Consider the following 144,179-nt stretch of genomic DNA (forward strand, 5'->3'; position numbering starts at 1 on the left):
AGCTTTTAAAAATCACTCTTCTTCACTGAACCAGTGTATTGTTTGTGATATATATTTACAAATATTCTGAAAAGTATGTGGGCTTTTTAATATAATTTTATAACGAAATTTAGATAAAAGGCATAAGACTTAAAAATTTTGTTTATTAATTTTGAAATTATTAAATCATGACGATTGAATAAAAAATTTAATATCGTAAGCACTTATGATGTAACAGATACGCAAGTACGTGAGTTTTAGTTCTAATCTATAATAAAAATAAAGTAAGTGCAAATACATGCAAGATATTTCAATGAAATAAATAAAAGATTTTATCAAGATACAGATTAATAAGTGTGACTTTTTTTAGAAAAAAAAATGTACGGAAACAATGATTTTTTAGATTTTGAAAATTTTGTAGATAGTCTTCATAATTTTTTTACACATATTAAATTTTGGAAAAACAATGCGACTTCAGTCGGTCAAAAATTATTTGACATTTTTTTAAATGTAAGCATATTAACATTAAGTATACTACTTATTATTTCGGAAACTATTGATATAAAAAACAGTTATGATTTACCGAGTTTTGCTGCACATATAAATCCAATTTGTTTTCATTGGTATGCTCAAATGGTGTTTTGGATTGATGAAATTAAATGATATTGAGAATTTACTAGTTAAAATGAAACGCTGTCATAGACTTTGTTTGAATTATATTGAAAATGAAAAAGGTAACAAAGTATTGAATAATATTACTATTTAAAATATGAAATCAATGCATTAATTATTTGTAATTATAGAAATTCATCGATATAATATGAAAATGCTAAAATATAAACAAAATATGATGAAATTTTCATATATATGGCTTTTTTTTACAATTTACGGAGTTACGCAGTGGTGTTTAAATCCGATTCTGTATGATTTATATAATGATATTCATAGCGAAAAAATGTTAAATTCAAGTTTCAATAGACATTTACCTTATCCGGGATTATTTCCATGGAATGTTGATACTTTATCAAAGTATATAATGACCTTTAGTCTTCAGTACATTAGTGCAATAGCGGCAGCTATCGAAATAGCTGGTTATGATATTTTCAATATTATTCTCTTAGTCAATACATACGTCAATTTACAGCATTTGAATAAAACTTTATTTAAGCAAGCGGATAATTTATCAAAATTCAGGTATCAAGTATATCCCAGGAAAAAATCTTTTTAAAAAATTTTATAAAGTTTCATAAAGTTTAAAGAACATTTTATGAAATTCTGTAATATTTTATGTAATTTTATAGAATGTTACGATATAAAATAAATAGAATTCTAACTGTTAATAAGGTAGCTAAATTCAAAGTGACGTCACAAGAGAGAAAGATAGACTAGTTATTGGCTTGAATTATTGAGTAGGAGTATACTCCGCACATTTCACTGACGGTTAGTAGTGTATTATACAAATCAGTGTTTTAATATATATATTAAACGACTTGTTTGGCCAATCAGAAAAGATTATTTTTTCATATAAAATTTTATGAGGTTGACTTTAGCCAGTTAGCGGAGTATTCTTCGCCATGAGTTACATGAAAAAAAATTTTAACATACATATATATATATATATATATATATATATATAAATAAATGTGGTGGTTCAGCTTCACTCTGCGAGATGGCACTGTATAACTCGCCACTCGCAGTATCTCGTCCCTACACCTATTTCAATATATAACATTTCCAACATGTAACTTCCAACTCGGCGTCTTAGGTGGGGTATACGATAGACACACCTAACTGAGGAGTCTCCGCTATCGTATACTTAGACGAAACGCCTCTCACCCCAGAAATACCTTTTTCTACCTCTTCTCTTCACATTTACTCATGTGTACATAAATCATTCAATTGTAAATATTATCACCTGTACAAAATCCTTTCTCATTCATACACAAAAACAGCCTTGCACTCTTTGGTATGTAGCGACTTAGGTAGTGATTGTTTCAATCTAATCCTAAAGAGTCGTCGCTACATATATATTAGGGTGATTCAAAAAACAAAAACAATTTTTTTTTTCTTCCAAACAGGTTCAAAAGTTTTGTTTAGATAAAAAAAGACGCCTGTGAAAATTAGAGCTCTTAATATTAATATTAACATTGTCCGCATTGCACTTTTCTATTTCCCATAAGAATAACATGGGAAAATTTTTTTTTACGTCTTCTGATTTTTATAAGTAGCTAACGATGCGTCATAGGAATAATTGGCAGGCATATTTTTGTAGGGAATTGAATGCTCTACAAAAAAAGATTCTTATCATTTTTTGAGGAATCTATTTGTTCAAAAGTTATTTGAGGTTGAAGTCGGATTCATATTAAATTTTGAGATTTTCTTACTTTTCGGGCGAAACTATCAGACTTATTACAAAATATCATTGGACCTTTTTTGTAGACAATTTTATTCCCTAGAAGTTTTTCTCATAAAGTTTTTTCGAATTCCGCATTGTTTGCTAGTTATTTTTATTTTAATGTCAAGCTCTTGAAATCAATCAGAACCACTTTTTTAAGAGCTTAAAATTAAAATAAAAATAACTAGAAAATAATGCGGAATTTGAAAAAACTTTAGTGATAAAAATTTGTAGAGAATAGAATTGTCAACAAAGAAGATCCTGCAACATTTTGTGATAAGTCTGATAGTTTCGCTGGAAAAGTGAAAAGATCTCCAATTTTACTTCGAGCTCCATCAACTTTTGAACATATGGATTTATCGAAAAATGATAAGCGACCTTTTTTGTAGAGCGTTCAATTTCCTACAAAAATATGTATTAGTCTAGCCGATCTATTGATTTGTTTAATGAGTTAACAATACTTAAAGCTAAAAAAAAAATTTTTCCCGTGTTATTTAAATGGGAAAATCGAATTTTTTAATGAGCTAGGTCTGTATTCGACATAGAATTTTTTTTCTTGCGCGAAATTTTTTTTTTTTGTGTTAAACTATGATTTTTTCCACATGCACTGAAAAAAAAAAATGTTGCTCCGAAATGACGCACCCTAATATATATATGTCGGAAAGTCATTACAACCTTGGGCGTTATCCCGAGTATTGGTCTCAATACTAATATCTCTTATTTTTATTTAAAATATGAACGAATATTAATTATGCAACACAATGATTTAATATTAAAAGTATTGTTCATAAATAACGATACTTAGACAAGTAAAAGAATAAACATAGTATCGCACAGATATCAAAATACACTAAATACTAATTAATGCAATAATTGATTACGCAGAGAATTATAATAATTGCAATACACGACAGTCCGATAATATTCAAATAAAACCTAATCGAATAATTTACAAATACTACGGTAAACTAGGCTCGAGAACGAATCCACGGTCGACAGGAAAACTTGTACTCGCACAACGAATGCTCAATCAGAACTAACTGACTCAACTAGTACCAAACTCTGTACTTTTTGTTAAAAACCTTTTTGTCAAAATATTCAAAGAAGGACAACCGTCTCATATTATCTTACTATCTTGTCCTCTGTGTCTTACTATACCCATCCTGTGACCGTGGCTACGTTTGGTGAACAGATCTCACAGCGAGCCTAAGCCTCCCGTAATAAACATAATCTGCTTAAGTTGTAAACAACTAGAACTTAAATTTTATTATTTAATTGTTACTATAAAAACTAGTCTCGACTGTTGGAAATTTCCCGTCCTATTGGAAAACCCCGTTTTATTCTTTCATCTCCGACACGGCCATCCTGACGATCACGCGTCCTCGAGTGAATCTAAAACGTTTATTTTAAACCACACATAAATTCCTTGTGTTTACTACTATTTACATTGAAACATTTTTTTTTGTATTTACTACTATTTACAACAAAACATAATTTACAAATTTTCTATTTCATTATCCAGTTCAGAAATCCAAAGTAGTATTAAAAGCTTTCAGTAGTATTTCATTAACATTATATTTAATTTTACTATATGATCTCTTAAGTATGCCTTTCATAATTCCCTTCAGCAGTCATTTCACTATGTTCGTATTTTCGTCCACCATAGATCCTCACACTCAATGACCCCTGCATGCCACGTGCAGTCCGATACTACCTTAGTTGCCATAACTAGGTACACTTTTGTCCAAGCCCCCGCCACACTATCAACTGCCACAGTATGATACGTGTAGTGCGACTTCCAGAAACTTCAGACCCCCGCCACTTCACCAGTTGCCCATCGCCCCCTGATCAAACCACTCCCGGTTTGCAGTTACGACCTACAACCTGGTGCAAGTAGTGCGATCCTTTTCTGTCCAATATTGCCATAGCCACAACTATGCAATCTTTAATCCAAGCCCCCGCCATACTATTAACAGCCACTGTATGATACGTATGGTGCGACTTCCAGAAACTTCAGACCCCCGCCACTTCACCAGTTGCCCATCGCCCCCTGATCAAACCACTCCCGGTTTGCAGTTACGACCTACAACCTGGTGCAAGTAGTGCGATCTTTTTCTGTCCAATATTGCCACAGCCTCAACTATGCAATCTTTTATCTAAGCCCCCGCCATACTATCAACTGCCACAGTATGATACGTATGGTGCAACTTCTCAAAAACTTCAGACCCCCGCCACTTCACCAGATGCCCATCGCCCCCTGATCAAACCACTCCCGGTTTGCAGTTACGACCTACATTCTGGTGCAAGTGGTGCGATCTTTTTTCTGTCATTAGTGCTTGATCTTTCCCCTGGTGGCTCAAGACTCTGCCACAGAGTCTCTTGCATCAACACTCCCATCTGAAACATCCAACCCGCTAGGAATATGACTCTTCGGCATTTTCCTAAGTTCTCATGACTATTCTTATAAGTTCTGTTACAGCTTAAAGATTTAAAGTTTATCGATTGTTATAGAGAACTTCTGTGACCACGAATGGATCCCTGAACTTTGGACCAAGCTAAATTTAATGTCTTTCTTTATTCTTAATTAAAACAAAATAACTGAACTTGAATCGAACTATCTTTGTTTTATTAATTTCAAATCTATACTTATTATATCTAGCATTCTTTTTTTTTTTATATTTTCAATCCCATTCTGTCTTATATCAGAGACTTCAATTTTTTTTTTTTTTTATCATCAACAATTAACCCAAAACAACCGTGCTACTTTACCAATTGACAATTGCAGTGAACTAGCCTTTGTAACGCGATTAGTAATTCAGTTCATCGCTAATTAAACCTCAAGTATGACCGCCTGCCGTGTGTGTTCGTTTTCTTCCAACTGTTATAAACATATTTTTAAGAGTACTCGTTACTCGATAAACCTGACCATTGGCCCTATTGGCACTCCTTACTAGTAAATGTAATTAGATATTTTGAGAGGTACAAAAATCTCTGAACTCGTTGCCTCTAAAACATCTACGTGGTCTGCTATTACACGAGCGAATGGACCAAACGAGAATACAGCGCGATTCAAGGGTCTGATAGTATTTGCTGTATCTACTTTTCCAGTATGCCCGGAAAAATAAACTTTAAAAATTAGTGTTTAAAATTATATCACGGAACCCGGGTGTCAGCATAGGGAACTCCAACATTCCAAATAATAAATTTTATAGTACGTGTCATAAATTTTTCTCTATGTTCAAGTTACGATTATTATCATCGTCATTATTATCATTATTATTATTATTTTTTTTTTTTTAAATTCAAATATCAATATCTCCCGCATAGACAACAAACTTCAATCTTCATCCTATAGTTATTCACGCTTCAATTATAAATTAAGGAATCACTATTCAGAATGAAAGCATTTGCTGATCACTCCATCAATGTAATACCTGTCGTTTCTCAATTTATGTAGTTCATTTTTTTTTTTTTTTTTTTTTTTGTGTGTTTAGTGTAACAAGACAAATTTAGTGAAGATATCTATCATAAAAATAACATATTCTTTCGAATTATTTTTGCTACTTAATTTACCTGCTATGTTTATATGCACAGTATGCCAAGGTATGCTGGTCTTGGGTATGGGATGTAGCTCGTCTTGAGTTTTACCTGAGCTCAACTTAAAAAGTTTGCAAGCAAAAGAGTTGTCTATGAATTTACGAACATATTTCGTAATTCCTTCAAACCAGTAGTACTTGCAAACTTTATCAAGTGTTTTCTCCCATCCCAAGTGCATAACTGACTCACATGCACATGACTAATCACTGACCACCTGAAGACACGTGGTACGATCGGTAAGCAAAGTATTTTACCACGAGGAACTCTTAGGGTTAACTCAACTTTACTATGAGATACTTTCGATCAGTTGTAGTCAGTTATTATCGTGAATTTACAACCGTATAAATAGTTATGAAAGAATTTAACAGAAATAAATACCAATTATGTCCCAAATTCGTATGATTGATACTTTAACTCGGCTTTACTAGTTGCTTTACTATAATGCTCGACAACTCGATTTGGATCCGTTAAACTTTGCATAAGAAATGCATCATAATCATCGGAACTAGCGTATGTGTGCAATTCTATTAGAAACTTCAAATTAAATATCATAAATCAATGTAATATAAAGGATATCAATATTTGTAAGAATTCAGGTATAAATTTACGGAAATGAGATTAAAGGTCTGTGAATTGTCTCAGTTGAGGGAGACGCTGGGATGCAGGTAGCTCTGTTAGTGCTAACATGTTACAAAGGTTTGGTCGAACTTCACCGGACTTAATCTCATACCTGAGATAATGAACAGGGATCTTGAGAAATAAATATTTGAAAAAAAAAAAAGTAAAGCAAAATCCAGCACAATAAATGATGCTATTAAAATTTTCAATCCAATACACCTCCGGTGCAACAATTTGAAAACTTCATTCAGTAACAATTTTCTTAATCGAAAAAAACCAAGTTTGTTTCAAGAGATTTTGATCTTACTTTTTTTTTTTTTGTTTACAATGTACGTATTGTAAATATTCATAAGTATTCATTTATCTTGTAATTACCGGTTACATCTGTATCTACGTTATTTGAATCGATTTCATCATATAATTCCGATTTATGAAATGCACAAATAGTTTTACTCTTAAAAAAAATCGTAAAGTGATCTAAAATTATGTTAATGTCAAATCTTTGATTAAAAAATTTCACGACTAATCATGACGTCACTCATTAAATAATCATCTCATAGAACATAGAAAAAAATCTAATATATCACCATTGACGGTTACAGTAGATACAATTTGTATCGTACAATTTACAATAGCATTTTCTATTCACTTTAAATTTATTATTTTATGTTCTCTTTTCCCTAAGAATCAAACAGCATTGCTCTCTTTTAATTAATGAACAATCTGTTCAAAAATCAAAACAAAATGAAAACGACTCACCAAGTTCTCTTAAAAATTCTGATGGAGCTGCCACAGTGCAAACATTCACACGACGTTCATTGTGGGGTTGGTATTCTCGTTTCCAATTGGAAATGAACACTTTAAAGCAATATGACCACACATGCTATACTTAAAACATAAACGAGCACAATTGATACAGCGATTTCTTCGAAACTCGATTTTTCATTTCGATGCAAACACTGACAAAATACGGCTTGAATATACAGCTAAATATTCACTAATGAGCGCACTACCTCCTAACGAACATTTAGCTAAACACATATTCACTATTGAAGACCGAGATTGATTTTACAGAATTCCGATTTTGAATTTCTAACAAAAGACTAAGCTGTTCAGCAGAAATTCCTGTTGACGATTCAGATCCCACTTCTGATGTCGGAAAGTCATTACAACCTTGGGCGTTATCCCGAGTATTGGTCTCAATACTAATATCTCTTATTTTTATTTAAAATATGAACGAATATTAATTATGCAACACAATGATTTAATATTAAAAGTATTGTTCATAAATAACGATACTTAGACAAGTAAAAGAATAAACATAGTATCGCACAAATATCAAAATACACTAAATACTAATTAATGCAATAATTGATTACGCAGAGAATTATAATAATTGCAATACACGACAGTCCGATAATATTCAAATAAAACCTAATCTATATATATATATATATTGTAACGGGTTTTATTCAACTCATGCGCCCTATTCACGTTTTATCATGCCTAAAATGCGAACCCTAAATGGCCGGTTACCGACTGGTGAAAAATTATTTGTCAAAACGCAAGAAAGATGTCTACTACCCCGGCAATTGTGACGTAATGAAAATAAACGTAACTATCTTTCAAGCTCTTACTGAATATGGGGTAATTACAATTCCCTGTTGTTACCCATTGAGTAGCCAAGGTTGTGATGCCGAATGTTTTTTTTTCACCATGTCACTAAACAGCTATTGAAACTTCGCTTTTTAGGCGATTAATAAAACGTGAATAGCGCATATAAGTTGAATAAAACTATGGGCGCAAAATGTAGGGTAAGTCATAATCCGTCACCCGCGATGTGTTTAGCACTCGTCTCTGGTGCGCAGTATGCACTCGCTTCGCTCGTGCCTGCGCACCTGCGACTCGTGCTAAACGCATCGCGCTGACACATTATGAATCACTTACCCTACTAGTTACGCCAATAACTATTTCATCACCGGGGATCTACCGGAGTGAAGTCCGAATACACTTACTGTTTTTGGCTACCTTGTTCAAAAATTCTTAAGCTGGGCGCCAGGTGATTTAATAATCACCAAATAAACAATTATCAAAAATGTCGGCTCAGGGTGGCGGATCGGGGAAAGGTCAGGCACTTAAGGTTACGATGAATAATTGATCAGAATTAAACACAGTAAGTAGTCGTATATTAAACACAAAATAATAATTTGATCGGTATCACAAATAAAATTATCGGTTACAAACAAAATAATAAATTGCCGTTGTCGGCTTGACTCGATATAAACAGAAGTACTAACGAAATACTTGACGAGTGACGTCAGAGTATTCTTACACGGCGAGGTGACAAGACTGCTGTTGCGAATGAGACACGGATAATCCGTAATTCTCAGAATTACTTGAACGAAATAAAATAAAATATAAAATAATATTGAATTTCAGTAACGCGTCAAATTGCTCTGGCATACAATCATTACTCGTAATTAATTAATTAATTCTATTATTATTACACGAGACGTAATTCAATTATTTAATACAAAAAACACAGTCGTACACTTGTCAGTTCGCGCCGATGCTTCGGCTTGTTCACTTGTTCACAAAACTCGGAGATTTGTTCACAAAATTATCGTATTATTATTCACGTAATAATTATTACTCGCGATTTAATTGTTCTTTCCGTAATCAAAATTGTTATTTTTAGTCGCGAATCGAATTGATCAAAAAAACGTGGCCGTTCAGTTCGAAGTATCCAACGGATCTCTCGTGACAATCAATGCGTCGAGTCGATTGCTCGGTCAAAGTCGGAATTTTTAGTCATAGATGGCTCTAGAATTTGCTCATCGGATTACGATCTACTATTCTTTCAAATAATATTGAACCACGGATCGATGTCGAATTTCCTCATGTTACAATATATATATTAGGGTGATTCATTTCCGCAAAAGTTTTTTTTTTTAAGTGCTCAAGCAAAATCTCAATCTACATCGAAAAAAAAAAATTATCACCAAATATGAGTTCTTAATTCCAATGCTAAGTACTTGCGATTCAATTTCAAAGATTTCCCATTAAAAATACACGTAAATTAAATTACTTTTTTTTTAACTTTCTAATACTCAGCTGCGTTTAATGATATCAAGGCGGTTTTGGTCGCAAATCGTAGGGCATTTGGTGTTCTTTAAAAGTGCCCATAGTTACTTGGCTGTAATTCCAGCTGTTTCACTTGTGTCGGTTGCGAAAGTCATTTTTCCTATGAAATTGAGGTTTATTGGCTTGCAGAACGTAAACTAATGAAAGTACACTAAAAATATTGATAGAAATTTAATAGGAAATTTTATTCCCTTCAAAAATAGTCCTATGAGTCAAGTCGCTAAAGTCCATAGTTTCCGAGTTATAAGCATTTTAATAATTTGAAAAATATTATGTCAATTATAATTTTTTTTTATGCACTGGATAGTGCATGTGCTATTGTCTCTGCAGTTCCATTGGATAACGGGACAACCTCAGGAAACCTCGTGAATCCGCCGATGATAGTCAACCATTGATTAAAGCCTCTTGACGTTTTTAAAGACACCAGGTCGATATGAATGTGCTCAAATCGTTCAGTTGGAGGTTCAAAACTGGCGATCGGTGATGACACGTATCTCTGAATTTTGTTTTTTCTGGCAATCGATGCAAGATTTCGCCCATTCACGGTAATCTTCATTAATCAACGGCCAGACGTACCGTTTGGAGACAAGTTTAAGCGAACCTTTGATTCCGGGATGAGCAAGCGAGTGCAGTGAGTTAAACACCTTCTTTATCAGCGGCTCTGGAACTTATGGACGCACTGTACCTGATGCAGTGTCACAATACAGTGCAGGCCCATTGTCGAGTTGTATCGCCTTTAAATTCAAAGCAGTTGTTTGACGTAACAACTGCTGAAGTTTAACGTCGGTTTGTTGAGCGTTGGCAAGTTTTTGCGACGTGATAGCAGTAGATACTGCTTCGACACGTGACAATGTGTCAGAGACATTATTGTCGGTACCCGACACATGTCAAATGTCGGAGGTGAATTGACCGATGAAATCGAGTCAACAAAATTGCCAAGGCGATGCTCTTTCGGTGCGCTGTTTGTAAGCGTGCTGAAGCTGCTTGTGATCAGTGTAGATTTAAATTTAGATTTATTATCGATCATAGAGTATAACTCCTTGTAATCACAATGTTTTACAATATTACATAAAATCGCATTTGAATACTTATTATAATTAACATATGTAAGTATCAATATGACTCTCAACCCACAAAATTATTGAGATGAGACTAAAAATGGCCATCAAGTTTAAGTTAGTTAATTTATAATCGACCTCATAATATCTAATACAATTTAATGAATCAATTATAACTTCACACTTATTTTAAATTATATTGATTCTTATATCGATTCACTCTCACACTCTAGCTTGGGACGATTGTAAGGGATTCGCAGAGATGTTTGATAAAGAGTGAGAATCCAAGTTTTGCTATAGTTCAGATAAATCTGTAGTAGGCACTATTTTCATTGGTTTTGAAGTTGCATTTTTTCTCATAATTACCGCTCCATTTGCAATCCAGATCAATTTCGAATCAACTTGCGAATACTGCTTGCGAATTTTCTCTCGAAATTGGTATAGTTCTGCTGGAATCCGATGATTAATATTTATTTTCCATTTTTACATTGTGGTAATTGTGAATTAATAACTGACGATGAGAGTTCAGGCAACTGTTTCTTCTTTTCAATAAATGAATTACATTTCGTCACTGTTGAAAGTTCAAGTAATATAGCACGCGATCTTATTCGGCTTTCATCAGTAGTTGCTATATTACTTATCACATTTTTACCGATGCGTTGAGCCTGTATAATATCATCTGGATTTAAGGCAATATCGAGTGCATAAGCAAGCTTAGGAATAACAGACGACACGATATCTTTTTGATTAGTAGTATTAATAGTTACAGGAATCCCAGTGATAACTAATTGGTTTGCCACGCTTTGACAGGCCAGTCATAGCATTAATGCCCTGTCAACAGATGACAATGCTTCGGTGGAATTAAATGTTAGTTTGGCTTCAAGAGTATCAAGACGAGCGTCTTGCAGAGATAGCTTTGCATCAATTTCATTGGTCAATTTTTTATTTTCACTTACATCTATGTTAATTTTATTAATGCTTCTACTTACTAAAGCAACATTTTTATGAATAGAGGCAATTTCTTCTTTCGCTTGTTTGTTATCATTTTGAAGATACCTGAAAGAATTCGTTAACGCATCAACTTTATTATCAATTCCTTTTATTATATCTTTAAGTTCATTTAAATTATTAATACTGATCTCAAACTTATCAAGCAATTGGTTCATCCGATTTTCAGTATAACATATTGGACAATGATTGTTTATAGCAGCTGCACGATCCGCCGTATCATCAAGTAACAGTCTAATAACGACGCAATCAATATGAAATATGTGTTTATTTTCACACTTGGATGATACGCTGATCGCTACTTTATCGATAGTTGAATAGCATAATGCACAGATTGATTCAGTCATTTTAGTACTGGATTAATCTACAATAGCGCACACATCACCAGAAGAGCAATAATAAGTTGAGACGACTATAAATTTGTGATTAATGACCAAACCTATAACAACGCTGGATCAAACTAAATTAATTCAAACACAATTTCACTAAATTGTCAGACTGTATATAATTAGTTACAAATAATCACTAAACTTTTTAGTTTAAGAAAAATACAGCCAAAAGATTTAAATAACAACTTGATGGGATTTATAAGCAGACTTCGACAGAGCAACAGTAAACACGACGTGCACAGAGTGTAGATCGTAACATGCCGGCCTTCGAAAATATGCCGAAAGTATTTTACAGCCTCGTAGATGGCATTCAACTCGCGGTCGTACGTCGACAATTTTTGAATCGACGGGGACACTTTTCGACTGAAAAATGCCAGTTGTTATCCCCTTTTTGTTGCAATACGGCTCCAATACTGATTTCGGATGCGTCGGTGAGTATTGCCCAGTCAGCATCGATCAAGTAGCATCCGTGAGAGCTCGTTTAGCTGACTTGAAAGACTCTTGAAGTTCAGTTGTCCAGTTAACAGGATGAGAGCCTTTGACTTTGGGTCCTTCCAAAATTTTATTAAGCAGTGCTAGAATTTCTGCAGCGTTCTTGATGAACTTTCTGTAGAAATTCACTGTGCCGAGAAATCGACGAAGAGCTTTTACGATGTTAGGAGGCTCGAAATTGACAATAGCCTCGACTTTTTCCGGTAACGGCTTGATTCCATCTTTAATGATGAGATGGATGAGAAATTTTACTTCTGGTAGACCAAACTGGCATTTCGATACATTAATTACCAGTCCGTATTCACGAAGACGCTCGAATAAAATTTTCAGGTGCTCCATGTGCTGCTTTTCGTCGTTTGATGCAATTAAGATATCGTCAATGTATGGAAAGACGAATTCAAGGTCGCGAGTGACCTCGTCAATAAATCGTTGAAACGTTTGAGCCGTGTTTCTAAGCCTAAACGTCATAAACCGGAACTCGAATGGTCCGAACGGTGTGATGATCGCCATTTTCGGCACGTCCTCTGGTGCAACGGGTATTTGTAAAAATGCTTTTGCAAAATCGATGACTGAAAATATATTTTTACGGTGTAAAAATGCGGCAAAGTCGTCAAGATAACGCAGCGAGTATTTGTCGATTAGGGTTCGATCGTTAAGTGGACGGTAATCACCGCACGGCCTCCATTCTCCGGACATATTCTGCGCTAAATGAAGTGGTAAAGCCCAGGCGCTGTTAAATGACGTGCAGATACCTTCCTCGATCATTTTACGGAATTCAGCTTGTGCAATTTTAAGCTTATCTGGAGCCAGGCGTCTTGCCTTGCACAAAACTGGCGGGCTAGGTGACGTTCGAATATGATGAACCGTTGAATGTTTTCTAGTTTGACGCTGAGTAGCATCAGGTCGAGTAATATCGGTAAATTCTCTTAATAATTCTATATCCGCAGAATTTCCATCGACTGCTTTAATATTTGTTTCCGCCGATGTCGTGTGAGTATTTCCGGGTGTCAATAAACCAGTGATGCCATTACGAAGGCATTTTCGTTTTAGATCGACTAGTTTAGTCTCAGATAAATAGGCGGCGAGAAATCGATTGAGAATCATTAGCCGCCTCTACTGATTCTCGTTTGCGTTTCCCTGCCATTTGCAGCCGGGAATGCACGATCGGGCATTTTTACCGTGCTTGCAATCGTACCAACAGAAGTCAAACTTCTTCGGTACACATGACCGTGATTGACTGCGAGATCTCGATCGACCACGTCTCATCGTCAAGTTTTTCACTTGGTTCGTCAGCGGTGCAATTTCTCTGTGCATTGCGGCAATCTCGCCGTGCTTGGTGGTTGACGATGATGAATTTGCTGTAACAGCGGCAACTTGGGGTTTGAGCGATATACGCTCAACCATACGGTCAGCTGACTCGGCGAGCTTGTCCAGCGTTGCGTCGCTGAAAGCTTCCAAACACACTTGAATTTCTTTTTGCAAGTATGAGAACCAGTGAACTTTGATGATAATATCATCAATGCCTAGAACTAATCCGCGGAGGTAACATAAGTGCTGTGACGGAGTTCGATCACCTAATCTCTCTCCATCCAGAAACTGTGAAATTCTAACTTCTTCCGATTTTTAAAAGCATTTTATCAGAGCCGCCTTGAGATCGTTGTACGGAGTGGTCGCAGAAGGCTGCAGAATTAACTGCTCGACTTCTGGGGTGACGCAAGTGTCAAGCAATGGAATCACCAAGTCAAATTTGGCATGCTCGGTAGTCACCTGGTGCGTTGAAAATTGCGCCTCGACCTGCGCAAACCGTAACTTCAGATTTTTCGTACTGAATTGAGGTGCTTTAATATTCACGGCCATATATAATTTTATTGAAGAGAACGACGACGATCCCGACGATTGAGATTTAAATGTGTCTTCGTCAGATGACTCGGACTTTATTTATTTGTCGCCGTCTACTTTCGAGTCTGACATCAGTAAACTGCCGAAATTTATCGATCGCTTCACCTAGTAGCAACGCTACATATATATTGTAACGTAATTATTTCTTAATACTCGATAAAACCCAATAATTACTCAAAAAAAAACTTTACTCAATAAAATTACTCAATAACTTAAAACTCTAATTAAACAAAATCGGGCTACGTTACACTTCGCCCACCAATCACCCCTCTCATCTCCTCCAGATCCTGACAGGCGCCAGCCGACTTTTATTTCCCCGGTATCAGCAACCGGTCTAAACGTACACGTAAATTGAAACCTAAAAACTATATTCTTTGGAGATGAGAGACATGACCGGTGGTAGCGGCATGTCTTGGTGCGCTCAGTGTGCTAGGTTGTGAAAAGAGGGTCACGTTTCTTACGATGCAAAAGAAGCCGATTAATTAAATTAATATTAAAATAAAATAACCAAATAAAATCAAATAAAATTACCATAAAGATGACGCGAGAGTGACACGAAGGGCCTAAAAGGCCAGCGGCCCAGTACTCTCGGTCCATTACGCAAATAAATAGCTGAATACAACATCAGGAACCTCTCAACAATGACGAATCACAAAACTTAATGCACTACAAAATAAACTATAAAATAATATGAAATATAATAAATAATGCAGTAGTACGCGACAACAATTAACACGACAGAACGGCTCCAAGAGCACCATATACAGGGCTACAGGCTCCAAAACGACGGAAATCTAGGGTGGCGGTCGAGGTCCACCTTGGAGACTCTCCGACTCACTACCGCTTACTCCAAGACTCTAAACTCGACTACTGACTCGACTCATTCACGAGTGACGCCAAGTCTCAACTTCCTTACTTGCCGGTAGTCACACAACTGTTACTCCATAATTTCCCACTTTAACTCGCTCGCTCCACTCCTTCTCTTTCAATCTCACATTCTCGCTTCTCCATCCATTTTTACTTTCACAAGCATACAAGCCGTGGACTCATGGGCCTTCCCGTGACATCCGAAGTTAGCGAATTCTCGGCTTCCTCGAGCATCGCAAACGAAGCCTGCCATCCCCCCCAATAAACGTACACGTACCCCAGCTAACTCCGGGTACCAACACGAAGGAGTGGTGACATCTCAGTCGCATCTCCGTGATCACCACTTCAACCCCAAAGGCTAGGCCTGGGCCTAGTCGTCGTCACCGGTCGGGAGGCACGTTATCTTGGCCACTATCCGCGACACAGCTAGACCTTCCTTGTTGAATCCACGCTCTACCACACAGACACTCCAAAACATACCACATACCGTACACGTACTCTATCGCACTCTTAACTTACTATACACACTTCTACTCCATATGCTCAACTCAATATCTACTACACTCAACTCAACATCCATACTCACGTTATCTCTCTCTCACACACAGACTTACACTTACTCCATCTCCAACTCTCTCTCTTCGGAAATGTTACGTCACAATATATATATATATATATATATATATATATATATATATATATATATATATATATGTATATATATATATATATATATATATATATATATATATATATTGTAACGGGAAATTCACTACCGGGGATCTCCCGGAGTGAAGCCTGAATACTCTTACGATTATTGGCAACCTTGTTCAAATATTAGTAAGTTGGGCGCCAGGTGATTTAATAACCACCGATAAACAATTTTCATTTAATACGACTCAGGGTAGCGGGTCGGGAAAAGGTCAGGCACTTACGACTACAATTCAATAATTGTTCAGAATTTAAAAAAAAATGAAATTAGTGTATATTCAACCAAATAACAAATGGATCGATATAACAAACAGCATAATTAGTTCATAAATCGAAACAAAAGAAAAGTCGCCGAAACTCGGCTTAAGACTCGATATAAACCAAAGTAAACAAACAAAACAAAAAAAAAAAATAACCACTCAATATATCATACAGTTCATTCCTGTTTAGCATACGACTCGATTACACACATACAACTGCCTGTCTTAACGAAATACTTGACAGGTGACGTCAGAGTACTTTTCACGGCGAAGACTCGTCTGTCGTTACGGACAAAAGACAGATAATCCGCAGTTCTCCGAAATTTTCGAATAAAATAAAATGATATAATTTTATTTTATTCACTCGCTCAAACTATCACCATTCATGAACCATACGTAATTAATTAACTAAATCCGTATTATAAAACACACGCACAACGACACACTTCGCTCGTTAACAAACAAACAAAACAAAAACTCGATGTTGCGTGCACCACTCTACGTCAACTGATCCAGTCACGCCGATACTTCGGCCGATTCCATCGTTCAATCAAACCACTCGACTTACTGTCCACTATTAATTATTGTACGAAATTTCACTGTTCCTTCATCACAAAAAAACGTAAAAAAAGAAAAAAAAACGTGGCCGTTTCGTTCAACGTCCTCCCCGGAATTCCCTCAATTCCTGTCCTCCATCGACTCCTCCATCAAAGTTCAAATTCCCGTCATAGATGTCACCAAATCTATTGCTCAACGGATAACCAGTCAGTCATTCAAATAATTTTTAAACCACGGGTCGACGTCGAATTTTCCACGTGTGACAATATATATATATATTGTAAGAAAGACACTTTAATATATTTCACTTGCTAGTAGATAGAACCAGATATTTATTTAACAGTTAAACATTATTGAACCCGACAACTAATCGTATAATATGGACAGTTAAAAATAAGTAATATAATAAGGGAAAGGGACAAAGTAGCTAGATGACGTCACGTTGGGTCCTCTCGGAAGGCCCCGTCGGAATGCTTCTTCTTCGTCAGCCTCAATGTCCATCTCACCCTTCTCTAGTGGGGGTGAGCCTTGTCACAGGCTGGGGGTAGCTCCTGACGTCAGAGGCTACAGGCCTCAAGATACCTATCGAGCAAAAGGCTCGATATTCAGGAACGAGTAGCTTACAATATATATATATATATATATATATCGCCATCGGCGCGAATCTGAACAAAGTGTACAACCGATTTGTTAATGAACAAGTGAAGTGCGATAACAATTAATTAATGAAATCATTAATTACGCGTTATAACTGTGTGATAGTGAAATTTAACGCGTTACCGAAATAAAATATTATTTTATTTCATCGAGCAATTCTGAGAATCACGGATTATCTGTGCCTCATTCGCAACAGCAGTCTTGTCACCTCGCCGTGTAAGAATACTCTGACGTCACTCGTCAAGTATTTCGTTAATACTTCCGCTGTATGTGTGTCTCCGGACAATAAAATTATTTTAATTTTAATTTCGTGAACCGACTGTGTCTTTTTTGAGCAATGAACTGATTTTGTTTTCCGATCAACTTCGAGCAATTTAGTTTTGTTTATATCGAGTCAAGCCGACAACGGCAATTTATTATTTTGTTTGGAACCGATTATTTTTGTGATACCGATCCAGTATTTTGTGTTTAATATACGACTAATAATTTGTTGAATTCTGATAATTATTTAACCGTAATCTCAAGTGCCTGACTTTTCCCCGATCCGCCACCCTGAGTCGACGTTTTTGATAATTGTTTATTTAGTGATTATAAAATCACTTGGCGCCCAACTAATAATTTGAACAAGGTTGCCAAAAATCGTAAGTGTATTCGGACTTCACTCCGGTAGATCCCCGGTGGTGAAAAACCCATTACAATATATATATATATATATATATATATATATATATATATATATATATATATATATATATATATTAGGGTGGTCCGTTTGGAACGACTATTTTTTTTTTTTCGCTCCCACTGAAAAATATTGTTGTAGACATTGAAAAAAAAATTCTCTTAAAGTTTTAGCTCTTAATTTTAATTCTAAGTACTTTACATTTGATTTTGAAATTTTCCCATTTAAAATACATGGGAAAGTTGGGATTGTTTTTTCAATTCTCTATAACTCAGCCGCATTTTAAGTTATCGGGTCACCGTTTGCGGCATTTTTTAGGTAATTTGATACTCTGCAAAAGTTTCCTTAATAGTTTTACTCTGACTTTAATTGTTTTTTCTGTATCGGTTCTGAAAATAATTTTTTTAATAATAATTTAGGTTTTTAGTTGATATTAACTAAATAACGAAATTTACAGAAAAAGTGCAGATAACGATTTTTTAGGAAATTTTATTCGCTACAAAAAAGGTCCTCTTAGTTAAGTAGCTTAAGTTCTCCGTTCACGTGATATAGGGATTTTAGTAATTTTGTAAATAAAATATTTGTCAAAAATTTTTCCGAAGTTCATCAATTTGACCCCTTTTGATTTTAATGACTGGATTAAATTAATGAAAGGAAAATTATTTACTGATTTAAAATTGAAATGAAATAGCATTTGGTGGAATTTTTTGAAAAATATTTTATTTACAAAATTACTAAAATCCCTACATCACGTGAACGAAGAACTTGAGCCACTTAACTGAAAGGACCTTTTTTGTAGCGAATAAAATTTCCTAAAAAATCGTTATCTGCACTTTTTCTGTAAATTTCGTTATTTAGTTAATTTCAACTAAAAACCCAAATTATTATTAAAAAAATTATTTTCAGAACCGATACAGAAAAAACAATTAAAGTCAGAGTAAAACTATTAAGGAAACTTTTGCAGAGTATCAAATTACCTCAAAAATGCCGCAAACGGCGACCCGATAACTTAAAATGCGGCTGAGTTATAGAGAATTGAAAAAACAATCCCAACTTTCCCATGTATTTTAAATGGGAAAATTTCAAAATCAAATGTAAAGTACTTAGAATTAAAATTAAGAGCTAAAACTTTTAGAGAATTTTTTTTTCAATGTCTACAACAATATTTTTCAGTGGGAGCGAAAAAAAAAAAATAGTCGTTCCAAACGGACCACCCTAATATACATATATATACATACAAGCTGATACCGGCCTTCTTCGCGGAGAATTTTGCAATGTTGGATGAATATATCTTTTTTCATTATTGATGTCAATATCCTAGCGTTTGCCGGTCGAACATCCCTAAATGTTCCTAATCTTCCGCACCTTTTTATAGAAGATAAAGTTGTAGGTGGTAATAACGAAGTATTGAGTCACTTTATGATACCCCGTCTAGCCCCATAATAGTCATTCAAAAAAAAAAGCACTATCGATTTTTCAGTTGCGTCGACAATAAATGTTTCGAGTTTTTTGCCTGTAGGTCTTTAAGATTGAAGACGTAAAAATTTTCATTTTTCACGACCCCACAAACTTTAATAAATGTCAACTTTCTAAAAAAAATTTCTGTCGTTCATTTTCTCTTTTCTAAGCAAATATTTGTTTTATCTTTCGAATATACAGGTCAGTTGGTTCATAAATAAAGAGATTTCAATTCTAATCATACTCTCCAACTCTCTTGACGGTAAACTTCCGATAAAAAGTTTCAATATTAACCTTCATGTATCGTAGTAAATATTCATTTCAAATTTCAATATTGGAGGTATTTTGGTTGAAATACAAAAATTTCAAGTTAACTCCCCCAAAAACTCACGAAAAATTCCATTCGTTAGAAAAAAAAAGTTAGACTAAAATTGTTAGCTAAATCATGAATGCTTACATGTGTCGATACGTCTATCAGCTAATATAAATAAAATTTGGAAAATCCAAAAGTGCACGACTCGTAATGCTCATTTATTATGAAATAATAAATAACAATAAAAAAGGCCATTCGGCAGCCGAAATGGGAGGTAGATTTTCCAATTAATCTATATAAAAAGTTTCATACATACATATCTTGTGATACATGTTAGTGTATAGTCATGATATGAAATTAGGCTCGTTTTCTAAGAGTGAGAGTAAAAAAAGACAACGACTATTTTCGATAGAGAACTTCAAATAGTTGATTTGACAAAACATTATATAGGTAATGTACTAAACTAACCTTCATGTAAACAAAGTATAGAAATTTTAATTAGTATGAGATCATAATTGTAATTACTATTACGATGGCACAATCAGTTATAATTATAGGACGTACAGGTACGATTGAAACAGCATAAATAATAAAAAAAATACTTTTAAAATATAAAATAGCAGTGAAATTTATAGGTTATTTTGTTTACACCATAATACAACTGACAAAATTGTATTATAATGGGAAATGCACAAGTTATGTGCAATGAAAACCATATTTTCTACATTTTTTGATTCCATTAAAATTTTTAAGGCTATCAAATTATTGGAAGAAATGGTCAAAACATTAAGTTGAAGGTCTTTAATTAAAGCTTATTAGAAAAGCTTTTGAATACTTTTTACTGGAATTGTCTATCAGTTTTAGTTTTAATGTTATATGAACTTCAACAGTGAATAAAAACTGATTTTTTCGAAAACTCGTGGAAATTTCAAACAGCCATAACTTCACAACTATTTGAACGATTCAGCCCATCTTTGAACTTGATCAAGATAATCGCCTATAGAATAAGTGTGGAAAATTTCATTAAGATCCGATAAGAACTGTAGGTGCTATCGTAATGACAAGACCAGCTATAATCATACGTCGTAGAGGTACATTTGATACATCATAAGTAATAAAAGAAATACTTTTAAAATATAAAATAGCTGTGAAATTTACAGGTTATTTTGTGCACAATGAAATACAACTGACGAAATTTGATTATAATGGGAAATGCATAAATGATGTTGAATGAAAACCATATTTTCAACATTTTTTGATTCCATTAAAATTTTCAAGGCTATCAAATTATTAGAAGAAATGGTCAAAACATCAAGTTTAAGGTCATAAATTAAAGCTTATTAGACAAGCTTTCAAATACTTTTTACGGAGATTATCTGTGAGTTTTAGTTTTAAAGTTATATGAACTTGAAAGTGGATAAAATTTTTTTTTTTTTGAAAAATCGTGGGAATTTGAAACAGCCATATCTTCTAAACTAATCGAACGATTTAGCCCATCTTCGAACTTAACCGTGGTAATCGCCCATAGAATAAGTGTAAAAAATTTCATTAGGATCCGATAAGGATTCTAGGCGCAATCGTGTTCTCAAAACTTGGTTCTATTACATATATATATATATATATATATATATATATATATATATATATATATATATATATATATATATATACATGCATATATAAATTTTTCAACGAATGGTATTTTCGAACTCTACTCAACTAATTATGGTAGGTTGTGACAAAATTCCTTGAAAAATCGACCATGAAGACAAATACAATACCTAGATATTTAAAAAAATCTACCTAAAAACAGCTGTACTAGGACGGTAATGTGCAAGCGCCCCTGGTGGAATAAATGTACGTATAGATATATCACCATCCATGTTAATTTTACATAGATATATATAGATCTAGTTATACAGCCTTTTTAGGTAGATTTTTTTAAAAATCTAGGTATTGTATTTGTCCTCATGGTCGATTTTTCAAGGAATTTTGTCACAACCTATCATAATTAGTTGAGTAGAGTTCGAAAATACCATTCGTTGAAAAATTTATATATGCATGTATATATATATATATATATATATATATATATATATATATATATATATATATATATATATATATATATATATATATATATATATATATATATATATGTAATAGAACCAAGTTTTGAGAACACGATTGCGCCTAGAATCCTTATCGGATCCTAATGAAATTTTTTACACTTATTCTATGGGCGATTACCACGGTTAAGTTCGAAGATGGGCTAAATCGTTCGATTAGTTTAGAAGATATGGCTGTTTCAAATTCCCACGATTTTTCAAAAAAAAAAAAATTTTATCCACTTTCAAGTTCATATAACTTTAAAACTAAAACTCACAGATAATCTCCGTAAAAAGTATTTGAAAGCTTGTCTAATAAGCTTTAATTTATGACCTTAAACTTGATGTTTTGACCATTTCTTCTAATAATTTGATAGCCTTGAAAATTTTAATGGAATCAAAAAATGTTGAAAATATGGTTTTCATTCAACATCATTTATGCATTTCCCATTATAATCAAATTTCGTCAGTTGTATTTCATTGTGCACAAAATAACCTGTAAATTTCACAGCTATTTTATATTTTAAAAGTATTTCTTTTATTACTTATGATGTATCAAATGTACCTCTACGACGTATGATTATAGCTGGTCTTGTCATTACGATAGCACCTACAGTTCTTATCGGATCTTAATGAAATTTTCCACACTTATTCTATAGGCGATTATCTTGATCAAGTTCAAAGATGGGCTGAATCGTTCAAATAGTTGTGAAGTTATGGCTGTTTGAAATTTCCACGAGTTTTCGAAAAAATCAGTTTTTATTCACTGTTGAAGTTCATATAACATTAAAACTAAAACTGATAGACAATTCCAGTAAAAAGTATTCAAAAGCTTTTCTAATAAGCTTTAATTAAAGACCTTCAACTTAATGTTTTGACCATTTCTTCCAATAATTTGATAGCCTTAAAAATTTTAATGGAATCAAAAAATGTAGAAAATATGGTTTTCATTGCACATAACTTGTGCATTTCCCATTATAATACAATTTTGTCAGTTGTATTATGGTGTAAACAAAATAACCTATAAATTTCACTGCTATTTTATATTTTAAAAGTATTTTTTTTATTATTTATGCTGTTTCAATCGTACCTGTACGTCCTATAATTATAACTGATTGTGCCATCGTAATAGTAATTACAATTATGATCTCATACTAATTAAAATTTCTATACTTTGTTTACATGAAGGTTAGTTTAGTACATTACCTATATAATGTTTTGTCAAATCAACTATTTGAAGTTCTCTATCGAAAATAGTCGTTGTCTTTTTTTACTCTCACTCTTAGAAAACGAGCCTAATTTCATATCATGACTATACACTAACATGTATCACAAGATATGTATGTATGAAACTTTTTATATAGATTAATTGGAAAATCTACCTTCCATTTCGGCTGCCGAATGGCCTTTTTTTATTCTTTTATTAATTGTAACTAAACGACACTGAGTTACCTCGTCATTCGCAATAGGGGACCTACAAATCGTTCAAAGAATTTAAAAGGAAAAAATTCGATTCAATTACTGGATTTTTTAGCAAGTTATCATGTTTACGGGATCCGTACTTGACGGACAGGAAATTTTTTGAAATTATTTCGATGTTTTTTCTATTTTTATCGGACTAAATAAATTTTTGAAAAGTATGGAACTAATCTCCATTAAATTATCTTTAAAGTAGTATGCAAAATATCTTAATTCCGTGAACTGACAGGGGTACAATAATTGAAATAGTCGCCGAAGTGAGGCGAAAAAATTTTTCGATCGTAAAGCACGAGTCGTGCAATAAATACTTAATTCTCTCTAAAATTGTAGTGTTTCTGTTACGTCCGATTAATTTCTATAATTTTCAAAATAATTCCTTTATATTCATAAAATTTTCTAACATTAAATGAGCCACGCGAACACCAAAATATCTGCTAAGGGAAATCTTAGTGGGGAGAATAATGCGTGCGCCGACCCAAATGAAAAATATGGAGGGGCCGATAAGAAAATTTTGGGCCCCAGAAACAATAGGAAACTCTCACTCTCTTCCGGCTGCAATCATCAAAGTGTGAACAAGTTTTTTTTATGCAATGAAGAAAAAGAAAAGGAAAAGAGTTAGTTTAACGAGTATAAGTACTACATCATGTATTCGCACAGAGAAACCAGGTACAATTAAAATATTAAATAAATTCAAAATGTTCAGTTTAAAAATTAAAATGTTGAATGAAAGTTTGGAATGTCCAGTTAATTATATCAGAATTACAAAATAAAAATTCGAACACGTGTAGTTTAAAATTAAAATATTAAATGAAAATTTGAAATGTTCAGTTGTTTATATTGGAATTACAAAATAAAAATTCGAACACGTGTAGTTTAAAATTAAAATGTTATCAGAATTACAAAATAAAAATTCGAACACTTGTAGTTTAAAATTAAAATATTAAATAAAAGTTTGAAATGTTCAGTTAATTATATCAGAATTACAAAATAAAAATTCGAACACGTGTAGTTTTAAATTAAAATGTTTAATGAAAGTTTGAAATATTCAATTAATTATATCAGAATTACAAAATTAAAATTCGAATACGTGTTGTCTAAAACGAAAAACCAGGAGAACCTGGTTGAGAGGATCAATCGAACTCTCAAGCCGATGATAAGGGCATATATTAATCAAAATCATACTCTGTGGGATGAGCATCTTGGTGACTTCCAGTTGGCGTATAACTCGTCTTATCACGCGTCGATACATTTAACACCGTATTATTTTAATCATGGGCGTGAACCACGTTTATCGGGGCGTGCTACTGAACTTAAAGTTCACGACTTCGAAAACAATAACCCTGAATGGAAAGCTAGAATGAATCGTATGAACCAGTTACGACATTAAGTCAAGACCGTGATGCAGAAAGAAAGCAATAGGCAAGCCCAATATTATAAAAAATGCGCAAAAGAGCTGCCAGTACTTAAGCTAGGTGATCGTGCTTACTACCCAAACCGTCATTTTTCGAAAAAATCTGATCGGTACTGTGCTACATCCACCGGCAAAGGCGCGGCAGAACGAAGGTTCACTAAGAACCAACGTCACCGGGCCTGACGTAGACGGGCCCCGCCCTCAGAAGTAAGTCCGAAGGAAAGGGCAGCATTCCAGGCCCGTGTCAGCCTAGCTACACGCCGTCAGCGAGAGAGGCGTCACCAGGCTAGGGAACTGCACGCGCAAAGACAAGGGGGCCCCTGTCATCATTCGTGAGGTCAACCTCATTGTTTGTTAAATGGCGTTGAGTCGGATTTTTTTTCCACTTATTATTTCATTTAAAATTATTTATCTACAAAGAAAAAATTTATTATTGAATATTATTTCGGCAAAACTATAATTTATTGAATATTCGTTCGGTTTAAGGTGCTATTTATGGAATTAACATTTGTTATTTAGTAACTATTCTTTTAATTCAAAGTGAAAATTATTTATTTGAATATTTTTTTGTTAAAATTATATTTTAAAAAGTATTTCGTTGAGAAATTTAAATTTTGTTTTCTTAATGACTATTTTGTCATTAAAATCTATTTTCGTCTATTTGTTCTATGATACCAAGATGTCTCGACAAAAGTGCACTTAAAATGAAATTAAGGGACTAAGATTGTGTAAAGATTACTTCATTTATTTATACAAAATTTTATTCTAAAATTTATTTACTTCTTACCCATTTTAAGTACGCTTTTGCTGATAAATATTTTCGGTTACTTTCTAAATAAAGTGTTTCCAGATGGCCTTTGGGTCTTTACAATTACTTGAGGAGTCATTCAAATCACATTTAGGTGGTTGCTCTAGCATTTTGAAGAATGTCAGAACAAAGAAGCCTGAATCTTTTAAAAACATTTTTAAAACTACATTATATCTTATCAGTATAAATTTGTTTGAATGTAAAATTTGGTCACCTACTAAATTTTTACAAGAGAAATAAAATTGAATATAGTAAAACAAAAAATATAAAGTTCAGCGTCTAACCTGAACGTTACATAATTGATCATTTTCATTTTAACTTTTTTCTTTAATGAACATTGTGCTTTTTTATTCTTTCACTTCTGTGGAGAATGATTAAAAATTGGCATAAGTTTTTTACTAAGTTGTTGAACAACGTACCAAACGGTCCAAGCAAAATTTTGGATCCAGATCTCCCAACTCATGCTGAGTATTCTACACAACATCGATAATGATAACCCATGAAAATATTGTCTGATATAGCCTGGAAATAGGCCATATCAGACAATATATGTACCGATAAGATTTGATATTTTGATATGGACATATCAGACTATATATAGTGAGATTAACATTGTTATCTCGGGAACTAAATTTATATACACTAATGCAAAAAATTGAAGGAGCCGAAAAATTTTATAAATTTTTTATTGATTTTTGGAGGGCTGTAACTTGGTGAAAAATAATCGTATCAAGATTAAAAAAAAAGCATTTCGTAGCTTAAAATCTCTAGTTTTGGTGCATTTTTTTCAAAATTTTTCAAAAGCTCCAGTTATTGCGCAAACATGAGAAATACCGCGAAACAAAAAATTTCTAAATTTTTTTTTTTTTTTTTTTTTTTTTCCGAAGAGCCCACGAACCGCGGAAAAATACTTTCAACTAAACAAATGCATAGCTCGTTCAGCAAATTTAATCAGCTTCAATTTGGTTTTATTTTTAACCTCGTAAGACAATTTGTCGCAGAGATATCAGCTTTCAAACAGCAAGAAAAAAAAAGCCAGCACTTTATGATGCTCTGACTCAGTGGTTAGCCACCAACATTTACTATGCAGTCTGTGAAAGTTCATCATATCAATTTCTGATATCGTCATCGAATAAGTGATGTGAACTTTTTTTTTTTTTAGCAACGTCGTCCGCAAAATGCGTTTACTTGCTGAATTTCTGCCCCAGGGGTAGATAACCGGAATGTTACCATATTACCATCTTGTAGGACGCCAAGTTTATCAAAAAATATGAAGGCCTGCGGTGGGAGGCACGCAGTGTTGGCGTTACGTATATACATGTCGTGGTCGTTTGTATCCTTGATTTTCTTTATTTCATCATTTTCAATTAGCGGTAATTTAGCGAAGTGATCTCGGGTCAATTTCAAGATGAAACTGTCGATTCTTGGGATGTTAGCGATGTTATATATGATTTCATTGCTAATAAGTTTCTCTCAGAAGAGGTTTTGGCGCCCTCTAGGGGGCGTCAGACCAAGCAAGTACCACCCTCTTCCTGGGTTCTGAGACTATTACTCCAACCGTTAGCGGTGCCCGCATGTTTTGCACCTTGTAACATGTGGCAACTCCGTGGTTGCAGGAAACAAATAGGTACCTCTACGTGGGTGAGACCTACCCTTTTGGCTGTTTTAAAATTCTAAGGTATATAAGCCCGTACACAATACTATCACAAGCTATAGTTAGCAAATGATATTCACTTGGGGATGACGGTAGAGGGCAATCTTTAATAGTTGCTGTCCTAAGATCCAAGTGGGATAATGTGGAAGAAACCCTTTTAGGGTAATGAGTTATGCTGCAACTCACCACTTATCTGCAGCCTGTAGACCAATCCAGGGAATTGGTACCATGGGGGCCCCATTCCAAGCCCCATTTCGGCTAGAGTCTCTTTATTTCCTGGGATGAAAGGAATGGGGGGCCGAGTGAGGTAGGACTCGTGGTGGCTGTAGTTAGATACCACACGCAATGGGGATTTTTGATTATACCCCCGGTAAATGTCCACTCTTGGTTTCGACTGAGAGTGTCGTCTGGGTAGAAGAGATGGGACTTCGCAACGCGTGTGTGCCCAAAAGGGCGAGGAAACGGCTTCCGTGGAGGAGGTGGACTTAGGTCCCGTTACATCAATTAATTATTAATAAGTTTCTTGTCATTGGAGTTGCTGGATCTGTATAGGCTCAAGCACGCTTTAAGTGTTTTGCGCTCAAATGATCTCAGTTTTTCCATTACCGCTGCACTGGTATTCCACCATATTGGTGCAGCGTAAGTGAGAATCGGTCTTATTAATAATTGATAGCAGATAGTTTTTGCTCTCCTGTTCAGGTGCTTGCAATAAAACAGCCGTCAATTCGCCATAAATGCTGCTTTTGCTTTGTCGATTTGAATGTCTATGTGCTTGTTGAGTCTAAGTAATTGGTCCAAGTATACTCCTAAATATTTTACCATAGTTTTATGCGGTACATTTATGATATTATCAGTACCTGGAATTTTTGCCTTAAGTGCAAATGTGTTCAGTCCTGGTTTACTACTTTTAGAAAGGTAGTGGACGGATCGTCTAAATATAATTGTTTCACACTTTGCCGGATTTATGCGCAGATTCCAGGTCTGATAATACTTGTCTATGCTGTCAAGAAGCTCTTGGAGTATTTACCTGATGTTCTCGGGTGATTTGCTCGCTACATATACAATCAAATCGTCTTCAAATGCTATGGCCAGTGATTTGTCAGCGTTTAGGTTGAATAGGTTGAGCAGTGATGCTGTGAATATATTGAACAGGATCGGCGAGTTTACTGTACCCTGCTGGAGTCCCTCTGTAATACTGAAGACAGTCCTTGATGTATTAATGCCATCCCATACAACGAAGGTTTTATATCGTGGGTAATGTCCCATATCAATAATATCATCCAGTCGGGGAATTTTATTCTGGTTAGTTTGAAAATGAGCCCGTTTAGCCACACAGAGTCAAATGCTTTCTCTAGGTCGATCAGCAGCGCCCCCACTAGTTGGTTATAATGCAATTGCTGTTGTACGTCTGATAATAAATTACTAATTGCGTGAACTGTCGAGTGATTGTATTTGAAGCCGAATTGTTGATCTAGTATGATTTTATTTTCTGTGCAGAACCTTTTGATGCGAATATTAACTGATTCGAAGACTTTGCTGATGGTGGAAGTGAGGCTGATCGGTCTATAGCTTGTGGCTTTTGCTGGATTCTTTTTTTTAACTTCCCGCTAAGAAAATCGACGATTTTCGAAAAATTGGGAAGTTATTGTTTTCACCCCGATTTTAAAAAGTCGAGTTTTCAACAGATGTCGACGTTTTGAGGTCCTAGGAAGCTATTCTGACTATTTTCAGAATGATGTCCGAGTGTATGTGTGTGTGTGTGTGTGTGTGTGTGTGTGTGTGTGTGTGTGTGTGTGTGTGTGTGTGTGTGTGTGTGTGTGTGTGTGTGTGTGTGTAAACTCTTTGTAACTTTTTAACTGATGAATCGATTTGGATGGTCGAGGTGGCAATCGAAAGAGCTTGATTGCTCTCAACTTTCCTGCAAATTTCAGATCACTTGATCAAGTAGACTCGAAAATATTGGTGAATTACGAAAAAAAAAATTTTATTTTTTTAGTGTTTTAGTGATTTCTCAGGAACGACTTGAACGATCGACTTCAAAATCTAATCATACCTCAACCATCTCAATCGGTTAATTTGTTCGAGATATATCGTTGGCGAAAGAAATGATAAAAAACGGTTTTTTTCGATTATCTTTGAAGTGGCTTATCCGATCAATTTCAAAATCTAATGAGCTCTAGAACTCAATAAAACGCGCCGATTGCCACCTCTAACGTCAAAATCGGTTGATTAGTTCAAAAGATATTGGCGCTGAAAAGTTAGAAAAATAACATTTTATGTTATTTTTTCCGGATAAATCAAAATGTAATGTGCTAAAATGTATCTGAAATCATATCAACTCTTTCTCAGTATAGTCTCTTTCGATCATCAGATAATGTCATGTAACTTGTTCCTTAGTTTTAAACATATTGTCAGCAAAAAATTGAAAAAACCCAGTCTTTAATGTTTTTCTCGGATATTCCATATATTATTGCTCTGACCTAAGTCAGAACTCATTCAAATCTTGAGTTTGATCACTGACATTGATTTCTGCCTCAATACATGTACTTCAGAGAACATAATCGAAAATAAAAATTTAAAAGCCGCTTCTTCATTAATGATTTTTGATTCTTAACTTTTAAACTCTAGCATAAAACATTACTTGTTAGATCTTGAAAAGCTCATAAAAAAATGATTGCATGTCATAGCATTTCCGAGCTCGAAGAGCTCGAAAATATATTCACAGTGATGTTTTCAAGCTCCTTGAGCTCGAAAACAGCGGGAAGTTTTGGGGCTGGCCCGCAGGGCCAACCGACGCCCAGAATTTTTTTTTTGATGATTGGTAGCGCCTTAGCTTTTTTCCAATTCTTCGGGAAGTAGTACAGGTTTAGCGCGTTGTTAAATATGACCATTAGGGCATGGATTATGCTGCCAGACAAGTGTTTTAATACAATTGTTGGGATGCCATCATTACCACTTGACGTTTTGTTGGGTAGTTTAATCAGGATTTTATTTAACGATACACTATTTACAAAAAAGTACTCTTTCTCAGCTTCTTGTTTGGGATGTGACACTGGGTTCGTATCTGAGAACTCCATAAAGGCCTTGTTGTTATTGCGGGCATCTTCTAGTCTGAATTTTATATTTTCTGCTTCTAGATCAACAATTTCTTCAAGCCTCGTTCCATTATTCAGATACCTTGCCGAGTTTATGGACTGGAAAAATTCTCCTATAACATTAAGCTTACTCACTGGATCTGCGATGCTGATCTTGTCAGATTTGGTGACATTTAATTCGTCCTATTGTATCTTATCCAAGGCTGGGTCTCCACGTTCTTATATCTGGTCTCCAACTTTGATAGGGTTTTCATTTCTTAAGAATCTGTTCACTTTCGGAAAAAAGTTGTTGGATCCTTGTGGTTAATTGCTTTTAGTTGACTAGCACAGTAATTGAATGATGCTTTGGCAAACTCTGCTCTCAGCTCTCCTTTCAGCAGTTTTATGATATCTTTCGCTTTCTTAATTTCCACCTGATATTTTGTTGGGTCTTTCTTTTTGCATATTATGCATTTTGGTTATTATTGCAGCTTTATTTTTATGGAGTTTCTTAATCCTGGTATTTAAATATTTGTGAATATTGTTATATGGTTTGAATTTGGGTGTGACTTCCTCGATTGTGTCCAATATTACTTGGTTAACTTCGCTGATATGTTCGTCTATTTCGTCTGTTGTTAAATTGCGGTTTATTGGGATGACTGTTTTATAGTTGGATTGAAGTTTGTTGGCAAATTTACTCCATTTAGTGGCTTTGTAATTAAATCGGTGCAGTTCACTGTGCTCATTACTGTACTTCATTTTGTTTGGTAGTTTGATGGTGAATTCAAGTGCCTGGTGGTCGCTATCATATGAGCATGTGTTGATTTTGCCTGGTGTCCAGTCCGTGATTTCGAGGTTGGTGATACAGATATCCAATAAGGTCTGACTGTCTAGTCGGGATGGAGTTAGGGTTGTGTATATTTTTGCATTATATCTGAGGGCTTAAGTTGCTTTCCATTTTCTAAGGTATCGGCCTCTTTCATTGTCGGCATGATCACCCCACTCCATTCGTCTTGCATTGAAGTCACCCGCAATTACGAATGCGTTTTCTTCTTGTTCAAGTTTTAGCTTATTGAAGAGACTGTTCAGTTCATCTATAAAGATTTTACGAGTGGAATTCGTGGCATATAAGCTAATGATATAAATATTTTTAGCGAAATTATTGAGTTCTTTGAGCTTGATTATTGTGAACTTAATTACCTCGTTATCTGCAGAAGATAGCGCGTTAACAGTTTCAAACTCGATGCCTTTTTTAATAATGACAGCTGTTCCTCCTCCTTGGATAGATTTTGGTCTATAAGTTCGTATTATGTTATAATTTTTGTATGTAATGATATGATTCTGGATTATTTTGGTCTCTGATATGAGGGCTATATCTGGATTTTTTGCTTCTAATAATTTTAGCAGCTCTAGACACCTGTAATTGTGTTAAATGGAGTTCACATTTATTGCGTATATACTCAGCGAGTTTGAATTAGCACAACTTGGGCTCTTATTCATTTTCCCTGGGTTTTCGGCCTTATTCGCCATTATTGATTCCTAGAGTCGTATATAGAAAGTTGACTCTTTCGTTCAGGTTTTCGATTAATGCCCCCTGGTTGTTTATTTGCCTTGATATATTATGGATACCCATTATTATTTCTTTTGCCCACTGCGGGGGATCACTGGGTGTTGATGTACTTGTACTCGAATAGGATTGTGTGTTTGTGCGTCTATTAGCTGCTCCAAAGGTTTTCTCGTTGTTGTTATTATTAAATTGCATCGCTGGAAGTTTTGGCCACATATTGTTGTTGATTGGACCATTCAATGAATTACCTCGATTGGACTGGTCGCGGTTGTTGAGTAGGTTAGGATTTAAACTGTTTGTAGGTCTTGTATTGTTTCTTTCTAAATGTTTTGCTTGCTGTGTTAACTTTATTTTTCGTTGTTTATCTGCATATTTGAGGAAAGGGCATCCTCGGTATGACGCCGGGTGTCCTTTTTGGTTACAGTTGATGCATACTAGCTCAGCTTTATCTTGCTCCTTAGGTATCGGGCAGGTGCCTCTTTCATATAATTGTTCGCATTCGACACAGCGGTATAACATTGCGCAGCTAGAGCTGGAATAACCGACTCTCTGGCAATTTGTACACTGAGTTATCTTTTTTTTTTATCAAGTGCTCCCAATACGCAATATGACAAGCAATATGCTGTATGCTGGTTAACTCTTTTTTCTTGCTATCTGGAGTCATTTGAATAATGAAGTGCTGTTTTTTAAACTTGCTTCTTTTGCATTCAATTGGTATCACCTTAGTTATCGTGATTTTTAATTGTAATTGATTTATCTCCTCCTGGATGTCAGCTGCTGAGTAATTCCCGTAGATGTTTTTTAGGACGACTGTTTGTGGCTTTATCTCTCTTGGAGTGTATGTGTAGAATTGAATATTAAGTGAGAGAAGTTTGTTTTTAATTGCTTCATAGGTGTTTCTACTAGCTGCTTGTATAGTGTGGCTACGATTATTTTGTTTTATCCTAAAATCCTTTTTGTCAATTTCGGGACATTTTAGTTTATCGCATGTGTCTTTGACGTCTTCTCCCATAATAAATATGGGCAGTTGTCTAAGTTGTTTTTGTGGGCGCTGCTGCTCTCTGTTGGTCGGAGTCACAGCCTGTTGGCCTTGCTCCGTCAGTATTGTTGGTTGCGATTCGGCTGTCAACTCATTGGTCTCATTATCGAGACTGGCATCTTCATCTGTTCTTATTGCTTCAAATTTATTATCACATTCCATGCTGTCATTCGGGTCTTGTGGGTTCAGTTGCTTCTTGGCTGTTTTTCTTGGGTGCATCCAGGTTCCATCGCTTTGGCTTGATGTTGCTGGTACTGAGTCCTTGTTCTCTCTGTGTCTGTTAGCAGTTTTTAAATTAGAATGGGTGCGTTTGGGTCACCAGTTGTTATCTTGCATTGTGAAAGTATATTCTTATATTGTTTTTCAAGGATTAGCGAGTTAGTGACAACTCTCGGTATATTTCTCCTTATCGCCTTAGATAGCGTTTTATCAATGGCGTCGTGCGCACCTTTGCGTTTATTGCCACTTGACGCCATTGCGAGCGTCAGAATGTGGGCTTCTTTATTATTAGTATTTACTATATTTATCTGGTGTTGTGAGAAGAATTATGTTTTGATATAGGTGACGAACGGTGTTCGCTACCTCACAGTATTAATTGTTAGATGTGCACCAATTTTTATACTTGGGATATCACACTCTTTTTAATCGTTATCACAACGCAATGTTTACGACGCCACGTTATGATTGAGACTCTACTCTGCCAAATCACAAACTTGTAATATAAGGTTGATTATATCTATTGGCAGGGTGCGCGACGAAAACGACATCTATCGACCGCATTAAATCATCCTCAAAAAGCACAGAGAGAATACGCAAAGTCTTTATAAACAAATAATTAAAATTTATAAAGTTAAAATTATTTTCAAAGTTAAAATTATTAATTTGCATTAAGTAAAGAAATTAAAGTGATTTCAATTAAACGTAATTTTAAATTTAAAAACTCAATAATTAAAAATACTTCGAGTTAAACATTTGTAATTTAAAAAATTCCCCGTAATAATTTCTAGCCAAAGATGAACATCATGGATGGAGATGTATAAAACTTGCAATTACTATTTCTGTCAGTATTTTTGCAATTAACAACACAACAACTACTTGTTCTTATTTTTTACCACTGCTTTCATTTAACTATTTACAAGACAAGTGCGATTTAACGCGTATTTTGTCCACTGCAGGCGCTACAATCGATTCGATTGTCCCCACCCTATACTCCGCACCCTGCCATATTGGATAAAATTGAACCTAAGAAAATGGAAGACATCAGATAAATGATTGATTTGGTTATTTGTATTATATTCAATTGTGTTACTGTTTATAGAGCAACGAGACCATTAACGAGATACCCACCAGTAACGGGGCAAGAACTACTTCTATTGGTAAAAACAATAATAAGAAGTTAACGATTTTTAAACTTATAGTCCAGTCGGCAAGTGATTTAAATGGCGGTCCTAGTAGATTAAGCGAGGCGGAGACCGATTTTGACGATATTTTTTTGATTCCGCACTAAAAAAGGATTTCCAAAAAAGTTGAACAGGTTTCCCGTGTTGCTTTTGATTATTTAAATATTTAAAAATAAGTTCTTAGTTAACTTTTAAATATCTCGGAAACGATAGGGAAATCGGGAAAAAAAATTAAGAATAAAATGTAGAGAAATAATCAAAGAAAAAAATGAGACCAATCCGAAGTCTATACGACTAATAGTTTACGAGATATGATTTTTTTAATGCAAATTAATTTTTCGCCGCGCGCGCGGGAGTAAACAATTACCTGGAACTTTTTGAAAAATGCATAAATTAATAAAAATTTTTTTCTAATTCGTAGTTCTTACAATTCAAGCCGATAAACGAAAAGTTTCAAATCGAAAAAATAATTTTTTCGATTTTTTACATTAAAAAAACCATTTTTTGGTTTTTTGGATTTGAAAAATCAAAATTACCAAAAAAATTTTTTTGATGCAAATACAATTATTCTATTAGTTAAAATATACTCCTTAAATGAAAAAATAATCTAAAAAAAAATTTTTTTCTACAAAAAACAATCGATTGAAAATTTTAAATTTTATGTCGCTGGCCCTATCCATTTAATGAGTAAGACAGAGATAGCAATATATGTCTGTCACTCTAATCGCTGGTCGAGCGCCGCTAGTGGGGGATTCACAATAATAATAAAGGTATATACGGTGGTCATAATTCGAAATATCCAAATCGTTTTACTTTTTTTTTTATACTCCAAACTTTTGTAATAGAAATTTTTTTTTTTATTCAAATTTTTTTTTTTTTTTTCTTTAATTTCTTCTGTGTGTAAACAAATTTTTTTTTTTACAAAACTTTTTTTGCAAAAAAAAATTATTTATCTGAAAAATTAATTTTACAAAAATTTTTTTTTTATCTCAACTTTTTTTGCGTGAAAAAAATTATTTTTTTTTATCGATTGAAAATTATTCTTTGAAAATATATATTTCAAACAGTATATCTGCTGTAATTATAAAATTTGACATTTAAAAAATTTAAATATTAACTGTACTCCACGATGAAAGATTTAAAAATTTTACAGTAATCTAAGTTCAACCTTTTAGGAATCAATAAATATTTATTTTATTAATACTATTGTAAATAAGGAATGGTTTGGATATAAATTACAATCATTTTTAAAAATATTAAGATTTATTTAAGAACATTAAGTACAGGTTAAATTACTTTTATATCACGTTAAATACAATTATGAAAATTTAAAAAAAATTATTACATGACGAATAAATTCCTTTTTACAAAAACGATGGACCTGGAATCGCTTCATCCATTGAAAAATTGTCTTCCGATGTCTCTGCAATACGTGATGATACAAAGTTCCCAGTGGCAACATTTTCATCGTCATTCTGTTACGTCCCAGCCTGCTCATCAGATGGCTCTGCCAATTTTAAAATCTTAAATAATAATAGACCGACCTGAGACCCGCCAAATCGATATATTTAAATAATAGAATAATAATATATTTTCTTTATAATAAATATTAATAAGTATGCACTTAAAAATGATCAAGTAGATAAGATATTTTTAATGCATTATAATATTTATTCATCATCGACAATTTCTCTAAAAGAATGTTAATGAATAAAAATAGATAAGAATAATTGTACGACAAATAATGACTGTTAAAAGAATATAAAAAGTGAAATTAGTTTTTCCACGAAAAAGTGAAAACATTGAAAAACATCGTCCGACTGCTGACGCAACAGCATCCGCGTCGAACGATGATAACGAACTCCCTCTTTTTGGGAATAAGGCCCTAAAACCTTATCCCACTTTTCTCAAGGGTGTTGGCTCATGTAAAGATATAAAAAGCCGATGCCCAATGCATCACCAGCTCAGCTCACACTCGTACACTCTCACATCAACCAGAAATTATAATAGTGCGGCTTATAACACGCAAGTAAACTCCCGGTTTAAATCGATTATATTATTCTTTTGACACGAAGTTATTTGTCACATAATAATTGTAAACCCAAGTGTATATTTATCCCAATTCTTCGACTATTCTATTTTATATGAATAAATCAAACATATTTATTCTTTAAGTCACGACCAAGTTATTTCGAGCTTTCGAGAACTACCCCGTATCCGAAGATCTACAGTCACGTCCAATTCAAATAATTCGCGCCGGCAACTCACAAGCCGACACGACTCCAGGACGTAACAATTCATTGAATCCCCAAAAGTTTGGAGTATAAAAAAAAAAGTAAAACGATTTGGATATTTCGAATTATGACCACCGTATATATCTTTATTATTATTGTGAATCCCCCACTAGCGGCGATCGACCAGCAATTAGAGTGACAGACATATATTGCTATCTCAGTCTTACTCATTAAATGGATAGGGCCAGCGACATAAAATTTAAAATTTTCAATCGATTGTTTTTTGTAGAAAAAAATTTTTTTTTAGATTATTTTTTTATTTAGGGAGTATATTTTAACTAATAGAATAATTGTATTTGCATCTGTTACGTCAAAATAACACATATTAAGAGTTGTGCTCCTGTTTAGCCTTCGCCGAGCGAAATAACTGGGACGGAGCTATAAGGATGACTGTTTATTAAAAATAAAATTAAAATAAAAATACTTACGGTTCGTTGTCTAAGAGATAATTAAAATTATTAAAAATTAAGTTAAATAAAATTTAATTAATTTAGTAAAATAATAAAAGCAAAATTAAAACAACTTCCAAATTTATTTAAATCAAAACAATTATTTAAAAATTATTACAAACAAAATTAAAATTGAATTAGACAATTAAATGCGGTTTACAATTTTTAACGCTTTATAAAATGATTTAGCTCTCGATTTCACTTGTTATTTAATTTATTTAAACAATCAATTTATTATTTAAATTTATTATTAATTATTTATTTAATTAAATTGTTACCTTGATTTATTTGATGATTATTATTATTATCAATAATTATTTATTTGATTTATTATTTATTATTCTTCCTTCTCAACCCTTGATAATTGATGTAATTTTATCAATATTAAATTTTATTTATTAAATTAATTATATTTAAATAATTCAAATTAGATTTGATAATCGATGGAATGTTTATCAAAATTATTTATTAATTAAATGAATTACTACTTTTGAATAATTCAACAATTATTTTATAAAAACTTCTGAATTATATTTTAATAATTCAGTTTACAAACAATTAAATCACCGTTATTAATGATTTAATAAAATTTAGGACTTTGCCTTTAAATAATTAAAATTTCGTCAATGACGAATGAGCTCACTTAGGAAACTGAAATCTTTTCGATTTTCAGAAGAGCTGTTACCAGGTAGTAACATCCCTTCCTATAATTATTTAATTATACCAATTATTTCATTGGTCATAATTGAATCAATATTTTTTTATAATTATTATTTATATATATATTTTTCATGACTTCCAATGCAGTTAGCAACATACGCATAAAGCATTGGAGTCGAATTCATAAATCAATATTTATTGATTCTTACTTTTTTCTTTATTGCAATATATTCTTTTATTATTTAAACATTTTAAAATTCATTTCATTTTTAATTATTAATAACTTGTTTATTAATAATTATTATTTAATTATATTTTATTATAACATTTCAAAATTTCATTTCATTATTAATAAACATATCATTAATAATTAATTTTATTTCTTTTTCTTTTAACAACAAATATCTTTATCTCTTAAAGATATTTCAAAATTCATTTCATATTTTTTTATAATAATAATTTCATAATTTTCATATTTATTTAATTTTTTCATTATTCATTCATTCATTTAATTTCATTTTCATTTCATTATTTCTTTTCATTATTTCATATTTCATATTTATAAATTTTTATCATTTCATTATTTCATTATTTCTTTACTTATTTATTTATTAATAATTTCAATTTTTATTATTAATTACAAAATATATAGATTTGAATTTATATTCAAATTTTATAATCATTTTTTTTTTATCATTCGATATTTTATTATCATATTTATTTATATTTATTAAACAAAAAAATATTTCATAAAAATAATTTGAATTTAAATTCAAATTTAAAAATCATCAGCCGTAATAATGGCTGGAAGTCATTTGCTAATTAATTAATTTATGCATAGCCAGATGGCATAGCATGTACGATTTTTAATAAATTGATTGACAGCAAGAATACGACGTTGTGACGTCACACATCAAAAAAATTTTTTTGGTAATTTTGATTTTTTAAATCCAAAAAACCAAAAAATGGTTTTTTTAATGTAAAAAATCGAAAAAATTATTTTTTCGATTTGAAACTTTTCGTTTATCGGCTTGAATTGTAAGAACTACGAATTAGAAAAAAATTTTTATTAATTTATGCATTTTTCAAAAAGTTCCAGGTAATTGTTTACTCCCGCGCGCGCGGCGAAAAATTAATTTGCATTAAAAAAATCATATCTCGTAAACTATTAGTCGTATAGACTTCGGATTGGTCTCATTTTTTTCTTTGATTATTTCTCTACATTTTATTCTTAATTTTTTTTCCCGATTTCCCTATCGTTTCCGAGATATTTAAAAGTTAACTAAGAACTTATTTTTAAATATTTAAATAATCAAAAGCAACACGGGAAACCTGTTCAACTTTTTTGGAAATCCTTTTTTAGTGCGGAATCAAAAAAATATCGTCAAAATCGGTCTCCGCCTCGCTTAATCTACTAGGACCGCCATTTAAATCACTTGCCGGGTGGACTATTAATTATAATTTTTTCATTTTAAAATCTCAGATTTTTATATTTAAGTTCATTATAAAACTTTTAAATTTTCTTAGATATTCCAAAATTGGTCTCGTTAGCTTATTGGAAAAATTTTTCAGCAAAGTTTGTATACTTTATAATATTTATAAATGCGGTAAATTAAAATATTTAACAGACTTCATAAGATTTTATGAATCATTATGAAATCGTTTTTTCCGAACAATGTTACGTTATTTGGTCATTTCTAAATTATTTTACCAAACGTATGTGTACGGAAAACTCGAAAAAATTAAAATATGTGCCTATATCAGGGCATATCAAGTCATATCAAACCTGATCAAGATTTTTTTTCACAAGCATATCAAAATATATATACCCTTATCAGGTTATATCATGCCATATCAGGACATATAAAAAAAATTATATACAAGCATATCAAGTCACCCGGGAAAAAATGTTTTTATAAAATTTTATAAAATAATGTAAAATTTCATACAATTTTGTAAGATTTTATAAGATTTTACAGCAAAACTTTATTAAAACTCATACAATTTAATAAAATTATATACAATTTTATACAATCTTATACAATTTTATATAATTTTATGAAGTAAGTCCTTAGAAGAGAAGTAATATTTAGATGAAATTTTATAAAATTTCATAAAGTTGTATACGATTACATTAAAGTATATGCAATCTTATAAAATCTTATACAAATTTATACAATTTTATAAAGTAACATTTCAAAAGGGGAGTAATGATTAGATAAAATTTTATATAATTTTATGAAATTTTATAAAATAATATAAAATTTTATAATATTTCATAAAACTTTAGAGAATTTGATGTCGCTATTGCATCTAGTGTGGGGTAGAATTTTGTAAAATTTGATAAAATTTCACACAATTTTATAAAGTTTATTACAAATTATTCTAAAAATTATTAGAAATTCAAAGTAAATAGACAAAATTTTCAATAGCCATAAAAAAAATTTTATTTTTGGGTTCAAAATATGGTGATAAACAAATATGAAAATTACATTATCAAAAATATAATTGATTACCTAAATATATACAGGGTACCCCCAGAAAAATGTAGAAAAAAAAAAAATTCTGAATATTAAAAAGTTTGATTTTATTAAAATTTTTTTTAAGTTATTTACATTAAGAAAAATTATATTTTACACAATTATTGGATGCAAAGGAAGATAAAAAAGTTTTTAATAGTTTTTATCATAATACAATAGTCTTTAACATTTTTCGACCGGCACTCGAGTCTTGAAAAAGTTTAACGCAAAAAAATTCAAAATAATGCTCAATTATATCTATAAAAGTAATTTTGGGATGGTTATAATAGATTTAAAAAAAAAAAATTTTTTTTATAAAATTTTAGAAGTACCTCGTTTTGCCTACCCTCGCCGCCCCTTTCTCTTACATATTTATATATATATATTGAGACAAATTGCTTTTCGTCTTCGCGATTTTTACCAGCAGCCACCAGAATTCGCGGGTTGAACCCTGGCTTAGGCTGGCCTCTACGAATTTTTATTTATGCTGGACAGAGCAGTGGGCTGGGGTTCTTGCAAAGCAAAGACCCGCACTTATTCAAACTCGGCAACGTATAAAAAAAGGCTCATCAACTTACCTCACGGCTTATTATAAAACTATAGATTGTATTTATATTATAGATTATACTTATTCACAGTCGAATTACTTCTTGTAACTCAATTTATAATTATTATATCATATTATTCAGTGGTCTTACCAATATTTTAGGACTAGGATAGGACAAGGGCAATGTATAATGTCAAAGATTGATATTATCGAAATACGCAAGTTTATTGCCAATTGTAACAAAGATTCATTTACTTACATTAATTTCCGCAAGATACAATAACGCAGTCCTGGTTGGAACGCCGGATATGCAATCAGTAACCACGTGGAATAACGCCTTGTTACACACTGATTTTATTAATTAATTCTAATTTTATTACCGCGAATATGTCGCCGGTAACGTATAATGCTTTCAATACACTTAAATTTGATTATAATTAATAACTAATAAACAATAAAAGTATTATTTTGCAAGTTAATTGCCAGAAAGAAATATAAGATATACAAAATATAAAGTACGTGAGTATTGCAAGTAGAGTTGCCTGATTATAATCGATACTAAATAATAAAGACGTCTGAACGCTAATTGATCCAGGATCGAAGTGGTGACCGATAATTTTTGGGCATAGGGCTAGCCTCCTGACTCTGTCCCCACTTCCTCCTGACAGACATGCGTCGACGTGACAAGCTGTCATGTGACCACGGCACTATGACGTACAATGTCAGACGGCAACGAGACGGATAAAAATGGGAACCGCAAGGCTGAGGATGAGGGTGACAATTCACATTGTCTCAATATATATATACACTAATGCAAAAAATTAAAGGAGCAGAAAAATTTTATAAATTTTTTAGTGATTTTTGGAAGGCTGTAACTTTATGATAAATGATCGTATCGAGATTTAAAAAAAAGCATTTTACAGCTTGAAATCTCTAGTATTGGTGCATTCTTTTCAAAATTTTTTAAAAGCTCCGGTTATTGCGCAAACATGAGGAATACTGCGAGACAAAAAATTTCTAAATTTTTGTTTTTTTTCCGAAGAGCCTACGAACCGCGGAAAAATTCTTTCAACTAAACGAATGCATAGTTCGCTTAGCAAATTTATTCAGCTTCAATTTGGGTTTTTTTTAACCTCGTAGGACGATTTGTCGCAGAGATATCAGCCTTCAAACAGAAAATGATCCTTTTGGCTTCGATCATCGATATTTCAGGTACCAATGATCGCACAGAAAGTTGAAGGGTGGTGGTAAAAACGTGAATAAATTCCCTACAAGACCCTGTCATCATTTTTTGGAAAAAAAAATTTTTTTTTATTTTTAACATCCATTAGAAGTAAATACTAAAAAATGACTTTTTTTGGTTTTTTAGTGAATCAACCGCTACTCTGCAAATATCGATAAAAAAAATAATGTTGCCAGGGACTTTTTTAGCTTAATGTACCCCCAAGACCCCTGTAAATTTTTAAATTGATCTATCGAACAGTTTTTTGGGAATCATCGATCAAAGTTGAGCTAAACAATTAAAGGACTAAGTTTTGTTCCTTTAATTGTGTAATCATAATCAAAAGGAAAAAATTTTTTTTTTTCGACTTTTCTCAAATTTTTGCGTTGGTGACTCAGTAAATGCAAGGAAATGACAAAAAAAATAAAAAATTTCCAAAAAATGTCAAAAAAAATCGAAGAAAAAAAAAATTGAAACTTTTTTTTTGTGTTCTAAATTTTTTTTTTGACATTTTTTGGAAATTTTTTATTTTTTTTGTCATTTCCTTGCATTTACTGAGTCACCAACGCAAAAATTTGAGAAAAGTCGAAAAAAAAAAATTTTTTCCTTTTGATTATGATTGCACAATTAAAGGAACAAAACTTGCTCCTTTAATTGTTTAGCTCAACTTTGATCGATGATTCCCAAAAAACGGTTCAATAGATCAATTTAAAAATTTATAGGGGTCTTGGGGGTACATTAAGCTAAAAAAGTCCCTGGCAACATTATTTTTTTTATCGATATTTGCAGAGTAGCGGTTGATTTACTAAAAAACCAAAAAAAGTCATTTTTTTGTACTTACTTCTAATGGATGTTGAAAAATAAAAAAAAATTTTTTTTGTAAAAAATGATGACAGGGTCTCGTAGGGAATTTATTCAAGTTTTCACCGCCGCCCTTCAACTTTCTGTGCGATCATTGGTACCTGAAATATCGATGATCGAAGCCAAAAGGATTATTTTCTGTTTGTAGGCTTATATCGTTGCGACAAATCGTCCTACGAGGTTAAAAAAAAACAAATAGAAGCTGAATAAATTTGCTAAACGAACTATGCATTCGTTTAGTTGAAAGAATTTTTCCGCAGTCCGTAGGCTCTTTGGAAGAAAAAAAAAAAAATTTAGAAATTTTTTGTCTCGCAGTATTTCTCATATTTGCGCAATAACCGGAGCTTTTGAACAATTTTGAAAAAAATGCACCAAAACTAGAGATTTCAAGCTGTAAAATGCATTTTTTTAAATCTCGATACGATCATTTTTCACAAAGTAACAGCCTTCCAAAAATCACTAAAAAATTTATAAAATTTTTCTGCTCCTTTAATTTTTTGCATTAGTATATATATATATATTAGGGTGCTTCGTTTCCGGCGAAAGTAATTTTTTCGTTGCTCATCAAGCAAACTATTGTTTTTTATGCTAAAACAAAAATTCCTGCCAAGTTTGAGCTCTTAATTCCAATCCTAAGTACATTCCATTTGATTTCAAAGATTTCCCATTTAAAATACATGTAAATTAAATTACTTTTATTTTAACTTTCTAATACTCAGCTACATTTTATGATATCGACGCGGATTTGGTCGCAAATTTGTGGGGCATTTGGTGTTCTTCAAAAGTGCCCATAGTTACTTAGCTGTAATTCCAGCTGTTTTACTTGTGTCCGTTGCGGAAGTTATTTTTCCTATGAAATTGACCTTTATTGGCTTGCAGAACGTAAACCAATGAAACTACACTAAAAATGCTAATGAAAATTTTATAGGAAATTTTATTCCCTTTAAAAAAGGTCCTATGAGTCAAGTCGCTAAAGTCCATAGTTTCCGAGCTATAGTAATTTTAATAGTTTGAAAAATAAAATATCAATTGTAATTGTTTTTTTTTTAAATTTATTTTTCAAATTATTAAAATTACTATAACTCGGAAACTATGGACTTTAGCGACTTGACTCATAGGATTTTTTTTGAAGGGAATAAAATTTCCTATAAAATTCCATTAGCATTTTTAGTGTAGTTTCATTGGTTTACGTTCTGCAAGCCAATAAAGGTCAATTTCATAGGAAAAATAACTTCCGCAACGGACACTAGTAAAACAGCTGGAATTATAGCTAAGTATCTCTGGGCACTTTTGAAGAACACCAAATGCCCTACAATTTGCGACCAAAACCGCGTCGATATCATAAAATGTAGCTGAGTATTAGAAAGTTAAAATAAAAGTAATTTAATTTACATGTATTTTAAATGGGAAATCTTTGAAATCAAATGGAATGTACTTAGGATTGGAATTAAGAGCTCAAACTTGGCAGGAATTTTTGTTTCAGCATACAAAACAATATTTTGCTTGATGAGCAACGAAAAAAATTCTTTCGCCGGAAACGAAGCACCCTAATATATATATATATATATATATATATATATACATATATATATATATATATATATATATATATATATATATATATATATATATTACATAATGTGATAATTTTGAATTTAATGTTTTTAAACTTTTATTTTGTCAACTATCAATTAAAATTAATTCTTCATTACTCAAGGAAAAATTCAAAGGTTTCGCCATTACTTCAAAAATATAAATCATTAAAAATAAATAAATTTAATTAATTTTAAAATTTAATGTCCATTAAACAATCGATAGTTGAATTATTCAAATCGTTTTTTTTGTATATAATTATAAATTGATACTATGAAATATGGCTGATAAGAATTCATGAGTAACCATAAATACAGCCACGAATTTTTCTAAGCTACAAGTGACCAATAGACGAGCGGAGCAGACTACGATTCTTCAATAACAAAAGTTAAGCAGCATCGAGGTTGGACATTAATTGGATGGGTGACCCATCCCGGAAAAAAAATCATTTTATAAAACTTTATAAAATTTTATAAAATTTTACCAGGCCATTTTCAGTATAAAATTTTATAAAATGTTAGTACTAAAATTTTATAAAATTTTGTAAAATTTTATAAAAACATTTTTTCCCGGGCAGATCAAGACATATTAAATCTGATATGGACATATCGCGTTGATATGGCTTGATATGGCCAATTTTCATATCAGACTAAATCAGAATATATAAAAAATTGTATAGGCATATTAGATCATATCAGGTCAGAAATGGATATATCAAATTTTTCGATATGGCCATATCGGGTCATACACTGGTCACAGAAATTAAGGGATAGAAAAAAAATCCGAAATTTTTAGGTGATTTTCAACATGCTGTAACTCGGTGAAAAATAGTCGTATAAAAAATCTAAAAAAAGCAAATTGTAGCCTCAAGTTTCTAGTTTTCAGATCTGGACCTCAAAATTTTTTATCATGTACGGTTCCGGAGTAATCATAAGAAAACCAACGAAAAAAAAATTTTCAAAATTTTTGCTGGTCTTTCAATACCTCTATGGGCGACAATAAATTTTTTTGAATAATCCGACTGTCTGACTTTTCTCGGAAATTTTATGCCCTTTAATTTGGTGGCCTCAAAAAGTCTCTACGACGATTTGGCGCCGAGTTATCATTGATCAAAGCAAAAAAGTCCATTTTGGCTTTGATAATCAATAACTCCGGATGTATTGGTCATACAGAGAATGAAAGCAGGGTTTTGAAAACTGGAAAACATTCTCTATAAGGCAAAATTAGTGGCATTTGATAGAAAATTTTTTTTAAAGCGATATTGTTTGGTAAAAAACAGGTCAAAATTCACAAATTTAAGGATATTCGGAAATCTTGCTATAACTTTGGATATAACGGATGAACAAAGGATATCTTCGACTTTTTTTCAACCTCAAAGTGTCCTGAAAAAACCCTGAAAATTTCAAATCGCTGCGAGTTTTCTTTCTTTGTGCCCCGAAGCTTTAAATTTATCGATTTTGTCGAAAATCACCATAATTGGTAGTTTCTTGGTTTTTGTTCATTTTTTCGATTTTAAAATGGTTTTTTTACCGATAATCTTCATTTCTTTGATCAAAAAGATCGATTATCGAAAAAAATTTAAAAAAAAAAAAAATTGAAAAAAATTTTTTTTTTTTCAAAATTTTTTTTTTCAAAAATTTTTTTTGTCAAAATTTTTTTTTTGTTGTATCTGCAATGATTTATCATTGTCAAAAAAAATTCCTAAAATTTTTTTTACCGCTGTAACTGCATCTGCTTCAAATGTCAACTTAACAAACATACCCTTTGGGTAACTCTAATGCCGGCGGTAAAAAAAATTTTAGGAATTTTTTTTGACAATGATAAATCATTGCAGATACAACAAAAAAAAAAATTTTGAAAAAAAAAAATTTTTGAAACAAAAAATTTTGAAAAAAAAAAAATTTTTTTCAATTTTTTTTTTTTTTAAATTTTTTTCGATAATCGATCTTTTTGATCAAAGAAATGAAGATTATCGGTAAAAAAACCATTTTAAAATCGAAAAAATGAACAAAAACCAAGAAACTACCAATTATGGTGATTTTCGACAAAATCGATAAATTTAAAGCTTCGGGGCACAAAGAAAGAAAACTCGCAGCGATTTGAAATTTTCAGGGTTTTTTCAGGACACTTTGAGGTTGAAAAAAAGTCGAAGATATCCTTTGTTCATCCGTTATATCCAAAGTTATAGCAAGATTTCCGAATATCCTTAAATTTGTGAATTTTGACCTGTTTTTTACCAAACAATATCGCTTTAAAAAAAATTTTCTATCAAATGCCACTAATTTTGCCTTATAGAGAATGTTTTCCAGTTTTCAAAACCCTGCTTTCATTCTCTGTATGACCAATACATCCGGAGTTATTGATTATCAAAGCCAAAATGGACTTTTTTGCTTTGATCAATGATAACTCGGCGCCAAATCGTCGTAGAGACTTTTTGAGGCCACCAAATTAAAGGGCATAAAATTTCCGAGAAAAGTCAGACAGTCGGATTATTCAAAAAAATTTATTGTCGCCCATAGAGGTATTGAAAGACCAGCAAAAATTTTGAAAATTTTTTTTTCGTTGGTTTTCTTATGATTACTCCGGAACCGTACATGATAAAAAATTTTGAGGTCCAGATCTGAAAACTAGAAACTTGAGGCTACAATTTGCTTTTTTTAGATTTTTTATACGACTATTTTTCACCGAGTTACAGCATGTTGAAAATCACCTAAAAATTTCGGATTTTTTTTCTATCCCTTAATTTCTGTGACCAGTGTATAAGGCTTGATCAGACAATTTTTTCACGGGAATAATTGTTATAATTGCTTGTAGTGTTTTTGGATTTCAAATTATTTTGCGCTTGCATACTTCGTATTCTACCAATTTTAACTAGAAAATTAGTGGTCATACAACGCCATCTTCAATACTTTATAGGCAATCTTACTGAAGATATTACTACAATGTATGTATAGTTTTTGTAGGTTAAGTATCAAGTTAGTATTTCAGGTACTTGTTTACATTAGTTATTCTTCTTAGTTTCTTAGGACCGAGAATATTGCTAGTGTTTTAGTGTTCTATGAGTGAAATTAGTGTATTTTGAAACTAAATGTGAGATTTATAAACACTAAATATTTTTATAATGAAAATTTAATTAAACTATTCAAAGTGTATGTTTTTATTTTTGTTTTAATGAATATTTTGTGATAAAAAAAAAATTCTGAGTATAACAATCAAAATGTAAGTGTATTTATTCATATACTGACGTTTTATGGTATCTTTAAATTAAAATTTGAAGTTTGAATATAAAATTTGTTGGTTAAATGTCTCAGGAAAATGATACACCAGTCAAGAAGCGTAGATTGAGTTATCCTTGCGAATCTGTTGATGCCGATAACGAAAGAGTTGAACGAAAACTCAGTGAGCTTTCATCGAAGTCAACAAGTAATAAAACTATAATGTTTGTTTTCATTTCTAAATAAAGTTTACTACATTTCATGGACGTTACAGGTGACATAAGTTTCCATCGCGACCAAAACAATGATATATTGAGTGAGAGTGAAAGTGATTGTCAATCTGTAGTTGAAGAGACTGAACAAACAGACGATGACACCGAGTTAGCTAAAAACCAAAGGGACTTCCATAATAAAATAAAAATTCACCTCTTCTAAGTGGAATTTTTTTCACAGTTGATATGGGTCAATCAACTGACATAAAACTGATTGCCGAATGTAACTTTTGTCACCCGAAGAAAATAATTAGAGAGTCTATACGGACAACTTCAAACTATATTTTTCATTCAAAGGTAATAATTAAGTAAATTTTATCTTATCATACTATTTTCAATTTTCTAATTCATAGTTATGTGTAAAGATTATTGAAAGCTTTTTCAAAGAAAATGTTTTAAATTAAATTCATAATCAATTAAAACAACAAATTGTGGATTTTTTTTTGTAAAATATACAGACTTTTTACGAAAAAATTTATTATCTTTTCTGAATGTTGTTAAATTAAAAAAGGATTTGATTTCTCAGTCAAGTTTTTATATTTTTATTGAAATGTATCAATTATTTTTTTTTAGAGAAAACATTCTGAAGATTGTACGAGGTATTTGGAGCACAAAAAGCAATTTGATAAATCGAAAACTAAAGCTTCAATCGATAGAAGCCGCTTGTCATGTTCATTCGACCAAGAACCATTTGAGAAAAACATAACGATGTATATTTTAAAATCACTATTACCATTTAATTCAGTCTTGAAGATCCACATTTCCGAAAAATCTTTGATGGCACATAAAGTTTACATAATTGTCTGCAGACTATTATTTTTTGTTTTGTCACTCATAATTCTTATTCTCGATTAAATCAAAACCTAATTTGAAAGGTTATTATCAGTGACGTCTCACTTCTATGAGCCTGAAGTTAGCAGACAAACGAAAAATGAAATATTCAACAGCGGATATTTTTAAACAATTTAAATTATAGACAATTAAATGAATGGAATCGAATTCTATTGAAATAAACTAGATATGCTAGCAATTTTTTTTTTTTTTGGCTCACTGTTTTAGATTTATTCAAAAACAAAATTTTTAGCAAACTAACCTGACATTTCAAATGGTCGGAATAACTTCATATTGTATTACTTTCTTGTTGGCACTATTATCTAATGGCGCCATCGTTTTTTTTTTTTGAAAATCGAAAAAAAAACTTTAACACGTCATATCTTGTGAAAGAGTCGTTGAAAAAAAAAAAAAAAAAAAGCACCTCTTCGTTTTTTATTATCTAGAGGTGCAACTTTTGGTTTTTGAAAATTGCGGTCATATTTTGAAACAATGATAAAAAAACATTTTTCAAATTTTTGAACGAAACATATGAGTGAGAAAAATTATCTCAACGATAAAACTAAACATGACATTTTTTCCTCTTTCTAAGAGCTACGTATGCATGATCTTATTTTTTTTCTATTCTAAATTGGGTGCTCAATGTGCTCAGTCAACCATTACAATTTGTAAAAAAATTAAAAACTCACATAATTATTATTAATTTAACTTATATTTGTTTTATTTTTTATAATTCTATGTCATAAGTAATAAAATATAATTTTAATTATAGCAACAATTATAAATGATCTGAAAGTATAAGACGTTAAAGAATTTTATTTATTTTCAATATAAAAAAATAATTAATGACAGGAGAAAATATCAAATAAAGCGGATCAAGAATTTTTTAAAATTATCTTGTGCATGTTGTATAAAAATTTTTATGATGAAAATTAACTTAGTAATTGTAAACATTAAAGTTTTAAGTTGTTGGCTATTTTCAGTATCCTAATTATAGTACCAACTATAATAACAATGATATGTTATATATATTATTTCCTCAATAATTATTTTCGATATTAATTTTTCATTTGATTATAGTGACCTGGAAAAAAAAAATGCGAAAAAATAAAATTAGTACAAGTAGAAATACATTTGTGAGTATAAATACATATTTACTAAAATTAAATATTACATGTTCTTTCACCTCCATCCAATATTGACATAAATCACATTTGTAAAAATATTCTTTCATTTCTTTCATAGTTTTATTCAAATAGTCTAGACATGTATAATGAGTCCACCTTTTACACACACAACATTCAAACTAGTGCACATTTTTTTTGTTATTGTCTTCTTGCCCGCAAGATGTATATCGTTCTAGTACGCGTAATGACTGGGTTAAACAATCTTTTTTTAATTGTTCTCCGAGCTCATTAGGATTAATTAAATTCATTGTCTCCATATTGCCTTTTAGAATTTCTTGTGTGAAATGAATAACGAAAATTCCGCAATTATAAGTATCTTTTTGTAATGGATATTAGATATTTTTCAGTGTCCAATATTTTTTTTTTCGAGGAAAAACTTTATTAAAACAAAACATAAAATTAATTAGTAATTGATTTCCTTTCTCATCATCGTTTTTTTTGTTTGGATCCAAAAAATATCCATATCTGAAGCTACTTGTTTTTTTACTCTTTTTTTCTTCAATTGTCGCGAAACCATTTTCATTATATGTGGGTGACACGTATAAAGAGGAAGCTTTTCAAACGATGCATTTGACGAATTTATATTATCGTGAGCAATTTCTAGATAATCGCAGACAGTGCATTCATTCCAAGCTTTCATAATAGCATTTATGCTTGCCCAAGACCAATCCGTGACAACAGCTTTAAAAGGAGACCACCTCACTTTATTTTCAATGCAAGTAGTTTTAAAATCATCTAAAAAATTAGATATTGATAAGGCTGTATGATCGTTAGAGATCATTTCTAAAAGTGTATAAAGTTTATGATTAATATTAACGACTCCACTATAATAATAAACTCTTTTAGATGCAGGATATGGCTTACGAATAATCCATCCAGTGGCATCAAAATGAAGTGTTAAAAGATCAAATTCTTTTAATAATTGCATTCGTTTGCTAATGCCTAAATAAATTGTAAATTTGGTAATATATTTTTTTCTGTAAGGATGATCGTCATTATATTCTGACTGTCTAATAATGATGTCTTGTATATCATCTGGATGACAATCGTTCTTACAAGAATACTCTGACTTAGCTTTTTGTAAGGTTTCATCTGAGTGGCAAAACTGATAATTACCGTGTTCAATAGCCAAATTTCCATCTAAATCATTCACCAACTCATTATGTATGACACGTGGGCCGACATTTCGTGAACGGTCTTGTATTGCTACGCGATTTATGTTTCGTAACTGGTAAACATACGCTTCTGTATGAACTGGTGTATGGTTTGTAATAGAGTAGGTACTTGTGTCTTTTACTGGGCTATCAAATTTAAAACGGATCTCGCAGTCAGGTTGATTGCATGATGCATAATCGCGAAATTTATTATTGTTACCAAACTTTATACTACGGAAAATTAATATGCATTTAATGTCAGCTACTTCTGGTAAAATTTGTCTGAGATGAAAATGCAATAACTGTGATGACAAATGATTATTGCTTATAATTTTCTCAGAGGCTACTTCGAACGATTTTCTAAACAAATACTCAAATCGATTTTTATCTATAATATCAGAGTATAACTGTTGATCAGATCCATTAGTTTTTTCTTTACAGGATACTTCTAGACCACTCAATGATCGAATTAAATTATCGGTAGTATTTTCTGTGATGTTTTTTTTTTTTTAAATTAATTTTTGTTTTATTTCGTCAACTATATTATGGAGGTTTTTCGCCCATACAAAATAAACATTGGTACGGAATGTTCGAAGATTAGTTTTCCTTACACCAAGATGTTGACAAATTTGAAGAAATAGTGGCTTTTTATTTACAGGATTATTTTCTATTTCATCAAACTATTTTACAAATTTTAAAACGGCTTGAACAAAATTGGTGTGGTTAAATTTCATATTTAATTTGTCTAATGAAAATCGTTTGATGAATAAAAAAATTTATATTAATAACTAAAAGATAAGAACAATCTCTAGACTGACATTTGAACAACTGCCTGATCAACTGCAGAAAACGAATTTAAATTTTCCAATTTTGCCACCTACTTCAGATAAAAAAAAAGGTAAAATAAAAAAATAATTCTCAATAAAAGAATTAAATTCATTTTTTCAAAGAAAGAACATAAGTGTGAGTGTAGCAGATATGAGACAATTTGTAAGTTTTAAATAAATAAACAAATAAATAAAATATTGAAATTAAAAAAAATGTGCTTAGTAATTTTTGAATTATTTGAATGCGCATTTTTAAAGTTTTATTCTACTTACACCTTTTTATAACTATTTCAAAATTTTAAAAATTGACAATTACCAGCTACATTCACACTCATAGAAAGAACGCGTGACACCACCTATAATTAAATTCAAAAAATATCCTACACTTTTATGTATATACACACACGAAAAGAATTTTTGTATGAATATTGCCATGTTATTTATTCTAAAAATTACTCTAAATCGAGTAATCTTGGGCCATTACGACTTTTTACTTTCGAATTACGAAATTTTACTCTTTCAGTGAGTAAAAATCGATCAGATTAATTTTTACTCACAATTACGAGTAAAAATTACACCTAGCGGCTGTCTAAATAAATTCTCTCTAATTCAATTTTTACTCGTAGGTTATGATAGAAAGTTGATGATTCAATTTATAAAATTTATATTGAATTACAATTAATAGGCTGAAATTTTCATAAAAAAATCTAAAAATCATCTAATTGCTTTAGAATATGACTTAAAATAAATGTTTTGAAAAATAATAAACAAAAAATTACTCTTATTGTGTTCAAAAAGAAAAGATACAAATTTTTTTTTAATTTTAGAATAAATATTAAGTTATAGAGAGATACAGAGATTGTCTGTTTGGGCGAGAACTAAAAATAATTAGTTTATAAATTTATTGGTGTTTAGTAATAAATTTATTATTATGGAGTTTATATTTAAGAGCAGATTATATTGTCTTTTGACTGTTGCAAACTCAGAGTGGATGTTAGAGTGGTGGACTGTATTGGATGACTCTGGTACTGGTGATGGTTTCAACAGGATAGGTGAAACACTCCCGTGGCTGACGATCTCGCTGTGTCTAGCTTGGCAGGGTCAAGCTGCTGCTGACGTGATCTGGCGGTCTCAGAAATGGTGCAGGACTCTGGTTCTTGGACTGGAGACTCACAGCGCTCGTTCAAACTCGTACTTTGCTCGTTCAGTTCGTAGTTTCTCGTTCGCAGTGATTAATCAGCAGCTGTTGGGAATAATGTGTCGTTAATGGCTTGCTCGGATATTAGAGAGATAGCTGCAGATCAGCTTAGGAGTCAGAAGATGATACTGGAGTTCTCGCACGCTACGCATGGGCGTTGCGGGAGACTCGAACAGAGCACAGTTAAATTATAGCTTGAGTAGACAGGTGCACGGTCACAAGAACATCTCGAGCTTCGTTTCTCATCTAGCCGATCCACCACAACGACTGACGGGTCGCCAAGGCGGTGTCCCGGTCGCGGAGAACCAGGGACCAGTCTGGGGTAAGGCCTTGGCGAAGACTGGGGGCAGGTCAGCCATTGTGATGCAATCGGTAAGAGCAGGAAGATGATGCTGCCTGCTAGGGCATCTGACAGTTCACCAGGAGGTGCCCCGGCCGCAGGTGAGCCGGGACCAGACACTGAAAGAGCTTATGACGTACTGAGAGAGGTCAGATGCGGACTAGTCAGGTGAGAATCCAGTAGGTACCTCTCGAAACTCTCATCTAGCCGATCCACCACAACGACTGACGGGTCGCCAAGGCGGTGTCCCGGTCGCAGAGAACCAGGGACCGTTCTGGGTAAGGCCTTGGCGAAGACTGGGGGCAGGTCAGCCATTATGGTGCTCTCGGTAAGGAGAGAATACCCGAAAGGATTCTCCAGAGTAGATGTGGTCCGCTATAACTACTGACGAGTCACAAGGTGATGCCCCGGTCGCAAGTGAACCGGGACCAGACTCAGGAAGACCTTGTGACGAACTGGTAAAAGGTCAGTCATTATAGCGCAACCCACTTAGAGCGTCAGAGTATTGACAACATGCGAGAGAGAATAGCAATTGAATCTGTTTACATACCGAAAGTAACCCAGGTTGTAATTTACTTATACCTGAGTTTGGTGGTGGAGTGCTGGTAGTCTGCGGCTGGATATCGCGGTCACACCAGTGCGGGGTGAGCTGATGCAGATGAACGATGACCACGAGCTGCTGAGTACTCTGGATGCTGCGCACTTGTTTTCTTGATGGTAATAATTGCCCGCTAAACTAGGACTAACTGAATAATTATAACTGAACGGTTATTAATTTCACTGAGTCAGGAAAAGAATTGATTGAACTGATATTTGCCAACTGCTGCGAAACTGGTTAGGAAAACTGATAAGTTCGGAGGCACTCGATGTGCTCGGTACGAGAGGTCAGAGAATGACTGACTGGAAACAACGGCAATGAGTTGGTGCAGACTGCCAGTATGCTAAAAAAAAGGTTCAAGAAACTGGTTTGGAAGTTTCTCGAGTTTTCCGTTTTCCTAAGAGCGTGAGAAAGTTCTGTAAAATTATTTATAGTAAAAAGTTATGTATAAAAAAATGGGAACGAAATCTGGCGACCAAATGTTCGCGTAGAAGAGCTGCGTATGCGGGTGAAAGGCTCGCGCTGTGTACGGAAAGGATCAACTTTTATGGCCCCGAACCCGGGACGGTCGTAAAAGTAGGTACACGGGCGATGTTGCGAGTAGTGCGGAGCTGAAATATTTAGTTTAAAAAGAAAGAATTATAATTTTGAATGTTTTATTTTATTTCTAAAATGCACAGTTGTTAGTTTCTTGTAACAATTGTTTTCAATTAATTTTTTGATGTATCAATTTTCAACATTGTCTTTTTTTCCAACCCTACGTTTGTGTGCGTAACATATGTAAGTTGTCGCAAGCAAAATAAAAGACATTTAATTGAAGCCGATATTAACCGAAGATTAACGGAGACTACTGAAATATTACTCTGCAGTTTAAAGTAAAAATTACTTCCATAGACAAGAAAATTTATTCGAGTTACAGGCAGTTTTTCATCAAAAAGTTAATGGGTTTAAAAGAATAGTATATTGGGGAGTAAAAATTAATCGCATGGAGTAAAAATTAATAGATTAAGATGAGATATTCACAATAATCGATTAAATATAAGACTTTTAAAAAATTACTCTGTAGTAGAGTAAAACATGGTCTAGCAACGTTAATATTTAAACAAAAAATATTAAATTTAAAACAAAAAATACCAATTTTTTGCAACGGCCCAGGATTACTCGAAATTACAGAGTAATTTTTATCAAAAAATTCTTTCCGTGTATATACATAGTATACATACATATATGATGAAAATGACCATACCTGTTCGAATTATAAAAAATATAAGTTAAATTAATAATAATTATGTGAGTTTTTAATTTTTGTACAAATTTTAATGGTTGACTGAGCACATTGAGCACCCAATTTAGAATAGAAAAAAAATAAGATCATGCATACGTAGCTCTTAGAAAGAGGAAAAAATTTTATGTTTAGTTTTATCGTTAAGATAATATTTCTCACTCATATGCTTCGTTCAAAAATTTGAAAAATGTTTTTTTATCATTTTTTCAAAATATGACTGCAATTTTCAAAAACCAAAAGTTGCACCTCTAGATAATAAAAAACGAAGAGGTGCTTTTTTTTTTTTTTTTTTCAACGACTCTTTTACAAGATATGACGTGCTAAAGTTTTTTTTTCGATTTTCAAAAAAAAAAGAATCGATGGCGCCATTAGATAATAGTGCCAACAAGAAAGTAATACAATATGAAGTTATTCCGATCATTTGAAATGTCAGGTTAGTTTGCTAAAAATTTTGTTTTTGAATAAATCCAAAACAGTGAGCCAAAAAAAAAAAAATTGCTAGCATATCTAGTTTATTTCAATAGAATTTGATTCCATTTATTTGATTGTCTATAATTCAAATTGTTTAAAAAATATCCGCTGTTAAATATTTCATTTTTCGTTTGTCTGCTAACTTCTGGCTCATTCACTTTTACACTTTATTTTTAACATAGTTGTACTTATTGTTTTGAATAGTAATCATTCTATCATTTTTAAGATCTCCAAATCAAGAAGCAAGGTAACACCATCTATTACATGACTCGACATCTATTAGAGAAACGAGTTCATGAAATTTATGATCAAACAATCAACAACATTTGCAAGGATTTACTTTCCGTAATTCAAAATAATGGCTATGTTTGTACCACGGTGGATGTTTGGACAGGAGGTTCACGTTTTTTGGGTGTTACAGCTCATTAGGTAATAACTTATTTAATTAATATTATTATTTTTAATTGAATGATTAATTTAATTTTTGCTGCAGTTTACTATTCGTCGATTTTTTTTTTTTTTAATTCCAATCAACATGAGATTTTATAAACTAATTATTTTTAAATAGCTCGATTCAGACACTGTAGAACGAAAATCCGCTGCGTTGGCTTGCCTGCGACATTGTTTGGGTACACACTCGGTCAATGCGATTGCATCTCTTCTATGCATTATTCACTCCTCATTTAGATTAAGGCCTGATACAATACAAGCAACCGTGACAGACAACGGAAGTCATTTTGTAAAAGCGTTTAAAGAATTAGGAATTTAGGGTTCATTCACTTTTCAAGATTCAGGTATGAAAACATATTTCAGGCATGAAAAGTATTTAAAAAATAATATAATTATACTATTTAACTTTAGTTGTATTTTAATTCAATTTAACCAAACTGTTAAAATTTTATTTATATAATTAATTTTTAATTGAGACACACAAATTTTCGATTTTAAAATTTTTTCTGTTTCAAAAATCTGAAAAAATTTATTGATATTTAAAAAGACATATAAATTTGTTTATTTATAAATAAGAAATTCAATTTTAATTAATCTGACATTCAAATTGAATTTTTTTTTTATTCTTTTATCAAAAATGAACGTAAAAAATAATAAATGATTAATAATATTTACTAATTAAGTGTGCTTTAACACACTACGAACAAAAATTTCAAAAAAAGAATCGTGTATTCGTTAGAATATCTGCATAGTCATTCGTGTATACATTAGAATATCTGCATTTTACCATGGAAAAACAATAACATATTTTATCATATTGTACGTTTGTCATATTTTGCGTTATTTTCATTAAACAGATTAACCTTCTGATGATTGGAGTGACACTGAGACTGAAGTTGCAGAAGCGAGTGAGGAATTTAGTGAAGCATGTGATAAACATCTACCGACCCATTACCGGTGTGCGAGTCATACTTTAAATTTGATAGCATCAACGGACATTATTAAGGCTATTAATGCTGACTCAGAGCTGAAAAGAAAACATAAATGTGTTTTGAAAAAATGTAAGACTTTGTGGAAGTAACTACGTTCTGCCAAAAAAAGAGAAAGTCTGAAATCTATATTGGGTGTTTTGATTCAAAAGCCTGTCATAACTCGCTGGAATTCGACTTATGATTGCTTCGAACAATTGATTAAAATCAAAGAAAAACTGATGAGTGATGATTTAAAAACACTTATGCGACCGTTTCGTTCTTCTGATTTTAATTATTTACAAGAATCCGTTGAATGTTCAACTCCACTTGCAGAAGCTACCGATAGCTTAGAAGCAGGAAAATGTTATCACAATATTCTTCTACCAAAATCACTTTCAGTAAAGAACTGAATTAATATTCCTTTAACTCGTGGAGATATAGCCTACTGCAAACCAATTTTAGATATAATAATAAGTAGTATCGAAAAACGTTTCGCCACATTATTTGATGTTCATGAATATAATATTGATGCGATAATTGCTGCAGTTTCACATTCAGCTTTTAAAGGCCGCTGGCTTTCATCTTTTTCGAAAGAAGATCGAAAAATTATACATAACTGATTTGTGGAAGCTGTTTCTAAAGAAGCGTTAACTGAGTCGTCAAGGTCTACTGTTAAAAAAAAGGAGACTTTGAATTTGGATCTCTAGATGACACCATTGATAAGTTTCATCCTTCAATGTCACAGGGAGAAATAACAGCAGAAGTGATGAGATATTTGAAAAGCTCGGACTGTAAGCTTACAGTCTTAGAACGATTTCCAGAAATTAAAAAAACTTTCTTAAGATACAACACACCTTTACCATCTTCAGCCTGTGATGAAAGGCTCTTCAGTAATGTGATAATGCTTAATTTACCCGAGTATAATAAATTAAGCGATCAACATTTTGAACAGAGAATACTTGCTAAAGCAAACTTAACAAAAATAATTAATTAAATCTTAATTGAAGCGTTTATTGATACCTGTTATTTTTGTAAAATAAAAGCATATTTTTGATAAAACCATCATAATTTAACAGTTGTTGTGTCATCTTTCATTCAATTGCTAAAAATTCCTGCGTTTCAGTTATAAATGAAATTTTCGCTTTTCTATCTCAACTTTCAAGTTCAAAATAAATTTTTACTTTTTACTCCAATTTTTGAATTAAAAAATAAGTTTGCAATTTTTCATCCCGATTGCGGGATGAAAATTCAATTTCTAATGCCGATTTTGGGATTAAGAATTGAAAATTTAATTCCTAATCCCGATTTTGGGATTAAAAATTGTTCATTTAATTTTTAATTCAAAATTTTTAGATTAAAAAATTCGCAACCCTGGCCAAATTTAATATTCCCCAAGTTATCGATACCGAATAAGATTTCACCGTGAAAACTCGGCATAACATGAAAAGGTAATTCGTGATCTGTGTCTTTAACCCGTATTTTAATTGTTGTGATTTCCGTACAGCATACTTCTTGTCCGTCAGTTACGGTTGCTACATGTTTTATCGGTTTGTAGCTCGTATATTGGTTTTCGGAATAAACATAGTCCCACAACTGACTTATTAATAAGGTTGTGGCCCTAGTGTCAGCTAAACACCATAGTGTTTTCTTACCTATGGATACAATGATATACGGACGGGGATCTTGCGGTTTTACTTCTGTATTAAATTTGTTACACGTGGGTTCTGACATTACGGATCTCGAAGTGGGTTGTTCTGCAGTTATTGGGTCTACTGAGGTGGGTGGTTCAGTGGCTGAAGACGTTGTTGGGTTTGCTAATCTGGATTTGGTTGTCGTCGGAGTGATTAAGTGTGATTTGGTCTCTCCCGCTTCTTCTCTGGCTGTCTCACGAACGTCTGGCTTTAGTTCTCGTTTAGTTCTGTCTTCGATTGTTCACGACCACGTGGTTGCGTATCCTGGCTGCTTGTGGGTCGAACCCCTGTTGCGCGATCGCCCCCCTGGGTGTTTCCTTAACCTGGACTGCTACACTCCTAGATCCATATTCCTTTTTTCCCGCAGTGGATACATAATTCGACTCACGGATTACGACAACCCTTCTGCATATGTCCTTTTCCCCCGCATCGCCAACAACACTGCTGTTGGCTATACTCATTGATCATTATGGATTCGATGTTTCTGTTTTTCTTCGACGGAATAGAGTGATAAACCGTTTCTGGGATTACGGAATGCTGTTTAGGTGGTTTATAAGCGGCTTTTAGGACCAAAGTTTGCTCGTATTCATCGGCTAATTGCATCAATCCGTTAACGTTTTTTAACTCAGATTTTTTGATATATCTTTTAGATTTGGGACGGAGATTATGATACAGTTGTAAAATATTAACTTAAGAACTACATTAAATATTTATTTTGCTGGATCGGGATGGTGAAAGAAATAAGAAGTCACTGATTTGGTGTATTGTCCATATTTAATAAAAATAAATCACAGATACAAGAGTACAAGAGTACAAGAGTCGATCACGAGTTTCTATTAGAGCACTTATTGAACATTATTCGATTGCATTTGAGTTTAATTGAGTTTATATAAATTGCATGGCACCGTACACATGAAATATTATAATTATATACATAGAGCGCAGTTGAATTAAAGATTGAGTTTTTGAGTTTAATTGATTATGAGTTTTCTATAATTTACACGGCACCATACACGTGAATTAATTTATAGTATAGAGCGCAGTAATGAATAAATTATAAACAATTAATAATTCACGACGATCGCAAATATTTCGAGTATAAGTTTTCGTCACAATTAGTTTTGATACGCGACATTGAGAACGAGTAAGAGCCGAGTATGAACTTGATAGATGCTTAGCGAGCCGAGTCTGAACGTATAATGATTACTTTGCAGTCACAAAAAAAAATTTGATATTGATTTTGAGATTAAGTATGACTGGATGACTGAATGATGACGTCAGTCATACCAGTTGACATCGAGTACGAGTAAATAATTAAGCAATGAGTAATAAAGTAAATTGTAAATTGCAATAATTATTTGTGGCTGCAAGTCACGTGATGGCGAGTATGTGAATGAATATAGCCCGCACGTTAGTTTAACACGCGGTCACCACAGCAATGAGCACAGAGTTTATATATGAAAAACCGGATATAATTGAAGAATATAGATGATAACAAATACATGGTGTATCAGCGAGTTACAATTAAAATGATGTACTTGATAATGTAGAGTAATTAACACGATGAAATTGAATTACAATAAAAACTGGTAGCACGTGGTGTTCTATCACAAGTGTTGTAGAGTAAAGCCAGTTGCCACGTAGCTGGCTATCGAGTTGAAATTCCGAGTATCAGAGGGCGCGTCGATAGCAGCACCTCTGGTATAGTAGAGCGTAGAGTTGTCAAGTGTTCTGGCGCGAACATTTGAAATTTACGCAACATTCCGCCCGCCATCAGGAACAGAGTTGCTGATTATGATCTTGAGTACCTGATGATTGATGAGTAGCTTGCCATTAAGTTAGGCATCTGGTTCTGGAGCAAGTGGTAAGAGTGCGAGCTTGGCAATTGGACGAGTGAGAGTACCAGTGGCTGTTTGAATGGTTACCACTCGAGTGAGGTTGTCCTTCCCTGGATGGAGTGCAGTCACTTTCGCGAGTGGCCATCGAGTTGGTGGAGTTCGTTCATCAGTGAGAAGGACTAGTGAGCCGAGTTTGATGTCATTGCGAGCATGATGCCACTTGGTTCGGGCCAGATGACGTTGAATATAGCTGGTGGACCAGTGATTCCAAAAATGCTGGACACGTTGCTGAATGAACTGCCAGCGAGAGAGTTTTGATACTTCTGTATCCATGAGTGAAGGTTCAGGGATCGCAACGATTGGTCTCCCAATGAGAAAATGACCTGGAGTGAGCGATGAAGGATCCTGAGGATCGTCGGATAGAGCCTCCAATGGTCTCGAGTTCAAAATCCCCTCCACTTGCGTTAAAAGAGTCGTAAGTTCTTCAAACGTGAAGGCTGATTCTCCGAGTGTGCGAGTCAGGTGATGTTTCACCGATTTCACTGCGGCTTCCCATTTACCACCCATATGGGGAGCAGCAGGAGGATTGAAATGCCATGTGATTTGATGCACAGTGGCCCAATCGAGTAGAGCATGAGATTCTTGAGTGCCTTGAGTGAAGAGCCGCTTGAGTTCCGAGTACGCGCCTTGGAATGTCGTTCCACAGTCGCTGTAGAGTGCTGTACATATCCCTCGACGGTGAATAAACCGTCGGAGAGCTGCTATAAATCCTGATGATGAGTAGTCGCTGACAAGGTCGACGTGAACTGCTGATGTGGTCAGACAGACAAACACACAGATCCAGCCCTTGTATATCCTGGATCCTCGACCTTTCCATGATTTTATTGATACTGGACCAGCGTAATCGACTCCAGTGTGAGAAAATGGTGGCGCTGGAGTGACACGGTGAGTTGGGAGTTGTCCCATTAATTGCTGAGCGCGAACACCTCGATGACGAGCACAGACGAGACATTTGAGTATGTGTGAACGTACTGGTTGACGTCCACCAATGATCCAGTATCTGAGTCGAGTATGAGCGAGTGTGATTTGAGTACCACCATGCATGGTACGCTGATGGGCATCAGAGATGACGAGTCGAGTTAGAGCAGCATCACGAGGTAGGATTGCAGGATGCTTCTGTTGATCTGAGTTTGGAGCATTTTCCAATCTCCCCCCTACTCGGATGATGCCATCGGTGTCTTGATAAGCCACCAACCGAGCAAATGGGTGATCCTTTGGCCATGATGCCTGTTTTGCGAGTAAGTGGAGTTCAGAGTAGAAATGAATACGTTGAGTTTCCTTGATGCAGAACTGGAGTGCGAGGTTGATTTCAGTTGATGTGAGTGGACGAGCGAGAGTCGAGTGTGGTATGCGTTTGATTATATCGCGTACCCTCCCACAAATTGCTGTAACTCTGAGCATACGCAATAGTGGGATTGGACGTTCCATTAGCGTCCAAGACGAGTTGAGTGGTTGAGCCGAAACATAGAGTGATCTGACTGGACGTTCTTCCAGGTGAGTATCTGCATCTTTATGAATAGGACTGGTTGGCCAGGACGGCGAGTCTTCGAGCAACCATGATGGGCCAGACCACCATAGTTGATGAGTTTTAAGCTGACTGGTTGTCAAGCCTCGAGTTGCACAATCTGCTGGATTGTCAGTGCCAGGGACAAACTTCCAGTGGCCATCTGGAATTAGTTCTTGAATAAATGACACCCTATTCCTGACAAAGTCTTTCCAGCGAGACGGGTGCGAGTGTATCCACGTGAGCGTGATTGATGAATCGGTCCAAAGATATGTTGGCACATGCGAGTAGTTGAGTGTAGTCTGGCAGTGTTTGACGAGTTCTGCCAACATGTGAGCCGCAGTGAGTTCCAAGCGTGGAATCGTTAGGGGTTTCAACGGTGCCACCTTGGTTTTAGAGCAAAGCAGCGTAACCTTTGCCCTCTGAGTTCGAGTTGTCGGTAGGACCTTGATAAATACTGCCGCAGCCATCGCCAATTGCGAGGCATCGGAGAATCCATGGATTTCTAGAGCCGAGTTCGTGGACGAGTGGATCCATCTGGGAATCTTGATGATATGAATCATATCCAGTTGAGTTTTGAATGAAGTCCATTTATGTCGTAATTCTGCAGACAATGGAGTGTCCCAGCCGAGTTTGACAAGCCAAAGTTCCTGCATGAACATTTTGGCTTGAATTATGAGTGGTGATAGGAATCCCAGTGGATCAAAGATCTGAGCAATCTCTGATAGAATTGCACGCTTTGTGCATGGTTGAGTTGAGCATGGTGGCGAGTGTTTGAAAGAGAATTGATCCTTGTTTGAAGACCAGTACATCCCAAGAATTTTGGTGCTGACTTCTGGATCCTCTATTTTGTATTTTGTAATCGCTTCCGCACGATTGAGCTGAAGTAGTTTGCGATGATTGCTTGCCCATTTGGCGAGTGGGAATCCGCCCGCCTTGCACAGACCCTCGATATCATTTGCAACTGCTTGCAATGACTCGAGATCATCTGCGCCTCCGGAAATGTCGTCGACATACCGACCTTTAGTGAGTGGATCGATTGCGAGTGGGAATCTATGTCCTTCATCTTCGACCAATTGGAGCAGGGCTCGAACAGCAAGAAATGGAGCTGATTTCGTCCCATAAGTAACTGTAGTAAGTTTGAAGGGGGTGATGTTTCCTTCCTTATCAAACCAGAGTATTTGTTGCAGACCTTGGTCCCTTCCGTGAACCAAAATCTGTCGATACATTTTGGTAACATCTGTGATAAAGATGAACCGGTGTTGTCGCGAGCTGATGAGTACGTCGAAGATGTTAACGAGTAATTTTGGCCCGGTATGCATGATGTCGTTGAGTGAGAGTCCTGAACTGGTTGGTTTTGAGCCGTTGAAGACCACACGGATCTTGAAGTTGTTGTTGTCTTCTTTCAGTACCCCATGGTGGGGTAGGAAGTATTGAATTGATGATGTAGATGATGCCGCAGGCACCATATGCTTGAGTTCGAGATACTCTGCCATGAAGTTCATGTAGAGTGTTTTGAGCCGAGCATCATGATCAAGACGTCGCATGAGGTGTTGTAAGCAGCGACGAGCTGCTGTGTATGAGTTCCCCAGCTGTTGCGGGTCTGATATCAATGGCAGTCTGACGATGTATCTGCCAGAACTGTCTCGAGTGTGAGTGTCCCGGAAGTGAGCTTCACAAGCCTCTTCTTCGGGAGTTAATGAGCGTAGTTGAGTTGGACTGACCTCTTCTTGGAGCCAGAATCGAGTTAGTAAGTCTTGAAGATCTTGATCATGATGATTGGAGACAGCATGATGAATTCTCAGTGGTTTGTTGAGCCGAGCTTGGACTGGACCAATGAGAATCCAGCCAAAGATGGTGTTTTGAGCGAGTAATCCACGAGATTTGCACTTGATGATCTCGCCAGTGATGACCTGGCCGTAGTAATCAGCTCCAAGGATGACATCCATTGGGCCTGGGGTCCCAAAGTCTGGATCTGCGAGTGTGAGGTGCGAGTACTGTGCCAAGTCAGTATTTAGGACTTGGTTTGATGGCAGTAGAGCAGTTAAACCACTGAGGATGTGAGCCTTTACTGTGAGTGATTGATCCGAGTAGTATGAGCGCAGAGTGAGAGTTGCACACCCTCTGGTATGGCCAGCTTTGGCTGCACCGATCCCTAGGATAGTAAGGTGTGATCGAGCCCGAGAAATATTGAGCATTCTTACCAATGAATCTGAAACAAAGGATGTTTCAGAACCGGTATCTAAGAGAATGCGTATTGGATGAGTACTTAACTTGGTCGCTACGTAGACTTGACAAGTCGCTAGTAACGTAGCGTAATGATGAGTTTGAGTACAACCAGTTGTTGAGTTCTGAGTAGGCGAGTGATGAGTACGAGTGCTGCGATCATGAGTATGTTGAGCTTGGGTGTGGGCAAGTGTGTTGTTTGAGTGCGATGAGCTTGTAGTAGGCGAGTGCAAGTGAGTATCGAGTGCTTGAGTGTCGTGCGGAAGCGCAAAGTCTTATTGAGTTTGAGCAGGAGCACTTTGTCTCATGGACGACGATGCTTGGAGTGAGTTGGAGTTGGAGCGTCCGTCTTAGAAACTTCCTCCCATGTCGATTTCCTTCCATCACAATCAGAGAATATGATGAATTGACTATAAGATTAGAGTTTATAGAGTATAGGAGCACGAGTTTAGTCTGTGATCACTTTTACGCGGTTTTCACCATCCGATCCGGCTCGAAGGACCATAATGTAAAATATTAACTTAAGAACTACATTAAATATTTATTTTGCTGGATCGGGATGGTGAAAGAAATAAGAAGTCACTGATTTGGTGTATTGTCCATATTTAATAAAAATAAATCACAGATAATAGCGTAGAGTACAAGAGTCGATCACGAGTTTCTATTAGAGCACTTATTGAACATTATTCGATTGCATTTGAGTTTAATTGAGTTCATATAAATTGCATGGCACCGTACACATGAAATATTATAATTATATACATAGAGCGCAGTTGAATTAAAGATTGAGTTTTTGAGTTTAATTGATTATGAGTTTTCTATAATTTACACGGCACCATACACGTGAATTAATTTATAGTATAGAGCGCAGTAATGAATAAATTATAAACAATTAATAATTCACAACGATCGCAAATATTTCGAGTATAAGTTTTCGTCACAATTAGTTTTGATACGCGACATTGAGAACGAGTAAGAGCCGAGTATGAACTTGATAGATGCTTAGCGAGCCGAGTCTGAACGTATAATGATTACTTTGCAGTCACAAAAAAAAATTTGATATTGATTTTGAGATTAAGTATGACTGGATGACTGAATGATGACGTCAGTCATACCAGTTGACATCGAGTACGAGTAAATAATTAAGCAATGAGTAATAAAGTAAATTGTAAATTGCAATAATTATTTGTGGCTGCAAGTCACGTGATGGCGAGTATGTGAATGAATATAGCCCGCACGTTAGTTTAACACGCGGTCACCACAGCAATGAGCACAGAGTTTATATATGAAAAACCGGATATAATTGAAGAATATAGATGATAACAAATACATGGTGTATCAGCGAGTTACAATTAAAATGATGTACTTGATAATGTAGAGTAATTAACACGATGAAATTGAATTACAATAAAAACTGGTAGCACGTGGTGTTCTATCACAAGTGTTGTAGAGTAAAGCCAGTTGCCACGTAGCTGGCTATCGAGTTGAAATTCCGAGTATCAGAGGGCGCGTCGATAGCAGCACCTCTGGTATAGTAGAGCGTAGAGTTGTCAAGTGTTCTGGCGCGAACATTTGAAATTTACGCAACAACAGTCTTTCTGAACGTGCTTCTTTACTCATTTGCCAGGATCTTCTCATGAGCGTTTGTAGTTTAGCGATGTATTCTTTTGCGGTTTCTTTTGGCCCTTGAGTTCGATTACGTATCTCTTCTTCTAACTGGATGTCGACACCTGACGGCATGTGGAATAATTTGATGATCTTGATAAACTCTCCCCAAGTGGACCAGTTTTGTTTGTTGTTTCGGTACTATAAGAGAGCTTTGTCTTTGAATGAAATCTGTATGCACTGTACTATTTGGTTGTGATCGATATCGTGACTCTCACATAGCTCTTCTACTCGTTCGATGAAATCTTGAAGCCCTTTGCCACCGTCAAAATTCACTCCTCATTTCCTGATTTGATCACAAATGTTAGTTCCTTCATATGCGTGGTTACTCGGTTATGGTGTGCTGTTTGGGCTTATCAGTCCGCCCATTGGTTGTATTCGTAGGTTCGTTCTGTACTGTTTTTCCTACTCAGCCCGGATTTCTTTTTCTAACCGCATTCTTAACGCAGCTTCATCGACTGGTTCGTATCTTGTTGGCGGGGCTTGTCGGTTCTCATCTGAATTGAACCATCAATTTTTTTTAACGTGCTATTTTTTTTTGTTCTCTAATTGCTTGTCTTTTACGCTCGCGTATCTCTTTCTGTCTTTTTTCGGTTTCTTCTCTTTGCTTCCTCTCGAATTCATCTCTTGACTTCTTCTCGGTTTCCAGCCACAGATTAGTTTCCCATTCACGGTGTTTGGCTTCAAGTTCGGATTCTAACTCGCGTATTAATTCTTTTTCTTCTTCGTCAGAATTGTTTTGGGACTCATCGGTAAAGAGGTTTGTAGCTGATCGCGATTCCTCGGGGTTTAATCGTATTGGCAGTCTAAGTGATGAAGTCGATTATGTTGACTCCACTTGTCGGTTCACAAATACTTTTACATTTTCTACCGTAACCAGATGCAAGCTTCTACTACCTGTCTGTTGAGACAGCCTATCTTCGACCTGATCTGTGGTACTAATTTCCTCTAAAAGATTCGTACAACTGTTTATCCGACTACCCGATGTAGTTATTTTTAACCAAATGAGATAATCACGCAGCAAAATTCTTAAATCTACCAGTTTTGTCACTGGGTCGACCTCTACTCAGTATTTTTGCACTTCCGCGATAACACCGGCCTTCCGTAATGCCCACAAATACGACGTTTTAACCGGAGGAGTGTATTGAAGAAGCATTTTTACTGATTAGGTCGTCGCGGTATGAAATTTGATTGATTTTTTTTATGTCTCGGTTTAAATAACTTCACGATTTTAAACGGTATTCTGAAAGAAATTATCTCCTTTTTTTTTAACTCGTGAGCTGATTTACTAAGATTCGTGACTCTAGAATATATTTTTTGCTTTGTCAATCGGACTCGACATTTTAGTTAGTTATTTTACTAGCTTTTATTTCTAATAACAAGTTTCTGTTCGAGCGATAGAAAATTATCAGTAACGTTGCGGAATGATTGTAATCCTTGCTACATATTTTTAAATGAAACTTTCCCGTGCTCATTAGCTCGTTGGTGTCCACGGATAAGTAGGGGATCGCGTAACACAAATAATTTCAGACTTGTAGATTCTTTATTTAAAATATTTAAAATTTATTATCAGTTCATAAACATGATAAGAAATATAAACATAAAAAAAATACACGGTTTAATAAATTATTTGAAGTAAGTAACTCGGTGAAGATGAGCCGCAGTTTCTTTATTTCTACTTTACAGGGTTTCGCGTCGCGACTCACGAAATTTACGATCCGTTCCAGCAAACTTAATTGGGACTGATACCGACTCGCTCGATTCGTAGAGTGTGGCTTTACGATAAAAAATTAGAGGAACGTAAGCACAGTAAACCTCGCTGATACGTCCTCCCCTCGAGTGTGCGAAGCTAGAATACCAGCTCCACGACACACTCGTTCCTAGTTTTTGTGACAAAAATTACGCGGATGCACTTTGTCGAAGTCGGAAAACCAGCCTACTTGACAAATTGCCTGATTCCTTATCACTGATCAGTGATCACGGATAAATATTTTCATCCGATAATGCCAGATTAATAATATTTATCGCCTGTCATGGACTTCGAAATATTTCTCCAGAACACTATAAGTAAAATATTTCTCGTCCGGCGGAACGACGGACAAAATTAATCATAACAAGATTAGACTAACATGACGGGAATACCTGTTATTCAGTCGTCCTCTTGCTCCAATCCTCGCCTCGCTAACTCCAATGCTTGGACTTTGGACTCGGATTGATTTTTCACAGCTCACTTGAACGACTGTTAAATAATCAAAACGCCGCTCTACCTAGGAACGGTTCAATCGGGATGCTTTCTCTAGCGGCGCTCACGGAACTACAATTCCCTTTTCCCTCTGCATCGGTCCCAAGGCTGGTTGTTGACTGACACTAACTTATGTTTATAATTTCCTGATACGATCAGGCGTTCAGTTCTGAGTGTCAGCAGTTACTTTCTTACTTTTCTTGTCCCCGTTAACTTAACTCCATGTGTTTTATGTTCCCCGAACTTGAAATTTTAAATATAAGCGGGAAAAATAACTCATGCTCGGTAGAATAGTTGGTAACGCTCAAAATCGCTAACATGAAGCTCACGGGTTTAGCTTGCATTAACATTGAGGAACAAGCTAATTACAAGATAGAAAATTACGCTTATTTTAAGCTTGTACGGATATAGTCATTTAAGGAAAAAAAAGTGTTAGCAAAAAGAAAAATTTTTATTGAATATTTTTTTCTAACATTCCTCATTTAGGTATCATCTTCAGTTTACTTCTTCGTTTTGTCAGATTCATCCTCAAAACTATCAATTTCGTCATTCTTTTATGAAACCATCGCATGATTTCCTTCCAATATCAAGATGAGTAAAATCAGTACTAAAAGCCAAGATAACTTTAGTATCTGATTTTTTGAAGATTGGTACTCAAAGAGTCTACAAGTAGAATAAATATTTTTCATAAATATATAATAAGAGACATGAGATATTTATTATATCAATATTGTAGATTGATGAGTACTTACTACCAATACTGCGATGAATATCTGGTACATTTAATGCAAATACAATTTTGTCAGGCATTTTTTTGGTGGTAGTAAAATTTAATGTTACGTTGCGACTGATAAATTTCCTTATTACTACTGTCACGTAACCATTCAAATTAGTTAATAATTAATTAGAAATAAGTAATAGTATTTAAGTTTAAATTTGAATGGTTACGCGGGCATTTCGTTGCCACGCCGGTGAGACAGCGTTTGCTCGCGCATGCGCGCGGTATGACTGAGAGCACGTGTGTGCGAAAATTTTAATTTTTAATTTAAAAATAATTACATTTATTATTTATCATTTATAAGGGAATATTTATGATTTTGCGTTATTCAGGGGACATAATGTGTGGTCACATTATGCCCCAATCATTGTTTTTATTTTATTTTGATTTAATTGTATATCCAGGTATTGTGCAAATGAAAATAGTGACCATAGAAGAGGGGAAAAATCGATATTTTCCCCTGCAATATCGATGGATAACATGCGGCTTTGATTAATTATTATTTAATTATATATATATTTTGCGATTATTATTTTGGTAAAAATAAATACCATATATACATATTCAATTTATTATGTATCATTCAGGTGGGGAAAAATTGTCTTTATAATTTATTTAATTAGTTTAAAGGCCCGGGGCTAGGTAACAATGATAATGATAATTAAGGGCGATTGTTGCGCCACGTGGGTGGCCAACAAGTGGCCGGCCCATTAAGTACTCAGAAAGGTACGGAAAATCTAACTGAGCAGACGCTGTGAATAATACGTTGCTAAAACGTTTTGAATAAAACGCAATTAAGTGTTATTTAACATCACTTGTAATTAATCTATTAAAGATTATTAAATCGTCTTGTTTATCGCGTGTGTGGTTACGAGGTCTATTTTTTTCGGAAGAAAGCAGTAATTAGTAAGTACTTTGATTTCTCTCCATGCATTGTTACCTGTAACCTCCCCGGGGATTGTTGGAATTCGCGAGTCTAATAATTGATGGATTTTATATCTAAATCCCCCTGAATGATACATTTTTATACATAAAAAGGATTGGGGACAATAAATTAATTATATTTTGTTTATGTTCTGATGTAATATTGGGAATTGCGCGGTTGCGGTAGTCCGTTGTATAGATGTAGTTCGATATCGATATATCGATACTCACCTATATCTATATACTTATAGCTATAGCTATACACCGGCTGAGGAAATTCCTGCGCGGCGACGTAATAATTCAGACTAAAAATTCCTGAGCCAATAATAATTATAAAGTCGAGTTATTATTATTATTTATATTATAATTTATTATATTTCATTATTATTATTAGTTAATGGATTAACCCCGAATTATTATTTATATTTTTCTTTTTTTATTTACCCCAGTGGTCCAGCAATTTAAATTATATATTGTTTATAAATAATTACAAACAGAGGGATAATTATTTATGTAAAATAATTTATGTAAGGATTGAGTAAAATTTATATTGAGAGTGAGTGTGCCGTATCTTTCTCCCCCTGTAAAGTGTAAAGGGGTAACCCAAGGTGGTGATAAATATTTTATTGACATTTTGTTTAATTTGTTTAAGTGAATCATTATTATAATATAATTTATAATTTATATTGGATTTAAATTCAGAATTTCTTTTTGCATTGTATAGATTCGGCCCCCAGGGGTTCATGAAAGATTATAATTTATATTATCAGTGACATATTGTATTAAAATTTCTTAATAATTTATATATAAACAATCGTATCCAACAATTCTCGGGGAAATACTTGATATTTATTTTCCTGGGTCTTTTCCTGCTATATTTAATTTATTTCATTATTTTATATATATTTAACTGCATTTATTATTTTCTTTTCTTGATTATTTCTCTCTTTATTATTTCTTTCGATTTTATCCGCCTTGTTACTGGCTGTACTCGCTCGGATTTTCCCTCGCAAATTTCCCCCTGATAAAAATTTTTTGTCCGTTTTCGAGAAACGGTCTGGCGCCTACGTGCACTAACCCAGCCTGAGGAGCTGGTCCAGGCACACTTTATAATTTATTATTTACAATTTTAATAACACTATTATTTATTTATTAATTTAAAATTTAATTGAAGTTAAATTTATCAACGTTTTATTTTTTTTCGGACTTTGAGTTTATTAAATTTAATTTAATTTCTTTTTTTTTGATTTACACGTGGGTGACCGCATACAGTACTGGGGTAATTCGCGTCTCCGTCGCGAAATTTAAACTAGTATTTGTTATACTACATTGAGATTTTTTTGTAAACTATCATCTTTGTCGATCATGAAAGTCATTGAAGAACACTGAAATGACAAAAAATTAGCAAATATTATTACAAAATGCATTAAAACTAGATTTATGAAGAAATGTTAATGTAAAATGAGCGAGTGCTCTGTGGGATTCTGGTGTAGGTGTGGTGAATTCAATAATCAAAATTTACACACTTTTAGAATAAATAACTTAACTATTTATTTACATTTATACACTTAAATGGTAAGAATACTGTATAGCGAATGCGACTTAAACAATGTACGTGAGAGCGAATGCAACACAATAAGTACGTATAAACGCAACACGTGGTAATAGAAGCGGTTAAACTCGGAAATTACTTTAAGTAATTAATTAAGAGCGGATGACAATTTATTTATATCCAATAAATAGCAGCCTTGATATACTGACTAAGTATTGAATATAATTCAGCACAAGATTTAGTTTAATAGCACAAGAAAACTTTTATAACAGCGAAGCGGTTTTAGAACACGAGGTGAACTTTTGAAGAGCACGTTGTGAATTAATGAGGAAACATTGAAAAGTGAAAGCTCACAACGGTTTCTTTATGACGTCAGAGCGGTAGACCAATCAGAAAATTAATAGCCGACGCTGACGAAATTTCAGCCAATAGCGAAAATCCACGTAGCTTGTAGAAATCTTGAGCCAATGAGTGCGTTTCATGTCGCAACTCTTTTATTCAAAGTTGGAACTAATTATTCAAATGATGGAATTTCCCCATTGGCCAAGATTTCGCGCGTAAGTTCAAATAGCGAAGGTGCTGCCGACCTATTGGTGAGGCTCGGCGTTCTCAGGTGGTAGCGAATTGGGTCTTGACTGAACATTCTCCCCAGCGCTGGCGACGGTGTCGACAGGATTGTCGTCTGGAGAGTGAACTGGCAGCACGCACAGTTTAGCGATTGGTCTAACAAGTTCAGTGGTAGCGGTCTTCAGGGTGACGACTCGAGTCAACCCATCTCGTCCTGGATGTAATGCGAGTGGCCATTTTGATGGTGGGAACCTCTTATCAGTCAGCAGGACTAATGAGCCCACTTTGATGATATTAGATGGATGATGCCACTTTGATATTGATTGATGTCGTTGTGAATACTCGGACGACCATCTAGTCCAGAATGTCTGGAACATTTGTTGTAATTGTTGCCAGCGTGACAACGTAGCGGTATTGTTTTCCAGTAGCGAAGGTCCTGGCACAGCGATTAGAGGTTCACCGATGAGAAAGTGTCCAGGAGTCAAAGCGGTTAAGTCTGCAAGATCTTCGGATAGCGGAGCGATCGGTCTTGAATTGAGCACAGCTTCAATCTGTGTTAGCACTGTAGCGAGTTGGTCGTAAGTCAATAGCGATTCACCAATAGTTCGAATGAGATGGAACTTGATTGACTTGACGGCTGCTTCCCACTTGCCACCAAAGTGGGGAGCACTTGGCGGGTTGAACTTCCAGTCTGTGCCATCTGTAGCGAGTAAATACTAAAGTTCCCGTAGCTGTCTCGATCCTGCTGCGAATTCTTTCTTTAGCGTAGCGTCTGCTCCTACAAAATTTGTACCACAGTCCGAGTATAGGGTACTGCAGGCGCCTCTCCTACTAGTAAATCTTCTGAATGCTGCGACGAACGCGTCAGTAGAATAGTCGGTGACAATTTCAATATGTATAGCGGAGGTAGCGAGACATACGAAGACAGCGATCCAACCTTTATAGGTTTTCGCACCTCGACCTTGGAAAGTCTTTAGTGTCACTGGCCCAGCGTAGTCTATTCCCGTGTGTAAGAATGCTTTCGATGGTCTTACACGAGCGGATGGCAATTGTCTCATTAGTTGTTGTGCACGAACACCTCTATGTCTCGTGCACACGACGCAGCGAAGAATATGAGACCTGACTGGAACACGCCCACCTTCTATCCAGACAGATCTCCGTAGATCAGCGAGTGTCAATTGAGTTCCCCCATGGAATGTTTTTTGGTGCGAATGTTCTATGAGTAGCGTACTTAAGCGTGATGATCGTGGTAAAATAGCTGGATTTTTTTGATCATCATCCAGTAGCCAATTTTATACAATTTTATAAGACTGTACAGCGAAATTTTATAGAATTTCATATAATTTTAGCAAATTTCATATAATTTTATAAAACTTTACATGGTAAGATCTTAAAAAGGAAGTCATAATTAGATAAAATTTTATATAATTGTACGAAATTTTACAAGATTTTATGAAATTGTATAAACTTTTATACGATTTCATAAAATTATATGCGATCTTATAAAATCTTATACAAATTTATACAATTTTATAAAGTAAAATCTCAAAAGGGGAGTAATAATTAGATGAAATTTTATATAATTGTATGAAATTTTATAAAATTATATAAAATTTTATAATATTTCATAAAACTTTAGAGAACTTGATGCCACTATTGCATCTAGTGTAGGGTAGCATTTTGTAAAATTTGATAAAATTTCACACAATTTTATAAAGTTTATTACAAATTATTATAAATATTGTTAGAAATTCGAAGTAAATAGATAAAATTTTTGATGGCCATAAAAAAAAAATTTCATTTTTGCGGGCAAAATATGGTGATAAACAAATATGAAAATTATATTATAAAAAATATAATTGATTACCTAAATATATGCAGGGTACCCCCAGAAAAATGTAGAAAAAAAAAAAAATTCTGAATATTGAATAAGTTTGATTTCATTAAAATTTTTTGTAAGTTATTTACATTAAGAAAAATTACATTTTACACAATTATTGGATGCAAAGGAAGATAAAAAAGTTTTTAATAGTTTTTATCATAATACAAAAGACTTTAACATTTTTCGACCGGTACTCGATTCTTGAAAAAGTTTAACGAAAAAAATTCAAAATAATGCTCAATTATATTTACAAAAGTAATTTTGGGATGGTTATAATAGATTTAAAAAAAAAAATTTTTTTTATAAAATTTTAGAAGTACCTCGTTTTGCCTACCCCCGCCACCCCTTTGTCTTACATATTTATATATATATTACAAAATGTGATAATTTTGAATTTAATGTTTTTAAACTTTTATTTTGTCAACTAGCAATTCAAATTCAATCGTCGTTACTCAAAAAAAAGTTCAAAAATTTCGCCATTAATTCAAAAATATAAATCATGAAAAATCAATAAATTTGATTAATTTTAAAATTTTATGTCCATTAAACAGTCGATAGTTGAATTATTCAAATCTTTTTTTTATACATTATTATAAATTAATACTATGAAATATGGCTGATAAGAATTCATGAGTAATCATAAATACAGCCACGAATATTTCTAAGCTACAAGTGACCAATAGACGAGCGGAGCAGACTACGATTCTTCAATAACAAAAGTTAAGCAGCATCGAGGTTGGTCATTAATTGGATGGGTGACCCGTCCCGGAAAAAAAAAATCATTTTATAAAACTTTATAAAATTTTATAAAATTTTACAAAATTTCATAAAACTTTATACTGAAAATGGCCTGGTAAAATGTTATGAAATTTTACAAAGTTTTATAAAATTTTATAAATTTTTATAAAACTTCATAAAATTTCATAAAACTTTATAAAATTTGATAAAATTTTACCAGGCCATTTTCAGTATAAAATTTCATAAAATTTTATGAAATGCTAGTACTAAAATTTTGTAAAATTTTATAAAATTTTATGAAATGCTAGTACTAAAATTTTGTAAAATTTTATAAAATTTTACAAAATTTAATAAAAACATTTTTTCCCGGGCATTATTTCTGTTGACTACACTCAGTCGATTAATCAAGAGATCTTTTTCACGAGTTTTGATTTTCGATACTACACTTTGTCTTACACTTTCCGGTGCTACATGCTTTATGACGATCATCTTAGGTATTTCTTTTTTTAACTTAATAAAATATTTTTTCTAAGGGCTAATAATTTATTTTTTCCCTCTTTTCTGCGTTCTGTACTTTCTTGTGAGGCAATGCAGGTTTCATTTTTTTTCGAAACTTGATGGATTTAATGATGAATCATTTGATAATTCAGTTTCTCTAGCAGAATTATTTCGTTCCTCAGAAGATGATTTCTTAGATTTACATTTTTTTGTCTTCAGTAGATTTATCATTTTCTGCTTCAGTACCGAAAAATAAATTTTTTACTTCGGCAAGACTTTCATTGAGTTTTTAAATTCACAAAGCTCTCTTAAGACCTGCAGCTTTTCCAAGTAAATTTGCGTCTGTATCAGTGAAACAAGCATTTTCTTCAGCTTTCAAATTTTTCAAGTGCATCTTTGTAATCATCTAAAAAAATAAATATTCATTATTAAGTATGGAAAGGTCTATTTCAAGTAATAGTAAAAAAGTATAAAAGTAATAATTAATGGTGACGGCTTATTGCATAACTCATAAATATTTAAATGATCTGATTGCATTGGTTCTGTATAAACTGAATCCATCATTTTCCATAGTACGTCATGTAATTTAATTAAATATCCATTACGAAATATTTTGGTTATCTCAACAATTTGATTATTTTCTAATAATGCAAAATTATTAGGCAAATTGATTTAAAGGAAAAATTCTTCATAGGGTAAGTTAAGAATTTCGTATTCATTTTCTTTTAAAATTATTAATTCAACTTTTAATAAAGTTTGTTTTTGAACTATTGATTTTTCATGCTGTTTAAAATATATAAGGCTCTTGGTTTGAACGGACTTATCTAATTATTTAATTATCAAACAATTTTGAATATTATTTCTTAACCGTCGTTTTGAAATAAAATAAACTCACAAAAATAGAAACTTTCACTTTTTTCAGCCTAAATTTAGCCAAATTTACTCGGCTGCTTGCAACCCGAGTCCCTAGTTTTATGATCCTTTGTCCCTTGAGGAAATAAAGGCCAGATGCGGTTGGGACTAGAGATGTACGCCCGCATTCATACGGCTTTACATTTGCTCTGTACTCTTACTGTATCCTGTGTTGCCCGCTAATACTTTTTTTCACATAGGTTTTCCACAGAGCAGTTTTAAGAGAATATTTCTCAATATTGTATTCCTTTTTATTTGAGTCAGAAAACCCTCAAGACCGTTCTCGAAGAGTTTCGGCTGTTCTCTCCAGTCTTTTGTATAAACCAAGGACCCGAAATCCCAGGCAAAAATAGTCAGTCGTCTCTGACCTTTTATACCAAGCACATCGAGTATCTCCGATCCTGTTCAACTATCTTTTATCTACCAGGGAAAAATAATTTAGATCTATTCAGATCAAATTAGATCTAATCTGATCAGAATAGATCTGCTTGGATCTAAACAGATCAAGGTAAATAAAAAACACTCTTAGATCTGCTCAGATCAAATTTGATCTAATTCGCTAGATCTAAATAGATCTGTTTTTTTTATCTCTATCCTAATAAAAGTTGACATGTCTGATTAAAAATATATTAAATATATCACAATAATATAAAATATATAGGATCGAAGCCATTAAAATTAAAAGTCAACGTTTCATGTTCCATATGAGATCAGCTTTATCTTCTCCTTTGAATGATACAATTGAAATTTAACAATAAAGATTCATATTCAAGACCACTCTTCTCCAAACAATACAAATTAACATATAATTCAGAAGATACCAATTTAAATAAAACAAAATATCCAATAGTTATTGATCTCGACAGTAATACAAAAAGAGTATAAGTAATTAAATATTGTCATATATTAGACTGATTTTTTGTTAAATAAAATTGATTATAATCAATATGAAACATTTTGCATAAATATGAAGGATCACTTTTATAAACAATAATGAAAGTAATCTCATTTTAAGATACATAAAGAATTTTTTCTTAAAGTATTTTATACTTATTTACCCAATGAAAATAATAAAATATTTCTTTATAATCTGTACAGATCTAACCCGACTAGAATTTCTTCCTGATTTGCTTGAAGTACCATAAAGACCTTATCAGGTTAATATAAGGTTTGCCTTATTAGGGCAAACCTGACAAGTTCCTTGTCAGAACCTCATCAGGATATCCTTATTAAAAAGAAAAGTTATTTGCCATCGGGTCAACCTGACGAGTTCCTGATCAGGACCTCGTCAGGATATCCTTATTCAAAAAAAAGTTGATTGCCATCGGGTCAACCTGACAAGTTCCTGATCAGGATCTCGTCAGGATATCTCTATTAAAAAAAGTTATTTGCCATCGGGTCAACCTGACGAGTTCCTGATCAGGGCCTCGTCAGGATATTCTTATTCAAAAAAAGTTATTTGCCATCGAGTCAACCTGACGAGTTCCTGATCAGGGCCTCGTCAGGATATTCTTATTCAAAAAAAAGTTATTTGCCATCAGGTCAACCTGACGAGTTTCTGATCAGGACCTCGCCAGGATATCCTTATTCAAAAAAAAGTTGTTTGCCATCAGGTCAACCTGACGAGTTTCTGATCAGGACCTCGCCAGGATATCCTTATTCAAAAAAAAGTTAATTGCCATCGGGTCAACCTGACGAGTTTCTGATCAGGACCTCGCCAGGATATCCTTATTCAAAAAAAAGTTAATTGCCATCGGGTCAACCTGACAAGTTCCTGATCAGGACCTTGTCAGGATATCCTAATTCAAAAAGAAGTTAATTGCCATCGGGTCAACCTGACAAGTCCCTGATCAGGACCTCATCAGGATATCTCTATTACAAAAAAAGTTTTTTACCACCGGGTCAACCTGACGAGTTCCTAATCAGGACCTTATCTGGATATCCTTATTCAAAAAAAAAGTTATCCCATTCCTTTAAATATTTCATTTACAGGCTTAAAATTAAAAAACGTACAAAACAACATTATACAAAAATCACGTCAATCATTGTAGCACAGATTTTTTACTTCTTCATCAGTTATTCTTTGACATCATAATGAATATTATATTTACACTTTCAAGATCACTTGTGTATGTCAGCCCAGTGGATAGCATCGAGGACTTTGAATCGAAAGGCCGCAGGTTCGAGCCCAGCAGTTATCGGGATTTTTTCATCAATAAAAAATATGTTTACTTCCTCTAATTAATGCTGTCAATACAATAGATAACATTCTTGATCGAATTAAAATTCTCTTATTTTTTTTTTGCAATTTAATATTTTTTTAAAATAATTACTAATAAAGCAATCCTGATAAGGATTTGATGAGCATATCCTGGTAAGGACCTGATAAGGCAATCCTGATAAGGACGTGATGAGGATATCCTGGTAAGGTCCTGATAAGGCTATCCCGATAAGGACCTCATGGGTCTTAAGCGTTACATCCATATCAGGATCCTCGTCAGGATACCCTGATCAGGACCTTATTTGAAATAAGGTTAACCCGATAAGGACCTCGTCAGGCCCTTATGAAAAATTCTAGTCGGGAATCTGATCAGACCAGATCTGAACTTTTTTTCACGAGAAAAAGTTACATCAGCTCAGACCTGGTTTGATCCGTACAGATCTAATTAGATCTATTAATATTTACTTCATAAATTGATCGTTTAATCAATGTTGATCTATTTTGATCTGACTAGATCTAGGTTGATCTGACTTGATTAGATTTGGTCAGGGTAGATCTGGACTATTTTTCCCCGAAGAAAAATGTCATGTCTGATCAGATCTCGTTTGATCTGAACAGATAAAATCAGATCTACTCTGATCTGGGTTCAGTATAAATTATGGTTCGTGAAAATTTAAGATCATTTAATCAGGTAGACTCGAAAATATTGGCGAATCACGAAACAAAAAAAAAATGTTTTTTTTTAGTTTTTTTAGTGATTTCTCAGAACCGACTTGAAGATCGACTTCAAAATCTAATCAGGTTATTTTATAACAAAGTTATTTTTTTCAGGTTATTTTGTTACGAGGTTATTTTGTTCTAGGTTATTTTGTCGGGGTTATTTTGTCGAGGTTATTTTGTCCGAGGGTAACCGGTCACGGCACCTAAATAATTACGATCAAATTCGATCTGAGCTGATCTAATTTGATCAAAACAGATCTAAATTTTTTTTCCCGGGTAATACAGTGAAATCAACAGTAGTTCAGTTTTAATTAGTATTTAGTTTTACAGCATTTTATCAGCGATTATCCACGGCAAAAAGTCACCTTCACAATAGCAATCACCTCGGGCGTTATCAACCGCCTTTGTGCAATACTTCTGTTCAACTATCAAGTGGTGTCTACCATGACTCTATGCAGCATGACTCCTGATCATCCAGTTGCTGTCGATAACACAGCGATTATACTTGTGTGACTTCTTTCCCTTTAAGTAATAATCAAGAATCAAGTACGTTGCATCCTGAGCAAGAAACAGTTCTCTGGGCTGCATCGCGCAATTCCGCTCTAGTGTGAGCGTGGTATCCAGTTCGACTTGTCTCAGCTGTCCAGAGATCAATCACTCGACTCAGGTCTAAGTAAAGCATAACTTGGGCTACGTTTGGTATGTAAACATCAGCCACTAACACCGCATATTTTCCAACAGTCGCTGCCTACTTGCTGTTAACTAGCTAGTGCGAGATCTGAGCGAGCATTTACGAGATTTGAACGAGCACTATGAGTCTTCACCCTAAGACTCAAGATCCCGAACTAAGCCCAAGACCACCTGATCACGCCAGCAGTTGCTTGGCCCTGCCAAGCTAGAACCAACAACGTACATCGCCTACCTACTGTGTGTCGCTTGACATAGCGAGATCCTCAACCACGAGAGTCTTTCGCCTGGCACGGTGAGACTATCATCAACCAGAGCTACCAGTCAGCGGGTCGTTTATCAGGATCGATTCCAGTTCATCATCACTCAACACCGACCGAGTCAGAGCACGTTAGCCCTGTTGCCGCAAGCTCAGCCACTAGGAATACAATCTGCTGAGTATTCACCAACACCAGAGTCATCAAATACAGTCCAATACTCTGACATCCATCTGAGTCCAATATGAGTTTACAATAATTGATACATAAAATAATTTGTTCAAAGATCAATAAATTTGTTATTTATACAATTTAGGTCTTGCCCAAACACATGCGTCCTACGACATCATTGAGCTATTGATCGAAAAGGTGATCGCAGGATTCGTTTAATTTTCCCGAGTAAACTTTTAAATGCAAAAGCATATATTTCACTCAAACTGCAATTCATATTTACCCCGTCATCAGTTAAATGTATCAAATGATGCATGTTAACTGTTACTAAGTACTTCCATACATATCTTGAGTTTCCAAAAAAAACTTTTCTAACATCTCTCGTTCCATTTGAGAAAATTGTAGAGCAGTTCCATTTGACCATAATAATCGAGAAGCAGCATGTAACAAAATAAAACTGTTATACATTGGAGGAGTTGAAATTTTTTTTAGTACGATAAGTCCAATATAAAATAGAAAAAGTTTGTGTTCAGTTGCTTTCCACTTCGAAACATCATCTAGGTCTCTTAGTTGTCTTTGAAACTCATGAGGTGTGTGAAGTTTTATCATTTTTATTCGACGAGTTATTTCAGATAAATGATTCGCACTCAATTTTGTCTTTGATTTTTTTTTTATTCGCTGAACACTAATAGTCCATGAGTTTTGAATTTGCTCCAAGAAATCCTAAATGCATGAAATCAAAAACAATAATTGATATCATAATAATATTTAGATTAATAACTGTCAGAGGAGATGCTTTATTTTAATGATCAGGGTTGCAGAAATCACGGAACGTTTCATTTGTCCTCAAATTGTTATTAGTTGACGTAGAAGTCATCCCATATAGCAAAATGACGTCTTAACGAGTTCGCAATGAGTTCCTTAGAGACGTCTTTAAAAAGAGTTCTCAAAGAATTCTTTTTTCTGACTTCGCAAATAAGACTTTAGTATGAATTTACTATGACGTCTTGAGGAGCTCCTAATTTTGACTTCATAAAGTTGAAAAAAGAATACATTCAGACGTCACAAAACTGATGTCTTATTCATGGAGTCTTCAAGAACGCATAATTAAGAGTTTTTAAAAATGACACCTTTAAGAAGTCATTATAAGACTTCTTGAGGACGCCTTCAAAAAGATGTCGTACGATAGTCATTTCGATTTGAATGCTGTCTGGGATAGTTCTATCATTTCTTTTCTCAAAACAGGTGCATCGTTTACAAACGTTTGAACTTGTGTGCCCCTTTATACATATTAGAAATGCTCTAGCTAGAGTGTTACAGATAAAACATTTGATAGCAATAGAATACTTTGCATTTCAGCACTAGAATAATCTTGTTTGCCGGCTTGAAAATAGTGGGAAGTTTTAGGGCTGGCCCACAGGGTCAACCGATAGATAGATTTTGTTTTATCGATCTAAGATTTCTTTAAAATAATAACTACTGCCTGTAAAATTTTAAACATTTTTAGCAGGCTATGTTCGGTAAAAAATTCTATTAAAATGCATTGAGGAAATTTCATAAAATTTAATCAAAAGATTTTTTCATGGGTAAGATTGATTAATCAGTGACTTAGTCATGAACATTAAATGATTTTTCTATCTTTCAGTAACAAAGTGGACACTATAAAAGTTAGAAACAAGTTAAAGATGTATATGATACATCATCGAGAAATTTTAGAGTAAGATTTATAATGATTCACATGGAAAAAGAAAAACAGTAACCATTCCTGTGCGGAACAATAGCCTAGTCAATATTATAAATATGTGTATAGTAAAATATGCTTTTACTATACTTGACCGTTCACCTAAACACGTTCCTTGACTGGATTACTCTTTGGTGCCGCAATGGTTACTATTTCTTTTCACCGTCTAATTATTTTATCGAAAAATTAAATACGTTAATTTAATAATATGGTAAATACTTCATAGATTTGTTGAAAAATTGAAAAAAGTATCGAGCTATCCAATGTTTATACTTTGTCTTGACAGTACCATTGCTTTGTGTCTAGTATCCGTTGAAGTGTCAACAATGAGAATTGATGTAATTATGATATTCCTATCTTACATAGACAACGTCACCCTATACATGGACAATATTTTTGTGTTACATAAAAATACTTTTTATGTTGAAATTTAAAAATTTCAATGCTGATGATCATCAGTCGTAAATTATATTCTTTTTGTTTATAAACGATATTTTCCTATGGTGTCTTTTTATGCGTGAAAAAAAGGTTTAACATCTACATAGATCAATTTGTTCGATTTCGAAAATCAACATCGATTTATGTATATTTTAACCATTTTTCTATCAGAAAATATAAAAAATTAATTTAAGTAACAATCGTAGTAACAGAACTTTATTTTAAAAATTAAATAGTCGACTATAGAATGCATTATGAAACTCACGAGCATGATGTCATATTGGACGGGAATCGCCTTGCAGCTATTTATTTTTACATTTCTTGCAACGACAATTGAAGAGTTGGTCAGTTTAATTGTCAACTTAAAGCAACGCTTAAGACTTCATGAGTATATTGGAGTTCAGTTTCAATTTTTCCATCAAATATATTATCTTGCTCCCCAAGCCGAAAGTACGGTCTTTTTGGTCGTATTACACTCCAGGAAGTGCTACTTTTGTTGCCAGCTCGCAATACAGAAAGCTGTCACTAGAGCACGCTTATTTTGTGTAGCTTGGTTATGTAGCAAATATACCGAGATTTTCCTATTACAAACAAATAATTTTAAAATTAAGAAATTTTTTTTATTCATTATTTTTTGACGTTTCATTATATATATTTAAATTATTAAAATTACTGAATGACTAATTCACGACGGCGCATGTCTCCAAATAGTCACGAATGCACTTGTCAATTTGTTTATCTTATCGTTACTATAAATTTTATTGCAATTTAAAAGGTTTTGTGATTCAAACTTTGTCAGTACAGTCAACTCTCTCTATGTGGCCACTCTGAAAATGTCCGTTCCCCGACCCGGGGAAAAAGGTTTAGATCTAACCATGTATAATTATATCTAATTAGATCTGACAAATCTGATCTTTAAATTGTCTCTGTCTGACGAGATCTGGACAAATCTGATCAGGTATAATTATATATAGTTAGATCTAAACCTTTTTTCCCGAGGATCCCCATTAAAAAAATTTTAAATTGCAAAAAAAATAAGATAGTTTTAATTCGATTTGAAATGTAATCAAATGTATTAGGAACGTTACTTAATGGAATTATACATTATGATTATGATTGATGAAAAAATTCCGGTGACTGCTGGGCTCGAACCTGCATCCTTCTCATTCAAAGTCTTTGATAATATCCACTGCGCTGACCCACGTATGTGATCGCGTGAGTGTAAATAACCAGATATGAACAATTTTCAATAAACATACAATGCAAACATGATTATATCTGAGCAGATTTAGCAAGATCTGATTGTGTTAATTTTTGTATTTAGTTTAGATATAGTTCTCTGATTAGATTTAACGAGATATACGCAGATCTGACCAGATATAAACAATTTTCCATAAAAATAAGATGTATACCCGGGAAAAACGGATTAGATCTATTTATATCTGGTTAGATATGGGATTTGAGATATAATCAGATCTAAACAGATATAACTATATCTGAGTCAGAAAATTCATCAGACATGATCAGATCTAATCATATCTGATCAGATCTAAACAGTTATAACTATATCTGGATTGCAAAATACATTAGTCATGAAAAGGTCTTATCATATCTGGCCAGATCTAAACAGATATAACTATATCTTGATTGCAAAATGCATTAGACATGAAAATGTCCTATCATATCTGGCCAGATCTAAACAGATATAACTATATCTGGATTGCAAAATACATTAGACATGAAAAGGTCTTATCATATCTGGCCAGATCTAAACAGATATAACTATATCTGGATTGCAAAATACGTTAGACATGAAAAGGTCTTATCATATCTGGCCAGATGTAACTATATCGAAGTTGTCAACAGCATCAGATTCGATCAGATCTGATTAAGTAATTATGCATACATTATAGTAAATCATATAAAGGATGAATAACAATGGGTCTTTAATTCTTTTACCATTTTATTTATTGACAAATATATTCCATTACATATTTGTTAAAGATTATAATTGATACATGTAGATATTTTCAACTAACTTCTATTTAATAATTTTTAACTTCCCGCTAAGAAAATTGTAAATTTTCAAAATTTCGGGAAGTTATTGGTTTCGGTCCGATTTACGAAAATCGAATTTCCATCAGATGTCGACGTTTCGAGGTCCTAGGAAGCTATCCTGACTAATTTCACGATGATGTCCGAGTGTATGTATGTGTGTACGTACGTACGTACGTACGTACGTATGTACGTACGTACGTACGTACGTATGTATGTATGTAAATATTCATAACTCTTGAACGGATGAACCGATTTTGATCGTTGAGGTGTCATTCGACGCGGCTTGTTAATGTCTTGAGGCCGTAGAAATTTGAACTTAATCGGTAGGGTGCGTTCAGAGATATTTCAAAAATAAAATTTTTTCAAAAATGTTTTATTTGGATAACTTCCAATTTTCTCGATGGATTGATTCCAAAATCTAATCAGCTCTAAAACTCTATAAGCCGCGTCGAATGCCACCTCAACCATCAAAATCGGTTCATTCGTTCAAGAGAAACCGTTGACGAAAGAATTCAAAAAAAATTTTTTCCTTGGTTTTTTTGAAATTTCTCAAAAACGGCTGAGTAAATCAATTTCAAAATTCGACCAGCTTTAGAACTTGATAAAACGCGTCGATTGCCACCTCAACCATCAAAATCGGTTGATTCGTTCGCGAGATATCGTGGAAGAAAGAAATGCTAAAAAATGGTTTTTTACAAAACAATGGCATACAAAAGTATTTGCGAGCTCGAAGAGCTCGAAAATATATTCACAATAATGTTTTCGAGCTCAGCGAGCTCGAAAACAGCGGGAAGTTTTGGGGCTGGCCCGCAGGGTCAACTGACAGACCGATTTTTTTTTTAGTAATTGATCAAGACAGATACGCAAAAAGTAAAAAAAAAATAGTATTGACTGAATATTGTTCCATAAAAATGTAATTTTTATTGATGTGATTATTTATCTATTATTTTTTATTCCTTAATAAATATTGTGTAAGTTATTTGGAGCTTGACATAAATAATTTTCAACTTTTATAAGAGTATTCATCGATTTAATATCTTTGAATTTAATCAAACAGAACTCGTTTTGTAGCTCAACTGATATTATATGATTTATTTTTTCTCTACAAATTGTGATTAAATAGTATATTTTACACCTCGGGTAGTAAAGTAAGAAATGTCTCAGATCTCATGTCATTGTTGGCCGAGGCGAAGCCGAGGTCAACAAACATGTGATCTGAGGCTTTCTTATTTACTGCCCAAGGTGTAAATACTATTTTTCGCCTCGACGGAGGCGGAAAGCGGAAACTTCGTTTCGCACAGCGGGAGAAAAGTTGACGCTTTTCGCCCGGAGGGGCGAAAAGATATTTTTACATGCATAACGCGATAATACTGTAAAGATAAATATAAGTTGTTGTCAATAACAAAAAAAAATCGTATAGAACCATATTTCACTTTATTATTACTGGTAGTAATAATAACATTAGACCTGTCATTTTTAGTTTTTTGAAAAATTTGAGAGGTAAAAACTGTTTTATTTATGTTCGCTTTTGTGTAAATTGATACGGTTTTATGATCAAGACCCATAGTCAGGAAAGTTTGTATCTCAAACTCATTCAAGAATTCATTTTTTTTAATACCACTTACTTTAAATGCGTTCATTTTATCGTCTATACGATCCAATTCAGTACTCGAATCAACCTGATTCTTTAAAATTATAGCTCCTTGATAAATCGTTATATTGTTTAATTATTAAATTTACTTAAATTATTAAATTGAAGCCTAAAAAAATTGCTGACTAATTATTGTCTATTACTACAATACAAATTATATTTTAATATATATGTTAATTTTTATATTGACCTATGATAAATGTGTAAAATGTTTAATGATTGAATTAAATAATTTAAGTAAATTTAATAATAAAGTTATTTATTTAAGTTTAAAATATTTTGAGATTGAGCTATAACTCAAAGATCTCACATTGGTCAAATTCATTGACGTGTAAACAAGTTTAGCTCATATTACTTTCATTAATACAATTTAAGTTTAGGAATTTTTAATATAAGTGTATGTTTAAAAATGTTATCTCTAGCGTAGAATGAGAATAAAAGACATATTTAATTAACAATAATTATCTTTCCTATTCCATAATAGCATCTGGATTTTATACATAAACATTTAAAATTTATCTATGATAATAATAAAAAAATAGCAACTGAAAGATCTAGGTAGAGATCTGTTTGAATACATCTGTTCAGATCTAGTTATATCTGGCCATGTCTTACCAGATAGAGACAATTTAAAGATCTGACCAGATATGACCAGATCTAATAAGATTAATTTTTCGTTATATCTGGTCAGATCTAGCCAGATCTGATTATATCTGGCCAGATCTCGTCAGATAGAGATAATTTAAAGATCTGGCCAGATCTTTTTATATATGGCCAGATCTAATCCGTTTTTCCCGGGTAGATAATTATATCTGAGTAGATATAACAAGATCTGATTATGTTGATTGTTGTATTTAGTTCAGATATAGTTATATGATCAGATCTCACAAGATATACGCAGATCTGACCAGATATAAACAATTTCCTGTAATAATAAGACGTATACATGATTATATCTGAGCAGATCTAACAAGATCAGATTACGTTAAATGTTGTATTTAGTTCAGATATAGTTATATCTAATCAGATCTTACGAGATATACGCTGATCTGACTAGATATAATCATGTCTGATATTGTATTTAGTCTAGATCTAATTATATCTGATTAGATCTGACCAGATATAAACTGTGGTTGGCCAGATATAATTAGATCTGAGCATGTCGAAATGTTAGATCTGATCAGATATAATTATATCTGGTCAGATCTAAATTATTTTTCCCGGGTAATTTCATCGTTTAGTCGTTCTCCCACCAATGGACAGTCATTAATTTTTTAATACCCTCTGTATATGTCCACAACAAATATTTTGACTCGTTCTCTTCAAGTGTCCGCATATAAATTTAATTAATTAATATATTGTTGCGTAATTACAGCTACATTTGAATTCACATGTAGTTGCACTTCCGGCAGATAGAGGCAGCACCTTCTGGGGCCTAGTGTCTGTAAATTTAAACTTGATCAGTGCGGCGCATGCGCATTGACTGTTTCCTGCCTCGTGTCGAGAAGACCGACGTCATTATCTTTCGCAACATACTTATCAAGTGTAAACACGTGTTTCAGTTAATCTTATTATTTCGTGCTCATCTCGAGGAAATAAATTAAAATATCAATTTTAATAAATCAAGAAATCATCGAGCTCTATAATTACATAATTATTTATATAATTCACAAATAAAAACTCAACAAAATAATTAATATCAAGAACTTAGAATTTAAGTGATCAACGATCACGTTTTTGAAGAGGTTACTCCAATGAGACCCACTACAGGTGCTTCATTATTAATTATTAAATTAATTAAAGTGCTCATATAATTAAAAGACTCAATTCAATAATTATTCGGGTTATTCTCATGCTCAATTATTGATTCTCTATATTATTCTCGCTCGTTAGCCTCTGCAATCATGTTAGCTCGTGTTCACAAACAACTTCAAATCAGTATAATTTATTATAAACTCATTGCAATCAATTAAACTCAGTGTTCAATTTTCTCGAGATTTAATGTACTCAACTATTATGCGTTTGGTGCTCTTAAAAATAATCATTAAGTCTTCAATCATTAACTTCGCTTGGTAACCTCTGTTTTCATGTTACTGATTATCATGACATTCTTGCAGTCGACCAGTGTTCACACAGACTCAAATTGATTATCTCAATTCAATTCAATTAATTACTCGAGCTCAATTCTATAATTTTGATTCAACTTATCACGTATTCATGAGCTCAAACATTTTACAGTATTAATTAAATTAAATCGACGATTGAATTATGTAACCCAGTGATATCATGTGCTGTGACAAATAAAAATATTGTTATATTCTTTAATATGCGTATTTTTCAAACATCCCAACCACCAACCAGTCCTGGCATGTATTTATTAAATTATTATTACAACATATATAATTAATATATATAATTAAAAAAATTAACAAAATTTATAGCACTTAATTGTATGCCTAAGCGTTAGAGAGTAATCAAATTTCAAACAAAAACGTCAATTCTTAGAAACAAATCAAAGTTTGAGCTTTAATATCTCTTAAATGGTTGGATTTAAAAAAAAAACATAAGAGACCTTTGTTGAAAAGTTGTAAATTTCCTACAAAGATTTATATTGTTTATAGCTGTACGTTTATTTTTAATCAAGTTATAAAATTTTTCTCATTGCATTAAAATTGGGAAGTATCATTACTTAGACCGGGTGAATGGCATTAAAATAAACTTTTTTATGTTTCAAAATTATTTTTGGATCTCAAGTAAATGGTTTGTACCAATTAAATTAATGTAATTTGGGAAATAACGAACACCCTAATATATGTATGTAGTGGTTGGGATGAGGTTTATAGGATCTTAATCACTACGATAAATAAATTATCTGACTTCAATTATTAGTGTTAGCAAAATAATAAATAATTAGTTTTATTTAATTAATTATATAAAAGAATGTAATGCTGGTCGCATTAGATATGTGTTTAGCTAGTTGCCGTGTATCTCTCTATTGAACGTGTGTACTGTGTCGCTACCGAATATCATATCCGCATGGGGGAAAATATTCAGCGATCGATGACGATCGATGGTTGACGGACTTATCCGAAATTATGAATTTTAATACTATAAGTAGTGACGTAGTCATTTAAACATGAATAGTTTTTCATAGCGGTCAGATTCAGAGTGGACACTTAGAGAGAGTCTGATCTGCTAATAAAATCCACGACCAAATCGAGCATAACGATATGATAGTGGGGGGACTGTATTTTTCAGAAATATATTCCCCTACAACCCCAAAAGCGGACACTTTCAGAGAGTCAGCTGTAAAATAAAAGTGTGATTACACAGAAAAAAATGAACTGTAATAAATAAAGCTTTATGTCTAATAGGGTGGTCTTTATTTTGGACATTTTCGAATTTTTATGCTCCCAGAGGCTTATGTGGTTCGAAATAAATAAAAAAAAAATATCCTCGAAGTTTCAGATCTCTATCTCAATTTTAACCCGTGCCGCACAGCGATGTAAGTTTCCCATTTAAATAACACGGGGTTTTTGGCATTGAACGATTAAGTTTTTATTCCGGCTAAAGTAATTGTTCGAAAAATTTGAAACTCTGTAGACTTTATCTTCATATTAGCAGCTACTCCTCAAAAGTTTTATAGATTTTCAGCTATTATAATTTTGGGGGTACAGCATGATGAAAAAAAAAAAAAAATTATTTTTTTAATTTTTAGCTAAAATTTTTTTCAAATAACATATCAAATCCTTCTGCATCCTTATGAGAAGTTCTTACTTTTTTTTATTCTCGCACATAAGTGGGTGAACGGTATATCTTTGTTGTACTAATACAGTAATCAGGAACTTTGCATTAGTGTGCAGTAAAGTGTTCCATAAACGGATTTTTTAAATTTATTACAATCACCTCTCAAACGGTTTCAATTACGACAGAAAAAAATTCCCTTAAAGTTTGAGTTCTTAATTCCAACGGGACCACGTGCCGCGAATTTTGTTTTTGTGATTTTTTAAGTTCATTATATTTATTTATAAAAGAGATCTATTTTATTAATAATTTATTATAGTTAGAAAATTGTAAATAAATAATTATTTCGATATTATAATACACAAAACTATCAACCTTTTGTTTATTATTTATTGCTTAAAACAAATAATAAACTTAAAGGTGACCAATTTATTTAAGCAAATATTGAAAGAAATTTAATTTATTGATAATATTTATTAAATGTTAAACTAAGACATAATATGATTAGTGGCATAGATATACCGATCTCAGATATCAATTAAATGCATTATGTATTTTTTAAAAAGACACAAAGTTAAATAACATAAACAAAAAATATTTCTTGAAAAAATCACAAAAAAAAATTTGCCGTAACTCTTCCCGTTCGAATTAAGAGCTTAAACTTTAAGGGAATTTTTTCTGTTGTAATTGAAAAAAAAAGCTCCTGATTACTGTATTAGTGCAACAAAGATATGCCGGTTACCCACTTGGGTGCGAGAATGAAAAAAAAGAAGAACTTCTAATAAGGATGCAGAGTGATTTGATATGTTATTTAAAAAAAATTTTAGACAGAAATAAAAAAATTTTTTTTTCGTTTTTTTCATCATGCTGTACCCCCAAAATTATAGTAGCAGAAAATCTGTAAAAATTCTGAGGAGCAGCTGCTAATATAAGGATAAAGTCTACAGAGTTTCAAATTTTTCGAACAATTATTTTAGCCAGAATAAAAAATTAATTGTTCAACGCCAAAAACCTCGTGTTATTTAAATGGGAAACTTACATCACTGTGCGGCACGGGTTAAAATTGAGATAAAGACCTGAAACTTTGAGGATATTTGTTTTATTTATTTCGAACCACATGAGCCTCTGGGAGCATGAAAATTCGAAAATGTCCAAAATAAGGACCACCCTAATGTCTAATAATTATTATGTTTTTAGCAGTCAATATCTATTCAAATAGTAAAGTAGTGATTTCAATATTTTATATATAATAATTACAAATCGAAAGCTAAAATATACAGTTCATTTAGATAAAATTATTATTTATAACTATAAAAAAGACAAAGCAAATACTAAAAAAATTAAACTTTAAAGATTAACCGCCAAAGCTTAAATATTTGTCGTTTTTAAAATAAGAAATTCAAGTCTCAAATAATGAAAATATAAAGGATACAAAATAATAAATTTAGTTAGAACGTTATTTTGTGAAGTCTTTCAAATAAGAAACTTTACTAGGAGATGTTTTTAAATTTTAATATTAGTCAACAGTCAAATTTAATGATATAAACGGGAATAAATAAATTTTCACGGATATATATTATTAAAGCAAATGTTAAGTATTTCCACTGAAATTAATGAAGATTGATTATGTACAATTGTATATTATACTTCGTCAATTTGTAAAAAGTATGTATCAGCCTCAGCAAATTTTATTGTTTGATGCAGTAAAATTTCATGCACTACCGTCATCCATCTAAGTCCGAAAATAACTTTCGATTCTCATTTGCATGCGGTGGCCGAGCGCTCTAAGGGCTAGGGACTGGACTCTATTTGCGAAAGGTCTACGGTTCGAGCCCGTGAGTTAGCCGAAATTTTGCTAATGATTTTTCGTATAAAAATTCGAACAACTACATACTGTAGCGACTTAATCAGTTATTCATAATACAGACAAGGATGCAATCAATTAGATGCACGATAATGAGAAAACAGACAATGGGAGAAGGAAGAGGGAGGGGGTGAAATTAGAAACCCGAATAGAGAGCAACGGTGAAAGCCGAAAACAAATAATTCAAATTAATCATATGTACAAAATAGAACGAAAAAAAACAAATTTTTATTATTTGAAATAATAAAAATGAGGGTTTAGAACAAACATTATTACTATGGTTGCATAAGATAAAATAACGATCAACTACGTAATTATATATATTGACTTGAAGATGTTTATTGTTTGAAACTTTAAAATTTCTGTTCTAAGTTTTAATTTTTACTATAGTCAGACTAAAAAATATCATCCTGCCAATGGAACTATACAATTCAAAATAATAATTTTTACTATTGGAAATTTTAAAAACTATGTTTATCCGCTATACTTTTTTTCTTTGAGCATAAGTATATTTTAACAGATAACTCATTTTAACCTTATACTTCATAATATACAACAAAATCACACCTGGGCACCACAGTAATATTTGAAACAATAAAAAGTATTGATAATTCGAGTAAATTTAATATTTTTTTTCCGTGTAAAGTTAGTGTTTGAGCTTATAAAGAAGTCTATTTTAGATTATTAAATAGAGAAATGAAGTTACTAGTTTCAATCAAAATTGAATTTATAATTTCTTTTTTTAATCATTTAATATTTTTGATTCTCGCCCCGACCAGCAAAAACTTCGGCTTCGCCTCAGTTTTGCGAAAATCGGGTGCCCCCCCCCCCCCTTCTTCTCGCCACTCAGCTTCACTGTCGAAAGTCAATTAATTCAACGTACTTTTGGCTGGGAAACAAGAAAAATAGTATACGACCCCCGGCCAGAAAGCTAATGCCCTAACGTATGTGATATCAAAGCCAGGGAATCCAACTTTCTGACCTAATGTCGTAATATACTATTAATTAATTATTTTCCTTTTAAAATGGAAGTTAAAAAAAAGGCTGACTGAACTCCAACGTTTATACGAAATCTTAGGCACTGTTAAATATTTTCTAGTAAATATTTATACGGGTGCGAAAAAAAATAAAAATGTTTCAATTTATATTTCTCTAGGGATTAAAAACTGCAGATGCAATCTATTCATGCAACTGGGAGCAATCCATGGTTCAATACAAAGGTGAATTTAGTGGTGACCACCGACGAACAGTAATTGAAATGAATCAAATAATAACTTTTAGTTTGATGCGTGCTCAAAAACCGATAGTTTTTACTGGGGGAATGTTTTATGTCCTATCGTTAAAAACTTTTAAAGCTGTGAGTTAAATTTTTACTATCGCTTAATTTTTAAATTAATCAATAATCTTTCTCAACAGCTCACGGGTTTTTCTTTATCGAATGCTCTTGTACTACGTCAGCTTTCGAGCGAAACATAAATTCAATAGGATAAAAAAAGTGTTAATTAATTTAACTTTCTTTTTTAGTATATATAGAATTTATCTTTGTCAGAAATTTCTTTTGTAATTATTCAGAGACACAAACTTATCATTTATAACTTTCTTCTTCAAATTGTTAATCCCTATTCCATGTTTAACACTTACATTTATGATTTCCTGGACGCGGATATATTTAGTACTTGATGAATTTGATTAAGTACCCTTTACAATAGCCCACAGGCTAAAAACTATAATAAGTATAATATGCTGGGCAAAATAGACTACCCAAAAAATTCTGTAAAGAAAAATTTTTTTGCACGCCTTAAATGCGAAGCATTGAGGTGAATTTTGCTGCCGAATAGCCATCGATCTGAAAAATGATCGGATTAAGTCATTTCAATAACTCAAACACGGAAAGAAAATTCCACTAAAATTTACGATATGAACATCGGAATCGTGCACTATACTTTCATTAGCGTCAATTTTTAAATGTCTTATTTCAAAATTTACTACGTAGCTTATTTTTTTTACTATTTAACATCGTAATTTTAACAAAGACTTTTAGAATTAAAAATTACTTTAAAAATTACAATATTAACATCGTAAGAAGAATAAAACAAAAATTACGATTCAAAAACTGTATGTATTCCTATATTTATCTTTCTATTCGATTTTGAATAAAATGAATATTATAGTGCTGCCTCGGTTATAATACGATGGAAGTTATAAAAATGACGATGTGACATCATAATTTCTAAATAGTAACTGCGCCTTCCATAAGAGGCGCTCTCGTGACTTATGACTGTTTATTCAAATCGTTCATATGGATCTTAAAAATAACCTAGACACTTCGCACTCGAAAGTACTCGGGTTCGAATCCAACTCCCGAACAGTTATAATTTTATTCTTTTATTTAAAATTTCTCTTCAAATTTTACGATGTTCACATCGTGATTTATACTAAAGAGCTTAAGATTTTGTATTATTTGTCTGAAAAATTAATTCTTAAATAAAATTTCCAATGCTACATCGTAAAAATTATGATTTAAAAGGTCTTGTCCACTACTACAATAATCCATAGGACAAATTACGATGTTAGCATCGTAAATTTAACTGCCTGGGTAAAAAAGTAAGATCGGTTTTAAAATAAATGATAAATTCAAATATTTTTTCTTGAATTCAAAATTATAAATCGTATTTATTCTATATGAGAATTTAATCTGTTTTTTCCCGTACAATTCCTTATCCAGGCCAATATCAAACTTATTTTCGTATGATATTTGGTCTGTTTTAAATCGCGTTTAGACTAAAAACAAACTTTTTTATTATAATTCATGGTCTGTGTTCAATTGTTTTCGAGGACAAAAACAGACATTATTAACTATAATTTTTAGTCTGTGTTTATCGCTTATAGATAAAAAACAGGACTTTTTACAAATATAAATAATAATAATAGTAATAATAATAATAATAATAATAATAATAATAATAAGTCAGCGTGGAAGAAGTTCGTTTGGCTCTGAACAATGGTAAGAACTGGGCTGCTCCGGGTCCGGATGGCATTAACTTATTTTGGTGGAAGAAACTTACTTCTACCCATAGCCATCTGGCCCAGATATTTACAGCTTTTATCAGAGGCAACGAACCTATTCCGTGCTGGCTTGTAGGAGGGCGACCCGTGCTCATCCCCAAGAAGGGTGACTTGTCCGACCCAAAGAACTACAGGCCTAGCACCTGTTTGAATGCGGTTTATAAGGTTTTCACAAAAATCTTGAACAATCGCATTCTGCAGGAGATAGATCCTGTATGGCAGCAGATATACGAACAGCGTGGCAGTAAAAGAAGCCTGTCAGGTTGCAAAGAGAATCTGTAAGTAGATCGATGTGTCATTCAAGACGCGGTCTACTATTAGCGCAACTTGTCCATGGCCTGGATTGACTACCGTAAGGCATTCGACTCAACATCTCATGAGCTCATTCTCTTTTTGCTCAAATGCCTTGGGGTCAATCGCGATACAGTGGGATGCATACAGCGTACGATGCAACTTTGGCGAACACGGTTCCACATTTCATGTGGCAACGACAAACGTGTGACCGAAGTTGTACAGTACAAGCGAGGTGTCTTCCAGGGAGATTCCCTGAGCCCTCTGCTGTTTTGCATCTTACTGCTGCCGATATCTGTTGCGCTACGCCGTACCCGTGGATACTCAGTGGGCCCACCAACTGATCGGAAATATTCGATCACCCACTTACTCTACATGGATGATCTGAAAGTATATGCTCCTGATGAGGAACACCTTCAGACAGCCTTGAATATCGTAGGGGAGTATACACGGGATGTCGGCATGGCTTTTGGGTTGGACAAGTGCGCGGTCGTTAATCTGGTGAAGGGTAAGTGCTCTGATTTGCGGGAAGATATCGAGTTAGTCGATGGGAGCGTCATTGACCATCTTGACACCGGAGAGTTGTACAAATATCTAGGGATTGACGGGAGTCCTATGCAGGACGTCTCGAAAATCAAAACGACTCTCTGCAGCGAGTATGGACGGAGACTCCGGAAAATCTGGTCATCACAACTTTCCGGAAAAAACAAAGTCTCTGCAACAAACATGCTTGCTGTCCCAGTACTACTCTACTCTTTCGGTGTCCTTAAATGGACCCGAAAAGAGCTTAGAGATCTCGATATCAAGACACGCAAAGTCATGAACATCAATCGGAGCATGCACCCTAAGTCCTCAGTCACCAGATTATACCTTTCCCGGCACATCGGAGGGAGAGGTCTACAGAGCTTGAAGTGTCTACATGATCGTTTGGTTTTGGGTCTAACATACGAAGTTGTCAATTTCACAGCAGATGAGAACGACTTCCTTATGCAGATTGTTCATAGTCATGAGAATCTGCAGAAGGGAGCGTTCTTATATGAGGCAGCAAGGTACGCGGCAAAATCCCTCGGTCTCGGAAGAGTAAACCCTCTTATTGAACTCCCGAAGGAGGAATTTAAGAGTGTCGTCAGGAATGCTGAGCAGCAAAAACTGCTCAGTACACACATGGACAAGTCCATGCACAGCGTGTTCTTTAAACACGTGCGTGATCATGGCTTGTCCACCCAGCTGACGTTTTCCTTCCTTAAGTCAGCTGGCCTGATGTCCGAGACCGAAGGATATATTTTTGCCTGCCAAGATGGTGTAATCAATACCCTCGAATACCGTGCAAAAGTACTCCAGATGCAGCTACCCGACACATCGTGTAGGGTGTGTAAGCAACATCCTGAGACGCTTATGCATCTTTTGTCAGCATGTCCTGTGTTGGCAAGAGGTGCATACATCCAGCGTCACAATGCTGCTCTGCGAGTACTTTATTACCACCTTAGACATACGCACGGCATCGATAAAACACCAGTGCTGCCTTATCTGCCAGGAGATATTCTGCAAAGTTGAGAATGACCGTTGCCGTATTTATTGGAACGTGACATTCGCAACAACTCGGAAAATAGATCACAACAAACCTGATATTATGCTCTTCGATAAAACCACTCGAGACATTTATGTCATCGAGTTCTCAGCACCCGCTGAGTATAACATCACGGTTAAAGAAGAGCACAAACACGAGATATATCAGGATCTCCTGTTCGAAATTGGCAAACTTTACCCCGGCTACCGTGTCAAACTTGTCGTCCTCATTGTTGGCGTCCTTGGAGGGATGAAACAGTCGTTTGTGTCTGCATTAGCTAGAATACCAACTTGTTCAGCGCAAGTTGAGCTTCTGGCATCGAGGATGCAAAAGGCTGTAATTCTTGGATCCCTCCGTCTACTTAGGCAACGAAACTTGGCCTGCTGCGCATGCTGATCATCTTGTTGATGATGCATCGCAGCAGTTACGATTTGGCGCGCAGCTGAGGCCCTCGGTAGAGTCGGACTACCGGGGATAACCCCCTGAGCATTGAACTAAAAAGAAATAATAATAATAATAATAATAATAATAATAATAATAATAATAATAATAATAATGCCCACGGTGCATGTTGTGCGGCCAGCGGAGATTTTGATTACTCCGTGGCGCACCGTGGGCTAGATAAGTCAGCCCTCCATCTACTGACCTACTAAGCGCACAACAACCTTCGCATTGGGTTAACTCCCCATTGTGAAGTAAACTGAGTTCAAGATAATCCTGAACACAGAAGTGCTCCCCACAACCGGCCCTTCTCGGATGAGGGCTACCCACTAGCTGGGCGGAGCACCGAGATTCCGAATGATGACGACCCTGGCGAACAACGGACTGCATTTAGGTGGACGGAGGAATTACGAGTCGATCTCCTGATGTGCTATAATAACAGTGAACCGGAGCGGAGAGGTTACATGGCTAGGATGCATGCTCTCTGGAGCGATATGCACCCTAACCATAGCCATTTTTCACAACAACATCTACGTGATTATGCCTCTCATCTCCGGCGAACACGACGATCACTGTTAAATAACAGACGAGTATCTCACCGTCTGTCTTTTCCAGCACAGCTACATCAGGAGAGACGCCGTTCTTCCGAAGACACCGACAATGATTTTGAAAGACGACAAGTATGTATCTCTAAAAAGATACACTACCCAAAACATCCACTTGACACGGAAAACCACGAGCTATCGCTTCGGATTCAGGAAGATTCTACTCTACTCACCATCAATCAAGCTGTCTATGATGCTGCTTCTTCACTCTTACCTCCGGCAAGAAATAATACTTCTTCTCCGGAGGCTAAGATGAGAAGTCGCATTGGACAGCTTTCACTGAAGATTGATGATCTCCGGAAACATGTCTCCCGCATTCAGTGTGTTATTGAGTACGTAAATGCTCGTAAAGCGTTTACGCCTAAAGTCCGCCGTATTGCGGCTGGACTACGATATCAACATCACACACTGAATAAGGAGAATCTTCTTAACATCAAAGAAGGTTCTCTCAATAGGTTGCGGGCTCTGGTGACTGCTAAAAAGTCACTAGAGAAAAAGCTGAAGCGGCTTACCGATAACTCTTTGTTTCGGTTAAGTCCTTCACGCTTTCTGACACCTAAGACATCTGTTTCTGGCGATCCCCCATCTATCGAGCGAGTAGAAGCTTTCTGGTCCGAGTTGTATGGTGATCAACCAGACGTGAATCGTGACACTCCAGCTCTCAACGACTTCGAGGCATTTTGTCGCCGCCACCGAAACGACAATGCTGATGAAGAGAGCCCTGAAGTCAGCGTGGAAGAAGTTCGTTTGGCTCTGAATAATGGTAAGAACTGGGCTGCTCCGGGTCCGGATGGCATTAACTTGTTTTGGTGGAAGAAACTTACTTCTACCCACAGCCATCTGGCCCGGATATTTACAGCGTTTATCAGAGGCAACGAACTTATTCCGTGCTGGCTTGTAGAAGGGCGAACCGTGCTCATCCCTAAGAAAGGTGACTTGTCCGACCCGAAGAACTACAGGCCTATCACCTGTTTGAATGCAGCTTATAAGATTTTCACAAAAATCTTGAATAATCGCATTCTACAGGAGATAGATCCTGTATGGCAGCAGATATACGAACAACGTGGCAGTAAAAGAGGCTTGTCAGGTTGCAAAGAGAATCTGTTAGTAGATCGTTGTGTCATTCAAGACGCAGTCTACTATCAGCGCAACCTGTCAATGGCCTGGATTGACTACCGTAAGGCATTCGACTCAACATCTCATGAGCTCATTCTCTTTTTGCTCAAATGCCTTGGGGTCAATCGCGATACAGTGGGATGCATACAGCGTACGATGCAACTTTGGCGAACACGGTTCCACATTTCATGTGGCAACGACAAACGTGTGACCGAAGTTGTACAGTACAAGCGAGGTGTCTTCCAGGGAGATTCCCTGAGCCCGCTGCTGTTTTGCATCTCACTGCTGCCGATATCTGTTGCGCTACGCCGTACTCGTGGATACTCAGTGGGCCCACCAACTGATCGGAAATATTCGATCACCCACTTACTCTACATGGATGATCTGAAGGTATATGCTCCTGATGAGGAACACCTTCAAACAGCCCTGAATATCGTAGGGGAGTATACACGGGATGTCGGCATGGCCTTTGGGTTGGACAAGTGCGCGGTCGTTAATCTGGTGAGGGGTAAGTGCTCTGATTTGCGCGAAGATATCGAGTTAGTAGATGGGAGCGTCATTGACCATCTTGACGCCGGAGAGTCGTACAAATATCTAGGGATTGACGGGAGTCCTATGCAGGATGTCTCGAAAATCAAAACGACTCTCTGCAGCGAGTATGGACGGAGACTCCGGAAAATTTGGTCATCAGAACTTTCCGGAAAAAACAAAGTCTCTGCAACAAACATGCTTGCTGTCCCAGTACTACTCTACTCTTTCGGTGTCCTTAAATGGACCCGAAAAGAGCTTAGAGATCTCGATATCAAGACACGCAAAGTCATGAACATCAATCGGAGCATGCACCCCAAGTCCTCAGTCACCAGATTATACCTTTCCCGGCACATCGGAGGGAGAGGTCTACAGAGCTTGGAGTGTCTACACGATCGTTTGGTTTTGGGTCTAACATACGAAGTTGTCAATTTCACAGCAGATGAGAACGACTTGCTTATGCAGATTGTTCATAGTCATGAGAATCTGCAGAAGGGAGCGTTCTTATATAAGGCAGCAAAGTACGCGGCAAAATCCCTCGGTCTCGGAAGAGTAAACCCTCTTATTGAACTCTCTAAGGAGGAATTTAAGAGTGTCGTCAGGAATGCTGAGCAGCAAAAACTGCTCAGTACACACATGGACAAGTCCATGCACAGCGTGTTCTTCAAACACGTGCGTGACCATGGCTTGTCCACCCAGCTGACGTTCTCCTTCCTTAAGTCAGCTGGCCTGATGTCCGAGACCGAAGGATATATTTTTGCCTGCCAAGATGGTGTAATCAATACCCTCGAATACCGTGCGAAATTACTCCAGATGCAGCTACCCGACACATCGTGTAGGGTGTGTAAGCAACATCCTGAGACGCTTATGCATCTCTTGTCAGCATGTCCTGTGCTGGCAAGAAGTGCATACGTTCAGTGTCACAATGCTGCTCTGCGAGCACTTTATTACTACCTTAGACACACGCACGGCATCGATAAAACACCAGTGCTGCCTTACCTGCCAGTAGACATTCCGCAAGTCGTAGAGAAATACCGTTGCTGTATTTATCGGAACGTGCCATTCGCAACAACGCGGAAAATAGATCACAACAAACCTGATATTGTGCTCTTCGATAAAACCGCTCGTGACATTTATGTCATTGAGTTTTCAGCTCCTGCTGAGTATAACATTACGGTTAAAGAAGAGCACAAACACGAGATATATCAGGATCTCCTGTTCGAAATTGGCAAACTTTACCCAGGTTACCGTGTCAAACTTGTCGTCCTCATTGTTGGCGTCCTAGGAGGGATGAAACAGTCTTTTGTATCTGCATTGGCTAGAATACCAACTTGTTCAGCGCAAGTTGAGCTTCTGGCATCGAGGATGCAAAAGGCTGTTATACTCGGGTCCCTCCGTCTACTTAGGCAACGAAACTTGGCCTGCTGCGCATGCTGATCATCTTGTTGATGAAGCATCGCAGCAGTAACGATTTGGCGCTCAGCTGAGGCCCTCGGTAGAGTCGGACTACCGGGGATAACCCCCTGAGCATTTACTTAAAAAAGAAATAATAATAATAATAATAATAAGGTTTACTCGAAAGAGTAAACCCTCTCATTGAACTCCCTAAGGAGGAATTTAAGGGGGTCATCAGGAATGCTGAGCAGCAAAAACTGCTCAGTATACACATGAACAAGTCCATGCACAGCGTGTTCTTTAAACACGAGCGTGATCATGGCTTGTCTACCCAGCTGACGTTTTCCTTCCTGAAGTCAGCTGGCCTGATGTCCGAGACCGAAGGATATATTTTTGCCTGCCAAGATGGTGTAATCAATACCCTCGAATACCGTGTGAAAGTGCTGCAGATGCAGCTACCCGACACTTTGTGTAGGGTGTGTAAGGGACGTCCTGAGACGCTTATGCATCTCTTGTCAGCATGTCCTGTGCTGGCAAGAAGTGCATACGTTCAGTGTCACAATGCTGCTCTGCGAGCACTTTATTACTACCTTAGACACACGCACGGCATCGATAAAACACCAGTGCTGCCTTACCTGCCAGTAGACATTCCGCAAGTCGTAGAGAAATACCGTTGCTGTATTTATCGGAACGTGCCATTCGCAACAACGCGGAAAATCGATCACAATAAGTCTGATATTGTGTTCTTCGATAAAACCATTCGTGACATTTATGTCATTGAGTTCTCAGCACCTGCTGAGTATAACATAACGGTTAAAGAAGAGCACACACGCGAGATATATCAGGATCTCCTGTTTGAAATTGGCAAACTTTACCTAGGCTACCGTGTCAAGCTTGTCGTACTCATTGTTGGCGTCCTAGGAGGGATGAAGCAGTCGTTTGTGTCTGCACTGGCTAAAATACCAACTTATTCAGCGCAAGTTGAGTTTCTGGCATCGCGGATGCAAAGGGCTGTAATTCTTGGATCCCTCCGTCTCCTAAGGCAACGAAACTTGGCCTGCTGCGCATGCTGATCATCTTGTTGATGAAGCATCGCAGCAGTAATGATTTGGCGCTCAGGTGAGGCCCTCGGTAGAGTCGGACTACCGGGGGTAACCCACTGAGCATTTAACAAAAAAAAAAAAGAAATAATAACGATAATAATATACCCTGCTTAAAAAATCCGATAGATTATTATAGCTGTACACTGTAAAAAGAGCGGTGCTAAAAATGGACACATTTTAACTCCGCCCGATGTTAAAATAAAATTACACCGGTGTAGGAGGAGTAATTCACCGGTGTTAAAAATGCCGGTGTTAAATCGGGGTAACCAGTGTAAAAACGGAGTAATATCGGTGTAAAAGCGGAGTAATACCGGTGTAAAAGCAGGGTAAACTGTGTCCGCTTGGAGTATTAACTTTAAAGATTATAAAACACAAAAATTATCAGTTCTTCTTGAAAATTAAGAAACTATATCATTTATTAACAAGTACACTGTAAAAAATTCGCGGAGTGAATGCGGAGTGAATGCAGAGTGAATGAATTTTTAATGATTCACTCCCCTTGGAGTGAAATTCACTCCGTAGGGGAGTTTTCGCGGAGTAGATAATTTTTTATTAATTTAAGTGAAATTCACTCCGGAGGGAGTTTTGTAAATATTATTAATAAAAAATAATTCCACTCAATAAAATCGAAGTAAAAACTCGCGTATTACATAATTGATCAGTTGATACGCACACACATATTCAGACACACACGCGCACTCGCACACACACGCACGCACGCACACATTTTCACACAAGCACAAAATCGAACACACACACGCACACATTTGTACACACACGCACACATTGGCACACACGCACAAATTTGCACACAAGCACACAATCGAACACACCCACGCACAAATTTGCACACACGCACACATTTGCATACACGCACAAATTTGCACACACGTACACATTTGTACACACGCACAAATTTGCACACACACACACACACACACACACACACACACACACACACACACACACACACACACACACTCACATTGTTTAGCAGTTTAATATAAATTAGTATAAATTTATTTAAGTATTAAAACTCCGGACCGGAGTGAATTGGGAGTGAAATAGAATCCACGTCACTCCGCAATCACTCCGCTAAAAAAACTCTCAATTCACTCTGCATGCGGAGTAATTTTTTTCAAAACTTCGGAACTCCGAGTGGCGGAGTGAATGCGGAGTGAATTCGGATTTAATCCCACTCCGAATTCACTCCGGATTTTTTACAGTGTATAGTGATCGGGTAAGTAAAAATATTCACAAATAAAAATATTTTAACACCCATAAAGATTATCTACACTGGTGGTGGCGTTATTTTCACACTGCTTTCGGTGTTGAAATTTAACACCGCCGATTTTAACACCTACACCGCTTGGACTTACCCCGGTGATTTTCCACAGTGTATGTATAAGACCCTATTCTTAACTATAGCACTTCTTATAGAACTCATTCATTCTTATAAAATTTGTATGGGAATTTATAAGAATCTATTGGAATCTATGAGATTTTCTAAACAGGGTAGATTCATGAATTTATTTTAATTTTCTTGATATTTGAAACATTCCAATGCGCTCCCGTAATATGATGTCACAAGAATTTTGATGGTTTCTAATGCCAAAATATTTTCGATTTTATCCAGTAAATAAGGAAAATTTCTTATCATTTTAAGAGTTATTTTATTACTTTTATTCAATACTATAAATATTTAGTCAAGACAACTAAAACATAAAGCTGTCAAACTTTTATTAACTGTTGACATTTTAAAACAAAAGACAGTAAATAAATAGTAAACAAAACATAATCAATTCTGTAACTTAATATATTTTTTATAAATATTGCCCATAAATAAAAATATTACAAGTCCATGATTTTATCTAGTTTAGTCCTTGCAAATTTTCAGAACTAGAATTTTTTTAAGTTCAACCATCAATCTAGTTTTGTCTGCCCGTAACTCAATCGTTTTTTGAAACAACAGATCAAAAACAGCTTAAAATTTTTATAAAAGATAAAAAACAGATCAAATCGTCCAATTAGACTAAAATCAGATCAATTTTTTCGACCCGGGTGGAATTTTTTTTCCGTGAAGGATTAGTCGATTATGTACTTATCCTCGCAACTTTAAAATCACTGTGGAAATACTCAGGAAACTTTTTTTGCCATGCTGGTTCCAGCGTGTTTCCAGAGTGTATTTGTTCCATTTTACCATCAAGTTATTTTAAAAATTTATCAATTAGAAAAAAAAAATCATATTCAAATATTTTTAGTGGCCATATTTGCCCCAGGCATAAAGAATCAGCCCAAAAAGGAATAAGTATATTAAATTTTTTATACTTTGGCGATGAAAATGTGAAAAAATCTTTTTTTCAAAATTTTCGGCTGGCCCGTTTTGCCCCCGGTACAATGCGTAGGACAAAAGATGCTCAAATATATCAAATTTATGGTAATCAGAAGAAAAACAGAAAATAAATTGTTTGGTCAGATTTTGGTGGGAGCTTTTTTGCTTCATCCTCCCCGACGTAGATATATACAAATAATATGTACACAAAACAAGAAAGAGGAAACAGGCAGTGCGGCCCCCTCTCTCACTCACTCTTTCTCGCTCATTTACGTCGCACTTTTTCATAACGTTTCACTTTTTCTGTGATAAGTCCTCATCGCAAACACCCGTAAAGAAGCTTCGCTTTAAAAAAAATAAAAAAATTTAATAGCAATTGAAAACTTGTCTTTTTTTATTTAAATAGAAGTAACTGAAATACTCTACATTGTAGATGTCATTATGATAGCATGTCATTTGTAATTTTAATCATAGCGAGGAGTCTTCGTGTCATGAGAATAACGCAGAAAGTTTCGTCGCAAAATTAACTCATTTATTATTCCGTTTGTATAAGTCGTGTGGTACATATTAGCTATTAAATGTTTCTTTGTAGTTGGCTGCAACAGATTTCATAGAAAATAGTCTACCTTAATTTCCATAAATTACTGTATCATTATATTAAATTGGAGTTTTCATTCGGCCTTCGTAATAACTTTCAAGTTTCACTTTAAAGTTCTAGAATATCAGATTAGAGGTCTGTGACCTCTTACACTTGTATACTTAGTCAGTCTTTATGCAACCACCAAAAGGAAACAATCTAAATCCTTATCTTGCCCGACATAAATCAAAGACCCACCAAAGATCCACCAAAGTAAGAAATATTTTTAAAAATAAATAATCATTACTAGCATTTTTATAATACGTGAGTATTGAATTTTAATGAATTAATTATATGTGTACCTAAATGAAAAACGTCATATATAAATTCAATTGATTGTGATTTTCATTGACTTTGGTTATAGAAAAAAAAAAATTTACAAGGATCAAGTACACGCAACTTGTTTGTGTACATGGGAATTCCAGCGTATATGACGTAATGCACGTAATTGTCCGGTGTACATATATTAGGAGTATATGTAAGATAAGACGTGGAATTCGAAGTGCAAGTACTTACGGTACTTTTTTTGTTTCTTCACTTAGGTGGTTATGAATAAAGGTACGGTGAAAGTAAATATAATACAGTACAAACGAAACCTTCTTTTCATTTACCATTGACCAGCAAAATCAGGAATTATAATTTCATATTATAATTCCTAGTAGTATTAATAAGTAATGAATAAATATTTATAAATTTACTTAATTCACAATTTTCATATTTTTTAGATCCACCGATGAATTGAAAAAATATTTCAATGGATTTTGAAAAATTTGTAGACAATATTTTCAGTGCTATAATTCATGTTAAATTTTGGAAAAAAAATTCATCTTTAACGTTGAGTAAAAATATAATAAACATTTTTCTAAATATAGTTTTGTTAACTTTGACCTCGTTGCTTGTTATATCGGAAACTATTGATATATCTAACAGCTATGACTTGACAAGTTTCGCGGGTCATTTGAATCCAATGTTATTTCATTCGGTTGGATTATTCAAATGGATTTGTATAATTATAAAAATGAATGACATTGAAGATATTCTGTTAAGAATGAAACGTTGTCACAGAATTTGTCTCAAATATAATGAAAATGGGAAAGGTAAAAATCGAAAATCATAAACCTGTGCTGATTAATCGAATAATAATTATTACAGAGCTTTATCAATACAATCTACAAATAATGAATTTTCAACATAAAACGATAAAATTTTCCCAAATATGGTTTTTTATTTGTTTATCGGGTGTAATACAATGGTGTATTAATCCTATTGTATACGATTATTACAATGTTTATATTTTAAAAATTGTAAACACAAATTATACCCGAAATTTACCGTATCCAGGAGTTTACCCATGGATTATTGACAGTAATTACAAATATATAATGACATTTGCTTTTCAGTTAACTAGCGCAATTATGAGTTCCCTTGAAATTGCATTCAGCGATATACTAAATGTTTTTTTCTTGTATAATATATCGTTCAATATTCAATTGTTGAATGATACTTTAATTAAAGAGAAAGATGTTTTATTATCTCTAAGGTGAATAAACGATAAGAAATATCCCAGTAAACACATTGACATAGATTTGACGTCAGAGTGACGTTACGCTATGTCATCATTTACGTAAGATATAAGTTATGAATGAGTCAGGTTTGACTCATTAGTTCGCACTTTCTTACGTAAGATTATGATGCAAAACTAATGACGAATACGTGACGTAAATGTGATGTCTGTGTGACATTCTATGACGTCAATATGACATATGGGTGATGTCAAAATTACTAATCTGGAAAAAATATTAAAAAAAAAGAAAAAAAAATTGAAACATCGAATTTTTGAGTTGATTATTATCGCGCAAACCCATTACAAATTTAGAAACACGATTTAATAACATAAGATAATGAAAAGATCCTGGGCGTCGGCTGGGCTCGAGAACACGGCTCCTCTTGGCTGGTAATCCTGAACGCTGCTCACTGGTCTCCATCATGAAAGTTGGAGCTTAGTGTTTAATTGATGTATTTATAGTTAAATGCCGGAAAAAACGGAGTTTATCAGTTTTTGTGGTGGTTATTTACAAAATTTTAAAAAATTCCATGAACATTTATGACATTTTATAAAGCTTCATAAAATTTTGTAAAAACTCAATATTGTATAACATTTTTTAGAAGCAATAATACTGTTGGAACAGGATGATAATTTTATAGAATCTTACGAATTCTTATAAAATTCTTTGACATCTTATAAGAATTCTCATAAAATACTAAAAGCATTCGATCAAATTTTATGAAATTTAACTCGAGAACAAAAAAAAAAATCATTTTAAACAAATTTTCCGAAATTGTGATATACTTAGTAAAAATTTTTGTAATTTGTTACATACTGGAAAATTTCCAATCTTAATTAAAATATTTTTAAATATTTAATTGTCTATTAATGTCCAGGTTTGGCCTCATTGGAGTATCGATAGACCCCCCCGGTCGTCGATTATTCGATTAATTATCATTTGTAATTAATTTTCGCGATTTAATTTATTTCACGACACGGTCTCCATATTATTTATTATAGCAGGTGAATGGTAGGAAAATCGGCAGGAAACCCGAACTGCCGTTGGGCGCTCAGGATTATAGGACACGGTGGAACTGCTAGTAAGCGCTCGCCCCTGGGTATTAATAGGGCTATGGATAGGTCATAGTGTAGGTGAAAATATTGGGGTGCCAAATGGCACCCCACAATAAGGTTGAATTAATTTAGAATTAATTCTGTAGCTTATTAATGATGGAGAGCAGAGGTTCGAGCTCCATGAGCTCTCTCGAAGAACTGACTATTTAGTCGTTATAAAAATATAATAAAGCAACAGAATTGACAAATTGTTGACGCCGCATCTCAGGTTCTCTGTGAGAGAGTCGTCGTGGCCCGGGTCTCATGCATCGTCATCTGTTTAGACTTTCCGCGAGCCACGGCGACTCTCTTATCGTAGACGATTTCCGTTACATCGGATAAAATTAATTTATTAAAAATAATTTATTTTATTTAATCGATGAAATATTACGGGAACGTAACAATTTTTTTTTTTTTTTGCTGTGGTGTGAAATTCATAAAATTTTATAAAACTTTGCGAAATATTAAATAATTCCACAAAATCGTATGAAATTTCCTCGATTGAAAAATTTCGATACTGAACTTTATAATCTTAATATTAAAAGAGTTCAAACTTTCGCAATATTTTCTTTGCCATCCTAAATGATAGGATTTTCGGTATATTATCATTTAAAAAATTGAACTTGATTTCTTCTACTTACGCTAAATATTTAATCTAAAATATCTAAATAGTCTATTATCGAGTTTATCGATTACTTTGGCCTTAGAAAAATTTGACGTTCAGTTGTTATTTGCACAATTTTGAAAATTCATTCTATGATTGTTTTTCTTTTTAATAAATTGATGATAAAAAACTATGACTTGAAAATTACATCAGTATCGCGTGAAATACTGACGTGCCACTGATGTAAAGAGATGATTTCAGAGTGACATCCATATTACGTATAACCGAGACTTTGCTGCTGACATAAATGTATGATTTTAAAACTAAGTCATTATGATATACGATAATGACTTCATTTCTACGTAACAACGTGACAGATCTTATGACAAGTGTACGTAATATATAAGTCATGACTGTGACGTCATACAAGAGTCATGATTTACATCAATATGATGTCACAAGTTTATGCATCATACCCCGGGGAAAACGATTTAGATCTGACCATATACAATTATATCTGATCAGATCTAGCCAGATCTTTAAATTGACTCTATCTGACGAGATCTGGACAGATCTGATCAGATATAATTACATGTGGTCAGATCTAAACCTTTTTTCCCGGGATCCCTAATAAAAAAAAAAATTAAATTGCAAAAAAAAAAGATAGTTTTAATTCGATCCGAAATGTAATCTAACTTATTAGAAACGTTACTTAGAAGAGTTATACATGAATTTGATTGATGAAAAAATCTCGATGACTGCTGGGCTCGAACCTGCATCCTTCAGATCCGAAGTCTTTGACGCTATCCACTGCGCTGACCCACGCATGCGATCGTGTAAATGTAAATAACCAGATATGAACAATTTTTATGACTATATCTGAGCAGATATAACAAGATCTGATCATGTTAATTTTTGTATTCAGATATAGTTATCTAATCAGATTTTACGAGTTATGCGCAGAGCTGACCAGATATAAACAATTTTCTATAAAAATAAGACATATCGTCCCCTTTCTACGTAAACCTCGTATCCGTAAAATCGTATTTTTTGAGAAATCAATAAAAACATTTTTTATTACTTAACTTTTGTAAATAGTTCAAATAAATTAGAAATTTATGCTCTTTATTTATTACATTGATGGAATTAAACACAGATTATACCAGCCGCATCGATATTCTCGTATTATTCATAAGTTTGTGTAGATACGCGTTTTCGTATCAAATATCCTTGTGACTTTTTCGTAGATAAGAGTTTATGAATCAAAAAAAATTTTTTTTTTATTCATAAACGCAATCGCGCACTCGCACACATATGCGCACACGCACACCCACACACGTCTACTTACACACACGCACTCGCACACACGCACTCACACACACACGCACGCACATACACGCTCGTGCACACACTTGCACACACGCGCACATACTCGCACAGACACACTGTTTAACAGTTTAATATAGGGGAAAGGGATTGGGCAAAATGGGCCCCTCAAAACTTTTATCATGAAATGTGTTTGGGGCGGGGGGAGGGGCAAAATGTGACATTGAGGCAAAATGGTCCCCCAAAGATTTTTAACATGAAAGGTGTTGTGGGGGGGGGGGTAAATGGGTTGCCTAGACTTTGAAAACCTACGAATATTTTTTAGCCAAATGGGTTCTTCAAATTATTTTAACAGAAATGATTAAAGAATTATGATAAGAGCACACTAGGTTACGAGTTCAACAGCATTACTAACTATAATTTTGATACACAGTAAAAAATATTGTGTATCTGTGTTAAAAATGGTCCGTGTTAAATTTTTTGTGTTGATTATTTTGTGTCAAATCAACACAATTCTCTGTGTTACTTTATAATTTTCAATCGATTCACTCTCCAACACTTTAAAAGTGTTACTTAGTATAAAAATCGATATTATCAACATTTATTAAGTGTTACTTTAAAATCAACACAAAAAAGTGTTGGAATTTTAACACAAATTTTGTGTTGAAATTCAATACAAATAGTCTGTGTTGAAAAATGACACAAATATTGTGTGGACCGTTTCTAACACACAGAATGTGTTGAATTTAACACAATATTTTTTACTGTGTAGACACAGCAAATTAACACCACAAACTCAGCAGAAGGAAAAAAAAGTAAAACAAGCTGAAGAACTCACCCTATAAAAATTTTTTTAAGGGGGCCCATTTTACCCCCCATTTTAAAATTTTTTATTTATTTTTAATGGACAGAACAAATTAAGGTCAAATACTTGGCAAGGGAATAAAAAAAAGTAAAACAAGTTAAAAAAACTGAGGATTTGAAAATTATGTTCTTAGGGGGCCCATTTTGCCCCCCTTCCCCTAAAATAATATAAATTCATTTAAATGTTAAAACTCCGGACCGGAGTGAATTGGGAGTGGAATCACATCCGCGTCACTTCAAGATCACTCCGCTAAAAAAACTCCCAATTCACTCCGTATGTGGAGTGATTTTTTTTAAGACTCCGGAACTCCGAGTGGCGGAGTGAATTCGGATTGAAATTAAATCCGGATTCACTCTCGATTTTTTACAGTGTAATGAGACAACAATGGTATCTTAACAATTTTGGCAGTACGGTAGATACGAGGTTTTTAAATTCGAACATGTAGATACGAGAAAAATCAAAAGTCTCTAAAAACATATCTATCATCATTATGAACGTTTGATGTTTTTTTTGCGTAATAGAAGTGCTAAGGAATGTTTATCACTCATTATCTCAATTTAAAAAAAAAGGAGTTACGAGGCTTACGTAGAAAGGGGACGATATACATAATTATATCTGAGCAGATATAATAGGATCTGACTATGTTAATTGTTGTATTTAGTTCAGATATAGTTATATCTGATCAAATCTTACGAGATATACGCCGATCTGACTAGATATAATCATGTCTGGTATGGTATCTAGCCTACCCGCATGAAAAAACTTTATATGTGAAAACATATATGATAGAATATATGAAATTATAATGTAATATATTGTACAATATATAAAATAATATTTATATTTTTGCCGTATTAATATATGATAATATATTGAAAAAAAATATATTGCTAGAATATATTATCAATATATTTATCAATATATGACTTTTTATGTATGTTTTACATATATATTTTAATATATCTTTTTTATATTGATATATTATATTGAAAGTAGTATATCAATAATATATAGTATTTTTTAAATTTTTTATATATGTTTTCCCATATATTGCAAAATATATGGTTTCCTATATATTGTAAAACATATGGCACTTTTTTTACTTTTCTTAAGTTATTGCCAGTAAATATAAGGTCAATGAACAGAAGGAGAAAAAATAATAAATTTGACTTTTTTTGTGGAATTGTGTAGAAATTAAAAAAGTATATTGAAAAAATAAAATTTTCAATATATTGCCAAAAATATAAGTTTTAATATACTGGAAAAATATAATTCCAATATACCGCGAACCATATATTTAATCATATAAATTCTTTCATATATAATCAATTATATAGAAACCATATACCACTAATTATATGAGTCAAAATATATGGATATATATATCAAGTTTATTATATTGCAACGAATGTGAAACTGATCTTTTAAATATTTGAATAGCTAGAAAACAAATGCCTTCTTCTCTTGTTTTATACACTTATCCAAAAAATTAAAGGAACAAGAAAATTTTATAAATTTTTTAGTGATTTTTGGAAGGCTGTATTTTCGTGAAAAATGATCGTATCGAAAAAATAAAAAAAGCAAATTGAAGCTTGAAATCTCTAGTTTGAAGATCTTCCAGCAAAATATTTTTTTGAGCCACGGTTTTTGCGGAATCAGAAGAAATAGGTCGAGACAAAATTTTTCTAAATTTTTTGGTTTCGTTTTTTAGGTCTACGGGGCCGGGAAAAATTTTTGCAAAAAAAGGAATTCAAATTTTAGAAAAGAAATTTATTCAGCTACAATTTGCTTTTTTTTGTTTCTCTGTACGACAATTTTCTGCTGAGATATCAGCCTTCAAATGAAAAAGGATCCTTTTGTCTTTGATTATTGATATCTCAGCAAGAAATGGTCACACAGTAATTTGAAGGGCAGTTTAATAAACTTGAATAAATCCCCTACAAGCTCCATTTTTGATTTAAAAAAAAAAAAATTTTTTTTCATCCTTGATATCCATTTGAAACACCTTTAAAAAATGGCCATTTTCTGGTTTTTTAGTCGACTCATCGCTACTCTGCAAATATTGATAAAAAAAATAATGTTGCCAGGTAATTTAACAGCTTAATGTACCCCCAAAAACCCTGGAAATTTTCAGATTGATCCATTGAACCGTTTGTCCGGTCCGATTGCTCAAAGTTTTACAAAACAATTAAAGGAACAAGTTTTGTTCCTTAATCTGTGTAATCGTTATCAAAATGAAAAAATCAATTTTTTTCGGATTTTCTTTCATGTTTGCGTTAGTTATTCAGTAAATGTAAGGTAAAGAGGAAAAAAAAAAAAAATTTTCCAAAAAACGAGACCAAACAAGAATTTTCTCTAATTTTTTTTTTTTTATGTTTTATTCGGGGGGTTATTTTTTTTTTTTCGTTTTTCGGAAAAAATTTTTTTTTTTTTCTTTACCTTACATTTACTGAATAACTAACGCAAAAATGAAAGAAAATCCGAAAAAAAAATGATTTTTTTATTTTGATAACGATTACACAGATTAAGGAACAAAACTTGTTCCTTTAATTGTTTTGTAAAACTTTGAGCAATCGGACCGGACAAACGGTTCAATGGATCAATCTAAAAATTTCCAGGGTTTTTGGGGGTACATTAAGCTGTTAAATTACCTGGCAACATTATTTTTTTTATCAATATTTGCAAAGTAGCGATGAGTTGACTAAAAAACCAGAAAATGGCCATTTTTTGAAGGTTTTTCAAATGGATATCAAGGATGAAAAAAAATTTTTTTTTTTAAAAATCAAAAATGGAGCTTGTAGGGGATTTATTCAAGTTTATTAAACTGCCCTTTAAATTACTGTGTGACCATTTCTTGCTGAGATATCAATAATCAAAGACAAAAGGATCCTTTTTCATTTGAAGGCTGATATCTCAGCAGCACATTGTCGTACAGAGAAACAAAAAAAAGAAAATTGTAGCTGAATAAATTTCCTAAACAAGCTATGAATTCGTTTATTTGAAAAAATTTTTCCCGGCCCCGTAGACCTAAAAAACGAAACCAAAAAATTTAGAAAAATTTCGTCTCGACCTATTTCTTCTGATTCCGCAAAAACCGTGGCTCAAAAAAATATTTTGCTGGAAGATCTTCAAACTAGAGATTTCAAGCTTCAATTTGCTTTTTTTATTTTTTCGATACGATCATTTTTCACGAAAATACAGCCTTCCAAAAATCACTAAAAAATTTATAAAATTTTCTTGTTCCTTTAATTTTTTGGATAAGTGTAGATACGCGACAACAGTCAGTCAGTCTTATATTGACAACTAAACAGCAAACATTATATCTCAATAAACTATATCTATGATTACCTTTCTTTTACTGCTGTTAATTGTGGTGTTGTTATTTCTAATATGTGTTATTATTGTAGTGTATAAGTGATATTAATTTATAAGATACCAATTGCTACAATTTGGTGTCAGAAGTGCGCGTAACCTTCGTGTGTATTTACAAATATAAAATAAAAATAGCTGTCCAAATATTGCGACGCGACGGGAAAGGCAAAGATTTGAAACGATCGTGTTTTTAATATTAAAAAAAGACGTAAATTCAGTGATCAATTAAACGAGTTTAGTAAAAACATATTTTTTTTAATTTGTGATAAAGTGCGCGTGTGAATTTAAATAAATTTAGTGATGAATCAAATAAGTTTTGTGAATATATGTTATTATGTTAAAGTGCGTGTAGTAAAATAAGTAAATAAGTAATATAAATAAATACGGTGATGAATGAATTAAAATTTGTGAATATATTTTATAATATATATTTCAAGTGCGTGTAATAATTTAAACGAATTCAGTGATTAAATAATTAAGTTTTGTGAAAATATTTTTCTTAATCGGTGTCAAAGTGCGTATTTGAATTTATATGTGTGATGTACGATATATAAAAAAAAAATTCGTGATTAATAAATTAGCGTTGTGAAAATATTTCTATTAATTTGTGTTAAAGTGCGGGTATGAGTAATTACGTGTGTGATAAAAATATAAAATAATAGTGATCAAAATATTAAACGCCGGGTAATCTTATTTTTTTTTTTTAACAAAACAGTGAAGCTGGAAGAATATATTATTAGCATCAATTGAAGAGTTGAAGTTAAATTCATAGACAACTCGAAATTCAGAAAGGATAAGTATCATTATTTAATAATAATAGTAGTTAGGTAAAATTAAAAATAAAAGAAACATCATTTTATCAAACATAAACTAACTAAAAATATCGTGACATCTAACCGCTCTTTTGTTTTGTAATAGATTGACGTAATTAATAAACCGGGTATATTTAATGATTTTGTGTTGAAGAACAATAGATAAAAAATTTTGTATAGATACCCAGACAGCATGAAAGTCAGAATGACTGCTTTACGACGTATTTTTGAAGGAGTCTTCAAGAAGTCTTACAATGACTTCTTAAAGGTGTCATTTTTAAGAACTCTAAATTAAGAGTTCTTGAAGACTTCATAAATAAGACGTCAGTTTTGTGACGTCTAAATGTATTCTTTTTTTAACTTTTTTGAAGTCAAAATGAAGTCAAAATTAGGAACTCCTTAAGACGTCATGGTAAGTTCATTCTGAAGTCTTATTTGCGGAGTCAGAAAAAAGAACTCTTTGAGAACTCTTTGAGAACTTTTAAAGATGTCTTACTGAGTTCGCTAGGTGGCGCATTCGACATCTTGAGAACTTCTTAAAGACTTCTTTAACGTGTTTTTAAGACGTCCAAATCATAAATAGGAACTCATTCAGAACTCATCAAGACGTCATTTTGCTATCTGGGTAGTCATTTTTGAAAATTTTTATCTGGGCTATATAATATACCTCAAGTATTTATCGAGTTAATAAATATAGTTTTATACGGATGAAAAAAAAAGTTTTATAAAACTGCTGAGATTACTATCATGAGTTAAATTAAAGAAAAAAAAAGTCGATATTAACGGAAATAATTAAAAAATTTATTTACTTCAATGCGATTGGGAGGGTCCTTATAAAATTGAAAATAGGCTAAATAACGTAGTTTATAAAATTAGAAAAATACCAAATGAAAATATTAAATCATGCATGTAAATCGTCATGTACCATATTGTGATCAATAAGAAGAAATAAAAGAGAAGTCCGGCTGGGGCCCTGAACGATCTCAGTGTAGACGTTGTAAAGGGTTCCCGGGATTCTGTAGTCAGTTAGTAAGTCTAGGATATCTTGCAAACTGATAGAATTGAAGATGTCTGAACGACTGCTAAAGACTGGTATAGTCCTTAGGAGAAGTCTGGCAGTGGACCCTGAATAGCCACACTGTAGACGTTGCTGAATAGTTCCCGAGATTCTGAAAGAAGTCTGGCTGAGGGCTCTGAATGATCTCGGTGGTAACGTTATTCGAGGGATTCCCGGGATTTTATAAGGACTGGAAATGTTCTGGGTTTGAGTATATTAGCTGAAGGGAAGTCTGGCCGTGGGCCCTGAACGATTAACCGTTGCGGGGTTCCCGGGATTCCTCAGTCATTGATCGGAGACTGGATATTTCTTTTGATCTAAGTGAGCTCAACGAGGATCAAAAGTTTGATTCTGAGGACTTATCAATGGCTAAGAGCAACCTGACTGGAGCTTTGGGATCCATCCGGAGTTGACACAGTCGAAATTTCTCTTTTGTTGATGGCCACGACTTCTGAGAGATAGATGGATGCCCTGGAGAGTTTCCGAGGAGCTTTTAGGGAGAAAAATGAAATTCGTTGCAACGTGTGTTATTCAGTATCATTGATATGTTAGCTATAGATGACATATCGGAGAATGGTCTGGATGAATCGAACGGCAGAACATTGAGCATTTAAGATCGAAATTATTGAATTGATCACGATAATGAAAGTTTATAAATTAACAACTGATAAATAATAGAATGTAATGATGAAATATGTTTAACTATAAAATTTAATAAAATGTTGGAGATACTCGTTTTGTTTGTTTATTATGTGCAGATAGTATTTCCAATTTCATTGGGGAAGGTAAGAAGGAGTCAATTCCTAGTCCTTCAAGGAGGAGAGGAAGGAGTTCCTGTTCCCGTCCCGTACCTGATCCTATTCCCATTGAAGGTCCATTCAATCAAGATGAGGGTTACATTTTCAAATTTTATTTATTTGATTCGCTGAATAGGAAAATAGTGTCACGCGTATCGATTAACTTCTTAGCAGAATATTTTATTTTGTATTTTCAATTCTTAACTCAATTAAACTATAGACTAATTTTTTTATTTTTTTATTATCTTTGCGTTAGCCTACAGGGTTGTTTTTTGGCTATGGTGTTTTTTTCCCTGTAGGGTGATAGATAGGGTGTGTTGGGACCATAGCGGAATCGAACCAAGATTGCAAATGGTTTTAATTTCAATTAAGTTCGATTCTTCCAATACCATTTTTATCGGGACGATAATTTATTGAGAAGGGGGTAGTGTAACGAATGTGAAACTGATCTTTTAAATATTTGAATAGCTAGAAAACAAATGCCTTCTTCTCTTGTTTTATAGATACGCGACAAAAGTCAGTCAGTCTTATACTGACAACTAAACAGCAAACATTATATCTCAATAAACTAAATCTTTGATTACCTTTCTTTTACTGCTGTTAATTGTGGTGTTGTTATTTCTAATATAAGTGTGTTATTATTGTAGTGTATAAGTGATATTAATTTATAAGATACCAATTACTACAATATTATACTTATAAATTATATATATACTATCCATATATGATAAGAATATATTGAGCTTTATATGAGATAATATGTATAGAAAAATACAAAACATTATATACAAGTAAATATATTATGATAAATATATAATCCAATATATGTAAAAAAAATATATTTTTCAATATAGATATTTTTGCCACTATATATTTATTACATATTCACCATATATTTTTTTATATACTTTTAACAATATATAGCTTTTCCATGCGGGTAGATCTAATGAGATCTGATCATGTCTAAGTATGAGATATGATCAGATATAAATAGATCTGCCAAGGTGTAATTTTATATGATGAGATATAATTATATCTGGTCAGATCTAAATCATTTTCCCCGGGTACTCAAGTCATATAGAACGTCAGATTGACGTCTAATTTATACAAGCTGCCGTGACATTTCTATGACTTACGTGACCTCAAATTAAGTTCATGTGTTCACTGGGATAGTATTAAAATAATTTGATAACTATTAAAATTTTTCAGATTTTCTAATAGTGATTTAGCAATAAAAAAATTTAAGAAGAAATTAAAGAACTGCCTTATACATCATCAAGAGATTTTAGAGTATGTTATTAGAAAATCTATTCGATCTTTTTGTTAGTTTTTACAAGTTTATGCATAAAATTCTATTAATAACTTTCAGGTTTGTTGATAAATTAAAAAATGTATCCAGTTATCCAATATTTCTATTATGTCTTGACAGTACAGTGGCTCTGTGCTTGATTTCATTAGAAGTGTCAACAATTGAAATCAATGTAAAAAAAAAAAGTTAATTAAGCAATAGAATTAAATGAGTCAAAAAAAGACTCGATAGAATTTTTATAGACGTCTGCTCTAAGTTAACACCGAAAAAATAATCACTAGCTGCTAGCGATAATTTTTTTAGTGCATCATAATGAGTTTATTCAAAGTCAAACCTACACTCAAGAAGCACTCAAAAAAACGAACATAATTTGTTTAAAGTAATATACCCGACTAGAAATTTTTAAGTGCACCTACTTGGGACTCAAGTGGGTTGTCCAATGGGGACCCTACATGGAGATGTAACGCAAAAACGTACTTGAGCTCTGATCGAGCAACCTCTGTAGGTCTCCAATTGGGTAAGATCTATGTGTTCCCGAATGAACGATCCCTATTAAACAGAATATTAAATTGCCAAAAAAAAAATAAGATGATTTTGATTTGATCCGGAACGTAATCTAATATATTAGGAGCGGTACTTATGGAAATAATACACGAAGAAAAAAATATAGTAAATTTTACTAAAAAATATGAGAATAATTACTAAATTTGGATAGTAATCTTGGAACGCTTATGATTTATATGAAAAATTCATAAACAGATTAGCATATTTTACAAGTCGTTTAGTAAATTTTACTATCCCAGTTAAGTAAATTTTACTATCCCATTTAGTAAATTTCACTATCCCGTTTAGTAAATTTTACTATATTAGAATGGAAAAAAATTAAATTAAATTTTTATTAGCTTTTAACTTTTTATTATTGTTGCTATCATTTTGATTATTATTGATATTTATATCATATGTATTGGTGTTGGTGTCAATTTTTATTTTTCAAAAAATCACTTGTTTCAACCGAAATTCGAACCCTGATCTCCCGCGCGCGAGTCCTTTCCAATGTCTGACGGCCCGATGTGTCCTTTGAACAAAAGTTTCAGAACTTGTAATACATCTTTGTATATGCAATCCCCACCAACTTTTAATTTTATCTATACATAGTAGAATTTACTACACAAATAGTAAAAAAATACAACCGTCTTAGCAAAAAATACATTACGTATAGTAATTTTTAATATCTTATTATGTCATTATTGATAACTAGTAAATTTTACTAAACGTTTAATAACAATTACAATACAGAATATATTTTTTCATATCTGTTAGTAAATTTTACAATAGAATATTTTTTAAAAATAGATGAGAAATATATAATAGTATATTGTACAACTATAGTGTGGTAAGTTATTGATTGCCCACGAGAGCAAAGTTGAGCGCACGAACGAAGTAAGTGCAGTCATTTGCTTGTGTGGGTAATCGACAACACCGCATGAATTGAACATACTTTTTTTTATTATTAATGCGATATGAGTACTATTTTAGTGCTCGCTGTTTTGTTCCCTATGTAGCTTTTTGCTGATTCAACTGTTGCCGTGACATTTTTGTAGATTATACGATAATCTGCATGTGACTTGAAGTGAATTTGCGTGCGACAAGTTTACTTGTCTTTTTTTGCGCGTAATTTAAATGTAATTTGAATGATTTAAATAAATTGATTTATCTCGATACTTGGCAATAAAAAAGAGTTTAAAGCATGAAAAGGCACAAATTCAAGTCAAGGCTTTCTTACCGATACCAAATTTAATAACACTAACTACACGGAAAAATTGAAACCCGACTGGTTCTGGTGCGCACCCGAACCAGTCGTGTCTAGCACCGTACTCAGTCTGGTGCAGCACCCGAATTGCAGCACCGTAATTAGTCGTGTACAAAACAATACTGATTCGTGTGTGCACATGAACCAGTCGTGTCTAGCACCGTACTCAGTCTGGTGCTGCCGTTGTTGCCATTCGGGTAGCGCACCAGACTGAGTACAGTGCTAGACACGACTGGTTCGGGTGCAACACCGTAACCACTCGTGTGCTACACTCGAACAGTTACTGTTCGAAATTATAGTAATCTACACAGTTACATGATTGACAGTATGATTTCTGCAATTTTTACCAGCAAAATTAAACACTGCCTTTTAGTAGCGTTCACGATTATTATATAAAAGATAGCTATGATAGCTATCAAGCATTTAGACTCCATGAGAGTGCTGTTGATAGTGCGCCATTCGGGCGTTGTTTGAAGATGGAAGATCTTGAATTTTGTTCGGTCACACGTATTATTCAAATCGGTAATGGTTATTATTTCATACCAAAATGGTGGGTATAAATTTTTATTTGTATAGTAAAGAAATGATATAATAATTGTATAATCTTATGTATTTTATGAATAAATTTCAATGACAAACAATCTAAATTACAATTGATTAGTTTAAGTCAATTTTTTTCATCTAATCCCTATCATAAAAACCGCTTTCATATAATGATCGTGAACACTATTAAAAGGCAGTGTTTAATTTTGCTGGTGAAAATTGCAAAAATTATACTGTCTATCATGTAACTGTGTAGATTACTATAATTTCGAACAGTAACTGTTCGAGTGTAGCACACCAGTGGTCACGGTGTTGCACCCGAACCAGTCGTGTCTAGCACCGTACTCAGTCTGGTGCGCCACCCGAATGGCAACAACGGCAGCACCAGACTGAGTACGATGCTAGACACGACTGGCAACAACGGCAGCACCAGACTGAGTACGGTGCTAGACACGACTGGTTCATGTGCACACACGAATCAGTATTGTTCTGCACACGACTGATTACGGTGCTGCAATTCGGGTGCTGCACCAGACTGAGTACGGTGCTAGACACGACTGGTTCGGGTGCGCACCAGAACCAGTCGTGTGCTTGCCCTTATTTTTTCTTGCACACGACTCGGTCGTGTGCTGCACACGAACCAGTCGGGTTTCAATTTTTCCGTGTAATTATAACATATAGATATAGCTGGAACAAATTTTACCTTATTCTCTTAATAATATAGATAATTTTATCAAATATTGTATGCAAACGTAAAAAACTAATTTTTTTTATTATTAACTTTAAACAAAAAAATAAACTTTTACTAACAAATTGTGAGCATTTCAGATTGTATATGAATCGTAATAGTTATTAAAATAATAATAATTTCTGCATTGGATTATCCCAACAAGGTCCCAATTAGGACCCACTTAGGAAAAACTGATGTCGGGTAACTAGTTTTTTGCTCTGGAATATCCCAACAAATTCCCGATTGGGTCCAATGTGGCAAAATCAGTAAAAGTCATTCATTTTTGCATCGGACTATCCCAACAAGTTCCCGATCGGATTTTGACAAGCGTAGACCTACTGGGCATGCCACAGCAATTCCCGATTGGGACCCACCATATGTATTGGGACAATTTCTAGTCGGGTAAATGAAAAAAAAAAAAAAAGAAATTTTTATAAAATCGATTATAATAAAAAAAATAGCGCTTTCAACAAAGGCTGTGGGACGATAAGTATACCGAATCAGCCCCAGATAGGGATCGGGCTCATTTTTTCAGGGAATGTTTGTACCCATGAGATACTTCGATGCTGCGAGTTTCAGATCTTTATCTATAACAGCTTCGGAGTAAATCGAAAAATACCGAAAATTAGAAAAAAATTGATGTTCTCAGAGCGTACTTATTCAATTGATCTGAAAATTGGATATATTTTGGGGGTTGATGGTAGCTATCTGGAAAAAAAATAAGAGCTATTTCGGTTCACAAAAACCTAAAAAAAACGAGTTTATATTTTTAATTTCAATTTTTAAGCATCTTACCATTACGACACAGTTATGAAAATATTTTTTTTAAATTCCTCATCCAATTTCTTATGAATCTATGGCCTTCGAAATTTTTAAAAATGGTACTACATATTGAAAAAAAATGAAAACCATTTTTTGCTCAAAAATCGGGTTTTTCTAATAATTTTACTCTTGAACTGATAAAATACCAAACTTACTCGTTTACTAAGGTAGAGAAAACTATAAAAGAAATAAAATATCCTTACATAATTAAAATAATTTTATTCAATGTACTTAACTATTATTAAAAACTCTATCAGTAACTGTAATGAGTAAATCAGTATTCATTACTATTGGTTATGTAAATCAACGTTGTTTCAGAGAACTTAAACGTTCCCGCCCAATATTCAATGAATTTAACAACCACAAGATGGCACTGTAATTCGAAATTGGTAACACTGTTTTTTTTTTGTGAAAAGTCACTAGATCTGTAGATAACCTAAAAATTACTGAGTGTTGACATTCCAAAGAATTGGCTGTACTATTATCTATATTTAGTAATTATTTTTAATTGTTTAAATAACTATTTACTCCAAAACATATAAAATCTGACGAAGAAGCTGAAGAGTTTTCAACTGTTTTTGAGTGTCCAATTGTGGTTGGTGATATTCTTTGTTCGAATTGTCGCGTAAAAAAATATAAAAAAACCAAACTTGAAGATGAGAATCAGGAATTATCGTTGGAAGATGAACTACCTTCAGATAGGAGTGATCTTTTAGAAAGAACAGAATCGACTTTATCAACGATGACTTTATCTCAATCAAGTACTGATGATCCATCTATTCATTTAGATGTTGCCTGTGATGATGAAATAGATGAATGTATAGAAGTTCAAATGAAGAGAACTGTTGCGACTCATAGATATTGTTGTGTATGTTCTGTCTCAAATCAAAATCTAGTCGTTGTTCCTCAAGATGCCCGTATGCAATGCTTTATAAAGGAAAGAATTTTTATTCCGAATGGGAATCGATGCTGCAGCGATCATCTCATAAAAAAACGCTTTTATACGGAGAATTTGAACCACTTGAAAGTTTATTCTAATTGGAGTAACTTAAGATCTTCAGAATTGTCTAAAATGATGGAAAGTTTGGCTGTAGAATGTGATTCGACACTTCTCGATAAAATGGATGATTTTCGAATAACGGATGAGCAACTTTTTATATTTACTGGTTTACAACGTGGAAACATACTCGAATCGCGAGACTTATTGACAACTATGAGGAATACAGATTCCTGTTCAGTCATTCAAGCTCTCATTGTATTCTTATTTAAGTCACGTACCGGTAACTCTAACAGGTTGATATCAGCGACCTTACAATTGGAAAAGGAGATGCTGGTTTCAAAATATTGTGACCAAGTGATCCAATCATTTGAGAAAGATATATTACCTCAGTACTTTGGTTTCCGATCTATGTCTCGAAAAAACCTCATTGAAAATCATTTATCACCACTTTTGAAAAGTTTGTTTGCTGATCGTAGTGATAAGCTTTTCTTTATTTGCGATGGAACGTATGCTCGGCATCAAAAGAGCTCTAATAACGCTTATCAGAGAAAGTCTTTTTCTGGACAGAAGAAAGTACCGTTATGTAAGCCATTTACTATTTGTACTACCAATGGGTATATAGTAGATATGTTAGGGCCCTACCATGCCAATGTAAATGATGCTAGTATAATGAAAGAAATTATCGATACTGCTGATGGTATTAGTAATTTGTTGGAACCTGGTGATGTTTTTGTTGTTGATAGAGGGTTTCGAGATGTTCAGGCGCACTTAGAAGAAAAAGGTTATGAAGTGTTAATGCCAGCATTGAAAGGCAAAAGAAATCGGTTAACAACTTCTGAATCTAATTCATCAAGATACGTCACAAAGATTCGTCGGGTAGTTGGGTAGTTGAAGCAGTACACGGAATGCTGGAACAAAAATATCGTCTACTAGACCTAAAATTCGATAATAAAATGTTACCCAGAGTCAGTAATTTTTATAGAATCGCATCATTTCTTCACAATCAGTACAACAAACGTCTTATTTCTGATGAAGAGTACTCAGATGAAATTGTTGAAATGATTGAATCTCGAAATTACACTAATAATACACTTGCTGATGAAGTCGATAAAAATGGTTGGCAGCGAAAAAAACTTCCTTTCGAAACGATTTTGTCCTCTGATTTGATCGACTTTCCAGAAATGACAGAGAAAGACCTGAAACTTTTCTTTACCGGTTCTTATCAATATAAACAAGCAGTATCATATCTAGCAGAGACGATTGACGAATCTGATAATATGATTATCCAGTTTGTCAGAGATAAAACCAATATTTTAAAGGCTCAAGTGCGATCTCGTCATATTAATAGAAAAGTGTACAAATGATTCATTGAATATAAACATGATACTATTGGATGGAGTGGAATATCAAGATATTGCTGTGAATGCGCTAACGGATTGAGGACAATCGGTTGTTGTTCGCACGTTGCTGCAATTATTTTCTATTTAGCATACGGGCGATATTTGGCTAAAATCCCCAGATCAGCAGCAATACTCAACACTTTATTTAATAAAGATAATATCACTCCTGTGATTGATGACGATAGCGACGAAGACTAGTCACAAATTAGGAGAACAATTTTATTTATCATTTGTAGTAGATTAATATATTTAATTGCAGTTTTAATTGTTTATGGATGAAATATCAGCGTTGAAATTAATAAATAAAAAAAATTATTTTAATAATGTAAGGATATTTTATTTCTTTTATGGTTTTCTCTACCTTAGTAAACGAGTAAGTTTTGTATTTTATCAGTTCAAGAGTAAAATTATTAGAAAAACCCGATTTTTGAGCAAAAAATGGTTTTCATTTTTTTTCAATATGTAGTACCATTTTTAAAAATTTCGAAGGCCATAGATTCATAAGAAATTGGATGAGGAATTCAAAAAAAATATTTTCATAACTGTGTCGTAATGGTAAGATGCTTAAAAATTGAAATTAAAAATATAAACTCGTTTTTTTTTAGGTTTTTGTGAGCCGAAATAGCTCTCATTTTTTTGCCAGATAGCTACCATCAACCCCCAAAACATATCCAATTTTCAGATCAATCGAATGAGTACGCTCTGAGAACATCAATTTTTTCTAATTTTCGGTATTTTTCGATTTACTCCGAAGTGGTTATAGATAAAGACCTGAAACTCGCAGCATCGAAGTATCTCATGAGTACAAACATTCCCTGAAAAAATGAGTCCGATCCCTATCTGGGGCCGATTCGGTATACTTATCGTCCCACGGCCTTTCAAGTTTTTGTTGATGCCAAGTTGTAAATATAAAAATTTAAAGAAAATATTTTAGAAAAAAAAAAAAAAGAAGAAATTTGTGACAATTCAAAAATCCTTTGATATCCTATCTCACTTCAATGTTTTCTATGTACCTAAAATAATTAAATTCAATAATTTTTCCGAGGCGATTTAAGAGACGTTTTAAATCTAATAGACTATAAAAAAATCATACTCAGAATTTTCAATACAGTTTATATTTAATAACTTATTTATTTATCATAAAATGATTCTAACTCAGTTATTATTTGGCTTGTGCATGTGTACCTTTCTATGTGTGAATATAGTTAGCGATTCATAATTTATATTATTTATTCAATTAGTCAAGTATCGAATGTATAATGAAGTTGATGAGTATGGCAGAATACTGGTCAGGAGTTACTGTTGAATTATTCTTATATTCATTCATTGCAACGAAAATTGAAGAACTGGTTAGTTACTTTTTTAATGGATTAGGAATGATTATTTGCACTATAATTATTAAATATTATATTTCTCATTTGACAGAACGACGCCAAAATGAATAATATCTCCTTTTAGAGGATTATTTTTTAAATAGATGAACTATAACTACTTGAACATTTTTAGGGATTGAAAACTGCAGATGCAATATATTCATGCAATTGGGAGCAATCGATGGTTAATCACAAGGGTAAATTTAGTGGTCAACACCGACAAATAACAGTTGAAATAAATCAAATGATAAACTTTAGTTTAATGCGTGCCCAAAAACCGATTCTTTTCAACGGAGGACTATTTTATATACTATCTTTACAAACTTTCAAGGCAGTAAGTTTTAAACTAAATGTTGATTACTTTAAGTTTTTAATTAATTTTTTTCCAACAGATTACCGGTTTTGCATTGTCAAATGCTGTAGTACTACGTCAACTTTCCGGAGAAACATAGAATTTATTTTTGTACAAAGAAAAAAAGGAATCCTTGAGTCAAGAAGATAGTCATTTCCAAGAATAATTTCTTAAATTAAAATATCCTATTTCCTTGTTTAAAAAAATTTTCTCTGGGTAAAAATGTTTATCTTCTTAAATTAAAGTAATCAAGCTTTCCAATACAGGAATTCAATCTTGATTTAAAAATATAGATTTTTGCTTTAAATGTTTTTAGTTTCTCCGAATAAGAAAACAGCTTAGTTGGCTCAAGAAAATCAAGCTCTTGGTTTCAGAAGATACTCACTTCTTCTGAAAACATCGCTCTCTCGAATTTAGTCAATATCGATTTATTTCAATACATCAAGTTTTTAATCGAAGCAAGATTTAACATACTGCAAGTAAAAATTAATTCATTTCAAGATTTGACAACATTTAGTACAAAATGAATGTAGACTTATCTCAAAACGATTAATTTTAGATTGAAAGAATAAAAAACTCATTTTAAAATTAAATTACGTTAATGTAAAGCAAAAAACACTTTTATTTTAAAATACATTAAATCAGTTCAGTTTTGAATTGATTTTTTTTTATGTAACTCATGCCGAGGAGTACGCCGTTAGTAGGCTAAAGTTAGTCTCATAAAATTTTATATTGAAATTCAATCCTTTCTGATTGGTTAAACGAGTGGTTTAATATATATTAAAACACTTATTTTTATATTAAACCACTCTGAATTTGAGTGAAATGGGTGGAGTATATCCCTAATCAATAATTCAAGCCAATAACTAATCTATCACCTTTCTCTCTTAGTCTCTTATGACGCCACTTTGAAGTTAGCTGCCTTATTAACATAACTAAAATCTCTGAACTGCACACGCGCATCTGATTACTAAGCACACACATGTCTAAATCATGGTAACGTCATCTGAATTTTATACATATGTCTTTTCATTGATACGACGTAACACCAAAGATGATTTGTTTTTTATTTCGAGTTGTTTTTTTAAGTGAATAATATTATCTTTTGTAATGATAACAAAGTAAATTATTTGACTACTCTAGCTGTATGGCACTAGCTTTGGACGTTTATCGGCGTTTTTCTTCGTGCATTCATTACATAAGCTATTGTATACATCTAGTGATATAAAGTATAATACTGATTTCACAAGATATATAAGATACTATTATTAAAAATTTGTATTTCAGAACACATACAATTGATCATAAAAACACATTTCGATCTTTTATTACAACTTAAAATTTTTTTTGTTAACAAAAAAAATCAAAGGGTATGTCATTTATAACCCTGGTGTTACGTTCTGGTTTTAATTAAATTTAAATAAAAATTTTTAGAAATTTTTTTTTAGAAGTCTCGTATTATTTATTCGTCGCAGTAAGCGAATTAACGGTTCGACACTTCTTAGAATTATAATTAATTAATAAATTAATAAATCGTTACTTTTTTGGCGATATTATTTTTATTCACCGCCAACAATGTAGTGGAGATCTCTTGCGATAAGAGAGTCGCCGTGGCTCGCGGATAGTCTAAACAGATGACGATGCATGAGACTCGGGCCACGATGATTCTCGGCCACGACGATTCTCTCATAGGAAACCTGAGATGCAACGTTAACATTTTTGAAAATGTATAATACCAAGGAGCGACAGTATCAAGTCAGTCGATTACAAGGCAGTCGATCACAAGATCTAGTAGAGCCAAGAACTCTACACAAACCTGCTGGCTTGATCCTGTCACTCGGACTTGAAGCAAAATATATATCCGTATTTTATTAAAATACGCTCTCCTTGTTTAAACTTTGGGCGCCGCTACCGGCAGCCCAAAAATCACATACTTCGAATTGGGTGCCGCTACCGGCAGCCTAATACTCTCACCTGTTCTGGGCGCCGATACCGGCAGCCTGAACGCTTCCTTTCCGAATCCGAAGTTCATGCTTCGAGGCCGATGACGCAGGAAGTCAGGATGTGCGGTACAGCTCGGTCGCGAGATTCGAGGTGTCATCGCGGACCTCACCGAAGGTCGTCCGAAAATTAAGTCGGTGGAAGTTCTTGTTGAGCTTTCAGGCTCTTGTGTTGTTGAGCTTTCGAGCTCGTGTGTTGTTGGGCTTTCAAGCTCTTGTGTTGTTGAGCCTTCGAGTTCTGGTGGTTTGATCGACCAATTAAAATTGCTTTTCTCTACGAAGGAACCGAGTCTTCAGAGTTCGTCTTGTTCGCGTTCAACGGAGGCATCAAAGGGATTACTTGGGGCGAGTTATGGGGCCCACAATCGTCATCATGGTAAGTTAATAAACTTTTTTGCATAAAATAGAAAAAGATCAACAGCTGACGCACCTGGGGTCTATTCACGCCCTAACGACGTCAACCTGGTCAAATTAAAAATATTCTGTCAGATTAATAGATAAGCCAGAATGTAACACTGGCTTCATTGACAGCAGCAACTACATGATATCATACTGAAACAAAAAAATAATAATTTCATACGAATTTAGAATCATAAATAGCAGCATAGACACGAGTGCCACCCTGGCGGAGCTAACATTACAATAGGTTTACGGTAGTATTACGGTAGATATACCATAACTTACGGTAGTTGTACCGTAACTTACGGTAGTTCTACCGCGGTTAGGGTTACATGGTAGGGTTACCGCGAAATTACGGCAATTCCAGAAAAAAGAATTTTAATATGATTATATATAATTGTATATAAATCGCTAGATAAAATTATAGATGAGTTTTTGCCATGTATAATTTTGTATACTTTTACACAGAAAAAAAAGTTGACTTGGCCCAAGATAATTTTTGCCTTCATTTTTTTATTCTTGGGCTGAATAATTGGGTATTTTTAATCCGAAAACATTTTCTTCGACTAATACACTTATCCAAAAAATTAAAGGAACAAGAAAATTTTATAAATTTTTTAGTGATTTTTGGAAGGCTGTATTTTCGTGAAAAATGATCGCATCGAAAAAATAAAAAAAGGAAATTGAAGCTTGAAATCTCTAGTTTAAAGATCTTCCAGCAAAATATTTTTTTGAGCCACGGTTTTTGCGGAATCATAAGAAAAACGTCGAGACAAAATTTTTCTAAATTTTTTAGTTTTGTTTTTTAGGTCTACGGGGCCGGGAAAAATTTTTTCAAAAAAACGAATTCATGGCTCGTTTAGGAAATTTATTCAGCTACAATTTGCTTTTTTTTGTTTTTCTGTACGACAATTTGCTGCTGAGATATCAGCCTTTAAATCAAAAAGGAGCCTTTTGTCTTCGATTATTGATATCTCAGCAAGTAATGGTCACACAGTAATTTAAAGGGCAGTTTAATAAACTTGAATAAATTCCCTACAAGCTCCATTTTCAATTTTTTCAAAAAAAAATTTTTCTTCATCCTTGATATCCATTTGAAAAACCCACAAAAAAAGACCATTTTCTGGTTTTTTAGTCAACTCATCGCTACTCTGCAAATATTGATAAAAAAAATAATGTTGCCAGGTAATTTTACAGCTTAATGTACCTCCAAAAACCCTGGAAATTTTCAGATTGATCCATTGAACCGTTTGTCCGGTCCGATTGCTCAAAGTTTTGCGAAACAATTAAAGGAACAAGTTTTGTTCCTTAAATTGTGTAATCATTACCAAAATGAAAAAATTAATTTTTTTCGGATTTTCTTTCATTTTTGCGTTAGTTATTCAGTAAATGTAAGGTAAAGAGGAAAAAAAAAAATTTTCTAAAAAACGAGACCATACAAGAATTTTTTTACATTTTTTTTTTTTACGTTTCATTCGGGGGGTTATTTTTTTTTTCGTTCTTCGGAAAAAAAATTTTTTTTTTCCTCTTTACCTTACATTTACTGAATAACTAACGCAAAAATAAAAGAAAATCCGAAAAAAATTAATTTTTTCATTTTGGTAATGATTACACAATTTAAGGAACAAAACTTGTTCCTTTAATTGTTTTGCAAAACTTTGAGCAATCGGACCGGACAAACGGTTCAATGGATCAATCTGAAAATTTCCAGGGTTTTTGGAGGTACATTAAGCTGTAAAATTACCTGGCAACATTATTTTTTTTATCAATATTTGCAGAGTAGCGATGAGTTGACTAAAAAACCAGAAAATGGTCTTTTTTTGTGGGTTTTTCAAATGGATATCAAGGATGAAGAAAAATTTTTTTTTGAAAAAATCGAAAATGGAGCTTGTAGGGAATTTATTCAAGTTTATTAAACTGCCCTTTAAATTACTGTGTGACCATTACTTGCTGAGATATCAATAATCGAAGACAAAAGGCTCCTTTTTGATTTAAAGGCTGATATCTCAGCAGCAAATTGTCGTACAGAAAAACAAAAAAAAGCAAATTGTAGCTGAATAAATTTCCTAAACGAGCCATGAATTCGTTTTTTTGAAAAAATTTTTCCCGGCCCCGTAGACCTAAAAAACAAAACTAAAAAATGTAGAAAAATTTTGTCTCGACGTTTTTCTTATGATTCCGCAAAAACCGTGGCTCAAAAAAATATTTTGCTGGAAGATCTTCAAACTAGAGATTTCAAGCTTCAATTTCCTTTTTTTAATTTTTTCGATGCGATCATTTTTCACGAAAATACAGCCTTCCAAAAATCACTAAAAAATTTATAAAATTTTCTTGTTCCTTTAATTTTTTGGATAAGTGTATTATAAAAATATTGTGTCAAGAATAATTAAATTTTAATTCAAGTTAAATAATCTTGATTCAAGATATTTATTTTAATTCAAATTTATTTTGTATTTGTTACGTCCAGCTCAGACGCTGAACTTTGTATTTTTTCTTTTTATTAGATTGAATTTTATTTTATTTTGAAAATTGAGTAGGCGACCAAATTTTACTTCCTCTCTAAAAACGAATTAGTGAAAATCACGTGACAATCACTATTTGGCAGTGAATAGTCATTTCCCAGTAAACACATTTACGTAAATTTGACGTCAGAGTGACTTTACGCTAAGTCATCATTTACGTAAGATATAAGTCACGAATGAGTCAGGTGTGACTCATTATTTCCCACTTTTTTACGTAAGATTATGATGTAAAACTAATGACGTATACATGACGTCAATGTGATGTCTGTGTGACATTCTATGACGTCAATATGACATATGGGTGATGTCAAAATTATCAATTCAGAAAAAATATTTTTGAAAAAAAAAAAAAAAATGAAATACCGAATTTTTGATCTGATTATTACCGCGCGAATGTATTGTGAATTCAGAAACAAGATTAGATAACGTTAAATAATATAAAAATCCTGGGCGTCTGCTGGGTTCGAACACGGTTCCTCTTGGCTGGTAGTCTTGAACGTTGCTCACTGGTCCACATCACGGGAGTTCAAATCTCGTGCTTAATTGATGTATTTAGAGTGAAATGCCGGAAAAGACAATGTTCATAAGTTTTCGTGAAAGATTTTTACAAAATTTAAAAAAACTTTATGAACTTATATGAAAATTTATAGAAACAATATTTTTCGGCCTCGATGATAATTGTTTAAAATTTCATTAAGTTTTATCAAATTTTTTAATTTTTTGTTGTGATGTGAAATTTAAAAAATCTTATATAAAATTTTTCGAAATATTAAACAATTGCACAAAATCGAATGAAATTTAATCGATTGAAAAATTGCGATACTAAACTTTATAATCTTAATATCAAAAGAGTTCAAACTGTCGTTACATTTTCTTTGTCATCCTAAATGATGATTTCGATATATCATTTAAAAAAATAAAATTAATTTTTTTATGATGCTAATGTTTCAATCTAAAACGTCTGAATAATCTATTATCGAGTTTATCGATTACTTTGGACCCAAAAATCTACGGCGTTTAGTTGTTATTTTTACACATTTACAAATTTTTGAAAATTTATTCTATGACTGTTTTGTTTTAATAAATAGATGATAAAAAACTATAACTCGGAAATTACATCAGCATTGCGTAAAATAATGACTTGTCACTGATGTAAAGATATGATTTAAGAGTGACATCCATATTACGTATAACCGTGACTTTGCTACTGACATAAATGTATGATTTTAAAATTACATCATTGTGATATACGATAATGACTTTATTACTACGTAATAATGTGATGTAGATTTTATGTCAAACGTACGTAATACATAAGTCATAACTCTGACGTCATACAAGAGTCATGTGTACATCAATATGATGTCACAAGCTTTACATCATATTAAAGTCATGCAGAACGTCAGATTGACATCAAATTTACATCAGATGCCGTGACATTTCTATGACCTACGTATGACGTCAAAATAAGGTCATGTGTTCACTGGGTTATTGCTAGTGAAAAGTATACCACTGTTTGCATTACTGACATACTTTTCACTAGTAAACAGTGAATAGTCACTATTTTCCACTGATCTCTACACTAACTGGATAGCTGACACATATGAAAGAATTTCGAAAAAATAGGCCTTGCCTGGAGCGAAGCCAGCGCCGCCAAATAGTTGTCAGGGAACTAATATGAATATAAGAGCGCAAGCGTTAAATAAAAAAGGACACACATAGGGAAACTTAAATTACGAGAATGTTACTTCGAAGTGTGGAAAGTTATTTTACTAGAGTAATTATCGGCTAAAGTAAATAAAAATAATTGTTGAAAGAGTAGCAAATGTAATGAGCATATTATATATTAGTAAATTGTACAGTACATTATATAGTACTAACCCGAGTCGAAATATCGAGTGTGATTCCAGCACCTCGAGCGTGTCGAGTGTAATTCCAGTGCCTCGAGCGTGTCGAGTGTAACTCCAGCGCCTCGAGCGTGTCGAGTGTAACTCCAGCGCCTCGAGCGTGTCGAGTGTAACTCCAACGTCTCGGACGTTGCAAATGTAAAATCCATGTTTTAAAAGCATTACAAACATGAATTTCATTTTGTAAATATAAAAAACGTAAATTAAACGTAAGATTTTCAGTAGAGTGAAAATCTGAAATGGTTCATTGTTATGAAATCAATTTCCTCGAAGCAGGTGGTCTTAAATAGATAAGTTTATCTATTGTGGTAGTGAAAAATTATTCGTTTTGGTGTTTAACCTTCCGTTACACGCGCTTTCTCTAGTGTCTCACTCGTATTCACGCCAACTCTATAGGTGTTTTTTCATGCTGACGCTTGACGCTGCTTTTTAGAGTCAAATTCTGTCACGTGATGAGAATTTAACTTGTGCGCCATTTAGAAAAAATGTAGCGATAACTTATAGCGTTTAGCGTCAAATTTAAGTGATAGATAATACACGAGTATCAAAAGTCGATGTATTGATGTCAAGTTTTTCATACTACAAAGTTGACGTATTATCTTTGTACTTTATAATTGATATTTCCCTCAAAACTCATTGTAAATATTTCCCCCGATAACCAGAGTTTCTGATCAGAAAGTTGGTGTACATGAGTTGCGACCAACTTGACGATGAGTTGTCGACAATTTTCAGCTTTTGTGACTGTTGACTGCAAAGTGTTTCCAAGTTTTCCAGAAATTTGGCGACAATCTACCGCTGCAATCTGTCGAAAACTTTCTGAGAAACTTGCAGTCAATGGTTACAAAAGCTGAAAGGTGTTGACAACTTTCTCAGAAATTTGCCATCAACTTATGGAAATGTCTACTTTGCGACAGGTTGCGGCAGTAGATTGCTGCCAAGTTGCGGTCAACTTGGCTATCAGGGGTCAAAGAATCAAAGTAACAGTCGATATTATAACTGGTAACGTAAAACAAAAACCTATCTGATATTTCTCAATATTTATTTTAGCACCCGCTGCATTTATGAAATCACAAAGTAACAGCTGATTGTTGTTTTAAAAAGATCGACTATTATCGATGCGATTGTTTGAGTGACTTTGACACTTATATGACCCGGCAAGAAAAGCTAAACTAAATTTAGCTTTATCGCTACATTTTTTCTAGGTGGTGCACATGTTAAATTCTTATCACGTGATCGAATTCGACGCTAAAAAGCAGCGTCAAGCGTCAGCATGAAAAAGCACCTTATTGGGTTGAGTAGTGTTGTGCGGGGAATCCCCGTATAGCGCGTGTAACGAAGGGTTAATAAATGGTCGAGATCGAAACTACTCGTTGTATTAGGCTTATCGACTTTTCGACTGATCGATTATGTGAGGATCATTTGTGTACATTGTAGTATCGATTGTGACCAATCGAATGTAATCAGCTGACAGGCTGACAGGTCTGATAATTGTTGTTAAAATAAGAACACATATTTAAACTAAATGTTTATTCTTTAAATGAATAAAATAATAAATTTTAATTTAAAATATTTTATTGAAAATGATGGTAAGTGATTAATAAATTTTCAGTTGCGTATTTTATATATATTTCATCATCTGAGTTAACCTGAAAAAAAAACTCTTGATTTTTTATTTCTCTACTTAAAATACTTGTACTTTAAAGATTTCTACTTATAATAATTAATTAAAAAAAAAGAAATTTTATGTCAATTCTAAAAAAAACTATTGAAACTAATCTGTGGTAACACTTTTATAAATTTCAATTATAGAAAGTAAAAAAATTTTATTGTTTTTTTTATTTATCACAACTAAAAAAATTAATAGTAAATCATTATACAAAGCATAATGTAATGCAGTTTTTTAATATCAATTATCTTAGAACTAAATAGGTTAATAAATATAATTTATAAAAATGGAATTTTTAATTCATTTAATTTATTGTTACAGCTTTGCCGACATCTCAGTAATAAATCGTCAAACAAACTGACGATTATTATGTCTAAAGATTTAAAAGTGTCACAAAAAAATAAATACGTCAATGACTGGATGTGGTTTTGCTCAAAAAATTTTTCACGTGAAAATAATTTTTTAGAGTTTTTGAGTCATTGAATTAATCAGATCAACTCGGCCAACTTATCTGCTGATCAAACTTGAGCTCATTCAGTCATTTAGTATTAAAAAGTGAAATGTCATTGAAATTTTTGTAATAATGCTCTTATAGACATGGAACTTCTAGAGGTTACTAATCATCGATTAAAGTTTGGGAAATAATTAATTCTATTGATTCTATTTTGGGTATACTCGCGTGGTCATCTTTGTACAGCAAATAAAAACCTTCTGGCAAACTGATGAATATCTTCAATGAACACTGGTACTGATCATTGTTTTGGTTGTAAGAAAATTCATCGCTTGTATAAATACTCGCTAATGCTATGATTTCATCTTTCTGTTATTCACTAGCCATTTCAAAATAATTATTTAATAAACCAACAGCTACTTAAATAAATGGAGCTAATATTTTTTTGGTAATTAAAAATTGAAGCGTAAAAAATTATGTTGGTTACTTTATAAAACTAGTCTGTATCTATTGTAATGGGTGTACTTATTACATGAATTTATTTGTGGTCTCCATGCAACGAGTATCCCACTCATGTACAAAACATCAGGTGTTTTGTAAACCTGTCTAACTATGCTCAGGATCTGCAGGTGAGGGTAAAACCCAACTGGACCACGCAGTGAATTAAAAGTTAAGAGAGAGAGATATGTTATAACTTATACTTGTAAGGGAAATGTTTAAATAATTAATAAGAAATTTATAGAAGAAAGTGAGCCTGGTATTTATTGAAGACGGGTCGTCTTACAAAAATTTATGATGACGGTGAACAATAATTAGAATGGATTGGTGAATATGACTCGACAAAATTTTATAACAATAATGTGACTCTACTCTGTGATATTTCTCAATGACTCTATTTTATAATAATTCTCAATGACTCTATTTTATAATACCAAATGACTCTATTAACAAATTTTCACAAGAACGACTCCACTCACTTCACACTATTCTCCAGCACAGTTCCAAGCCGTCAAAACTCCAATGGTGGTGTTGATCCTCACTCTCAGAACCAAGTCCTCCGTCCTCGATAATCCTTCCAGATAAATTCTCCAAAGTCCACAGTAATTTATAGATTTCCAAGATAAGCTTCCACTTGCCAGTGGGCTTATATGCTCTTGGCAATTGGCGTATGTACGAATAGCTTGTACAAGATGTTAAGTATGAAATTTTATATTGGATTGTAGCGGGTAATACGTCCGTCTTCGGTGAATGCCAAAAACCAAGAGGCCGTCTCTCGACAATCGCCGAGCCTCATACCCCTCACTCGCAGGTTGGCCAACATCGACTAAAACAAAACTGTCCCCAAAACTCGACAGCAGTGACCCCAACGATAAGTGGACTGTTCAATTATCGGCTGTTGTTGTAGGAGGAGGTCGCTCTCGTTTCGGCGCGAGTCGAATTTGAATTTTAATTTAAAACATGAATTTCGACCCCGTTACACTATCAAAAAAATCGCGACTACGTCAACATAAATTTTATTGATCATTATGTTCAATAAAATATTTTAAAATGAAATTTATCATTTTAATCATTTGAAGAATAAACATTTAGTTTAAGTATGTGTTCTTATTTTAACAACAATCATCAGACCTGTCAGCCTGTCAGCTGATTACATTCGATTGGTCAAAATCGATACTACAATGTACACAAATGATCCTCACATAATCGATCAGTCGATAAGCCTAATACAACGAGTAGTTTCGATCTCGATCATTTATTAAACACCAAAACGAATAATTTTTCACTATCACAATAGATAAACTTATCTATTTAGGACCACCTGCTTCGAGGAAATTGATTTCATAACAATGAACCATTTCAGATTTTCACTGTACTGAAAATCTTACGTTTAATTTACGTTTTTTATATTTACAAAATGAAATTCATGTTTGTAATGCTTTTAAAACATGGATTTTACATTTGCAACGTCCGAGACGTTGGAGTTACACTCGACACACTCGAGGCGCTGGAGTTACACTCGACACGCTCGAAGCGCTGGAGTTACACTCGACACGCTCGAGGCGCTGGAGTTACACTCGACACACTCGAGGCGCTGGAGTTACACTCGACACGCTCGCGGCGCTGGAATCACACTCGATATTTCGACTCGGGAATAGAGTAGTAAATTAAATTAATTCAGCTTATGTTGAGAAAATAATTATAACATATAAAGAGCAAACTTTTTTATATAATTCCTATCGTTAAATATCACAATGATAATATTTCCAGATGACAAATTAATTGTTTAGAAATGATCAATTGAGCGAAAATAAATCGATATTTCTTGTGAAATTTATAAATTTTTGTAATAATAATGTAAGAATAATGTTAAATAGTGAAAGATTTTTTATGAATAATGCTTAATGATGATCAAAATAGTTAATTTGTACAGTGGAAAAAATTGAGTTAAGAACAAAAAACTTTAGATTTTAATTTATTCTTCGATTTTAATCGTTAATAACTTTTGAAGAAGTGAATTTAGGCTAAAATATTAAGAGACCTTTTTTGTAGAGCATTTAATTTCTTTCAAAAATTATTCATGCTTTTTTGAGATATTTAATGATTCGTCAGTTACAAAATTCAATAGTAAAAATGTTAAATCGAAAAAATATATCAATTTATTAAGCTTAATTGATCGGAAACGGCTTGTTTGACGAAAATTTTCAATCAGATCTTTTTTGCAGGGAATTTAATTTCACCTAAGAATAAGTGAAAATGCATTTTTATTACTCCAATGTTTTAGCAGTTTTGACGTAAAAGGTTTTTTATCATTTTTTGATAAAGGCCCTAGGGGTATAAGCATGGTGAATTTGCCCCCGAAAGGTATCGGCTTGATACTGCGGGGATTTTTAGGTACTAATAAGATATTAAGATCCTGAGAGTTTCAGCTTTTGAAACCAATCGGTCTTCGAGAAAAAGCCAAATATGTAAAAATCAGATAAAATGAATATTCTCAGAGACTATTTTATTGATTGACTTATACTCGGGATATGTTTTGGGGGTCGATAGTAGCTCCTCGGAAAAAAATTGGGAGCTTGATCGGTCGACAACAACCTCGAAAAAAATGACTTTTTAGTTTTAATTTCGACTTTTCACGATGTTACGATTCTGGTACAATTACGAAATAATTTTTTTTGGATTCTTCATCCAATTTCCTATAGACTTAAGTGCTTTTAAAATTTTTAAAAAGGGTACGCCATATAGAAAAAAAAATAAAAACCACTTTTTAAGCGAATATTTACTTTATTTACATGTTTAAAGTGTGAATCATTATTTTTCTAGTTTGTATATGTTCTTGAATGCTATTTGCAAAAATAATCTCTGCATCAGCAGTTAAATTTTGTCATATCATATAATATCAACTAAAATATTATAAACATTATACACATATAAAACAGGAAATAGATTGTAGTTTGTAAATTATAAATACATAACAACAAATGAAAGATATACTTGAGGAAAAAAATGTATAATCATATTTTATCAGTCTTCATCACTATCCTCTTCAATCACAGGTGAAATACTGTCTCTATCAAATAATTTGCTAAGTATTTCAGCAGGCCTTAAAATCTTTGTCAAATATCTCCCGTGTGATAAATAGTAAACAACAGCAGCAACATGAGAGCAACATCCAATTGTTCTCAGACCATTTGCACACTCACAACTATGCCTCAATATGCTTTTTGGACCAATAGCATTTTTTTTATACTCAATAAAACATCTATAAACCTTTCTATTAATGTGTCTGGATTGAACTTGAATTTTGAGTATATTTGACTGTTCTTTCACATATTGAATAGTGAGATTACCTGTTTCATCAAGCATTTCTGCTAAATAGGAAACAGCCTGTTTCAATATGTATAGTAAGCGTCTTACTTCCGACTCAGAGTTTTTGGATGAAGTCATCGAAACAATGAAATCGCGAAATAATGTAGTAAATACGTTAGCTGAAGACGTTCAAAAAAATGGCTGGCAGCGAAAAAAATTGCCGTTTCAAACAATTTCATCTGAAACTCTTGAAGACGTTCCAGAAATAACAGAAAATGATCTGCGTATTTTTTTCACTGGTTCCTATCAATTGAAACAGGCTGTTTCCTATTTATCTTAAAATGTTGTAGCTTTTTTTTGTAGATTGTTTTATTTTCTACAAATTATCTTTCATAAAGTTTTTCAAATTCTTAAAAGTTCTTTTGTTATTCGCGTTTCAAAGTAAGTAAATAAAATGGACCAGAATAAGATTTCTTGGAGCAAATTAAAATGTAAATGCAAATAACTAAAGAACTTTCAAAAATTTGAAAAACTTCATAAGAGATAATTTGTAGAAAATAAAACAATCTACAAAAAAAAAGCTACAACATTTTAAGATAATTTTGATAATTTCGTCAAAAAAATTAAATAATACTTAAATTTATCATGAATCCAAATTTGACTTTAGATAACTCTCTAAAAATCAAATTTATCGAAAAATGATAAGAAACCTTTTTTGTAGAGCATTCAATTTCCTACAAAATTATGTATTGGTCTTTCTGATATAATGATCTGCTGATAAGTTATTATTATAACATTTTAAAATTCAAAAGTTTGAAAACATTATTTTCGATATAATTTTTGAAAATAAAAATAGTCAATTTTTTTAATCAGTCTAATATATATATATATATATATATAGGGGAGGGTGGGGCAAAGTGGGCCCCGTAAGCTAGAAATGGGATGATCTTTACTTTTTTTTACTTGTTACACTACTTTTTATGCCCTTGTTTGTTATTTAACATTGATAAGCTGTGTCCATTAAAATTGAAAAAACGAAAATTAGGGGCAAAGTGGGCTAAATTTATTGCTCGTTTTACTTTTTTTAAATTCTTCACTTTGAAAATGTTATGAATAAGTTGTTAAAAATAATAACTTTGTTGCTGTGAACGTGTTAATGGATATTTTTACTCTATGAGATTGCCGTAATGTAACTGTAATGCTTTTTTGACCACGTGAAAACTTACGGCTAATCACCATGTTAAAAATTATGGGCGCGCAAGCGCAGTTGGCTACGATTTAGTTCTCTGACAACTATTTGAAGGCGCTACTGTAGGCACAGATCGGTGACAATGGCGGACTATAGAATCAGCTATCCAGTTAGTATAGAGATCAGTGCTATTTTCACTGTTTCAAATTGAAGAGAGTTCAAATAAATTTAGGCTGATAAGACATAATGTAATTTTGAGTATGCTTTTAAAATAAGCCGAGGTTGTTTGATTGCCATTTATTGAAATGGTAGAGCAAACACCTAAATGAAATTGTAATGACCCCTCCGGTCATCATAGCGAAAAGGCCCAAATGCCATCTGGAAATACTTTTTTAGAAAGCAATTAAAAGATTATCAACAAAACGTACGTAAAATATTTAAAAGAAAACAAGTAAACTTTACCCAAGTCGAAATTTAAAGCCTACATTTATCCCTGTAGCCTGAAATAGAACCGATTTAGAGCACTGTAAGCCGCCTTAGCTCGGTCATTGAACCTCAAGATCCTACCATTTACTATGAGGTACTATTTTGAACCGCTAAGTCCGACATTAAAAATTATGACCGACTATTGTCCCCTTGAACCTCGTAATACATTTATACGTAGATAATTAAGATAAAATTAATTGATATAATAAAGAAAAGGGTAGGATTATTATAAATGAATTCTAAACAATATTTTATTTACTTACAAAAAATTTTATAATTAATAATCGTTTAGATATAAAAATAAAATTACACTTGCAACAAAATCTTAATAATTCTGCATAAATATTTTAATTACTCTCGTTCTTTACTATTTACAGGTACTGCTACATAATTTTGTCCCTGAATTTTTATATAGAAGCAAGGTGTTATCAGTAATTCAACTGTGAGAGCTTTTTAGATAATCAGTTCCATTGCATTTCGCTAAACAAGATCTATTGTCATATAAAAAACGATCACCGTTTGCTTATTATAGACTCTAAAAGTGAAGTTACAAAACGGCATTTCACGCTTTTATAAATTATTTACCAATGGCATTTTTGAAATGCAACAACGACATCATTTTATACGATCATTATTCGATTATGAAAATCAATGTTATGATACTTATTATATTCTTTTAGTTTAAAATTTTTTTAATAAATAGTAAGTAACAGTATTTAAATTGTTATTTTTTTCGATCATTCTAGAATATTTGAAATATTTAAGGTTATTTTTGGAACTTCTAAATTTCGATCAGCAATTACTTTTTCTAAGCAGTATATTTACCTTTAGGAAAGATAAGTCTCAGGGTCGATAAAATTAATAAATAAATAAATGTACGTGATAAGATACGCGTTTACAATATCTAAAACACTTTCAATTTTAATTTTTAAAATATATAGCTACGGTTTAATTGTTTGTTATAAAATACTTAACAATAATAGTCATAAAAGCAATAGTAATTATACTAATAATAATAATCATTCTATAATTATAATAACTTTGATTAAAATAATAATATTATCAATTATTAACTGTAACTACAATTGGACGGATTTTTGCAATTACGTCTTAACTTATAAGGTTAGTTAAGACGTTATTGCAAAAATCCGTCCAATTAGAATTAATAATATTACTATATTAAAAATAATTATTATAATGATAGAATTATTATTATTATTATTATTATTATTATTATTATTATTATTATTATTATTATTATTATTATTATTATTATTATTATTATTATTATTATTATTATTATTATTATTATTATTATTATTATTATTATTATTATTATTATTATTATTATTATTATTATTAAATAGGTTGTAGGGGTCCAAAGTCAGACCTAATTTTTATTCCCTTCAAGTCCGACTTTGAACACCAGAGTGGTAAAAATGGAAATTTATACTACTTTGGGGTCCAAAGTCGGACTTAATTTAACATGGGAATAGAATCTACTTTAAGCCCCCAAATCCGAAATAAGAACTACTCAGGAGGCTCAATGTCGGCTTTAAATTTCGACTCGGGTTAGAATTAATTTTAACAGTGACTCATTTTAAAATAAATAAAACAATGGCTTAGTCTTATAAAACTTTTCCTTTTTTTTGTGCACTTTTGTAGAAACATTTCGGTATCTACGTTAACGTAAAACAGGTGCCAAATGTGATTTTAATGACAAATAATCATTAAGAAAATAAATTTAAATAAATAATTTTAAACGAAAGAATTTTAACTAAAAGAATATTTAAATAAACAATTTTAAACGAAATAAATTTTAACTGAAAGAATATTCAATAATAATTTTAACCGAAATCAATTTGAACCGAAAGAATATTCAGTAATAAAATTTATACAAATCAAATGATAATTTTTAACTAAAATGAGTAATTTTTGAATAAGTAAAAACTCATAACAATAAATAAAAGAATCGTCTCAACGCCTCTCAATAATAAAATTTATACGAATCAAATGATAATTGTTAACTAAAATAAGTAATTTTTGAATAAATTAAAATTTATGAAAATTAATAAATGAATAGGCAATCGGCCACTCTGCAATATGGTATAGAAAAGTAATAATAAATTCTAAAAAAATAATAAATTTTTGAATTACATAATATTATAAATAAATTTAAAATATTGTTATAAATAAAATATTGTACATGTGAGCGTATGTGTAGTTGCGTACGCACATAGGCCCACATCGGGGCGTGCCCTCAACGCTCTCCTAAGGTAAAAATCATAGAGAAAGGGAAAGGACCCATAGGAACTGTGTTCCGATTGGACACAGTTTTTCCCAAAGCAATAGACGAAATAAGATCCTATAGGAAAACATAAAAAGAGTCGTTAAGCCCAGCGTTAGCATTCGTCACATAATTATCGTACACATCACATAATTTAGCACTTGGTTCGATCAATCATAGAGGTGTCGTTATGTGACAAAATTTTACGATAATCCAACGTTTGCAGCATAATTTTGCGATAATTTTTTTTACGTTCAAATGTTTCCACCGAAATTGAAATTTTCACTATGCTGCCCTCTCGTATTAACTTTCTGAGTTTTTAATCATCTACTTTCAATTGATAATATAGCGTCAATATATTTTATGTATACTTTACAGTCAGAACCAGTGATTCATACCGTCCATGGTTACAAGCGTACCAACAGAAAACTCTATGCAAGAAATTTCTATGCTCGGATATCTTTCTGTTGTAAATTTCCTAGTCAGCATAATTATAATTAAGGACAATTATATTGCAAGATATTTCGATGTCAAAATTATTCTATGCAGAATATTTTTATACAGGACATCTCTGTATAAGATATTTCTATGCAAGATATCTGTATGCAGGAGATCTCTATGCAAGACACCTCTATGCAGACCATTTGTATGTAGGACAAATATATGTAAAATTATGGCTTCGAGAATAAATATACAAAAATACTTGATGAGCCCTTTCGATTGCCGCCAAGAACGCCCTCGCAGATTTCCCTAGCGGTTTCAGCGGCACGATAAAATTACCGTTTATTACCGTTAAATCGTCGTAAGTTCTGCCGTCGAACATTCGACTGCATGGAGTGATTTGACGATCGTTTTCGAATGCGGTTGTGAAAAATCTTCACCATATATTTTTTCAGCACTTACGGCAATGACACCATCTAATCGAATATTATATATCGCTAAATAACGATAGTATGAGCGTCGATCACCAATGTCATAATCGTTGATTTACTGACTGTGGATACCGAAAGTACAAACATATGTGAATAATTGTATTGCATTTAGACCGACATTTTACGCTCAATTTACAGTAGATTAATTCTCCAATCACACGCATTTAGATGTAAAATTTGCAAATTCATGGGACTGCCCGGGAAAAAAAATATAGTATAATTTTATATAGTGATTTATATGTATACAATAACTGCCATGAAAAAAAAAAAATATTAACCTCGCCGAGTTATGGACTCGAACACAAGACCTTCTGATTTGAAGTCTGACGTGTTAATCACTGTGCTGAATCACACACTTGAGAGCAGAAGTTAATTGTATATATTTATTTGGATACAAATGAACTTTAGATAATTAAAAATTTA

General features: G+C 33.2%; 2 protein-coding genes and 1 long non-coding RNA gene across 5 annotated transcripts; all 3 read left to right on the forward strand.

The window, feature by feature from the left end:
- Positions 1-354: 354 nt before the first annotated feature.
- LOC130668622 (putative odorant receptor 69a) lies at positions 355-93,719 on the forward strand. Its single transcript, XM_057470987.1, has 8 exons — positions 355-489; positions 552-713; positions 783-1,173; positions 82,348-82,419; positions 82,670-82,781; positions 83,118-83,225; positions 93,355-93,555; positions 93,615-93,719. Exons 2-8 carry the CDS (start codon positions 605-607, stop codon positions 93,672-93,674), a joined length of 1,053 nt encoding a protein of 350 aa, XP_057326970.1. The 5' UTR covers positions 355-489; positions 552-604; the 3' UTR covers positions 93,675-93,719.
- On the forward strand, positions 48,186-58,582 carry LOC130668624 (uncharacterized). Its single transcript, XR_008990061.1, has 5 exons — positions 48,186-48,554; positions 48,831-49,132; positions 56,375-56,577; positions 56,717-56,942; positions 57,456-58,582. It is a non-coding gene; the product is annotated as an uncharacterized LOC130668624 (long non-coding RNA).
- An 11,609-nt stretch (positions 93,720-105,328) lies between the features above and the next one.
- LOC130668620 (odorant receptor 9a-like) lies at positions 105,329-126,818 on the forward strand. 3 transcript variants are annotated; one of them, XM_057470982.1, is made up of 10 exons: positions 105,329-105,543; positions 105,644-105,837; positions 106,005-106,376; positions 106,432-106,819; positions 117,981-118,061; positions 118,141-118,252; positions 125,627-125,734; positions 125,892-126,092; positions 126,151-126,354; positions 126,427-126,818. In XM_057470982.1, the coding sequence occupies exons 3-9, from the start codon at positions 106,034-106,036 to the stop codon at positions 126,208-126,210; spliced, it is 1,293 nt and encodes a 430-aa protein (XP_057326965.1). In that variant the 5' UTR covers positions 105,329-105,543; positions 105,644-105,837; positions 106,005-106,033; the 3' UTR covers positions 126,211-126,354; positions 126,427-126,818. The 3 variants fall into 3 exon arrangements, with proteins under 3 accessions (XP_057326965.1, XP_057326966.1, XP_057326967.1); XM_057470983.1 differs by having other exon boundaries at positions 126,151-126,326; positions 126,404-126,818; XM_057470984.1 differs by having other exon boundaries at positions 126,151-126,326; positions 126,427-126,817.
- Positions 126,819-144,179: the final 17,361 nt, after the last annotated feature.

Source organism: Microplitis mediator, chromosome 5 (assembly GCF_029852145.1).
Source record: "Microplitis mediator isolate UGA2020A chromosome 5, iyMicMedi2.1, whole genome shotgun sequence".
Lineage (NCBI taxonomy): Eukaryota > Metazoa > Arthropoda > Insecta > Hymenoptera > Braconidae > Microplitis > Microplitis mediator.

Excerpts from the sequence above, each read along its gene's own strand:
- LOC130668622 (XM_057470987.1), top strand. The coding sequence starts at position 605 with ATGCTCAAATGGTGTTTTGGATTGATGAAATTAAATGATATTGAGAAT. Across the intron at positions 82,420-82,669 it reads CATCATCGAGAAATTTTAGA|ATTTGTTGAAAAATTGAAAA; the intron begins GTAAGATTTATA and ends AATACTTCATAG. Across the intron at positions 82,782-83,117 it reads TGTCAACAATGAGAATTGAT|TCGACTATAGAATGCATTAT; the intron begins GTAATTATGATA and ends AAAATTAAATAG.
- LOC130668620 (XM_057470982.1), top strand. The coding sequence starts at position 106,034 with ATGGATTTTGAAAAATTTGTAGACAATATTTTCAGTGCTATAATTCAT. Across the intron at positions 106,820-117,980 it reads GATGTTTTATTATCTCTAAG|ATTTTCTAATAGTGATTTAG; the intron begins GTGAATAAACGA and ends AAAATTTTTCAG. Across the intron at positions 125,735-125,891 it reads CAACGAAAATTGAAGAACTG|GGATTGAAAACTGCAGATGC; the intron begins GTTAGTTACTTT and ends GAACATTTTTAG.